Here is a 144,179-nt window from a genome sequence, read left to right as displayed (position 1 = left end):
GTTGAACAGTATATAAGAATATATCACTATATTGCCAAATAAGTTCAAGACTGTTGTTGTTTCCCTTCAATAAAATGCATTCAAAACTACTTTCTGTACATTTCTGCTACTTTCTTAGGCTATTCAAGTGCTATCTCTTGCTAAAAAATGTATGTTTACACTTACACAGTACCTTTAGCAACCTCTAATTTAGTAAAGGAAACAATTATGACAGGTGTTGTAATAAAAACAAGTGTTGTCCACTGATTAAATGCAGTCTTTCTGCATTGTGAAGAAGGAAAACCAAGATATTCACAAAGTTTGTGATGAATGACAGGTTGGTTCTTCATGCAAAATAGACTCAATTAACTCAATCAAAATTCAATTAAGCTGCTTTATTTTAAGGATTTAGAGAAAGCGGGTCATCTTTTACCCTCAGTATGTTGAGAGCCCGACTGGGTTAAAAATAAAATACATTATCATTCGTCCTACAAAAGGGGGGATTAGATTGAGATTTTGTGTCACTGATCTACACACACGCACACACACAATACCCCATAATGTCAAAGTGGAATTTTGTTTGAAGAATTTTTTTTCAAATTAAGATTTTTTTTTAAATCTGAAATGTCTTGCGTCAAGTATTCAACCCCTTTCTTATGGCAAACATTGCACAATCCAGGTGTGTAAAGCTCTTTGTCATATATACTCCCTCTCTGGACTCTAGGTCACCAGACTGCTGATTATTACGCACACCTTTCACCATCGTCATGCGCACCAGCACGTATTGACACTCACCTGGACTCCATCACCTCCTTGATTACCTCATCTATTTATGTCACTGCCTTTGGTTCCTTCCCCAGGCGTTATTGTTTTTGTTTCATGTTGGTGCTCTGTTCATTTATTAAATATATTCACTCCCTGAACTTGCTTCACGCCTGCCAAAGTGAAGCATAAGGAAATGTTTGTTTTGGAGGTGACGTCGAGTCTGGGTTCTGCTGCCGGAGCAACCGAGGATGCCTTCAGCCGACTCTTCAGGCTTTCATGTCTTAGCTAGCTTGTCAGTGAGTTGAATAGTGAGTTGCACCCCTTTTTTCCATCAGAACAGCCTCAATTTGTTGGAGCTTTGACCGTACAAGGTGTCGAAAGCAGTCCACAGGGATGCTGGCCCATGTTGACTCCAATGCTTCCCACAGTTGTGAAGTTGGCTGGATGACTTGTTGGGTGGTGGATCATTCTTGATACACACAGGAAACTGTTGAGTGTGAAAAACCCAGCAGCATTGCAATTATTGACACACTCAAACCAGTGAGCCTGGCACCTTCCATCATACCCTGTTCAAAGGCACTTAAATCTGATGTCTTGCCCATTCACATTCTGAATGGCACACATACACAAGACATGTCTCAATTGTCTCAAGACTTGTTAACTTCTTATGGCTGGGGACAGTATTGAGTAGCTTGGATGAATAAGGTGCCCAGAGGTGCCCAGAGTAAACTGCCTGCTCCTCAGTCCCAGTTGCTAATATATGCAAATTATTAGTAGTATTGTGTAGAAAACACTCTGACTTTCTAAAACTGCTTGAATGATGTCTGTGAGTATAACAGAACTCATATGGCAGGCAAAAACCTGAGAAAAAATCCAACCAGGAAGTGGGAAATCTGAGGTTGGTCGATTTTCAACTCAGCTCCTATTGAAGATACAGTGGGATATTGGTCATGTTTCACTTCCTATGGCTTCCACTAGATCTCTACCATCTTTAGAAACTTGTTTGAGGCTTCTACTGTAAAGGAGGGCTGAATGAGAGGAAAATGAGTCAGAGGTCTGCCAGCAGTCATGAGCTGGTCACGCGCATTCACATGAGAGGTATCTCCTGTTCCATTTGCTTTTCTGAAGACAAAGGAATTCTCCGGTTGGAACATTATTGAAGATTTCTGTTAAAAACATCCTAAAGATTGATTCTATACATCGTTTGACATGTTTCTACGGACTGTAACTGCTGAACTTTTTGACATGTCGTCTGCAACTAGTGAACGTGCTTCGTGAGTTTTGATTTGTTCACCAAACGCGCTAACAAAAGTAGCTATTTGGACATACATTATGGACATTATCGAACAAATCAAACATTTATTGTGGAACTGGGATTCCTGGGAGTGCATTCTGATGAAGATCATCAAAGGTAAGTTAATATTTGTAATGTTATTTCTGACTTCTGTTCACTGCACAATATGGCGGATATTTTTTTGGCTTGTTGGGTCTGAGCACCTCAGTTTATTGCATGGTTTGCTTTTTCCATAAAGCTTTTTGAAATCTGACACAGCGGTTGCATTAAGGAGAAGATTATCTATACTTCCATGTAACACTTGTATTTTCATCAACATTTATGATGAATATTTCTGTAAATTGACATGGCTCTCTGCAATATCACTGGATGTTTTTGGAACTACTGAACATAACGAACCAATGTTTACTGAGATTTTTTAAATATAAATATGAACTTTATCGAACAAAACATACATGTATTGTGAAACATGAAGTCCTATGAGTGTCATCTGATGACGATCATCAAAGGTTAGTGATTCATTCTCTCTCTATTTCAGATTTTTGTGACTCCACTCTTTGGCTGGAAAAATGGCTGTTTTTCTGTGACTTGTCTCTGACCTAACATAATCGTTTGAGGTGCTTTCGCTGTAAAGCCTATTTGAAATCGGACACTGTGGTGGGATTAACAACAACATTACCTTTAAAATGTTACAAGATATTTGTATGTTTGAGGAATTTTAATTACGAGATTTCTGTTGTTTTGAATTTTGCGCCCTGAACTTTCACTGGCTGTTGTCATATCGATCCCGTTAATGGGATTTCAGCCCTAAGAAGTTTTTAACCTGTCTCTTCCCATTTATTTACACTGATTTGAAGTGGATTTAACAAGTGACATCAATAAAAGACAATAGCTTTCACTTGGTGCATTCAGTATAGTTTTGAGAATCAGCAAAGTGAAGATGTTGTTTCTTACCTTTACCACCTGGGGGCGGCCAGTCAGGAAGTCCAGTACCCAGTTTTACAGGGGGGGTTGAGACCCAGGGCCTCAAGCTTAAAGATGAGCTTGGAGGGTACTGTGGTGTTGAATGCTGAGTTATGGTCAATGAACAGCATTCTTACATGGGTATTCCTCTTGTCCAGATGGGATAGGGCAGTGCACAGTGTGATGGCGATTGCATTGTCTGTGGACCTATTGGGGCGGTAAGCAAATTGAAGTGGGTCTAGGGTGACGTGGAGGTCATATGATCCTTGACTAGTCTCTCAAAGCACTTCATGATGACCGAAGTGAATGCTACGGGGCTATAGTCATTTAGTTCAGATTCTTTTGCATTCTTGGGTACAGGAACAATGGTGGCCATCTTGAAGCATGTGGGAACAGCAGACTGGGATAGGGAGAGACTGAATATGTCCGTAAACACACCAGCCAACTGGTCTGTGCATGCTCTGAGGATGCGACTATGGATGCCGTCTGGGCCAGCAGCCTTGTGAGGGTTAACATATCAAATGTCTTTCTCAAGTCGGCCACGGAGAAGGAGAGCTCACAGACCTTGGTAGGGGGCCGCGTCGGTGGCACTGTGTTATCCTCAAAGCGGGCAAAGAAGAAAATTAGCTCTCTTATGAGTCGACGTATGAATTTTGATTTTGCCTATTTACACCAGATGCGATCAGGACATTTTGAGGCAGGCCAAAACACATAAACATTCATGGACATTTAGTTAACTGGCTGTTGTTAGATCGTTTGACCTGGGGGATGAACATTAGGGTTGTTATTTTACTTGAAATGCATATGGTCATTTTCTAAATATTATTAAATGTATTGTTTCTCTAATGATTTACCCACAGATGAAAAGGGAATCCTAGTTAGAAGCTTGGTGATGCGCACAAGCAGGATGAAATTATTGACTACCATGGGTTTGTGTTATTGTACAGGTAAATTCAGATTTAAAACATTGTTTGTTTCGTGGCTCCTGAACACCACCCAGGATGAACTCATTGAAATGGTCATGTTATAACTCCATAATGCAACTTATTGACACTTTATGCAAAGTGAAATCCTCTTCATGCTAGCCTGGCTTACAGTACCTGTGTTAAATGCTGAAGGTTAGCCCACTGCTTTCTCTCATTGATCGTTATTGTTGACTATCTTGGACCTGTCAGGACACAGCAGGGCAGGAGAGGTTCAGGACCCTGACTCTCAGCTACTACCACGGTGCACAAGGAGTCGTACTGGTGAACCCCAGTCTGAGGCCCTGAGCACTCTTGACTAGTCAAGATCGAGAGAAAGATCAACTGAGCAAATTACAGAGAGATCCTAGATGAAAACCTGATCCAGACCGCTCAGGACCTCAGACTGTGTTTCACCGTCCAACAGGACAAAGCCCCTAAGCACACAGCCAGGAAAACGCAGGAGTGGCTTCGGGACAAGTCTCTGAAAGTCCTTAACTGGCCAAGTTGGATGGTGCACAGTTATTTTTACGTTTATCCAGACATGCTTGATCAGGTTCAAGTCCGGGCTCTGGCTGCGCCGCTTAACCTCTCTAGGGTATGTGGGAAGCTAGCGTCCCATCTGGCTAACATCCAGTGAGGTTCCAGAGCGCCAAATTCAATTACTGTTACAGGAATTAAATTCCTCTGTTTTAATAACCAATTAAAATGAATCACTGTCAATTCATAAGAGGTTGTAAGACCCTTATTGGTATAAAATGGACAGAGACCAGCCTTTGAAATCAACCAGCTGTGTTTATTCTTGTGAGTACTGCTCATTACACATTTTACCACAGGATATAAACTGAAAATGACGTCATTAGTTTCAGTACTAGCCCGTGTCATCTCCACTCTAGTACAATGGCTGTATGGTTCTCACATGTCTCTCCCTATTAAGATAATATATGACTGAGCCAAGGTCTTGTGAAGATAAGCCTTCTAGCCAGACTGGCTATAAGTTCATTCATTTCTACCATGGTACAGACAGTCATTGTACTAATTCTTGATTATATTTACACATTATACATTACACATTATATTCAGTACTAGGATTAAAAAGAAAATTCATACATATACAGTAACATAATATTATTCTGATTAGTACATATACAGTAACATAATAGTATTCTGATTAGTCAGTCCTGATTGAAATGTATACATAATTAGACATCATTGATAAAAATTCCCTTAACAATTACAGAAATGCTCATTATAAAAATTCAGAAAACAAAACATATTTTACATAGGTTTAAAGATTAACTTCTTGTTAACTTGTTTGATATAGGGGGCACTCTTTTAATTTTTGGATAAAAAAACGAGCCCGTTTTAAGCAAGATATTTTGTCAAGTTAACTTCTTGCGTCGAGCAATCCCGGATCCGGGATCCTATTTATAGACTCAAGCTCATTAGCATAACGCAACGTTAACTATTCATGAAAATCGCAAATGAAATGAAATAAATATATTTGCTCTCAAGCTTAGACTTTTGTTAACAACACTGTCATCTCAGATTTTCAAAATATGCTTTTCAACCATAGCTAAACAAGCATTTGTGTAAGAGTATTGATAGCTAGCATAGCTATAAGCCTAGAATTCAGCCAGCAACATTTTCACAAAAACAAGAAAAGCATTCAAATAAAATCATTTACCTTTGAAGAACTTTGGATGTTTTCAATGAGGAGACTCTCAGTTACATAGCAAATGTTCAGTTTTTCCAGAAAGATTCTTTCTGTAGGAGAAATCGCTCCGTTTGGGTACCAAAAAACCCCGAAAATTCAGTCATCAAAAAGGCAAACTTTTTTCCAAATTAACTCCATAATATCGACTGAAACACGGCAAACGCTGTTTAGAATCCATCCTCAAGGTGTTTTTCACATATCTCTTCATTGATATATCGTTCGTGGAAGTCTACTTTCTCCTCTGAATCCCATGGAAAAATACTTGCAGCTGAAGATGACGCACCAATTTCGACAGAGGACACCGGGCGGACACCTGGCAAATGTAGTCTCTTATGGTCAATCTTCCAATGATATGCCTACAAATACGTCACAATGCTGCAGACACCTTGGGGAAACGACAGAAATTGTGGGCTCATTCCTGTCGCATTCACAGCCATATAAGGAGACATTGGAAAACAGAGCTTCAAAAATGTTGCTCATTTCCTGTTTGAAGTTTCATCTTGGTTTTGCCTGTAGCATCAGTTCTGGGGCACTCACAGATAATATCTTTGCAGTTTTGGAAACGTCAGAGTGTTTTCTTTCCAAAGCTGTCAATTATATGCATAGTCGAGCATCTTTTTGTGACAAAATATTGCGCTTAAAATGGGCTCTTTTTTTATCCAATAATGAAATCGCGCCCCTATAGATTCAAGAGGTTAAACCAACCACAGTGTCATATTTATAAAATGCTTTTCGGTGAAAGCATACCTAGCCCAGAACATACCTACCCCAGAACATAGCCCAGTTGACAAATTATTACAAACAGTAACCAGCCAAGCAGAAGCGTTACAAAACTCAGAAATAGAGATAAAATTAATCCCTTGCATTTGATGATATTCATATGGTGGCAATCAGAAGACATTCATTTACTCAATAAATGTTCCTTTTGTTCGATGATGTCTCTTTATATCCAAAAACCATAGTGGAGTTTGGAGCGTGACTGTTTTAGGTTGTGGACAGTTCAAGTTCAAACAGGTGCCATTAATACAGGTAACGAGTGGAGGACAGAGGAGCCTCTTAAAGAAGAAGTTACAGGTCTGTGAGAGCCAGAAATCTTGTTGTTTGTAGGTGACCAAATACTTATTTTCCACCATATTTTGCAAGTAACTTCATAAAAAAATCCTACAATGTGATTTTCTGGATTTTTTTTCTCTTTTGGCTGTCATAGTTGAAGTGTACCTATGATGAAAATTACAGGCCTCTCTCATCTTTTTAAGTGGGGAACTTGCACAATTGGTGGCTGACAAAATACTTTTTTGCCCCACTGTATATGCATATCATATCTTCTGGGCCGAGTAGCAGGCCGTTTAATTTGGGCATGCTTTTCAACCAAAATTCTGAATGCTGCCCCCTACCCTAGAGAGGTTAAGGACATTCAGAGACCTGAAGCCACTCCTGCGTTTTCTTGGCTGTGTGCTTAGGGGCTTTGTCCTGTTCGATGGTGAACCCCAGTCTGAGGTCCTGAGCGCTCTGCATCAGGTTTTCATCAAGGATCTCTCAGTAATTTGCTCCGTTGATCTTTCCCTCGAACTCTCAGGACCTCATACTGGTATTGGGATTCTCTCGGCTCCAGCGGCACAATCCTCTTATTGACTGGTCTGCTAGTGCCATCATGGGCTTTAGTTCTGCTGGGACGTTTTCCTGGGAGCTCGGAAGTTGCCCCGAACATCGATGCAATTCCCTCGGAGTACCAAGACTTCCAGGGGGTGTTCAGTAAGGCCCAGACCACTTCGCTTCTGCTGCACAGACCCTATGACTGCGGGATCAACATTCTCCCAGGCACCACTCCGCCCCAGGGATGACAGTCGGGTCTGGAGTCCAAGGCTATGGAGACCTACATTGAGGACTCCCTAGCTGAAGGGTTTATCCATCCTTCTGCCTCTCCCGCCGGCGAAGGGTTCTTCTGTGTGGAGAAGAAGGACAAAACCCTGCGCCCGAGCATCGACTACCAGGGCCTCAATGACATCACGGTGAAGAACCGCTACCCGCTACTACTCATCTCCTCGGCCTTCAAGCCGCTCCAGGGGGCCACCGCGATCTCCAAGCTGGACCTACAGAACGTGTACCACCTGGTGTGGATACGGGAAGGGGACGAGTGGAAGACTGGTCAACATGGTCAGCGGTCACTACGAGTATCTGGTCATGGCATTTGGCCTTACCAACACCCCTGTTGTGTTCCAGGCTCTGGTGAATGATGTTCTCCGCGACATGTTGAACTGTTTCGTCTTCGTCTACCTCGAAGACTTCCTTGTTTTCTCCTGCTCAGGCCAAGAACATGTGCTCCATGTCCAATAGGTTCTCCAACGCCTCCTGGAGAACCAGCTTTTTGTGAAAGCAGAGTAGTGCAACTTCCATCACTCCACCATCACCTTCTTGGGTTACATCAGCACTGCAGGGAGTGTACAGATGGATCCCAGAGAGGTGAGATTGGTGGATTGGCCCCAGCCTATGTCCAGAGTGCAACTGTAACATTTCCTGGGATTCGCCAACCGTCTGTCTGCATTCACCTCTCCCAAGGTGCCGTTCACGCGGTCCCCAGCTGCTGACTGGGTGTTCCGGGATCTCAAACTGTTTCACCACAGCTCCCATCTTGGTTCATCGTGATCCGTCTCGCCAGTTCGTGGTGGAGACCGACGCTTCGGATGTCGGAGTTGGGGCTGTCCTGTCCCAGCGTTCTGCCCTGGATTCATCCCTGCACCTTCTTCTCCTATCGCCTCAATGCCACTAGGAGGAAAAAAAATGTGGGGAATCATGAGCTTCTCGCGGTGAAGATGGATGGGTGGAGGCACTTGCTGGAGGGGGCGGAACATCCATTAATTGTGTGGACAGACCACAAGAACCTGGAATATCTCCGCACCACTAAGAATCTTAATTTCAGGCATGCTAGGGTTCCCTGCATTTCACCTGGTTCAACTTCTCCCTCTCATACCGACCGGGATCCAAAAATGTCAAGCCGGAGGCGCTGTCACACCGCTATAGCCCCACGGCTACACCCCTGGAACCCGAGACAATCCTTTCCACCTCGTACCTCGTGACGCTCTCAGCTGGGGAATAGGGCAGCAGTGTTACCAGCCCAACCCGGTCTACAAGCTTGCCTGCCACCCGGGCTCTATCGGACCCTGACTTTTGTGCGACAAAGCTTTTGGTGGTCTGCCATGTTTCCTAACGTCTCCATGTTCATCGCCGCATGCACGATCTGTACCCAAAACAAAACTCCCTGGCAAGCTCCGGCTAATCTCCTTCAACCTCTGCCTGTTCCTCACCATCCCTGGACTTTGTCATGGATCTCCCCCCGTCTAATGGCAACACTGCCATCCCCACTTCATTCCTCTCCCCGAGCTACCCTCCGCCAAATAGAAGGCCCAGCTCATGGTGCAGCACATCTTCCAGATCCATGGACTCCCAGTGGACATGGACTCCGACCGGGGTCCTCAGTTCTCATCACAGTTCCGGAAGGCATTCTGCACACTCATTGGGTCGTCGGCCAGCCTGTCCTCCAGGTTCCACCCCCAGTCCAGTGGCCAGTCGGAGAAAGCCAACCAAGACCTGGAGACAATGCTTGCTGCCTGGTTTCCATCAACCCCACCACCTGGAGCCAGCAACTAGTGTGGGCCAAATATGCCCGCAACATCCAGCTCCCTCGTATCGTCTCGGGCAGAGGTTATGGTTGTCCACTTGAGATCTGCCCGTCTGGGTGGAGTCCCCAAACTTTCCCCCCTGTTTATCGGCCCTTTCCCCATCTCCAAGATCATTAGCCCATCTGCTGTTCTTCTTCTGTTGCCCCGAACCCTCTGTATACATCCCACTTTTCATGTGTCTAGGATCCATCCTGTCTCACAGCCCTTTGTCTCCTGTTTCCCCCTCTACCCCATCTCATCAATGGCCAACCAGTGTATACTGTGAGGCGTCATCTGATGGGTTGGCCTTGTGGCAGGGGATTCCAGTACCTGGTTGACAGGGAGGGTTATGGCCCAGAGGAGAGGTGCTCAGTTCCCGCCAGGGACATCCTGGACCAAGGCCTCATCACTGATTTCCAACGCCGGTACCACGATCAACCAGGTATGCGCCCAGGTAGGACACCAGGTGGGAGGGAGGTGGGGGGGTACTGTCACACCCTGATCTGTTTTACCTGTCTTTGGGCTTGACTCCACCCCACTCCAGGTTTCTCCCATCTTCCCCAGTATCCCCAGCGTATTTATACGCTTTGTGTTGTCTGTTGTCAGCTAGCCAGCTGGAGTTTGATGGCTGACTTGCTAATTAACATTGAACCTAACGCTATTTGGTTAACTTTAGCTTGCTATGACAATCGGTTTGTATTGCTAGTAATACTACTCTATCGATTGGGATTTTAGTTAATTTTTTAGTTAACTAACGTTAACGTGACATGTCTAAACAAAAGACCCCAAGTTAAAGCTTGCTGTTAGCTAGCTAACATTAGCTGATGTTAGGTGGCTGGCGTGCTATCTAACATTAACTTATGTGTATGAAGTGTGTGTAATGTTAGTGATGTTTTCTCAAAATTCCATTTCGTATTGCTAGTTATAGCCTAATGTTAGCTAGCTAACTAGCTAACATTGAACCTATTGGTTAACTAGCTAGCTGTGACAATCAGTTTGTATTGCTAGTTAAAGCTTGCTGTTAGCTAGCCAGCTGAAGTTAGATGGCTGGCTAGCTACAGTAGTTAACATTACCTGTATGAACTGTTTGTAGTGATGTTATCTCAGAATGCCTTTCACATCTAATGTATAATAATGCTAAAATATTTATATCTGGAATTTGTCTTTCAGCATCAATCAGTAGAACACATCTGACTCTAATCCACCAGTAATACAGTCATCAAAAAGAGAGCTGGCCCTGGCAAGCAAAGGCAGCAGCGCAGTCATGCACCATTTCTTTACCAAATATGGAGTTGGGAAAACACGTGTGGACCTGAATTGTGATAACAGCAGTGGCCAAAACAAGAACAAGTTACTCTTATCTAAACTTTGGAGGTGAATTGATGTTGTAATGTTTTCAGATTTGTGGATGTTGTTATTCCCTGTTTTACTGTTTCGATGCTCTGGAGCCTGGTGTTGTCGCCAAGGAGTGTTCAGACTGTCAGGACCAGGTTTCAGCTGCTGCGCAATGCTGACATCCTTCCTCCTATAGATGGGCTACAGTTCCTGGTGGTTTATCCTGCTTCTCAGCCACTTTACCCGTTTGTATGCATATAACTTCCTCGTCAGTTACCGATAAAGTTATTGATAATGTTCTTGTAAATACTGTATATTTTATTTATATTGACGCTATCTATTTCTGCTATTGCTACTATGCAAGTAACCATTTGGCTGTACCGTTTACACCTTCTGTAGAGACCATCCACTTAGCAAGACTTAGCAAAATATTGATATATAAAATGAATATTGATACGTGCGGTCGTAAGATGATTTTGTGACATACCACAACAATATCATGTGATCGTATCCAGTGTCCACCACATAAAAATATGGCGCATGCATCTGTTTATGTACTTTACATGTGCACCTCACTCAGGTTTCAACTCAGGCTATATGTGAGACGGTAGCGTCCCACCTGGCCAACATCCAGTGAAAATGCAGGGCGCCAAATTCAAATAAATTACTATAAAAATTAAACTTTGATGAAATCACACATTCAATATACCAAATTAAAGCTACACTTGTTGTGAATCCAGCCAACGTGTCAGATTTAAAAAATGCGTTACGGCGAAAGCAAACGATGCTATTATCTGAGGATAGCACCCCAGTAAACAAAGAGAGAAAAACATATTTCAACCCTGCAGGCGCGACACAAAACGCAGAAATAAAAATAGAATTCATGCCTTACATTTGTCCCATAAACATCACAAATGGTCCTTTTGTTCGATTAATTCCGTCGATATACATCCAAAATGTCCATTTATTTGGCGCGTTTGATCCAGAATAACACCGGTTCCAACTTGCACAACGTGACTACAAAATATCTCAAATGTTACCTGTAAGCATTGTGCAAACATTTCAAACTACTTTTGTAATACAACTTAGGTATTTTTTACGTAAATAATCCATAAAATTGAAGACGGGATAAACAGCGTTCAATACAGGATGATAACAAAGTGTGGCTAGCATTTCTGGTGACGCGCCTCTAACAGTACATTTCAAGTTACCCTCGTTCTGGATGGCCGTACTTCTTCATTACACAAAGGAGAAAAACCTCAAACAATTTCTAAAGACTGTGAACATCCAGTGGAAGCGATTGGAACTGCAAGCCCCTGCCTTAGAATTCTAGATTCCCTATGAACACCCATTGAAAAGAGAGTGACCCCTATAACAAAAAAATCCTGGATGGTTTGTCCTTGGGGTTACGCCTGCCAAATAAGTTCTGTTATACTCACAGACATCATTAAAACAGTTTTTGAAACGTCAGAGTGTTTTCTATCCAAATCTACTAATAATTTGCTTATCCTGGCTTCTGGGCCAGAGTAACACGCCATTTACTTTGGACACGCTTTTCATCCGGACATGAAAATACTGCCCCCTGTCCCCAAGAAGTTCTTATGTATGGATACTATGTGAAAAGTGCATGTGTAACAGTATGTAAAGTGCTAATGTACTTATGTGAAGGCATTTGGGAAGTGGTGTAAAGTACTTAAGTAAAAATACTTTAAAGTACTACTTAACCTGTCTAGGACAGGTTAAGTAGCGGAATCACTAACCTTTGATGCTCTTCATCAGATGACACTCATAGGACTTCATGTTACACAATACATGTATGTTTTGTTTGATAAAGTTCATATTTATATAAAAAAATCTCAGTTTACATTGGCGCATTACGTTCAGTAGTTCTAAAACATGCGGTGATTGTGCAGAGAGTCACATCAAATTACAGAAATACTCATAATAAACATTGATAAAGATACGACTATTATACATGGAACTTTAGATAAACTTCACCTTAATGCAACCGCTGTGTCAGATTTAAAAACAACTTTACGGAGAGAGCAAACCATGCAGTAATCTGAGTACAGCCTTTAGACAACAAGCAGCCAAAAAGATACCCGCCATATTGGGTAGTCAACATTACTCAGAAATAAAATTTTAAATATTCACTTACCTTTGATGATCTTCATCAGAATGCACTCCCAGGAATCCCAGATCCAACATAAATGTTTGATTTGTTCGATAATGTCCATCAGTTATGTCCAAATATCTTCTTTTGTTAGGGCGTTTGGTAAACAAATCCAAAAGTGCGTTCAGGTCTCGCCGAACGTCAGACGAAAAGTTCAAAAAGTTCTGTTACAGCCCGTAGAAACATTCCAAACTAAGTATGGAATCAATCTTTAGGATGTTTTTAACATAAAACTTCATTAATGTTCCAACCGGACAATTCCTTTGTCTGTACAAATGAAGTGGAACGTAGCTAACTTTCACATTAGCGCGCCAGACCGAGTCTGTGGCACTCTGCCAGACCACTCACTCAAAGAGCCCTTATGAGCTCCTCCTTTAGAGTAGAATCCTCAAAACAGGTTCTAAATACTGTTGACATCTAGTGGAAGCCTTGGGAAGTGAAACATAACTAATATCATCATCCTGTATCTTCAATGGGGGCTGAGTTGAAAAACTACAAACCTCAGATTTCCCACTTCCTGGTTGGATTTTTTCTCAGGTTTATGCTTGCCATGTGAGTTCTGTTATACTCACAGACATCATTCAAACAGTTTTAGAAACTAGAATCCAAATGTACTAATTATATGCATATTCTAGCTTTTACAGCTGAGTAGCAGGCAGCTTAATTTGGGCACGTTTTTTATCCAAGCTATCCAATACTGCCCTCTACCCCAAAAGAGTTACGTTGTTTTCTGTGGTACCTGTACATTACTTTCCTATTTATATTGTTGGTAACTTTTACTTCACTACATTCATAAAGAATAATAATGTACCTTTTACTCCATACATTTTCTATGACACCCAAAAGTACTAGTTACATTTTTGACAGAAAATTGTACAATTCACACACTTATTAAGTGAACCACCCTACTGCCTCTGATCTGGCAGACTCATTTTATTTGTCTGAGTTGTTGGAGTGTGCCCCTGGCTATCCGTCAACAATTTTTTTTTGTGCCTTCTGGTTTGCTTAATTTAAGGAATTTGAAATGGTTTATATGTGTAGTTTTTATACTTAAGTACATTGTGCCCCTGGCTATCCATCAACAAAATGTTAAAATAAAAAAATACAATTGTGCCGTCTGAATTAATATAAGGAATTTGAAAGGATTTATACTTTTACTCAAGTATGACAATTTAGTACGTTTTCCACCACTGGATGTGGCTGGGGGTTATATAATTTCTTTCACATGACCCATCAATTTAGACAAGTGTGTCTGGATAAGTGTCATCTAATATATATAACATATTTTTATCTGGACACCTTCTGTTTACCTGGAATTGTTCCTTATTGTAGGCTACTATCACTTTTAGTCTTCATCTTTACTACACTACTCACAGTTTAGCACGTGACCTCACATGTGAATCCTTAGAGGGTGTGAGCAATGCTGAATGTTTTTCCTCCTAATCCTGGACTATCGGACCACCACTTTATTACATTTGCAATCACAACAAATAATCTGCTCAGACCCAAACCAAGGATCAGCATCAAATCAGTAGAACACATCTGACTCTAAACCAAGGATCATCTAAAGCTGTGCAATAAATTCTCAGACAACCCAAAGATTCCTAGATGCCCTTCCAGACTCCTTCCACCTACCCAAGGACATCAGAGTACAAAAATCAGTTAACCACCTAACTGAGGAACTCAATTTAACCTTACGTAATAACCTAGATGAAGTCGCACCCCTATAAACAAAAAACATTTGTCACAAGAATCTCCATGGTATACAGAAAATACCTGAACTTTGAAGAAAGCTTCCAGAAAATTGGAACGAAAATGGCGGAACATCAAACTGGAAGTCTTCCGACTAGCTTGGAACGACAGTACCGTGCCTTGTAGAAGAGCCCTCACCGCTGCTCGACTATCCTATTTTTCCAACTTAAATTGAGGAAAATAAGAACAATCTAACTTCTTTGATGAAAAGATCATGATCATTAGAAAGAAAATGGACTCCTCTTTAAATCTGCAAATTCCTCCAAAGCTCAGTTGTCCTGAGTCTGCTCAACTCTGTCCGGACCTAGGATCAACGGAGACACTCAAGTTTTTATATATTATATCTCTTGACACATTGATGAAAATAATCATGGCCTCCGAACCTTCAAGCTGCATACTGGACCCTATTCCAACTACACTACTGAAAGAGCTGCTTCCTGGGCTTGGACCTCCTATATTGAACATAATAAATGGCTCTCTATCCATCAGATGTGTAACAAACTCACTAAATGTGGCAGTAATAAAGCCTTGCTTGGAAAAGCCAAACCTTGACCCAGAAAATGTAAAAACCTATCGGTCTATATTGAATCTCCCATTCCTCTCACAAATGTTTGAAAAAAGCTGTTTTTGATACCATCGATCACCACATTCTTTTGGAAAGATTGGAAACCCAAATTGGTCTACACGGGCAAGTTCTTGCCTAGTTTAGATCTTATCTGTCAGAAAGATATCAGTGTGTCTCTGTAGATGGTTTGTCCTTTGACAAATCAACTGTAAATGTCGGTGTTCCTCAAGGCTCCGTTTTAGGACCACTATTGTTTTCACTATATATTTTACCTCTTGGTGATGTCATTAGGAAACATAATGTTAACTTTCACTGCTATGCAGACAACACACAGCTGTAAATTTCGATGAAACATGGTGAAGCCCCAAAATTGCCCTCCTTGGAAGCCTGTGTTTCAGACATAAGGAAGTGGATGGCAGCAAATGTTCTACTTTTAAATTCGGACAAAACAGATGCTAATTCTAGGTCCCAAGAAACAAAGAGATCTTCTGATGAATCTTACAATTAGTCTTGATGGTTGTCTCAAAGAAAACTGTGAAGGACCTCGGCGTTACCCTGGATCCTGATCTCTCTTTTGACGAACATATCAAGATTGTTTCAAGGACAGCTTTTTTCCATCTACGTAACATTGCGAAAATCTGAAATTTTCAATCCAAAATACTCTACTTTCTGGCTAACAGGATAAAGCACTAAATAAACTTCAGTTAGTGCTAAATACAGTTGCTAGAATCTTGACTAGAACAAAAAAACTGTATCATATTTCTCCAGTGCTAGCCTCTCTACACTAGCTTCCTGTTAAGACAAGGGCTGATTTCAAGGTTTTACTGCTAACCTACAAAGCATTACTTGGGCTTTCTCCTACTTATCGTTCCGATTTGGTCCTGCCGTACCTCCTTACTGTCCTTAGAATTTCTAAGCAAACAGCTGGAGGCAGGGGACTGGGATTCTCTGCCTCAAACCATATTACAGGGGCTGAGTCACTGGCTTACTGGTGCTCTTCCGACTCTTTACTGGTGCTCTTAAGAGCACTTTACTGATGCTCTTCCGACTCTTCTTTTGAGTCGCTGACGTGATCTTCCTGTCCGGGTTGACAACCCCCTTGGGTTTGTGCTGTGGGGGAGATCTTTGTGGGCTTTACTTGGCCATGTCTCAGGATGGTAAGCTGGTGGTTGAAGACATTACCCTCTAGTGGTGGGGGGGCTGTGCTTTGGCAAAGTGGGTGGGGTTATATCCTGCCTGTTTGGCCCTGTCCGTGGGTATCGTCGGACAGTGTCTCCCGACCCCTCCTGTCTCAGCCTTGAGTATTTATGCTGCAATGGATTATGTCTTGGGGGCTAGGGTCAGTCTGTTACATTTGGAGTATTTCTCCTGTCTTATGTCCTGTATGAATTTAAGTATGCTCTAATTATCTCTCTTTTTCTATCTTTCTTTCTTTCTTTTTTTCTTTCTTTCTTTCTTTCTTTGCTGGTCATCTATGAACATTTGAACATCTTGGCCATGTTCTGTTATAGTCTCCAACCGGCACAGCCAGAAGAGGACTGGCCACCCCTCATAGCCTGGTTCCTCTCTAGGTTTCTTCCTGGGTTTACGGCCTTTCTGGGGAGTCTTTCCTAGCCACCGTGCATCTACACCTGCATTGCTTGCTGTTTGGGGTTTTAGGCTGGGTTTCTGTACAACACTTTGTGACATCAGCTGATGTAAGAAGGGCTTTATAAATACATTTGATTGATTGATTGATTGATTAAATGGGTGTAGACAAAGGAGAGCTCTCCAGTGGGTACCAAAACTTTCAAAGGTCCTTTTCTCAAAAGTGAGATCAAAAGTTTATCAACTTTCAAAGCAGAATTACTTTCCCGTTGTTCCTAAAAAATGCAGTGTACGATATACCATTTTGTAGCTCTGAGTCTCTACTTTTATCCAATATAAAAAACCCAATTTCAAATTTTGCTACATAAGACCGATTTGAGCTGGTCAGTCACATATTGTCACAGGGAAGACCCTCCTAAAATAGACAAAAATGAATGCGAACATATTGGCACCGTACAAAACATATACATGATGTCCAAAACCACTCAAATTGACGGCATTTTATTCAAAGCTTATGGCAAATGCCAAGTGTCAAACAGCAAAAATCCAAAAGATGGCGAGTGCTCCACAGTAGATTTTCATATTGCAAATGCACATCAAGTCAAGACCCAAGGGTCAATTTTTATAAATTTGCAAAAAAATAAATAAAATGTATCATCCTGTAAAAAAGTGCTTTCTGGACCGTTTTTCGAAATTCTTTCAATTTTCTTTGTTTTTCATACATGTATAAGAACTGTATGAACATAACTTTGTCATATTTTTTTTCTTGTCCATAAGGCATATGTTTTGTCCATTTACAATATCAAAGTCAAAAGTCAGTGAATCATTGCCAAATGCCATAAGAAGTGTTCAAATGCAATATGAAAGTGTTGAAAGTGCCAAATCAGGATGTTGTGTCCATTTGCCATGTACGATCATAGGAATTCGGTTTCCAAACCCAAAAGTCAGTGAACCATGTTCAAATGGCATTTATACTGCCCAAATTATATATAGCACTATGTTAAGCCATGAATCAACCTAGATTGTCTATTTGTCATGTATGATGAGGGAGAAGTGGGACTCGGTTGTCTTTTAATGATTTTTTGAAAAACATCCAAAACGACCAGGGGCGCCCACTATTGGATGGGCACGGGTGGTGGGTGCTCCCTTCCCAACCGTTGCTCCCTTCCCAATGTGCTTCTGGTAACCCATTCCAATCACCAGGTGCACGGGTTTCCATTTGCAATATGTTTCATTGGGCATTTACCATCACAAATTTGACACACTCAAAAAATACTGCAGAAATGCAAAATTGACTGGCCCGATTTTTTATTTTATTTTTTTATTTCACCTTTATTTAACCAGGTAGGCTAGTTGAGAATAAGTTCTCATTTGCAACTGCAACCTGGCCAAGATACAACACAGAGTTACACATGGAGTAAACAATAAACAAGTCAATAACACAGTAGAAAAAAAATAGTCTATATACATTGTGTGCAAAAGGCATGAGGAGGTAGGCAAATAATTACAATTTTGCAGATTAACACTGGAGTGATAACTGATCAGATTGTCATGTACAGGTAGAGATATTGGTGTGCAAAAGAGCAGAAAAGTAAATAAATAAAAACAGTATGGGGATGAGGTAGGTAAAATTGGGTGGGTTATTTACCGATAAGACTATGTACAGCTGCAGCGATCGGTTAGCTGCTCAGATAGCAGATGTTTGAAGTTGGTGAGGGAGATAAAAGTCTCCAACTTCAGCAATTTTCGCAATTCGTTCCAGTCACAGGCAGCAGAGAACTGGAACGAAAGGCGGCCAAATGAGGTGTTGGCTTTAGGGATGATCAGTGAGATACATCTGCTGGAGCGCGTGCTACGGGTGGGTGTTGCCATCGTGACCAGTGAACTGAGATAAGGCGGAGCTTTACCTAGCATGGACTTGTAGATGACCTGGAACCAGTGGGTCTGGCAACGAATATGTAGCGAGGGCCAGCCGACTAGAGCATACAAGTCGCAGTGGTGGGTGGTATAAGGTGCTTTAGTGACAAAACAGATGGCACTGTGATAAACTGCATCCAGTTTGCTGAGTAGAGTGTTGGAAGCTATTTTGTAGATTACGTCTACGAAGTCGAGGATCGGTAGGATAGTCAGTTTTACTAGGGTAAGTTTGGGCGGCGTGAGTGAAGGAGGCTTTGTTGCGGAATAGAAAGCAAACTCTTGATTTGATTTTTGATTTTTGATTGGAGATGTTTGATATGAGTCTGGAAGGAGAGTTTACATTCTAGCCAGACACCTAGGTACTTATAGATGTCCACATATTCAAGGTCGGAACCATCCAGGGTGGTGATACTAGTCAGGCGTGCGGGTGCAGGCAGCGAACGGTTGAAAAGCATGCATTTGGTTTTACTAGCATTTAAGAGCAGTTGGAGGCCAGGGAAGGATTGCTGTATGGCATTGAAACTTGTTTGGAGGTTAGATAGCACAGTGTCCAAGGACGGGCCGGAAGTATATAGAATGGTGTCGTCTGCGTAGAGGTGGATCAGGGAATCGCCTGCAGCAAGAGCAACATCATTGATATATACAGAGAAAAGAGTCGGCCCGAGAATTGAACCCTGTGGCACCCCCATAGAGACTGCCAGAGGACCGGACAGCATGCCCTCCGATTTGACACACTGCACTCTGTCTGCAAAGTAGGTGGTGAACCAGGCAAGGCAGTCATCAGAAAAACCAAGGCTACTGAGTCTGCCGATAAGAATATGGTGATTGACAGAGTCGAAAGCCTTGGCAAGGTCGATGAAGATGGCTGCACAGTACTGTCTTTTATTGATGGCCGTTATGATATCGTTTAGTACCTTGAGCGTGGCTGAGGTGCACCCTTGACCGGCTCGGAAACCAGATTGCAGAGCGGAGAAGGTACGGTGTGGTTCGAGATGGTCAGTGACCTGTTTGTTGACTTGGCTTTCGAAGACCTTAGATAGGCAGGGCAGGATGGATATAGGTCTGTAACAGTTTGGATCCAGGGTGTCTCCCCCTTTAAAGAGGGGGATGACTGCGGCAGCTTTCCAATCCTTGGGGATCTCAGACGATATGACAGAGAGGTTGAACAGGCTGGTAATAGGGGTTGCGACAATGGCGGCGGATAGTTTCAGAAATAGAGGGTCCAGATTGTCAAGCCCAGCTGATTTGTACGGGTCCAGGTTTTGCACCTCTTTCAGAACATCTGCTATCTAGATTTGGGTAAAGGAGAACCTGGAGAGGCTAGGGGAGTAGCTGCGGGAGGGGGGCGGAGCTGTTGGCCGCCGTTGAGAAATGCTTGTTGAAGTTTTCGATAATCATGGATTTATCGGTGGTGACCGTGTTACCTAGCCTCAGTGCAGTGGGCAGCTGGGAGGAGGTGCTCTTGTTCTCCATGGACTTCACAGTGTCCCAGAACTTTTTGGAGTTGGAGCTACAGGATGCAAATTTCTGCCTGAAGAAGCTGGCCTTAGCTTTCCTGACTGACTGCGTGTATTGGTTCCTGACTTCCCTGAACAGTTGCATATCGCGGGGACTATTCGATGCTATTGCAGTCCGCCACAGGATGTTTTTGTGCTGGTCGAGGGCAGTCAGGTCTGGAGTGAACCAAGGGCTATATCTGTTCTTAGTTCTGCATTTTCTGAACGGAGCATGCTTATCTAAAATGGCGAGGAAGTTATTTTTAAAGAATGACCAGGCATCCTCAACTGACTGGACGAGGTCAATGTCCTTCCAGGATACCCGGGCCAGGTCGATTAGAAAGGCCTGCTCACAGAAGTGTTTTAAGGAGCGTTTGACAGTGATGAGGGGTGGTCGTTTGACTGCGGCTCCGTAGAGGATACAGGCAATGAGGCAGTGATCGCTGAGATCCTGGTTGAAGACGGCGGAGGTGTATTTGGAGGGCCAGTTGGTCTGGATAACGTCTATGAGTGTGCCCTTGTTTACAGATTTAGGGTTGTATCTGGTGGGTTCCTTGATGATTTGTGTGAGATTGAGGGCATCTAGCTTAGATTGTAGGACTGCCGGGGTGTTAAGCATATCCCAGTTTAGGTCACCTAACAGAACAAACTCTGAAGCTAGATGGGGGGCGATCAATTCACAAATGGTGTCCAGGGCACAGCTGGGAGCTGAGAAGGGTCGGTAGCAGGCAGCAACAGTGAGAGACTTATTTCTGGAGAGAGTAATTTTTAAGATTAGTAGTTCGAACTGTTTGGGTATGGACCTGGAAAGTATGACATTACTTTGCAGGCTATCTCTGCAGTAGACTGCAACTCCTCCCCCTTTGGCAGTTCTATCTTGACGGAAAATGTTATAGTTGGGTATGGAAATCTCAGAATTTTTGTTTTGGTGGCCTTCCTGAGCCAGGATTCAGACACGGCAAGGACATCAGGGTTAGCAGAGTGTGCTAAGGCAGTGAGTAAAACAAACTTAGGGAGGAGGCTTCTGATGTTGACATGCATGAAACCAAGGCTTTTTCGATCACAGAAGTCAACAAATGGGGGTGCCTGGGGACATGCAGGGCCTGGGTTTACCTCCACATAAACTGCGGAACAGAGGAGGAGTAGTATGAGGGTGCGGCTAAAGGCTATCAAAACTGGTCGCCTAGAGCGATGGGGACAAAGAATAAAAGGAGCAGATTTCTGGGCATGGTAGAATATATTCAGGGCATAATGCGCAGACAGGGGTATGGTGGGGTGCGGGTACAGCGGAGGTAAGCCCAGGCACTGGGTGATGATGAGAGAGGTTGTATCTCTGGACATGCTTGTTGTAATGAGTGAGGTCACCGCATGTGTGGGAGGTGGGACAAAGGGGGTATCAGGGGTATGAATAGTGGAACTAGGGGCTCCATTGTAAACTAAAACAATGATAACTAACCTGAACAACAGTATACAAGGCATATTGACATTTGAGAGAGACATACAGCGAGGCATACAGTAATCACAGGTGTTGAATTGGGAGAGCTAGCTAAAACAGTAGGTGAGACAACAACAGCTAATGAGCTTGGGATGGCCGGACACTGATAGTGGTTCCTCTGCATCGCTCGTTGGTGTTGATTTTAGAATGTCAATTTGGTAATGGTCTATCACTGCTTAAACATATTGCAATTGGACAAAGTCAGCCAGCAAGTCACCGTCCATCAGTTAATTAGATATCATTCTGACACCAAACTGACACCACAACCACTTTTTCCAACTCGTTTAGAAGCCAACTATAACATATTTCAGAGCAGGTCCATAATTCACAGCGCCTTCTGTTTAAACCATAATAAAAACGTAAAACACATAGTTACGTTCTAGCTGCGGGTCCAGTTCTGACATTATGTTGTAGGCCTTGCTGAGGCGACCCTGAATCCCAAGTTTTGGCTCAATAGGTCATTTGGAGCCCGAGAAGCTACCATAATTGGTGCTGAAAATCCACATTTTCCGTGCGTTGCTATGGGGTCCTTGAATAAGCTATCGGACAGAAACATTAGGGTCCGCCTCTATGGGAGAGGCGGTTTCAATGCACCCAGTCTTGCGACTCTGGGACTTTTCTAAATGTCATAATTTTCATGATGGTTAAATGATTTTAAATTATTGCAAATGTAAGAGGCTGTTTCTCGGTCTGAGAACCTTCTAGAGCCACATAACTCACCGTCATCGACTTGAGCTCTAGAACAGGTTTCTAAAGTTTCAGAGCTCTAGGTCGGATGGTTCTTTGATAGTTTGAACAAAGGTAACTATTGCAGGCTCTGTGTGTCTGTTAGCCCCACACTATGTCACTCCGTCCTTGCTGTGTGTGAGAGAGCTTTTCTTGGACATCTGATGGGAGGAATGACTGATTTACAGTTCATGAGGGTTACCTAGTCACACATATGAAGTTTTGGAAAGTTGTGACTTTTTTAACCCTTCGAAACAGCCCCTGTGACCCCAATTTATCAATGTTTATCAAAACATCTTTAGGGTGAATGTAACCACTACCGGTTGCTCCAGGAAGTTTAGAATCAACACAGGTAGACCTCATAGTGGCCCGATGGATTATCATCGAAGACAGGTTCATAAGGCATTCATAACCCACTTCAGGTTAAATTTAGGGGAAAAGGCAATGTATTTATATGGGGATAGAAGTCATTGCAAACTGTTTGATGTAAACACATTATTTTCAGTGTTAATGCCACACGGTCAAGGTTTGCACAGATTGGGAGGACCTCAGGAATGTTCCTGAGGTCAAATTGTGCTTCTAACCCTAACGGTTCTCCCGCTGTCACCCAAAAGCACCTGAAATTTAGGGCCAGGCTTCATTGGCCCTACTTATTTTCACGGTCACCGCGCTCAGACCGAACGAGCTACGGTCAAGGGGGGCATCTTGTTGAACTCGGCACAGCCTAGAGATTATGGTAATGCCATTGCAGGATCTGTGTGTCTTTAAGCCCCGCACTGTGTCAATCCATCCTTTATGTGTGTGTATGTGTGTGTATGTGTGAGTTTTTTTCTTTGACATCTGTTGGGAGAAATGACTGATTTACAGTTCATGAGGGTTGCCTAATCACACATATGAAGTTTTGGAACGATCTGACCTTTTTAACCCTTCCAAACAGCCCCTATGACCCCAATTTAAGGTATTTCCGGTTGACACAGGAAGCTGAAAGGGAACACATACACAATTTTGAGTTTTAAGTCTTTACGTTAAGAACTGACTTATTAACAGAGGGTTGAATGAGTGAGTGTTATTTCAGAAAATCACGGAAATCACGTAGACTTTCAACACCCACCTTAACAGATTCGTCTGAACATGCCGCAAAAATACATTTCTTTGACCATCACCGATTGTACACTGTACGATTTCTCAAAAATTAGGATAGATAAATGGCTGGTCCTTTTTTCCTGACACCGAAGGTTCATGTACTTTCACGTAAGGCGGTCAAATTAGCGCTCTATTTTCATTTTTGACCTTTAATCCCAGAAAAATGGCCTTAACTCAAAAAGCGTTGAGGCCTCGACGCATTTTGTTTCTGGGCTAACAGCCCATTAGGCCAAACCTATGCTCACCAAGTTTCGTCTTTGAAGACTTTTCCGTTTAGGAGAAATGGCCATGTCGTGATTGGTGATGTTTTGTACATTTGCAATAAGAATGCATTCGCCATCTGGTGGAATTTACTGGGACAGTGGAAAAATGACCAAAATTTGAACATTTTATAAAATGGAAACCGAAAGTCCGAGAGACTTTTTTTCCGGGAAGTTTGATGACTTCCCGGAAGATCTGGCCCCGGTGCACGGCCCGACACCGTCAGCGAATGTTAAACATATTTGCGGACGTCTAGTAAGGGACAGCACATTTGCAATATGGAGATTCTCATCGATCATACAGCAAATGCAGAAAAGTGCCCTTCAGGTATGTTAGGCCTGAGACAAAGTAAATAGTCGACCGTGCCACTATACCTTCAAGACATTGGCTTCAAGGGCATTATCACTTGGTTTTCATGGATTTCATGGATTTCACCACGAGACCAATGGTGACTTTCAAACAGTTAGAGTTTAACTTCTTGCATCGAGCAATCCCGTATCCGGGAGCGTAATCATAGCCTCAAGCTCATTACCATAACGCAACGTTAACTATTCATGAAAATCGCAAATGAAATGAAATAAATATATTGGCTCAGAAACTTAGCCTTTTGTTAACAATACTGTCGTCTCAGATTTTCAAAATATGCTTTTCAACCATAGCTACACAAGCATTTGTGTAAGAGTATTGATAGCTAGCATAGCATTAAGCCTAGCATTCAGCAGGCAACATTTTTACAAAAACAAGAAAAGCATTCAAATAAAATCATTTACCTTTGAAGAACTTTGGATGTTTTATAGCAAATGTTCAGTTTTTCCGAAAATATTATTTGTGTAGGAGAAATCGCTCCATTTTGTTCATCACGTTTGGCTAAGAAAAAACCCTGAAAATTCAGTCATTACAACGGCAAACTTTTTTCCAAATTAACTCCATAATATCGACAGAAACATGGCAAACGTTGTTTAGAATAAATCCTCAAGGTGTTTTTCACAGATCTATTCGATGATAAATAATTCGTGGCAGTTGCCTTTCTCCTCTGAACCAAATGGAAAAGTGCACGCAGCTGGAGATTGCGCAATAATTTCGACAGAGGACACCAAGCGGACACCTGGTGAATGTAGTCTCTTATGGTCAATCTTGCAATGATATGCCTACAAATACGTCACAATGCTGCAGACACCTTGGGGAAACGACAGAAATTGTAGGCTCATTCTATTCATTCACAGCCATATAAGGAGACATTGGAACACAGCGCATTCAAAATCTGGGGCACTTCCTGTTTGAAATGTAATCTTGGTTTCGCCTGTAGCATTAGTTCTGTGGCACTCACAGACAATATCTTTGCAGTTCTGGAACGTCAGAGTGTTTTCTGTCCAAAGTTGTCGATTATATGCATAGTCGAGCATCTTTTCGTGACAAAATATCTGTCACGCCCTGGTCTATATTTATGTTTATCTTCATTTATTGGGTCAGGCCAGGGTGTGACATGGGTTTATTTGTGGTGTGTTTCGTCTTGGGGTTGTGTGGGGTGTATAGCATAGTCATTGGCTGCCTGAGGCGGTTCTCAATCAGAGTCAGGTGATTATCGTTGTCTCTGATTGGGAACCATATTTAGGTAGCCATATTCTTTGTGTGTTTCGTGGGTGATTGTCCTTAGTGTCCTTGTTCCTGTCTCTATGTTAGTTTACACTAGTATATGCTGTTTCGGTTTTCGTTACGTTCTTTTTGTTTTGTAGTATTTGTATTGATTCGTGTTTTATGTTTTCATTAAACATGGATCGCAATCTACACGCTGCATTTTGGTCCGACTCTCCTTCGCCTACAGAAAACCGTTACAGAATCACCCACCGCAAATGGACCAAGCAGCGTGTTAACAGGCAGGTGCAGCGAAAGGAGGAATGGACATGTGAAGATGTTTTGGATGTCAAAGGTTGTTACACTTGGGAGGAGATACTGGCTGGAAGAGATCGCCTCCCATGGGAACAGGTGGAGGCACTTAGGAGAGCAGAGGCAGCCGGAGAGAGGAGCCGGCGATATGAGGGAACACGGTTGGCAAGGAAGCCCGAGAGTCAGCCCCAAAACTTTCTTGGGGGGGGCTCACAGGGAGTAGGGCTACGCCAGGTAGTGGACCTGTGCAAACTCCCTGTGCTTACCGGGGGGCTAGAGAGACCGGGCAGGCACCGTGTTATGCAGTGGTGCGCACGGTGTCCCCAGTGCGGGTGCATAGCCCGGTGCGGTATATTCCAGCTCCTCGTATCGGCCGGGCTAGAGTGGGCATCGAGCCAGGTAAAGTTGGGCAGGCTCGGTGCTCAAGAGCTCCAGTGCGCCTGCACGGTCCGGTCTACCCAATGCCACCTCCACACCCCAGCCCTCCGGTGGCAGCTCCCCGCACCAAGCTTCCTGTGAGTGTCCTCGGCCCAGTACCAGCCTCTCCTGCGCTGCCGGAGCCTCCCGCCTGTTCAGCGCTGTCGGAGCCTTCCTCCTCTACAGCGCTGCTGGAGTCTCCCGCCTGTTTAGCGCAGCCAGAGCCTTCCTCATCTACAGCGCTGCTGGAGTCTCCCGCCTGTTTAGCGCAGCCAGAGCCTTCCTCATCTACAGCGCTGCTGGAGTCTCCCGCCTGTTTAGCGCAGCCCGAGCTGTCAGTCTACATGGAGCAGCCAGAGCTGTCAGTCTACATGGAGAAGCCAGAGCTGTCAGTCTACATGGAGCAGCCAGAGCTGTCAGTCTACATGGAGCAGCCAGAGCTGTCAGTCTTCATGGAACAGCCGGAGCTGCCAGTCTGCATGGAGCTGTCAGTCTGCATGGAGCAGCCGGAGATGCCAGTCTGCATGGAGCTGTCAGTCTGCAAGGAGCTGTCAGTCTGCAAGGAGCTGCCAGTCTGCATGGAGCAGCCAGAGCTGTCAGTCTGCAAAAGCTGCCAGAGCTGTCAGTCTACATGGAGCAGCCAGAGCCGCCAGGATCTGCCGGATCCAAATACCTGGCTGAGCTTCCTCTCAGTGCTGTGCTTCCTCTCAGTGCTGGGCTTCCTCTCAGTGCTGGGCTTCCTCTCAGTGCCGGGCTTCCTCTCAGTCCCGAGCTTCCTCTCAGTGCTGAGCTTCCCCTCAGTCCCGAGCTGCCCCTCTGTCCCGAGCTGCCCCTCTGTCCCGAGCTGCCCCTCAGTTCCGAGCTGCACCTCAGACCAGTGGGATTCTGGGTGAGGACTACTAGGCCATGGTCGGCGGCGAAGGTGGACTATCCTAGGACGCGAGGAGGGGGGACAAAGACATTTATAGAGCGGGTTCCACGTCCCGCGCCGGAGCCGGAGCCGCCACCATGGACAGACGCCCACCCGGACCCTCCCTATTGTTTTGATGTGCGTCCGGGAGTCCGCACCTTAGGGGGGGGGGGGGGTTCTGTCACGCCCTGGTCTATATTTATTATGTTGATATTCATTTATTGGGTCAGGCCAGGGTGTGACATGGGTTTATTTGTGGTGTGTTTCGTCTTGGGGTTGTGTGGGGTGTATAGCATAGTCATTTGCTGCCTGAGGCGGTTCTCAATCAGAGTCAGGTGATTATCGTTGTCTCTGATTGGGAACCATATTTAGGTAGCCATATTCTTTGTGTGTTTCGTGGGTGATTGTCCTTAGTGTCCTTGTTCCTGTCTCTATGTTAGTTTACACTAGTATAGGCTGTTTCGGTTTTCATTACATTCTTTTTGTTTTGTAGTATTGGTATTGATTCGTGTTTTATGTTTTCATTAAACATGGATCGCAATCTACACGCTGCATTTTGGTCCGACTCTCCTTCACCTACAGAAAACCGTTACAATATCTTGTTTAAAACGGGAACGTTTTTTTATCCAAAAATTAAAAGAGCGCCCCCTATATCGAAGAAGTTAATGGGTGTTTTAGGAAAAATCTGAGGATGGATCAACAACATTGTTGTTACTCCACATTACTAACCTAAATGAAAGAGTGAAAAGAAGGAAGCCTTTAGAATGAAAATATTCCAAAACATGCATCCTGTTTGCAACAAGGCACTAAAGTAAAACTTTATGTCCTCAATACAAAGTTTTATGTTTGGGGCAATTCCAACAAAAAAACATCACTGAGTACCACTCCTCATGTTTTCAATCATGGTGGTGGTTGCATCATGTTATGGGTATGCTTGTCATCGGCAAGGACTAGGAAGTTTTATAGGATTAAAAGAATAGGAATATAGCTAAGTACAGGCAAAATCCTAGAGGAAAACCTGGCTGTCTACTTTCCAACAGACACTGGGAGACAAATTCACCATTCAGCAGGACAATAACCTAAAACACAAGGCCAAATATTTACTGGAATTGCTTACCAAGACAACATTGAATGTTCCTGAGTGGTCTAGTTATAGTTTTGACTTAAATTGGCTTGAAAATCTATGGCAAGACTTGAAAATGGCTGTCTAGCAATGATCAACAACCAACTTGACAGAACTTGAAGAAGAAATGAAATTGTTGATCGATAGTGCTGTAGCAGTATTGTTTAATAATGTGCTATTGAAATCATCAAGAGTGATAGAGTGCTGCATCAGATGACTTGGCCTCCACAATCCCCCGACCTCAATCAAATTCAGATGGTTTGGGATGAGTCAGACTGCAGAGGAAAAGCAGCCAACAAGTGCTCAGCATATGTGGGAACTCATACAAGACTGTTGGAAAAAGATTCCCCGTGAAGCTGGTTGAGAGAATGCCAAGAGTGTGCGCAGCTGTCATCAATATAAAAGGTTTTATAATTGAAGAATCTCAAATATAACATCTTTTGATTTGTTTAACACTTTTTTGGTTACTACTTCGATTCCGTATGTGTTAATTCATAGTTTTGATGTCTTCACTATTATTCTACAATGTAGAAAATAGTAAAAATGAAGAAATACCCTTGAATTAGTAGGTGTTCTAAAAGCCTACCTCAACATTCAAGACTGAGAACACACTTCTCAAGATGTCACCAAAGCAGGTTCCAGCCTTTCTAGGGAGTTTTTCATAGCCACCGTCATTCTATATCTGCATTGCTTGCTGTTTGGGGTTTTAGGCTGGGTTTCTGTATAGCACTTTGTAACATTGGCTGATGGTAAAAAGGGCTTTATAAATGCATTTGATTGATTGATTGATTGAGAAAGGGACCAGTGGAAAATACTACTAATCTATGTTTTAGGGAATCGTCTCAGAGCCCAGTGTATGATTATGTGCTTATGTTCAGTGTCAAGAGAATTTTCCCAAATAGAACACGATAAGTCCGTTCATAAGACCAACTCATTCTATAAGACCAAGACACAAGTGGTTTTTGAGCAAAGAACAAAATGCATGTTTCATAATTTTTTTTGTGACATATAGTAGGATAGGATTAACAAGAGTTAAGTCAAGTATTTATTCAAATAGCTGCAGTTCATTCAAAGTATTTCCACCTCTACGTTGTGATAATAGTTTTGCCTAGGATACAAATCCAGTTTCCTACAGTTAATATAAATTAAGTCATTGAGAACAATAGAAAATGGTTATACAGTATATACAGTATATAGTGAAAAATATAGTTCTCATGTAATCAAACAAATATCATGGTTACAATAGAAAAATACACACATTGACCCAAAACATGTCACCATCTACCAGCCGATAGAAATACTGACTCAGAAGAATACTGTAAGGCATAGCGTGGTTAATGGAAAGAACTATGATCTTTTCGGCAAGTTCAATATATGTTTTCTTGTAGGCTTCTGGCTTAATGTAGGTTATCTTGTAGGTTTCTGGTTTCTGGATGAAAAACCCCTAGCCAGCAGCATTCTAAAGAAACAAGAATCAACACTGTGTCAACACTGCACTTTTAAGCAAATGTAAAGCTAATGTGGTTACTTGGGCATTGTTAACTGCGAGAAACTAAGCAAAACAGTGTTACCCAGACCATGAGGTGAGACTACCAAAGGAAAGGTTTCCAAAACGGGTATTTAGTGTTATAAAATCCTCAGTTCTGTTTTTACTCTGAAATTTGCTTCTATATTCTTTCATGATTTCAATAGCACATTGTTATGCATTACTGCTACAGAACTATTGAACTAATATTTACATTTACATCATGGTAATCATTTGTCCTTTCAGTTTTCTCTTTCACAACAATATCGAAAGTGTTAAATCAACTCTTAAATTATTAAAATGAACACTGTCTATTGCCCCACAATACATGTTTATACCTTCGAAAGTGTAAGCTTTAAAAAAAAATGGCAATATGTAACTTTTTGGGCTACTCAACCGAATTCACATAAAAATGGGAGTTACTGTATCTGTAATTTCAATGAAAGCAAGTCTAAGAAGCAGTATATCTGTTGTATGTGCACTATTTCTACGCTTCCGGTTAAGTTTAGCTTTTGCATCTTTTACTTTCAGTGTTGTACAAACTTCAAACATCTGAAAATACAATACTTTTGGATATGGAAAATATATTTCACAGCGGGTTAGATGGTACAAAGATTATCTCCACTATACTTGCTTGTTTTGTCACAAATTGAAATTAGGTGAAGTATTAGTAAACCAGAAAATGGCATAGTGCATTTTTAACATTTTCACAGAGTTTATGTAACTCTGGCCAACACTGGTTATTATTGCCTTCACTCTACATTGATGTTAAGTGTTAAATCGATTCCATCTTAGTATTTTATATATTTTTTCCTTACTACCATTTAACATGAGGGTGTAAACACTTCTTATATATTATATGTAATTCAAGGGACCAGAATGGCCCTGGACCAGACGATGAAGGGTAAAGTTGTCCCTAGATGCTGATCTTGGGTCAGTTTTGAGTTTTCCCCACTAATGGTTAAGGTTATGATTGGCGGAAGGGAAGGCTAGATCAAGAGAAACTTCACCCCGGAGTGGTCTAGACATTGTTTGGCAGGGACACTTTGACAGTCTTTATTTCTGAGATGTGGGAGGACTTTTGGATGATGCAGCTGGTGGTGGTAGTCCCTGTGGCGCAGCACTGCCCCTGGGCCAAGTTAGTCAGAGCCATGGCAGCGTGGATCTCTCTCCACTCTGCCTCCTCCCTCCTCTGGCCTCTCTCACTCTTCCCCTCACTGCGAATGACATAAATGAGAGATTTAGAGATTTAGAGCCTAGACCGTATCATTAATGCACACTTCCCAAGATGAAATCATCATTCACAACAGGGAGACTTCCTACTAACAGACAACAGCCATAGAAATGCATCTGCCTAGACTGCCATTATTTGCTCATCCCAATGTGGGTGTGCCACAACGAAAGGTTGCATTATTACATGTTTATTAATAACACTAAATCTTTATGCTGGACTGTAAAGTGAATATGTCTTCTTTCTTATGCATCTAGAGCACTTATACTCGCTATAAAGAATGGTACACTGGATAGAAGGGGTCCATAAACAAACAAACAAACAATCTCTTACCTGTCACATCTAGTTGATGCATAGTTCACTGTGTCTGAAAACATGGATAGAAAAAAGCCAGACTTACATTTATTGTACAGGAACGGCCAATTAATGATAAAGTATGGAGTTTTCTGGAACCTATACTTCGCAAATATTTATTTACATACATTACCAGTCAAACGTTTGCACACATTGTAGCATAATAGTGAAGACATCATAACTATGAAATAACACATATGGAATGATGTAGTAACCAATGAGTAGGTGTGTCCAAACTTTTGACGACTGGTACTATGTATGAGTGTTTGTTGGCATTGTGTTCTCTATTCATATTTTTCAGTTTCTGTGTGCATTACAGTATTTGCATGTGTGTGTGTGTGTGTGTGTGTGTGTGTGTGTGTGTGTGTGTGTGTGTGTGTGTGTGTGTGTGTGTGTGTGTGTGTGTGTGTGTGTGTGTGTGTGTGTGTGTGTGTGTGTGTGTGTGTGTGTGTGTGTGTGTGTGTGCACATGTGCACTTTAACTGCGCCAGAGGGCCTTAACTCACTGAAGTACTCCAGTCTGGCTGCTCATAAGCACTCCGGCCAAAACAAATGCAATTATGTTTCTCCTGTGCCTTTTCAGATGGAAAAATACAATATCTGTGCAGTGTCATGAATGCAGACACTCTGTTTCCAGGTCTCCAGAGCTCGTTTGCATCCATAAAGTTATTTCACTGTTTTTCAATCCACCCTCTGCCCTCTCCCTTTATGTTTGGCTGAGGATTGCAGATCATCATACATCAAAGAAATGTGTATGGGAGTATTGTGTGAATGAGCGACATGTACTGTAATACTCCCTATATGGATCTTTAGTGGCAGTGTCTCACCTTCTGGGTGTCTTTGGTTCCACTAAACATATTGATTTGAGCTCAAATGTTGGTTTATCAATCTACAAAATGCACTTTGTTTATAGTTTGGGTGTTATCATCATTTTGTATGATTCGGTTTATAAATGAGTAAGAAATAGTGTGTTGATTTGCATGTCTGCTCACATGTTTTTCATGTGAACACAGCAGTAGGGCTATCTGTTTTGTTGAGACAAGTCAGACAGCCCAAAATATATTTCTCTTCAGGGAGCTATGAGCAGGAAAATTAGAGGCCAATTGTGAGCATACAAAATGCCGCTTTCAATATTCGCTGCCTGAAACATCTCAGACTCCTATTTCTATAACAAGGCCCAGGCCAAGAGCAACTATAGGCAGACAATAAATCATTTGACCCCTCTCACATTTTGCTACTGAATGTCTCTACTCTTTTTTGGTGGTTCTGACATTTATGTTTAAAAAACAACAGTACTTTCTGGAAACCTATTACTAAACAAAAATGCACATGTAAATCATTATGGGGAAATTGTACTCTGCTGTGTTTGTCTCTGCGTCATTTATGTTTTACAAGAATTATCCATTCATTTGACTGAAATAGTGTATTGTACAAGACATTAAAAATCATGTTAGCATCTCTCAGACCAAGTCTGACCTGGGACATCAACTACAACAAATATTAAATTCCTTGGCTTACTCTGAAAATAACATTACCATTCTGATCATAGAAGTCATGAACTCACTGGACTTCAAGGGGATGCAGGGCAGAGAGTGTTCACTTGCCCTCCAAGGTTAGTCAGAGCTGGATTGGCACTATAGATCGAAATCAGTTGCTACTTGAGAGAGATTGAAACCAAGCTACCAAGAAGTATAACTGTTCATCTAGGGTATCAGAAAACGAGGAACTTCTGTCTCACCATGAATGTTTTCATTTTGCAACAAACTAGGTAAAAAAAGTGTGCAGTGTCCTCACTCCATATAAAACATGAATCCAGTAAGATTTATTAGTCTCTGGCTCCTTGAAGGGAAAGACCACTTGTTATAGTTTAACAGCATATTTCAACGTCAAGATCCCCAGTGTAATAGACGCTTTCTGAAGACTTTCACTTGGCAGGCAGATTTAGTGTTTGATGACCTGTCGTTATATTGGACATCCAAGAAACAACACTAATTAGTATGTCCCAGATAGGCGTAGTGACTCTTTTACCCCTCCCCAGGGCAGTGTAAAAAAGCGTTAACGTACTGAGTTCTTTCGAGACTGCATCAAGGTTCAGCACTGCTCTCTACTCCCATCCCAGAGAAGCTCTAAGCACCCTCTAAATACTCCAGAAACACACCAAAAAAATTGCTGTGTGCCTGTATAGAAATCTGAAATGTTTCTTGATATCTGAATGTAATGTTCCGTTCTACCAATGTTCTGTTGGTAGCCTACCCTAAAACTAGGTATTTTGTGACATAGGCTAATGAGGTAAGAAATGTATGTGATATATACTGTAATGTCTTTATAAAACAATTTGAGAAACTGTACTTGCAACTTTGAGTGTGGATATAATTATTTGAACATCCAGAAGCAAGTCTGTGTTGCTTTAGTAACAGGGTCTAAGCAAAAATCCACATTGAAACGCCATTTGTACCAGAAACTTTGGCAAAGGTCCTCATGTCTCACCTTGGGGACAATAAAATCTCAGACATTCTGTAATTGACCCTGAGATCTGCTATTTTCCACCATGGCAAGGAAACAAGACACTAGAATATGGATCATGGAAATCATAGGACCAATGAAGTAGTCTACCACTTTGTCTTTGGCTAAACAAGATCAATGATTTTATAAGCAATGGATTTAGATGTCAGCACAAGTTCCTATTAGCTGTTGCTTTGGTTCCAGGACCTTTCTGGAGTTTAGAGTTGTCAACCTGATTTAGGGCAGTGCTCCTAACTTCAGGTCCTGAAGTGCACCCAAGTGTCAAACATATCTCCCTCTAACCTAGTTGTGTCTTGTCAAAGCTTTCAACATTGACCGATAAGACCAACTGAATGAACAGAAGTTCTGCAAACCTAAAGCGGCAAATCTTAAAAGCTGCAATATAACTTTTTGGGCGACAAAACCATATTTATGTAGAAATGTGAGTTATAGATCTGTCATTCTCATTGAAAGCAAGTCTATGAAGCGGTAGATCTGTTCTATGTATGCTATATCTGTGTTTTTTGTTTCTCAAAATCATTTTCACTTAGTTAATAATACAAATCGGAATAAAAATGATAAACATCTAAAAGTTAAAATGCCACCAATGCGAGAGCACCAACCTCTGCAATATGGACACATTGGTTCACCATGAGCCATTGGCAGCCAAATAAATGAGACAGCCTAGGCCAATGTAGCAGTAGGCCTATAATTTATATTGTTAACTAAGTAAAAATACATAAATCTGACAAATAAAAATGTAAAATATCCTGATGAAAATGCAGGTACTTTTATCTCTCTATACTCCGCCTGTCTGTCACCTTTCTATCTGTCTTACTGGGTCCAGCCCAATGACTGTATATGAAGGACCAGCCCTAAGCTTGCAAACTTTATATCAACTAGCCTATTCTGGACCCTAAGAGTTTCCACACCAGTGAGCTCCGGACAGACACAGCTGTTTTTGCGCAAAATGAAACGTGTTCAGGTAGGCTAATTTATGAGGTTTCCACTGGATATATGGGATACTCGGAGCATGACGTTTTGGTCTTCCACACCGAAGCCTGGTGATTATCGAGGGGGAGAGTGTTGGAAAGATTTTTCAAATACTGCGAGGAAATATTGGTCACAATGGATGCATTTAAAAAAAACTAACTTTATTGAAAAAATTACTGAGAAGCTCAGGTTTTTAGTGGTGGTGAGTTAAAACAATCAGAAATCAGACATCCAGTTAGCCTATGTGTGCTAATGCTCACACGCTCCATCAACATTAAGAGGACAGAAAAACCAGACACGTGCTCATTGCTCACATGGAACGCTTCAAACAAAATACAATGAAAACATTGACAAAACACGTAAATGATGGTATGAAATAAAATAAAACTTGTTTCTCACAAGTGTAGCAGGTTGTGACATTTTCACTCCAACTTCAGAGTAAATGACTGTAGGCCTAATTAAAACCTCTTTGGGATAGGGGGCAGCATTTTTACTTTTGGATAAATAGCGTGCCCAATTTCAACTTCCTGCTACTCATGCCAAGAGTAGTAGATTTGGATAGTAGATTAGTAGATTTGGATAGAAAACACTAAAGTTTTTAAAACTGTTTGAATCATGTCTGTGAGTATAACAGAACTTATGTAGCAGGCAAAACCCTGAGGACTAACCATTCAGAATTATTTATTTTTGAGGTCACTGTCTGTTCATTGGGTTCGCATGGGGAAACGATATTTCTTAGGCACATGTTTGCAGTTCCTACCACTTCCACTGGATGTCACCAGTCTTTGGAATTTGGTTGGGGTTATTCCTTTGTGCAATGAAGAAGTATGGCCATCTTGGAAAAGGGTAACGCTGTTGAGAGTTGGACTTGAAAAGTACTTGAAAAGTAGCGTTAGTTTCCTCTCGTCCTCTATTGAAAACAGATAGACCCGTCTTCAATTTGATCGATTATTAACTTTTAAAAATACCTAAAGTTGTATTACAAAAGTATTTTGAAATGTTTTGGCAAAGTTTACAGGTAACTTTTGAGATATTTTGTCGTGACTTTGTGCAAATTGGAAGCAGTTTTTTTCTGGATTAAAAGCGCCAAATAAATGGACATTTTGGATATATATGGATGGAATTAATCGAACAAAATGACCATTTGTGATGTTTCTGGGACATATTGGAGTGCCAACAAAAGAAGCTCGTCAAAGGTAAGGCATGATTTCTATTTTATTTCTGTAGCACATATTTCTGTTGAAATATGCTACTCTCTTTGTTTACTGTTGTGCTATCATCAGATAGTAGCATCTTATGCTTTCGCTGAAAAGCCTTTTAAAAATCTGACATGTTGGCTGGATTCACAAGTGTAGCTTTAATTTAGTATCTTACATGTGTGATTTAATGAAAGTTTGATTTTTATATAATTTTATTTGAATCTGGAGCTCTGCATTTTCCCTGGCTTTTGGCCAAGTGAGATGCGACTGTCCCCCTATCCTAGAGAGGTATAATTCATGCATTAACAGAAATTAATGTAACCAAATGATGGGGATTAATGATAAATTTACTACTGGTGACGTGTAATGGGGAATTTATGAAAATAAACATTCAAAGGGAAAACAATTAACACAAAAGAATATTGTGCAAGAACTGTCAGGAGACAGCTGAGCCATTCTGGAGAGAGACTTGCCCACAATATCTTCCCATGGCTATGCCTCCGCCTCAAAATGTGCAAAATTGCATGAAATTTGTTATAAAATTGCAAAATCTTCTCTCTGCCCCATAGCAAAATGTTTAGAAATACAGCAAACTTGCTGTAAAACAGCTAAATGTTCACTAAACGCCATGGCAAATTGTGCAGAATTGTACAAAATTAACTATAAAATGTAACTCTGTGGCCCCCACCCCCATCAGTTGCCCATCCCTGGTTTAGACAATACCATGATTCTCTACATAATGACTGCTTGTTTTGTCACGTAAACTAAAATTAGGCAAACTATTCGAATTTTAGCAACCAGAAAATGGTGGAGCTATTTCTGCATATTCTACCGTTAACCCTTGAAGTAAGCTAGTGCCATGTCACTGATCCACAACCGAGTCCAGTCGTTGTGAAGCTACAGTACGTTAGCTAGTATGTCTGCATATGACATCTCTTATATCCTGCATATGGAAGCGTTCTGTAGACTTTGTTCAGCATTTCAAGTAAAGTGTCTCCAAAGAATAAGAAATCCCTTACCCATATGGTAGAGAGAGTTTGCCTCTGCCTCAGAGGAAGAAGGCGAGATGAGGTCGTCGTCACACTCGTTGGAGCTGAACGACCCTGAGTGGTTCCTCAGGTGGGACTTTGTGACGTCATCAGGGGTTGCCATCACGTGTCGTAGGGTGTCGTTAATGTACCGGTTCAGCAAGCTGCTCTTGTACTTGGGGGGTGGAGAGACATAGTCGTCACTGAAGGCAGGATCAGTCCTGTTCTCCTGTTTGATGACACTCTTAAGTGAGGGCCTGGAGAGCTCTGCTTGGCTAGCTGGAGTTTGTAAGTGACACTCATCATCTGCAAAAATAAGTAAATAATAATAATAATAACGATGGTCCTCCGTCAAATGCCTTTGGTCTCCAAAAGAGGCTGAATATCTCAAACATACATTTTTAAGTTTCAACTGCAGTGTTAAAAGGTCAGAACTCTATTAGTAAAAAAATACACAGAGTTCATTTCGCATAACATAAATTCAGTGGTGTAAAGTACTTAAGTAAAAATATTTTAAAGTACTATTTACGTATTTTTGGGGGTATCTGTACTTTACTTTACTATTTATATTTCTGGCAACTTTTACTTTTACTTCACTACATTCCGAAATAAAATAATGTACTTTTTACTCCAAACATTTTCCCTGACACTCAAAAGTACTCGTTACATTTTGAAAGGAAAATTGTTAAATTCACACACTTATCAAGAGAATGTCCCTGGTCATCCCTACTGCATCTGATCTAGCAGACTCACTAAATACAAATGCTTCGTTTGTAAAATATGTCTGAGTGAGTGTGCCCCTGGCTATCCATCAATAAAATAAAGTACATTGTGCTGTCTGGTTTGCTTAATATAAGGAATTTGAAATAATTTATACTTTTACTTTTACTTTTGATACTTAGGTACATTTTAGCAATTCCATTTACTTTTGATACTTAAGTATTTTTAAAACCAAATACTTTTAGACTTTTACTCAATTAGTATTTTACTGGGTGAGTTTTACTTTTACTTGAGTAATTTTCTATTAATATATCTTTACTTTTACTCAAGTATGACAATTTAGTACTTTTTCCACCACTGCATAAATTCACACCCTTCAGTGTTATTGTAGAGTGAATTTTTTGTTGAATGGCTGGTGTTCATTTTCTACTTTTTACAGAGTTACAGAAATGAAAAAAAAGTGTAACATTAACTCTGTGTGGTATGGGACACTATAGACACTTGGGGAGTGTTAAAACGAACACTTAGAATGTTTGAGGTTACATCCCCAGCTATAACCCTGCTTAGCCTACCCCCAGTCTCTCTTACCCTCAGAGTTGGTGTCTTCACTGCTGACACTCATTCTCTCAGCGTTGCCCTGGATGTATTTATTGTAGAGTTTGATCCGTAGAGCCCAACTTAAATCTGGCTGACTCACTGTGTTCTTCAATCTCCGCCGGGCATTGGCAAACCAGTTTGAGACCTGCAACATAAGCATAAAAAAATGAAAAAAGGAACATTAATTTGATGAATTTCAGAACTTCAACTTGTCAGCTAACAAATTGTCTGACTAGCTTCTGCTTTTTTCTTCCATGGTAGTATCCATGTGACCAAACCCATACCTTGCTTTGAGGGGTGTGTGGTTTGCCTCCGCTCACCTGTACTAAAGTCATGTGGGACCCCAGGGCGAGCAGGACCTTCTCTGTCTTGGTGGGGTAGGGGTTTTCCTTGTGTTTGTACAGCCACTGCTTAAGAGGCCTCGCCATGTCCTGAAGCGCCTGGCGCTTGTGGCAAACTTTGACCCCGCCCAGACAAGACCTGTGTGTAAGGTGAAATATGATAGAACTATGCTTAATCTTATGATGGGAGAGAAGTTGTCATCATTTCCTGGTTTATATTTCAGGAATAGACTAGGACCAAAAATCAGCCCGCGCATAGCACTAACTTTGCTGATAACTTCGTTGAAAAATGTACTTTCTACGAATGTGATATGTAGTTGTCTCTTATTAAGATTCATGCACTAACTGTAAGTCGCTCTGGATAAAAGTGTCTGCTAAATTACTAAAATGTAAAGGTTATGTAAATGTATTTTTGGTGGGAATCCATAGATGTCACTGTTGGGCTGTGTAAGCAATCTAAAGTTTTCACATACCCAATTATTTTGAACATGCTTTTTGATCATGATCATGTCCGTCATCTCCTTGCAATTTGAATAAGTAATGTCTAACATACACAACACTTACAATTTATTTTCAATATGACAACATTATTGCAGCATTACAGACAATGTTCAATATATTTCATAAAATATAAAGTGTTTTTTGTGTGTGAAAAAAACATATAAATGCAAATATGGGGCTGCACTGAAGATATTTAAGCTGTGCAAAAATATATCTGAACAATTATCACGTTTCAAATCCACAGTTTTTATGAGAGTAAAGTCATATGGTATATAACAAATCACGACAGCTGTGATGGAAACAGGAGATGTCGGTACAGTTTTAGAAATGCTGACAGAGAATTTGTTTGTTCGACATGATGGGATCTTTTTGTGTCTGTAAAATTAGTTAATGTGAGAAATGGTGGTGGAATTTGTGCGCAAATATTGATATAATAACAAGAAGTAAACTTGGAGTCACTCGATGATATGGTGTGTGTTCCACTACGACTCAGGAAACCGTGCAGTTTATTAGGCTATAGATTAAATCAATTATGGTGATGGAGCTTGATGCTCCTTTACAATAAATATTTAGGGTCTTATTCTGGTGACAGGACGATCGATACTTGACTACCATTTGACAAATAGAAATATTCTCGCTCTTATCCATAATATTCTCATCAGTATCTGTATCCACGTACTGTTGGCTAGTGTGTACGTGCTAAAACCAGTCTTGGCCATTTGCCATCTAACTCAAACAGTTTTTGTGACAGAACTTTCGTTAGAGTTGAACATGCACAGGAAATGTGGTGAACTTTATATGTTTATTCGGTACATGAAAACTTAAGCGAAAAAGTACATTTTGTGTGCACTACATTTAGTGGAAACCCACCACTGATAGGAAAATGTCCATAATTGGTACAGTTTTTATTTTATTTTGCCCTTTGTAAATTGCGATGTATATGACCAAATAAATTGAAATTGTGCTTACCCATACCTCCTATACTTAACAACAGGGTTGTCTTCTATTGCCTGTTGGCATGGTTGTGAGTCTGTATGCTGTCTATCTGTTACCAAACAGTCCACACTGTTTCTCCTGAGCTCCTCCAAAATATTTTGTTGATTTGACCTCTTCACAACAATGTTGTTCATTTTTTGATTGCTCGTTTTATCCAAACAACATCAGACGCAACTGCAGAAGTTCAAATCCGAATACATGTAGTAGCTTTCCATCCTCACTGTGACATATACAAGCAGAGAAGTAACCCAGAGGTCTCGGTGCGCTCAGGACTCAGGCCACCTGTCCAAAAGGCAGCTCATCTGGTGGAGCCCCTTGGAACCAGACCTTTACAAACCAGACACTGATGCCAGTCTTGCCTTTACCAATGAGAGAGTGCTGTCTGGGTAGTTCAAGTAACCTGCTCTCCTGTGTCTAACTGGCTGGCTATGGCTCTTTCAACATCCAATTAAAGTCAACCGATTTCTCTGCTCTGTGGAGGTAGCTGTTCACTGTATGTCGTACCAAGACTTGGGATGAAAACCATGCCACAAGAACGCCAATAGATGAACTAGCGTGTATGGATTGTGACGGGGATCAGCACATCTTGGGCACTTTACTGAGCTTTTTTGAAGTTTGTAAGCATTAAGAATGTAGGCTATCGTACATTCTTAAGTCATCTGACACATGCTCCCGATATTTACCTCACAAGGATCATGAAACCTTGTGTTTTTCCTCAACTGCCATGTCTACAGATAATATACTTTTTACGAAGGGATTCTGGAAATGTATAGGTGTAATGACACGGTTTCTAATGTCCACTGAAACCCCTCAACTGTGTTTTGTATGAGCTCAACTGGGTCTATAACTGGAGATCAACATAAATCATCACAAGAGTGAGAGGTAGTTATGTTAGGCGCTCACAATGAAGACAGTAGAAAATGAACCATTTTATGGAACACTTTACATTAAGTTGCCCTTACACCTGTGCAGTAACACTGTAATTGCACTGGAAACAATTTGTAACATGTTGTTAGATGGTACCAAAGTAATTACATAGTAATAGAGTGGAGCGGTTGTTCTAAGAGTAATAGGGGATGGTTCCTAATTTCACATGTAACTAAAGTACCATGTAAGATCAGTATTACTGTAATATCAGCATTACTACACAGGGGTAAGAGTAACTTAATGTAGTGTTACCAGACATTTGAAATATATATATACTTTATTTTACAACATCGGTGCACCGACCCCACACCAAGCAACAGTGTGTGCATTAGTGAGAGTAAGTGAGATAGAGAAGAGTGAGTGTGAATATAGTGGTGAGCACACTTGTGTAAAAAATAAATAATGAAGCAGCACTATGATTGATAGTCAGCTGTGTGGTGATGAAAACTCGCTCTAACAGAGACATTTCACTGTTCATAAGTTACTTTATGACAACCTTCAGGCTCTGTGCCCAGCAACATGTTGGGCACTTAACTTTTACAGTAATCCCTCAAATGAAAAAGAGTCAAATAAAGGCTTCCAAATACTCCCAAAAGAAGCAAAAAATGTGTTTTTCATAATCTCAAATCTGTATTGCAGACAGCGAATACCTTCCACTGCAGTTTGACGCTAAAAATAAAGTTTTATACCCTATTGAAGACCAGATATCCAAAACACTATACGGTCCCTGTCTCTGCACTCGGCTACTTGTCTCACACACTTGGAATGATAGGGCAGCTTGTACCAAAGTACAGGTAGACTTCTCATGACACCCATAATTCAGCAACAACAGGTTCGGTTTAAACATCTCAAAGCTGAAAAACACATGCTGCATCTCCAATCATGGTACCATACATTTCACACATGCATTCCTTAGCGGTCGTCCGAGAATATTACATGGCATAACAGCTCATAAAGTCCTGTCCCTTAGCGATACATTAGACTGCTCTTTCTTCATTCAGTAGCTTGGAGACCTGTGGAATAAACACATTGGGAATTGACTTTGTCTCTTTTAGGTAGCTTGGAGCTGTTATGTTCCACAATAAAACAAAGCAGATTGGTTACCTTACTTTTTAAAACTGTCTGTATGCTTTGAGAGCGTTAAGGACCTTTCCTGCCCGGACACGGTTACATTATTGAGTCTACAAGAGTCAATTCCATTTCAACTCATTCAATTCTGAAAATGTAACTAAATGTAACATGTCCAAGTGCCCTCTATTCTTAGTTAGGATCCTCAAAGAAGCATCGTATACTTTTAGCTTGTAAAATATTGCACGTTTACAAAATAGGAATCGATCATATCACTGTGTATATTTAACTGTACTGAAACCAGTCTACTTTATAGAGGAATTATAAAGGCTCATACACCCTTACAACAAGTTATAAAGCATTATACCTGGATGCTTAAAGTAAAGTATTGCCCTGGACATTCCTTTGTCCTCTAAAATAGATAGGTGAACTGCAAGCCACTGTAAACAAAGAACAGAAGGATTTTCATTGGATCATTACGCTCTTTTTAATAGGATTGTTATGATGTCAGAGGGTGCCTGTGGATGCTCAATGTGGTCATAAAATTATATTGCCACGCTCAGATGGATCCATGGCTAGTGTCTAGCAGCAAGGCTGCCACGGACAGTGTCCAAAAGTCTGGTATTAGACATTCAGCAAGATTAGGAACCATAAACCATTTCCTCATCAAATAATTTCGCCATTGAAAACATCCAACAGTAAGCCTGTATCTTTAACTTAGCAATATTTGCATGAAATCACATGATTTCCATTGTAATAGTTGACTTGATGGCAAGACAACACATTTTCTCTTAATATTTTTTATTTCAATGCTTCTGGTCGATTCAGACATATTTTCTTCAAACAATCAACAATCTTATACAATTACTAAATTCCTAACTCCTAAGTGAGCAGGACCAATTACAGTAAGGTCCGTGATTTGGTATTCTCAGTCTAATTCTACTTGTCGAGACTCCACATCCAATAAAGTATGGCTTTTTATGTTCCTAAAACCTCTTACATGCTGACCACACCGCTAGCTTTGCAAAATACATGCTATTAAATCATTGCACCAACACTGCTCGCGCAAGTCAATAAGTGTCTGCGTAGTCAGGCGCTAAAATAGAACTTGGTTATATTTGTGACTCTTGACGCGATACGAGTCCCACCTCTCCAATCTCCTCATTGGTTTTTAGGAGCATATATCCACCTGGGTAATTGAAAGATGAACTGAAGTCCACACTCCAGTCCAGTTGTAATGCACCTTAAAGTTGATGCCAACCATCATATAAAGTCTAAAGAAGAAGAAGCCTGAAGGAGGAGATATTACTAAACTCAGCAAAAAAAGAAACAACCCTTTTTCAGGATACTGTCTTTCAAAGATAATTCATAAAAAAATCCAAATAACTTCACAAATCTTCATTGTAAAGGGTTTAAACACTGTTTCCCATGCTTCTTCAATGAACCATAAACAATTAATGAACATGCACCTGTGGAACGGTCATGAAGACACTAACAGCTTACAGACAGAAGGCAATTAAGTTCACAGTTATGAAAACTTAGGACAAAAAAGAGGCCTTTCTACTGACTCTGAAAAATGCCAAAAGAAATATGCCCAGGGTCCCTGCTCAATGTGCTCTGTGTGATTTTGCCTTTGGCATGCTGCCAGGAGGCATGAGGACTGCAGATGTGGCCAGTGAGACGCCTAAGACAGCACTACAGGGAGACAGGATGGACAGCTGATCATCCTCGCAGTGGCAGACAATGTGTAACAACACAGGATCGGTACATCCGAACATCACACTTGCGGGACAGGTACAGGATGGCAACAACAACTGCCCGAGTTACACCAGGAACCCGCAATCCCTCCATCAGTGCCCAAACTGTAGGCTGAGAGAGGCTGGACTGAAGGCTTTTAGGCCTGTTGTAAGGCAGGTTCTCACCAGACATCACCGGCAACAATGGGCACAAACCCACCGTCACTGGACCAGACAGGCAAAAAGTGCTCTTCACTGACGAGTTTTGTCTCACCAGGGGTGATGGTTGTATTCGCATTTATCATTGAAGGAATGAGCGTTACACTGAGGCCTGCACTCTGGAGCGTGGAGGGTCCGTCATGGTGGAGGGTCAATCATGGTCTGGGGCGGTGTGTCACAGCATCATCGGACTGAGCTGGTTGTCATTGCAGACAATCTCAACGCTGTGAGTTACAGGGCAGACATCCTCCTCCCTCATGTGGTACCCTTCCTGCAGGCTCATCCTGACATGACCTTCCAGCATGACAATGCCACCAACCATACTGCTCGTTCTGTGCGTGATTTCCTGCAAGAGTGGAATGTCAGTGTTCTGCCATGGCCAGCGAAGAGCCCGGATCTCAATCCCATTGAGTACGTCTGGGACCTGTTTGATCGGAGGGTGAGGGCTAGGGCCATTCCCCCTAGAAATGTCCTGGAACTTACAGCTGCCATGGTGGAAGAGTGGGGTAACATCTCAGAGAAAGTACTGGCAAATCTGGTGCAGTCCATGAGGAGGAGATGCACTGCAGCACTTAATGCAGCTGGTGGCCACACCAGATACTGACTGTTACTTTTGATTTTGATCCCCCCCCCCCCTTTGTTCAAGACATGTTAGTCACGTCTGTGGAACTTGTTCAGCTTATGTCTCAGTTGTTGAATCTTGTTATGTTCATACAAATATTTACACATGTTAAGTTTGCTGAAAATAAATGCAGTTAATAGTGAGAGGACGTTTCTTTTTTTGCTGCGTTTAGAAACAAACTCGGTTTACCCTTTTATCTGTGGATTAATTGTCGGAGTACAGGACCATTTCTGGTAAAATAACAACCCAATGTTTATATGCCAAGACAAATTAGCTAGCAACAGCAAGCTAGCTAGCTAAATTGCCATAAATGTAATGCTTTTAATGCTTTTCGACCTGCCCCCAAACTAATATTACTTTGATATTTCAACCAGCGTGTCCTGATCGCGTCTGGTGTGGGTGGACAAAATCAAAATGCTCGCGATGGCGCATGCAGACACAAGTGCGCTCGAGTGGTGTGGTCAGCATGTTAGGTGGCTCGAGAGCCTAAACCACAAAACTGACTACACATGACGGTGGTTTCGTCTTTAAGACATGATGGACACATTTACACTCTTTCACACCCAATTGACAGCATGATCCAAAAGAGGAAGGAAATCCCCCTGTACTCACAGGAATGCATCCATTAAACAGAATTACTTAAAGAAATATGGAATTGTTGAATGGAAATGTTTGTCAATGATGTCACTTATGACAATTTTCTGACATTGTCTGTAATTATGAACTGTTGACAAGTGCACACTTTACAACTTTGAAATCATACTTATTAACTTTACACATGAATAGAAACAAATTCGAATGAGTTATCTTACAACGTAATCCTTTCACATTCAACCACTCCTCCCACAATGTCTGTACAAAAGAAAATCTGCTTCATCTTGTCCATGTTCCCTTGTTAACCTTTCCCTGTCAAAATATCTTCAATTCGTTTAGTTTCACCAACACTTTTGTCATATATTTTGTTAAGTGTGGACTATGCTTGTGAGCACTGTTTCCTTGTTCTATATGCAACATGTTGTTAGTGTTGGTGAGTGTTTGGGCTGGGTAATATTTGCTCTGGGATACATTACCGTTAATTGAGGTATTGCAGCTGTCAAAGTAATTACATGCTCGTGTTTGTAACTTGGCAGGGGGAAGGTCTGTGTGACCACACGCTTTTGGAGGTTTTTTGTGTTTCGACCCTAATTGCCAATGTAGAAATGCAAACTCAAAGAAAAGAAAAGCTGGCACGTAGGCGGCAGGGACCAATAACACTGTTTTGGACATGTAAGTACTATGGTCAGACAGGAGGCGTAGGGACTTGGATTCCTATAGTTCTTTAAGAGCCGTGCTCTGTGACTAACTTGAAGTTGGGACTAGTTATTTCTCATGAAGGCTGTCTAGACTGTCTACATATTACACATATAAATAATGATTATAGTATTTTAGATTTAGTCAAAGTTTGTACATTATTTTCTCTGCCTTGAGTGGTTCCCCTTACACTTCTGTATTCCTTTAGGGGTGTGACCATGTTCCTTGACATTTCCTCTGTTTTGGCAGAAGAGTCCTTTTCCAGTTTAAAAGAGGAAATCTAGGATTCAAACAACAACGAAGTGGTCATCCCACAGGTAAGGGATGGGACTTGAGAAATGTAACCACTCTCAATTTTGACTAAAAACAGTTGACGGCCATGTGTAATCTATCAGTTTTTTTATGTACGTCAAAAGATGAAGTACGTGGAACTTATGGAGGAAAAAATGGATGTGCAATTCTCTCTCCCTACATTTCTTCAGTCGCTGTTGCCTGAATTACACTATAGGGCCAAGCCTAGCTATACTAGGTTGGCCTGGTTATGCATCCATCAAAGAGGCTGGAACTGTGCTGTAAAGGAAAATGTGAGAACAAAATATCTGACCCCACACAGTACGGTTTGACACTATAGTGTGAACACAGGAATAAATGGAATGGTATTGAACACATCAAACACATGTTTTCCATGTATTTGATATCATTCCATTAATTCCATTCCAGCCATTATTATGAGCCATCCTCCCCTCAGCAGCCTCCTGTGAGTGTGAATGAGACATGCATAACCAGCCTCCTAGCGTGTTCAGCACACGCTCTCTGTGTTCTGTTTGGTGTGACTGGTCCACTCCACAGGAATCCACTGAGGCGCCTCCGTCTCAAGCTTTTCCAGCTCAGCCCTCAGTTTGTTGAATGCCATGGCGAAATCGCCATTGACGATGACCATCTCAAACAGGTGGCCGTACTGGCTATCCATGGCTTCTGCTGAGGTAATCATATCTTCAAAGTCCTCTTCCTGTGAGAAACAGGACATACATGTGTGAATTCTGAGTTCATACATTCAACAGCTGAATTCTCACCTGTAGGCCAATTGTAGGTCATGCTTTGGAAGGATGGTAGTACGGGTATTTCCATCCAAAAACATGAACTTTATCACTCATTGTCAGGGGATCCTGCCTTTAGCTGCCAATTATGTTGAAAACGTCACATCACGTGGCCAATAAAGACCAGCATCACATAAGGCAGGGATGGGCAACTTTGATGGCGGTGCGGGCCACATAAAACATAACCCATCATGTGTACCCACATTTCATGAAATTCTACTCATTTTGCCTTGGGGCGGAGAGAAAAATGAGCAGTGTTACAGTTCATTTCCTGCAATTCAACACATTTTGCCATAGGATTGAGACAAATGTTTGCAGTTTTTAATATGATAACTTATGATCAAATGGGCCCTACCTCAGTCGATAATTCAACCATGCTTACTACAAGTTTAGATAGCTGGCTGCTAGACTGACTTACAAATCAAAAGAAAATTAGCTGACATGGGAAAATTGACTGACTGCTGATGAACAACCACATTTTGAAATGACATCTAAGTTGTATATTAATTATGCACCCTTGTTTTCAGTACTCCAGCACCCTCCCCTTGCGAGGATGACAAAATAGCCTTTTTCTAAACTGCTTTATGAGATTGGAGAACACATTGGGAGGGACCTTAGACCATTCCTCCATACAGAATCATTCCAGATCCTTGATATCCTTTGTCTGTGCTTACGGACTGTCTTTTTCAATTCAAACCACAGGTATTTAATGGGGTTCAAGTCAGGAGACTGAGATGGCCAATGCAAAATGTTGATTTTGTCGTCAATTAACCATTTCTTTGTGGATTATGATGTGTCCTTGGGGTTATTGTCTTGCGGCCAAGTGTCAGCGTCCTGGCAGAAAAATGTCAAATGTACTACAATATACAGTCTTTTTTGCTCATCTTTATCAAGGATTCCAATCATTTTGGACTCCACTGTATATGCAGCCCACCCCGCAGCCATTTTATTTGTGACCTTTTGGCCACTGGCTACACTTGTAAGTCAGAGGGTCAACCATGTTTAAACTGAGTTATGTGTAACCTTACACCACCTGATGCTGCCATGTTACAAGACCTGTTACAAGACCTGTGTGTGTATTACGACAAGTGAGAACAGATACATTTTTCCAGTATTCCCCTCCACCTCAATGATGACGTGCAGGAAAACTACAATGCAGCAAAAACATAAAGAACTGTTTCCATTCAAACATACGTAATCAAAAAATAAAATAAAAAAAACTGGGTAAAACATTTATTATGCATTTAAACAATTTGAGCACCATTTATTAATCATTGTTAATGTTAGTAAGCGAGTTATTTACAACGGCTAACGATTAGGAAAATGATTTAGAAGGATCTATATTAAACATCTTATGATTGATCTTAGTAATTATTAAAGCATGTGTGAATAACTAGCTTTCAAAGTAAAGAGAAACCCGTACATTTACAAATGTAGGAGTAATGATTAATAAATGATGTAAACTATTCATAAATGTCTTATAAATGGTTTGTTACTGAAAGTTATTATAAACTGTTACCAAAAACAGTTTCACCCAGCCTTGACATTACCGAAAATGTCTTTGTCAGTTTCGTCATATCTTGGGTGGAAATTAATGTAGCTTTCCTCCGGCTAAAACGTAGCTCCTGAATCGATGGTGGCTTCACAAAAACAACACATGGTTTGAACTCGGTTGTGTGTAAGCGCTGTACAGTCTGTGCTATTGAAAAGAGGGAGAAAGAGCCAGGCAGAGGGAGAGAGAGAGACAAAGAGAGATGTAAATTCAATTAGAGTTAAGCAGAGAAATTAGGCCCCATATCACCATTTTCATGATGTAATCATAAGAAGACCAATAAATCAAATCATTGGCTCCTTGACCTGTCATTTACTGATCTGGGATTGTGATTGGCCTGCTGGCCCGTCACTCACATTAGGCTGCACATCCAGTAGGCACACCTTGTCCTCCCCTATGACCTTGTGCACTGACTCCAGACTGGTCCCGTAGTAGTTCCCTCTGTGCTCCCCATACTCTAAAAACCTGAGACAAAAACCGTACAGAAACACTAGTTAAAATTGAGCCAAACAAATATGAACTTAATGGAATACTTTCATACAGTTGAAGTCGGAAGATTACATACACCTTAGCCAAATATATTTAATACAATTCCTGACATTTTATCCTAGTAAAAATGCCCCGTCTTAGGTCAGTTAGGATCACCACTTTATTTTAAGAATGTGAAATGTCAGAATAATAATAATAAGGAAGAAGGAAGAAGGAAGAAGGAAGAAGGAGAAGAAGAAGAGAATTATTAATTTCAGCTTTTATTTCTTTCATCACATTTCCAGTGGGTCAGAAGTTTACATACACTCAATTAGTATTTGGTAGCATTGCCTTTAAATTGTTTAACTTGGGTCAAACGTTTTGGGTAGCCTTCCACAAGCATCCCACAATAACTTGGGTGAATTTTGGCTGATTCCTTCTGACAGAGCTGGTGTAACTGAGTCAAGTTTGTAGGCCTCCTTGCTTGCACACACTTTTTCAGTTCTGCCTACAAACTTTCTATATGATTGAGGTCAGGGCTTTGTGATGGCTACTCCAATACCTGGACTTTGTTGTCCTTAAGCCATTTTGCCACAATTTTGGAAGTATGCTTGGGGTAATTGTCCATTTGGAAGACCCATTTGTGACGAAGCTTTAACTTCCTGACTGATGTCTTGAGATGTTGCTTCAATATATCCACATAATTTCCCGTCCTCAAGATGCCATCTATTTGGTGAAGGGCACCAGTCCCTCCTGCAAAAAAGCACTTCCACAACATGATGCTGCCACCCCCGTGTTTCACAGTTGGGATGGTGTTCTTCAGATTGCAAGCCTACCCCTTTTTCCTCCAAACATAACAATGGTCACTATGGCCAAACAGTTCTATTTTTGTTTCTCCAAAAAGTAAGATATTTGTCTCCATGTGCAGTTGCAAACCGTAATCTGGCTGTTACATGGCAGTTTTGGAGCAGTGGCTTCTTCCTTGCTGAGCGGTCTTTCAGGTTATGTCGATATAGGACTTGTTTTACTGTGGATATAGATACTTTTGTACCTGTTTCCTCCAGCATCTTCACAAGGTCCTTTGCTGTTGTTCTGGGATTGATTTGCACTTTACGCATCAAAGTACGTTCATCCCTAGGAGACAGAACGGGTCTCCTTCCTGAGTGGTTGGAAGCTGCGTCGTCCCTGGTGTTCATACTTGCGTACTATTGTTTGTACAGATGAACGTGGTACCTTCAGGCATTTGGAAATTGCTCCCAAAGATGAACCAGACTTGAAGGTCTTGGCTGATTTCTTTGATTTTCCCATGATGTCAAGCAAAGTTTGAAGGTAGGCCTTGAAATACATCCCCAGATACACCTCCAATTGACTCAAATTATGTCAATTAGCCTATCAGAAGCTTCTAAAGCATTGACATACTTTTCTGGAATATTCCAAGCTGTTTAAAGGAACAGTCAACTTCGTGTATGTAAACTTCTGACCCACTGGAATTGTGATACAGTGAATTATAAAGTGAAATAATTTGTCTGTTAACAATTGTTGGAAAAATGACTTGTGTCATGCACAAAGTAGATGTCCTAAAATACTTGCCAAAACTATAGTTTGTTAACAAGAAATGTGTGGAGTGGTTGAAAAATGATTTTTAATGACTCCAACCTAACTGTATGTAAACTTCTGACTTCAAATGTACATGCTAAACAGAGGACACTTACATGGGGAATTGATCCAAAATGCTAATGTCCTTCTTTGTTCATAGACAGCTTTCAAAATAAACCAAATATGTAAAATCGCTGAACTATCCCTTTAACTATTGGAATTTTCTTTAATAACATGTCATTCCCCAATTACGAAAAAATCCCAAATTCTCGTTCCCTGTCGCTTGCTGCCAGTTTTGGTTGTAATGAACTATCAACCCTTATACATACCTTATACTTGCCTACATTGATGTCATTGCATTAAAATACACATAAAAGAAGGATGAGAAAACGGGAATCCATCCCAGGGCATTACTGGAATGCCACGTCTTACCTCCTTTCTTCATCTCCTGTCCTGGTCCAGCATTAGAGATAGTAAATGCCATGAAAACATCGGAATATCAGGCTCACTAGTTCTCTTTAAGCAATGGCCTAAACTCAACAAAGGTGAGCATGCAAGGCATGTATGCGATTTATTTTAGAATGCGTTGCTTTGAATTATAATGACCTAACCGAAATAAGGTGGGCAGGATGTCCGCTTTGAAGCATCCCTCAATTAGAACGTCTCTATTTTTGCATTTTTATCGCTATACAAATGATGAAGGTAGGTAAGGGTTGAGTGTCACGGCTGTTGAAGGTTGAGGACCAAGTTCCAGTGGTGAGCATACAATTTCTTTATTTTAAGCAAAATGAAGCCAAAGAAAACAATAAACACTACAAAAACAAACCGTGAAGCTCACAAGCAAAGTGAGCAAAAAGAGACAACCTCCCACACACACAGGTGGGAAAAGGGTACCTAAGCATGGTTCCCAATCAGAGACAACGATAGACAGCTGTCCCTGATTGAGAACCATACCCGGCCAAACACAAAGAAATAGAAAACATAGAACACAAAACATAGAATGCCCACCCCAACTCACTCCCTGACCAAACCAAAACAGAGACATAAAAAGGATCTAAGGTCAGGCGTGACATTGAGGCTTTACCATAAATACTAAATTAGAACAAGTCATCCACTTGAGGAAACACAACATTGCAGCCTGCAAAGATGATTGGAGATGTTGACTATCCTGCTAGCATACTGTCACTGCTCTGCCTGTCCCATCCTTTCCATCCACCTCACTCTGCTTGCTCCGCCAACCTGCTTCTGGGGAGTTTTTCGTTTAAGAGTCCTGACTGTTCCAAATATCTTAGAATGTTTGCGTTTCAGCTGATCTCCCTTGTTGCATATTAAATGGGAACCACCTGCTTGTTTATTTGTTCAATGACTAGATGCCTGGATGTGTCTTATCCAAGGCTCTAGTGAAATGGAATGCCAACAAATTAAATGCTTGTGTGGTAGCACTGCACTCAACATGCAAATATGCATGTTGTTAACACCTTACTCAAAAGGGTATAACTGGGGCCTCCCGAGTGGCGCGTCGTTCTCGGGCACTGCATCACAGTGCTAGGCCCAATCCTGGGCCCAGCGTTGTCCGGGTTAGGGAAGGGTTTGGCCAGCTGGGACGCTCTAGCGACTCCTTGTGGCAGCCGGGCACATTCACAGCTGTACAGCGTTTCCTCCGACACATTGGTGCGGCTGGCTTCCGGGTTAAGAGAGCAGTGTGTCAAGAAGCAGCGCGGTTTACGGAGTTGTGTTTTCGGAGGACGTATCGCTCACGACCTTTGCCTCTCCCCTGTCCGTATGGGAGTTTCAGTGATGAGACAAGACTAACTACCAATTGGATATCACAAGATTGGGGAGAAAAAAAGGGGTAAAAAGTACCACAATTTTTTATTGAAAAAGGGTATGACTTATTAACAAAGTACTAATGTAGTAACTGCCTTTAACCATATGGTGATCACTGCCTAATGAACAGCATAATCAGTAAAGGTCACTGGCTACTTTCAATCCCATCAAGAAATACGTACTTGTGGTTGACGATGTCCATTTCAAACGTCTGCCTTGAGACAAAGTGGTACTCTACCCCATCTTTCTCCTGCTTCCTCTTCTCTCTGGTGGTGTCTAAAAAGGGAGTACTTTGTCATTTACATTGTGGAGTAATGTTGTGAAAAAAGCATCACCGTAGTGAAGAAAGAGTGGAATTTAAAATACCCTAATTACAGTTCTAGAATCAGCTCGCCATACCCCAATTCACCGTGACCATTAGGAGAGCAAAAACAACCCTGACCCTAGATCCTGGCCTTAGAAGCAGTAGAGTGAAACATGGTTTAGGATCCAGAGTTTTTACAGATCAAAAAGGTCAGGAAAACTTCTGGGCCCTAACGTGGTACAATAAATCCCCCCTAGAGTTGATGTCCGCACCTGCAGTGGAAAGTGGCAGACCAGGAGACATCTCAAAAATCTGTCTTTTCACAAAAACGTCTGTAGAGTCCGAACCGTTTGGGCTACAAACTCATATGATCCCTCTATGGGATTCTCACGAACACGATGGTGTTCTCTGTTTTGCTCTACGAGCCCCACAAGCATCATGGGACTCATCTGAAGTCGGCACTGCCGGTCTACCAACTTCTGTCTGTATCGTACGAAAAGTTTGGGCTACACAGTAATATGACACCACCAGCGAAACGTGAGACTCTCACGAACACGCACAGTACCAGTCTAAAGTTTGCACTAACCTATTAATTCAAGGGTTTTTCTTTATTTTTTACTATTTTCTACATTTTAGAATAATAGTGAATACATTAAAACTATTAAATTACACATATGGAATAATGTACTAAGCAGAAAAGTGCATTTTAGATTTCAGATTCAACATGATTCCATCTGTTATTTCATAGTTGTGATGTCTTAACTGGTATTCTACAATGTAGAAAATAGTAAAAAATAAAGAAAAACCCTGGAATGAGTAGGTGTGTGCAATCTTTTGACTGGTACTGTACATGTCAGCTGTTTTGCTCTTGGACGCCAACATGACTCACAAGACTTGTCTGAAGGTAGGTAGCCCAGTACCAGTTAATGGAAATTAATGGAAGTACAGTATATGGAAATAGTTTAGTTCCAGAAAAATATGTTAAATATGGGTAAAAAAAAACAACAATAATTTCCTGCTCTTTCTTATATCGCTCAGATATAGAGTTGGACAGACACTTCAAACAAACTTACTTTTGACTATCTGTTTTGCCATGTATGAATGTTATTCAATGTGTTTCTATGGGCTAATAGCAATAAAGTCAAGTTCAATAAAATAAAAATGTGATATTTCTGTATGCCTACAAGAGGTCCAAAAATTCTAAATCAAATAGCAAAATGATGCACGATATGATCATCTTAAAATAATTCCATATATGTTAGCTTAGTATAACCCCTCCCCCCAAATCCAAAAGGCTCAGATTTTTAGGTGTTTTAACTCACGTGGAACAGTGACACCATAGTGGTCAGGGTCAGAAAGCAGGAGTCTCCTCTTCATCTCACTCAGCCCAACTCCACTGGGACCTAAAGGGTTAACCACAACACATTAAAGGTGAGCAGCTTCATTGGGCCATAATAAAGTGTTAATTACCACAACACATTATATCAACAGCACTTAACAACAACAGTCAGCATAATCTGTACAAAAACACTCAAGTCTCTACCTTTCATATTGTCAACCTGCACTTTTCCTCCACAATACCACCCTCTTAAATTTCAAAGTGATCCTTCATTCACATAAAAACATCAGAATGAACAACCCTCGAGATGAAATAAGTCCCTTACCCTAGTGATACAGCTGTGATTCAAATCATTGAGAGGATACGTGTGTGTGTGTGTGTGTGTGTGTGTGTGTGTGTGTGTGTGTGTGTGTGTGTGTGTGTGTGTGTGTGTGTGTGTGTGTGTGTGTGTGCGTGCGTGAAAGAGAGAGGTTGATGCTATTTTGATTTTAGAGTGTGACTATACTGCTCCAAAGACCCTTCTTCTCTATCCAGGTGGTTCAGTATCTGTCCACAGATGCTCTGGAAAAGCAATATCGCCCCATCTAGATGAACTAATGCGAGTCCTTCAATGACTCCACATAATATCAATGTCATGGCACATCTTTGGACAGGATTACATACACGCACATGCAGCATCTGGGAACATCTTTAGGGATCTGGGTTGCGCTCAGGAAAGTAGTAGAGTGCAACGTACTGAGCATTTCTGTCACAGATCCCCCGGGTACTGCTGCTCATTCTGTTCACCAGTTCCAGAGGTCGACATCACCGGCCTTCTAGGTTGCACTGAACTGTGTCATTACGCACACCTGGTTCCAATTCCTCACGGATTGTGTTTGTATGAATGTGCCCTTTGTTCCCCCATAGGGCTGTCGATTATTGTTCCCATGTCTGTTTGTCGTGTGAGTACCTATGCGTTGTATCAGCTTGTGCTGCGTGTTTTTTGCATTTTGAATTACGGGTCTAGTCCTGTGTTACTCTATGAGGTTTACCTTCGCTCTTTAGTTTGGGTACATCCCAATATTTTGTATATGTGTTTGTTTTGGGTGTATTAAAAACACAGATAATGTATTCCTGCGCCTGTCTCCAAATCCTTTATACCAGTGTGACAAATTCAGATAGAAATGCATTGAATGTACAGTAGCTGCCATGATAACCTACCTCAACAATGTCAGAGAGGCATGACTGTTTTATGTAACGTATTTCTATCTGATAGTTCCACAACGCTGTGCTCTACTGAACATTGCAGATAGAAAAACTATGAATAAAGCTGACATGATTTCTTACTGTACATGTTTGAGAGGCATGTCTGTTCTATGTAAATATTTATATCTCAGCTCTCCACAACACTGTGCCCTACTGAATGCTACCCAAGTCGAAGTCACCGAGTGGTGTCTCAAAGGAAGATTCCAGAAATACATGCCATCTCGATCACCCGTTGAATGACTTCAGCACACGCAGTCTTAAGTTTGCAGATCAGTTTCAGGTTTTTATTATGCTTTTCACAACCGCTTAAAAAGGTGGTGGAACCACGAGCATGGAAAATATACTTTACTCCTCCCTCACATATCTGATTCATAGTAACATGATCTTGTCTGTTATGAAAATCTATAGCACCAAGCAATGAGGGAACTAGATTATTTGGCCCAGGTTTCCCGGGTGGGAGGAGTTTGCACCAGGTGCATTCATTGGCAAAGGGCGCTCCTCCCTCAACACTTTTGCCCGTTCACATCATGGGCCATAGACCGGAGCATCGCGGTTCAGCTTAAATCGAACGCTGCCATTTACTTTGGAAGCTAGAAAGATTGAGAAAGTGAGAGCATGCTTGTGTATGCACGTGTGCATGTATTTGCTCATAAATATCTAAATGAAACAAATGGCAAAACGTCCACCTAATTAGCAATGGAATAGTCCCAAAAGTGGCGCTCCAGACAGGCTCAAAGTAAATTATTCTGTAGGTGACGCAAAATAATATTCCCTCTTCAGTTACAACCAGAGGTTTCCAATAGAGATTACATTACAAAGAGCTCTCAGCAAAGCCTATGTCTGAACCCCATAGAAAGAGACATAGTAAAAGATACATACACCAGACTAGATTCCTTGGCCGTAGGAAAGCCCTGAAGGTGAGTTCCAAATATAATCTGTCTGAGAATATTTACATTAGTATGAAAGGAGAGAATTGGAGTGCTTTCTGACAAAGACCATGCATTTGGTTGCCTAGATTTTATTGATTGAGTCATTAATTAAATAGACATTAAATAAACATCTGATCAGAGCCAGAACTATATATATATATATATATATATATATGAGTGTAATTTAAGAATGATGACAGCCATAGATCAGACAGGAAACAGTTATCCACACCAAGATTATGGCAAGGCCAATGCGAGACTAATAACCAAGGATGTGTAACGGTTCTCGTCTGGTGAAGGAGAGTCGGACCAAAATGCAGCGTGGTATTCTTGATACATGTTTAATGACGAATGAAAAACTAATAATACAAAAACAACAAACGGAACGTGAAAACCTATACAGTCTATCTGGTGACAATAAAAACAGAGACACAAACAATCACCCACGAAACACTCAAAGAATATGGCTGCCTAAATATGGTTCCCAATCAGAGACAACGACAATCACCTGCCTCTGATTGAGAACCGCCTCAGGCAGCCATAGACTATGCTAGACACCCCCAAGACAAAACACACCACAAAAACCCCATGTCACACCCTGGCCTGACCAAATAAATGCAGACAAACACAATATATTTCGACCAGGGCGTGACAGGATGAACGTAAAGGCATTCTAAATAAGTGAAAACATTAAGTAACGTTCCTCAACATTTCCTTATGGTTTACATTTTACATTATGTAAAAAAATATATATTTTAAAATGTTTTAACTTCTTGGTACTTGGTCTGGATTGCTTAGCTACACCAACACATTTAGCAAACCTAGCACTCACTCAATTTGGAGATTTGCCCTATTGTTACACAGAACCAGCAACCCATTCTTTAGACCAGGCTTTTCAAACATACAACCCGGCCCGCGAGTTTTAACAAAATAATATCTATATATGTGACTAAACATTTTTGGCAGAAATGCCTTCTGGAACACGTGAGCTTTCATGTGTCGTATTAACAAACGTGTATGCCATCTGTAAATACAAATACAATTCTTAAATTACGAGCCTAGTTGGTTTAGCCATGGAAAAAGGAAGAAACATTACCCCTAGCCGTGAGCTACAACATGAGCTGATCAGTATGTGCAGGTAATCCTTTCTAGCGCTGATTTTCTTAAAGATATCACGTAGTAGAACTGCATAAGTGTTGCTCTCCACTTTCTGGAGGAACAAGTTTTTAAATCAATGGAATTAGAGTATGATAGCTAGGAGATGGAGAGAATTCTGCTATTTGATTGCAAATATGCAGAGGGAGTCGAAATGAGAACACACAGAAGTTTGTTGTATAAAACGCCTGTTTACGGATTGCATATTCAAACTATGGGCAACCATGGCATCTGTGACAGAGTTGGAGAAGCGTCCATCCATGTATACAGGTAAGATAGTCTAGCTAGCTACATTTTCAGATATTATACATTTCTAATTTGGTCAGAAAATGGTCAGAGTGAGCTGTTCTCTCATTTGTGCCAGGAAATATTGGTATAAAAGGTTGGATATGACATTACTACCCTGGATAAATATGTGGGTAGCTAACCAACCAGCTGCAATGTTAGTTAGCTAACATTAGGCTATAGCTAGCTAAGCAAATGGCTCTGAGATATGTTTAATAAGGTCATACATGTAACATTAACTAGCAAGCCATAATCACAGCTCATGACATTACTACCCTGCATGCATTTTCAGGTAGCTAACCAACCAGGTTCAATGTTAGCTAGCTAACATTAGGCTATAGCTAGCCAAGCAAATGTCTCTTTCTGTCAAAATTAGAAACGTGTAATACCTGAAAATGTAGGTAGCTAGACTATTTTACCTGTATAAATCATTCATGGTGGACACATCTCCTGTCGGATGCCATGGTTGCCCTCAGTTTGAAGATGTAATCCGGAAACCGGTGCTTTCTCAATCTCCTTAGCTATCATACTTTAAGTCCACTGATTTCAAAATGTGATCCTCCAGAAATTGGAGAGCAACACTTAAGTTTTAATACACAATACAAAAAAGCAGCATTAGACAGGATTACCTAGACATACTGACCAGCTCAAATAGACAGAAGCATGCTACAGTGGCAAGAAAAAGTGTGAACACTTTGGAGTTAGCTGGAATTCTGCACAAATTGGTCATAAAATATTATCTGATATTTATCTAAGTCATAACAATAGACAAACCGTGTGCTTAAACTAATAACACACAAATTATTGTATTTTACTTGTCTATATTGAATAGATAATTTAAACATTCACAGTGTAGTTTGGAAAAAGTATGTGAACCCCTACACTAATGACTTCTCCAAAAGCTAATTGGAGTCAAGAGTCAGCTAACCTGGATCCCAATCAATGAGACTAGATTGTGAGTTTTTTTTATAGGGCAGGGCAGCTCTAGCCAACATCATCAATTGGAGTTTGCTATTCACACGAAGCATTGACTGGTGTGAATGGCTCGAACAAAAGAACCCTCAGAAGACTTTAAGAATGGTTGACTTGCATAAAGCTGGAAAGGGTTCCAAAAGTATCTCTAAAAGCCTTGATGTTCATCAGTCCACGTAAGACAAATTGTCTATAAATGTAGAAAGTTTAGCACTGTTGCTACACTCCATAGGAGCGGCTGTCCTGCAAAGATGACTGCAAGAGCACAGAGCGCATGCTCAATGAGGTTAAGAAGAATCCTAGAGTGTCAGCTAAAGACTTACATAAATCTTTGGAACATGCTAACATCTCTGTTGACGAGTCTACGACACGTAAAACACTAAACAAGAATGCTGTTCATGGGAGGACACCACGAAAGAAGCCAATTGTCCAAAAAAACAAACATTGCTGCATGTCTGAAGATTGCAAAAGTGCACCTGGATGTTCCACAGCGCTACTGGCAAACTATTCTGTGGACAGATGAATGAAACTTCCTCCTGAAACATCCTCCTAACCGCTGTGCAGGTCTGATCCGCAACTACAGAAAATGTTTGGTCGAGGTTATTGCTGCCAAAGGAGGGTCAACCAGTTATTAAAACCAGGGGTTCACATACTTTTCCCACCCTGCACTGTGAATGTTTACACGGTGTGTTCAATAAAGACATGAAAACGTATAATTGTTTGTGTGTTATTAGTTTAAGCAGACTGTTTGTCTATTGTTGTGACCTAGATGAAGATCAGTTTACATTTTCTGACCAATTTTCTGCAGAATCCAGGTATTTCCTAACCTCTTGAAACTCTAGGGGCGCTATATCATTTTTGGATAAAAAGACGTGCCCGTTTAAAGCGCAATATTTTGTCACAAAAAGATGCTCGACTATGCATATAATTGATAGATTTGGGAAGAAAATACTCTGAAGTTTCCAGAACTGCAAAGATATTCTCTGTGCGTGCCCTAGAACGTGAGCTACAGGCAAAACCAAGATGAAACGGCATCCAGGAAATCAGCAGGATTTTTGAGGCTCCGTTTTCCATTGTCTCCTTATATGGCTGTGAATGCGAGAGGAATGAGCCTGCCCTTTCTGTCGTTTCCCCAAGGTGTCTGCAGCATTGTGACGTATTTGTAGGCATATCATTGGAAGATTGACCATAAGAGACCACATTTACCAGGTGTCCGCCCGGTGTCCTGCGCCGAAATTGGTGCGCAAACCTCAGCTGCAAGTATTTTTCCATGGAATTCAGAGAAGAAAGCAGGCTTCCACGAACGATATATCAATGAAGAGATATGTGAAAAAACACCTTGAGGATTGATTCCAAACAACGTTTGCCATGTTTCGGTCGATATTATGGAGTTAAGTCGGAAAAAGTTTGACGTTGTTGGTGACTGAATTTTCGGTTCGTTTCGGTAGCCAAATGTGATGTACAAAACGGAGCGATTTCTCCTACACAAAGATTCTTTCAGGAAAAACTGAACATTTGCTATGTAACTGAGAGTCTCCTCATTGAAAACATCCGAAGCTCTTCAAAGGTAAATGATTTTATTTATTTGGTTATCTAGTTTTTGTGAAAATGTTGCGTGCTAAATGCTACTCAAAATGCTAGCTAGCTTAGCATACTCTTACACAAATTAGTGATTTGCTATGGTTCAAAAGCATATTTTGAAAATCTGAGATGACAGTGTTGTTAAGAAAAGGCTAAGCTTGAGAGCAGGCGCATTATTTTCATTTTATTTGCGATTTTCAGAAATCGTTAACGTTACGTTATGCTAATGAGCTTGAGGCTATAACTGGATACAGGTTTTTTTCATAGCCAAACGTGAACAAAACGGAGCGATTTGTCCTACACAAATAATATTTTTTTGAAAAACTGAACATTTGCTATCTAACTGAGAGTCTCCTCATTGAAAACATCTGAAGTTCTTCAAAGGTAAATGATTTTATTTGAATGATTTTTTTGTTTTTGTGAAAATGTTGCTGGCTGAATTCTAGGCTTATAGCTATGTTAGCAATCAATACTCTTACACAAATGCTTGTTTAGCTATGGTTGAAAAGCATATTTTGAAAATCTGAGATGACAGTGTTGTTAACAAAAATCTAAGCTTGAGAGCAAATATATTTATTTCATTTCATTTGCGATTTTCATGAATAGTTAACGTTGCGTTATGCTAATGAGCTTGAGGCTATAAATAGAATCCCGGATCCGGGATTGCGCGACGCAACAGGCTAAGGGTTCACATACTTTTTCTTGCCACTGTATATGACAGACCAATCCAAACTCAACTCTCAGCATGTCCAGCCCACACTCATTATCTCAGCCAATCATGGCTATTGGGAAGGTTGCTCCCTTTTTCTTTGGCTAAACCAACAATTGTATTAGTTTTTACAGATGTGCCTTAAATACAAGTTTGTATGCCATGAAAGTTCACATGTTCAAGAAGGCATTTCTGGCAAAAATGCATTTTGATTTAAAAAAAAAAGTTTTACGTTCAAACGGCTCTCCTGTGAATCAGTGACCCACGATATACGCCTAGTTTCCTGAAACGGGTCAAACAAATATATATGTATATATACAAATAAATATATATAAATATATATATACACAAATAAATAAATAAATAAATAAATATATACACATATATATACATACATACACATAAATATATATACATAAATACATTTATTTGTATGTATATGTTTTGAAATAAAAGATCCCAGAAATTGTCCATATGCTCAAAAAGCGTATTTCTCTCCAACACAATGTCACAGATGTCTCAAGTTGAGGGGCCGTGCAATTGGCATGCTGACTGCAGGAATGTCCACCAGAGCTGTTTTCAGATAATTTAATGTTAATTTCTCTACCATAAGTGGCCTCCAACATTGTTTTAGAGAATTTGTCAGTACGTCCAACCAGCCTCACAACCACAGACCACATGTAACCATTGGCTGGGCCTGGCTCCCCAGTGGGTGGGACTATGACCTCCAAGGCTGACTCATGGATGTGCCCCTGCCAAGTCATGTGAAATCCATAGATTATGGCCTAATGAATTATTTCAATTAACTAATTTCCTTATATGATCTGTAAGTAAGTAAATTTGTTGAAATTGTTGCATGTTTCTTTTATATTATTGTTCAGTATATATTATTATAAACTATCAAAATAAAGTCTCACTCTCCCATGTATAATCTCCCAGCAATTTCTCCCAGCATCACTGTGCCTTCCTCAGAGTAATGTCATGAATACTTGAACAATGTTATGTAGACAAACAGTGCAATTAGTGTAACCAGGGGTGTGTCATAATGATTAAGTTAATTCAAATGAATTTGTGAAACTGTTTAAAAAATGTGTATATGGCATATTAAATATATTACACTATTGTTATTATATAGAAACATAATGGAATATTGTACATCATATTAGCATCAACATAAAGTATTGTTTCATTCAATTTCACATAATAATTTCATATTTCATTTCTATTACATGTCATCTTTTGGTTCAACCTTAATATATAACGAGCATCATCAACAGGGAGAACATATTAGGTGTACGCTAATAAGCTGTAAAAATATCTTTAAATTTATAAGACTTGTTCATAAAGGAACATTTGTTCATAAAGACCTGAGATCAAAGTCAATATTCAGACCACTAGGGGTCAATGTTTTTAGATAGATATCCAGTAGCCTCCCTTCATAGTAGTAGGATCTCAATGTTATCTCCTCTCCTTGGTAGAGCAACATGCTCAATGCCTGTGTATTTGAGGGAGGAGATGGGATGGTTAGCTTCAACAAAGTGAGCTTCTACTGGATAGTCAATATTCTTACACCTGATTGAGCTGCGTTTTCAGCTATGCAATATTGTAATTGTCTTTTCGTTTGTCCTACGTAGGCTTTTCCACATGAACAGGTGATGAGATAGATTACTCCCTTTGTCTTGCATGAGATGATGCCCCTAACAGGGATCTTTCAACCTGTATGTGGGTGTCTGAAGAAAGACGTTTTTTTTTTAATAGTGCTATTGCACTGTGCGCATGAGCCACATTTGTTGTTCCCTTTTGGGATAGGTGTCAAGAGTGTCTGAGTAGGCTCAGGGGGCGTGTCAGATCTCACCAAACTATCTCCAATATTGCGACAATGCTTATAGACCACCAGTGGGGGTTCCTTGATGGGGTGTGCCATTTTGTTGTTGTTGTCTGATTGCATAATTTGCCAGTGCTTTTTCAGGATTGCTTTCATTTTCTCCGAACTCTTGGTGTACTTAATGCAAAAGACAGTTGCGTAGCTTTTCTTCTTTGGTTGAGTTTAGTAATTCTTCTTGGTTTTTGAGATATTTTCATCATGGCAGCATCAATACTTTTGTCCTTGTAGCCTCTCATTTTGAATTTCTGTCATTTTTTTGCATTGTTGTCAAAATCTGACTGGTGGTCACAGATTCTTAAGGGGATGCATACTATCCGCACATAGCAAGGTATTGCGATCTGTGGGCTTTGTGTATAAGTCTGTGTGTATGCGTCATTCCTCTTTGTTAATCCATAAATCCAGGTAGTTTATTTCTCTCATCAGTTTGCATTCAGAGCTCTCGTTTGGTCGAGTTTGGAATTAATTTAATTACCGCTGACTTCCTTCCCAGAGCAAAGACATCATCTATGTATCTCTACCATATACAGGGGGGCAAAAAAGTATTTAGTCAGCCACCAATTGTGCAAGTTCTCCCACTTAAAAAAAATGAGAGGCCTGTGATTTTCATCATAGGTACACTTCAACTATGACAGACAAAATGAGAAGAAAAAAAATCCAGAAAATCACATTGTAGGATTTTTAATGAATTTATTTGCAAATTATGATGAAAAAATAAGTATTAAATGAGTGTGTGTGTCAACTTTTGACTGGTATTGTAGCTGCCAACTGTGTAACATCTAATACTGTGTTTTGCTCTGTTGCATGTGCTGCCTCTGGTGAGACATTTGATTTGACTGTTAGAACACACAGAGATTGAAATTGACATTCACACACACCCACCCACCCCCACACACATACACACAGTGACAGGTGTGTGACAGGTATCTCTTTCCCTGCAGCTGGTCTGAAAAGGAGTTTATGGCTATAACAAAGTTGAGATAAACTTTTGGTATTGACCAAATACTTATTTTCCACCATAATTTGCAAATAAATTCAATTAAAAAATCCTACAATGTGATTTTCTGGATTTTTTTTCTCATTTTGTCTCTCATAGTTGAAGTGTACCTATGATGAAAATTACAGGCCTCTCATCTTTTTAAGTGGGAGAACTTGCACAATTGGTGGCTGACTAATTACTTTTTTGCCCCACTGTATGTTCCCCCTGTTGATAATATATAATGAGCTGAACACACACTAAACAAATATATATATATATATATATAAAGGTTGAACCAAAAGATTACTTGTAATAAAAATTAAATTATTATGTGAAATTGAATGAAACAATTATGTATGTTGATGCTAATATGATGTACAATATTCCATTATGTTTTTATATGATAACAATAAATAACAGTTTCACTAATTGATTTTAATTAACTTAATCATTATGACACACCCCTCACTACTTTCATTAGTTACACTAATTGCACTGTGTGTCTACATAACCTGGTTCAAGTATTTATGACAATACCCTGAGGAAGGCACAGTAATGCCGAAACGTTGGTAAATACTTATTAAATTGCTGGGAGATTATACGTGGAGTGTGCAACTTCTTTATTTCGATAGTTCATTCGCCGTTAGTCAGCACCTCCACACAAACTATTATTCTGGGTGTGTGCCAGCTCATGTTTTTTTATCCAGTATTTATCATTAGAAATATATAATTTCTTTGGGGGGGGGACAAACTCAGTATACTTCAAAACTACTACAACCAAATCGAAGCGTGTAGGAATTATAATGGACCTACATTCATAGTTTCTTGACTATGTTCCGCTCGCTTATAATCACCGAAATGAAAGCTACAGACGACAAGGAAGCATAAAAAAATGGCAAAACTGATGGATAGAGGACTATTTTTTTCGTAACAAATTTTCAGTGCAGCCCTCCGGACCTCGTTGAAGAGCGAATGTGGTTCTCAGGGAAAAATGAGTTTGACACCCATGCTTTAGGCATATAACTATTTTGGAGTGAACATGTCACAATTTCATTCCAATTCCACTGTAACCGCTCACGCCATTTGATGCCTGCTATACATACCATAGCTGCTCTTAGCAACGTTGGTGTATTTACTCTGGCGTTGCTCCCTATTGGGTTAAATACAAACTGTCCATGGGAAGCCAAAAGTTCAAAAAAATTACATTTGAACTTACTGTGCCGGTGGGCAGGAAGGTTGGTGCTTAAAACGGCAGAAATTTGAGTCAAAATATCTAAAAGGAACGTATTATTAAAAACAGGCTTTCGAAAACGTGGTCCTCTCTGCTTACCTCATGTTAAATTAAAAAATCCTGCAGGTGTGCCATATGTGCACAAAAAAATGAATAACTTGGAGGGGACTTTTATTTTGACATGAGGTAAGCAAAGAGTAAGTTGGTCTTCAACAAACCCACCTTTGGAAATAAGACTGACCTTTAGATCTTTTGTCTCAAATTCGCACTGTTTTAAGAACAACAGTCCTGCCCACTGGCACAGTAAGCTGAAATTTAATTTAACTTCTGTCTTACCCGGACTGTTCAGTTTTTTTTTCAACCCAATAGGGAGCAACACTACTGTAATTTTATTTTAACCTTTTATTTAACTAGGCAAGTCAGTTAAGAACAAATTCTTATTTACAATGACTGCCTACACCAGCCAAACCCGGACGACGCTGGGGCAATTTTGCACCACCCTATGGGACTCCCAATCATGGCCGGTTGTGATACAGCCTGGATTCGAACCGCTTAGACCGCTGTGCCACTCGGCGTTGCTAAAAGCAGTCAGGAAAGTTTGCATTTGGAAAATGTTCAAACCCCTTGACTTTCTCCACATTTTGGTACATTAAGCCTTGTTCTAAAATTGATTAAATTATTTGTTTCCCGTATCAATGGAAGGTTTCTAAAAACCTGTTTTGTTTTTTCATTATGGGCTATTGTGTGTAGATTGATGAAGAACACAGTTCATTTAATCAATTTTAGAAGAAGGCTGTAATGTAACAAAATGTGGAAAAACAGAAGGGGTCTGAATATTTTCTGAATGCACTGTATACCCAAGCATGAACAAGCTTTATATAGCTGTGGTGGTCTTCATGTGGCTGTACTGGTCTTTAGATGGCTGTACTGGTCTTTAGATGGCTGTACTGGTCTTTAGATGGCTGTATTTTTTGGTATATGCTTGTCTCCTACTCACCAACTAGCAGGACCAGCCGACGTCCCTCTTTGGGGTCCCTGCAGTACGGTGCCACCTCCAGGTAGGTGGGTGTCTGTGTGGCTCCTCCCATCTCCTGGCTCTTCCTTTTAGACTCAACACTCCCACTCCTACCGCCCCTCCTGCCCAGCCGGAAACTCCTTCTCAGACCAGCTGCAGGGAAAGAGATACCTGTCACACACCGGTCACTGTGTGTATGTGTGTGGGGGTGGGTGCGTGTGAATGTTAATTTCAATCTCTGTGTGTTCTAACAGTCAAATCAAATGTCTCACTAGAGGCAGCACATGCAACAGAGCAAAACAACACAGTATTAGATGTTACGCAGTTGGTAGCTACAATACCAGTCAAAAGTTGACACACATACTCATTTAAGGGTTTTTCTTTATTTTTACTATTTTCTACATTGCAGAATAATAGTGAAGACATCAAAACTATGAAATAACATATGGAATCATGTAGTAACCCAAAAAGTGTGTTAAACAAATCAAAACATATTCTACATTTTAGATTCTTCATAGTAGCCACCCTTTGCCTTGATGACAGCTTTGCACACGCTTGGCATTCTCTCAGCCAGCTTCATGAGGTAGTCACCTGGAATGTATTTCAATTAACAGGTATGCCTTGTTAAAAGTTTGTGAATTTTCTTTACTTCTTAATGTGTTTGAGCCAATCATTTGTGTTTTGACAAGGTAAGGGTGGTATACAGAAGACAGACCTATTTAGTATTTTACCAAGTTCATATGGCAAGAACAGCTCAAATAAGCAAAGAGAAACGACAGCCCATCATTACCTTAAGACATGAAGGTCAGTCGATCCAGAACGTTTCAAGAACTTTGAACATTTCTTCAAGTGCAGTCGCAAAACCCATCAAGCTCTAGGATGAAACTGGCTCTCATGAGGACTGACACAGGAAAGGAAGACCCGGAGTAACCTCTGCTGCAGAGGATACGTTCATTAGAGTTACTAGCTTCAGAAATTGCAGCCCAAATAAATTCTTCACAGAGTTCAAGTAACACATCAACATCAACTTTTCAGAGGAGACTACATGTGTCAGGTCTTCGTGGTCAAATTGCTGCAAACAAACCACTAAAGGACATCAATAATAAGAAGAGACTTGCTTGGGACAAGAAACAGCAATGGACATTAGACCGGTGGAAATCTTTCCTTTAGTAAGATGAGTCCAAATGTGAATTTTTGGGTTCCAACCACTGTGTTCTTGTGAGACGTAGAGTAGGTGAAGGGATGATCTCTACATGTGTGGTTCCCACTGTGATGCATGGAGGTGTGATGGTGCTTTGCTTGTGACACTTGGTGATTTATTTAGAATTCAAGGCACACTTAACCAGCATGGCATCCACAGCATTCTGCAGCGATACGACATCCCATCTGGTTTGTGCTTAGTGGGACTATCACTTGTTTTTCAACAGGACAATGACCCAAAAACACACCTCTAGGCTGTGTAAGGGCTATTTGACCAAGACGGAGAGTGATTGAGTGCTGCATCAGATGACCTGGCCTCCACAATCACCCAACCTCAACCCATTTGAGATGGTTTGGGTGAGTTGGACCGCAGAGTGAAGGAAAAACAGCCAACAAGTGCTAAGCATATGTGGGAACTCATTCAAGATTGTTGGAAAAGCATTCCTCATGAAGCTGGTTGAGAGAATGCCAAGAGTGTGCAAAGCTGTCATCAAGGCAAAGGGTCGCTACTTTGAAGAATCTCAAATATATTTTGGTTTGTTAAGCAATTTTTTGGTTACTACATGATTCCATGTGTTATTTCATAGTTTTGATGTCTTTACTATTATTCTACAATGTATAAAATAGTAAATAAAAATAAAAATCCTTGAATGAGTAGGTTTGTCCAAACTTTTGACTGGTACTGTACATGTCTTACATGAATCCTACTGCATATCGACACCATATTTAACGTAAGATGAGCAGACTAATGGATGTCTGCAATTACACAAACAGGGAGCAAAATAAAAGCGTCTCGAGTGCTGGGTATGATGACATACAGCAATGACGATGAGGAGAAGGAAGAACTGCAGACAGGCAAATGTGTATGAGATTTAAAAGAGCATCACACAGAACTGTCACCAGTCTCACCACCAAAGCTGTTGACAAGCACTGTCGACCATCTCAACAGCTCAACTCCACCACTCTGAGGAGACTAAGGAGGACAACATACGATTGAATGTTCTCTCATGCATTCGCTTGAATGAAAACAGAGCCTATGCCATGTGTATGTGGTCTGGCCTGGATTGGCATGTCCTCCATGGTGTAACTGCCTGCTATAGATGTGGGTCTTACATTGCTATGACATCAGTTGCAGTTTAAATCAGTAAGCATAACAGGAATTTGGGCCTGTTTTCCTTGTTGCATGCTACAATTACTGTCATTTTGTCTGTGTTGACTTCGCTTTTAATTAATGAGTTTTACCGACTTTATCAATCAGCACAGTTGGAAGAGGGTGGCAGATATTGAATTAAACCAATATCAGATTTGATTAATTTGATTACATTGACAACAGCATATTCATGTAGTTTAAGGAAATAGGATATTGAGCATGCTGAAAACAATCTCCAAGACGCTTTCACCAAGAGTCAGTCTGAAATTATCGACAAAATCTAAAATAGGAAAAAATAATTGTGTTTCTCTCCTAGCTGCACTGCCAAACACCCTCCATATAGTACTGTACTGTTCTGAACATACTAAAACCTGCAGTCAGTACGTGTATTATTTTGCTTCACTTTCAAATTCAAACTTCCTCCTACAGCACTAAACTACTATGAAGTTCACACTACATCTCCTTCACTCTGAAGTTTACCTATGTTCCTTTTCCCTCTAAATAATTTAGAGTACTTCAGTGCACTTCACATGTAGCGCACATGCATGTCATACCACACCAGTTGCTCCTCTCCAGTATCTCCTCTTCCAAATTCTGCTGTTTTTGGCTCTCTTTCTCCCTCGCTCTCTCTCTAACCGTACCTGCTGTCTCAACCTCTGAATGCTCAGCTATGAAAAGCCAACTTACATTTACTCCTGGGGTACTGACCTGTTGCACCCTCTACAACCACTGTGATTATTATTTGACCCTGCTGGTCATCTATGAACATTTGAACATCTTGAAGAATAATCTTAAATGGCCACACTCTTGTAATCTCCACCCGGCACAGCCAGAAGAGGACAGGCCACCCCTCAGAGCCTGGTTCCTCTCTAGGTTTTTTCCTAGGTTCCTGCCTTTCTAGGGAGTTTTCCCTTGCCACCGTGATTCTACATCTGTATTGCTTGCTGTTTGGGGTTTTAGGCTGGGTTTCTTTATAGCACTTTGTGACATCTGCTGATATAAAAAGGGCTTTATAAATCAATTTGTTTGATAGCTAGTGTGCTGTCAGTCGTGTGGCATCCATTAAACAATCAATATCACTTTGGAGCTGAGACTCAACAAAAAGTACAGAGCGCTACCACATTCTGTTCTGGAATTTGGACAGACACTACACATGCGCAGCACAAATATATGACATGCTGTAACTTCAGTAGCCAATAATAAACAACACCTGACACTTACAGTGCCTTGCGAAAGTATTCGGCCCCCTTGAACTTTGCGACCTTATGCCACATTTCAGGCTTCAAACATAAAGATATAAAACTGTATTTTTTTGTGAAGAATCAACAACAAGTGGGACACAATCATGAAGTGGAACGACATTTATTGGATATTTCTAACTTTTTTAACAAATCAAAAACTGAAAAATTGGGCGTGCAAAATTATTCAGCCCCCTTAAGTTAATACTTTGTAGTGCCACCTTTTGCTGCGATTACAGCTGTAAGTCGCTTGGGGTATGTCTCTATCAGTTTTGCACATCGAGAGACTGAAATTTTTTCCCATTCCTCCTTGCAAAACAGCTCGAGCTCAGTGAGGTTGGATGGAGAGCATTTGTGAACAGCAGTTTTCAGTTCTTTCCACAGATTCTCAATTGGATTCAGGTCTGGACTTTGACTTGGCCATTCTAACACCTGGATATGTTTATTTTTAAACCATTCCATTGTAGTTTTTGCTTTATGTTTTGGATCGTTGTCTTGTTGGAAGACAAATCTCCGTCCCAGTCTCAGGTCTTTTGCAGACTCCATCAGGTTTTCTGCCAGAATGGTCCTGTATTTGGCTCCATCCATCTTCCCATCAATTTTAACCATATTCCCTGTCCCTGCTGAAGAAAAGCAGGCCCAAACCATGATGCTGCCACCACCATGTTTGACAGTGGAGATGGTGTGTTCAGGGTGATGAGCTGTGTTGCTTTTACGCCAAACATAACGTTTTGCATTGTTGCCAAAAAGTTCAATTTTGGTTTCATCTGACCAGAGCACCTTCTTCTACATGTTTGGTGTGTCTCCCAGGTGGCTTGTGGCAAACTTTAAACAACACTTTTTATGGATATCTTTAAGAAATGGCTTTCTTGTTGCCACTCTTCCATAAAGGCCAGATTTGTGCAATATACGACTGATTGTTGTCCTATGGACAGAGTCTCCCACCTCAGCTGTAGATCTCTGCAGTTCATCCAGAGTGATCATGGGCCTCTTGGCTGCATCTCTGATCAGTCTTCTCCTTGTATGAGCTGAAAGTTTAGAGGGACGGCCAGGTCTTGGTAGATTTGCAGTGGTCTGATACTCCTTCCATTTCAATATTATCGCTTGCACAGTGCTCCTTGGGATGTTTAAAGCTTGGGAAATCTTTTTGTATCCAAATCCGGCTTTAAACTTCTTCACAACAGTATCTCGGACCTGCCTGGTGTGTTCCTTGTTCTTCATGATGCTCTCTGCGCTTTTAACGGACCTCTGAGACTATGACAGTGCAGGTGCATTTATACGGAGACTTGATTACACACAGGTGGATTGTATTTATCATCATTAGTCATTTAGGTCAACATTGGATCATTCAGAGATCCTCACTGAACTTCTGGAGAGAGTTTGCTGCACTGAAAGTAAAGGGGCTGAATAATTTTGCACGCCCAATTTTTGAGTTTTTGATTTGTCAAAAAAGTTTGAAATATCCAATAAATGTCGTTCCACTTCATGATTGTGTCCCACTTGTTGTTGATTCTTCACAAAAAAATACAGTTTTATATCGTTATGTTTGAAGCCTGAAATGTGGCAAAAGGTTGCAAAGTTCAAGGGGGCCGAATACTTTTGCAAGGCACTGTAACTCAGTCAAACCTGAAGCAGGAGTGCAAAATGATATACGAGGATTCCATTGACATCAAATATGCGGGTAGCTATTCAAATATGCAGGTATCTATTCTTCTCATGATCTTGCTGCTTGAAACCTAATAATGCACCGGTGACCATGAACAAGGATCAGACAGCTACCCATTGTTGCTATTATTCTGTCTGGGAAATGTATTTTAAGCTTCGATAAAGAAAAACACACACACATTCTCTCTCTCACACACACAAACGCACTGACACACACACTATTGCTAAACCGGCATCAAACACATCCAAGGGATCTGAAGAAATGGGGAAAATGATCTGGCTGTTTAAAACTCATGGTCTTTCCTTGGCTTCTCCTATAGCTCTGGGGAGCACATACTGATTGAATAATCTGGTTTGTAAATAGAGCTTTTTTTCAAACCAGAAACGGACTGACCATATGGCAGTTCGGGAAAATGCCAGATGGGCTGGTCCATCTTTAACCTGATGGGTCTGTCTAAAAATGGGCAGGTATGTTAGAAATGCCCGGGTCGATTTGTGGTTCTAGTCCGTCTCAAGTTCAACCCCTGCTTGGTTTTTCATTCTATGTCTGGATCTTATTGGTAGTAAGGTGATGATACATTTTCCTCATCCCTATCCCTGGAAAAGGTAACATCTCACCGATGTGGATTCCAGTAATAGCTCCATAGTCTGCATCCTCCACCACTGTAGAGAGAGTGAGCAGAACATGGGAGAGGGAAAGAAAAGGATGGATCAAGGAACAGAACATAGTTTTAATTCCTAATCAAATCAGTACAGTACATGATTTTTTATATATTATTATTTTGAACAGAGGGTTTAAATATTTAATTTTTACATTGTTTGATAGAACAATAAAGTGAAAGAAGAACAACTATGACAAGCAAGCAGTACCTTCCTCCTTTTCTGAGAAGCATGGATACAAAACAAGACAAGTGAATCATGGAGACAGGAGTTAGTTATGTCTCTACACAGATGAAGGAAGGAATACTTATAAAACAGTGGTTCATAACTAGGCCCATAAAGCAAGGTTTGGCATCAGGCAGTCCGCAGGCCAAAATCAGCCCACGAGTGATTTTTTGGGGGGCCCCAAAGTTTAGTAAAAAACATAATACAAATGTGTTGGGTAAAAAAAGACTGTAAAATCACCAGGAATTCAGCTTAAAATGTGTTTAATTTAGGAAAACTATTCCCAAGTATTCCCACAAAATAAAAAAAGATGTGATCGTGTCTCAATCAAGCTATAAAATTGTTATTTTCAAATATAATCTCATTTGGGCTTAGTTATGTTCAATAGGCTTGCGTTATTATTATTAACGGCTGTGTTTTTAATATCAAGTGTTATTTTACTTTCTCTGGTCAAATAAGTAACATATATTTGTGCAAGCGCCCGCATGCTTCCCATCCGAAACAGTTCGGAACAGTTCATGCAAACTATATTGTGATGACATGTTTGTTCGTTTTAGTCTTTGGCAAGGGATTTTTTTTTTGGTTGTTCGTGCACACGAAAAATATTTCCTTGAGGAAAGCCGAAGTTCAGGAGCTGAAGTCTACGCCCCTTCGTCGGTCATTGGTCAACAGTAAGGATTCTTCAATTAAGTATTTGTTGTCATTCAACGATAGATGACTTGTTTCCATACACATTTTCTCACTTGAGAAATACTGCACCAAACATCTTAGTTAGATGCATCAAAATTAATGACAGATTTCTTGAGTTATCTTAGAAAAATTCTGACTACATTGAGGAAGTGTATACTGGCTATGGCATCTCAAGATGGACAAACAGTACTATTGCCACTTTTTCAAGTGTAGCTCTTAAGGGAGGATGCAAGCTCATTTGTTCGGTTCGCCTAGCCGCTTTCACTATTAATGGAGAGGAGAGACCTGAGGAAGGTCCGACGGTGAGAGGCGAACCCTCGGATGCTCTCCATCCGCTGAGACTGGCAATCAGATGCAGACAAAATCAGTCCAGTAAAATAAAAAGCACATCATTTAAATGTATGCTCACTCAGCTTTGCCTCACAAGTAACACAACAAATGATGGTCTACCTATTACCGGTGTGATCATATACCTCAAGTTTTGAAATATAATTTTTAAATGGTATAAGAAGAACAACATTGTCAGGGCAATTCAAGCATATCCAATATGCAGTGATAATGTACTGGGCATATAGCCTACTACAAACATCACTGCTACAGAATTGTTTTTAAGTCATGTTAAAAAAAATCTGAGTGTCAGATCTCAGCCTTCTTTTTGACTCAGAAAGTGATGTCGGCTCAGAAACGTTTGGGGACCACTGCTCTAGATTAACTATTCAAGACCCATCAGTTGCTACCATTTGGGAAACACTGACGTAGTACATAGTGCTTGAGTATGTTAACTGATTAACTGAGCTACTCCTTGTGAAAATTTGTAATATTGTCACACCCTGACCATAGTTTGCTTTGTATGTTTCTATGTTTTGGTTGGTCAGGGTGTGATCTGAGTGGGCATTCTATGTTGGATGTCTTGTTTGTCTATTTCTATGTCTGGCCTGATATGGTTCTCAATCAGAGGCAGGTGTTAGTCAATGAACCATATTTAGGTAGCCTGGGTTTCACTGTGTGTTGGTGGGTGATTGTTCCTGTCTCTGTGTCTACACAAGATAGGGCTGTTTAGGTTTTTGTTCATTTATTGTATTGTTAGTTATTTAATGTCGAGTTCCTTTTAATTAAAGAACATGAATAACCACCACGCTGCATTTTGGTCCGCTTCTCCTTCACCAGACGAAAGCCGTTACAAATATGTATTGCAGTATAGTATTTGAAAGTATAGTGTATTTAACCCAGATCTGGACCTGTATCCAAACAGAGTAGAACATTGGTTGTAAGTGCTGAGTAAGTACCTCTTATGGGTAAAAATAAAAGCTATGTCTTAAAACAGGTTTTAACAGGATTCCTAGGACCTTTTCTGAGATGCTTTATGGATTGACCTAGGTGCGATCCTAAGGGATTCCCTTCCACATGTGGCATGTCCCTGACGTGTGACTTTCACCTTGACCTTCATGTATGACCTTAGACCTTCGGCCTTTGTCCTGGGAGAGTGTTAAATTACTGTTTATTCCCTGCAGGTGGGGGTTTATTGGAGAGATCATCACCTGTCTCTTTGTTTGGGACTCTCTGAGGTTTAAATAAGGCTTTGGGCCGCTGGAGAGCGACTCTCCTAAAGGAAGGAAAGAGAGAACAGTTATGCCATTGTATAGAGTACAATTTATCTGTGTGAACAATTTTGGTGCCATAATGGATCAGACTAGGACTAATGTTCCTCAAACCTCAATTTGTCTAGTTTCAATTTATCAAAGGGTTCAGAACTCCAGGTTGACCCCCCTTCACTGATTTTTATTTTATTTTTTACTGTTGTTAAAACCTTTCTGGAGCATCATGCTTGACTGAAAACATTCAAATTTAAAAGACCATAGAAACTGGGTATTTTACTGTGTTCTCATCTTCTAATTGAACATTCATGTACTGTTCTCGTGTTTGAGATGTCATCTCAAAGTGATATAGACGTACAATAGCGGTTTGTTTTGCTGTCAAATAACTTTTCTCGAGTTAGGAAAATGGTTAAGATTGGAGTTAAGAAAACTACATAATAAGACAAACTAACACACAACTGATGTGAGGGTAGTTATGAATGTCTGTGCATAGATTGCCCATGGACATGGAGGCCCACCTCTCCTGAAGTTGCCTGGAGGGGATGAGTCCTGCTCGGGAGTTGCTGTCACCATGACGACAGGCTTGCCACCAGGTGACGTCCTCCTGGTTAACGATCTGAAGGATGTCCCCCCTCTTGAAGCCCAGCCCTGCCTGTCTGCAGGGGATGGCAGGGTCCTCCTCGGGATTGTAGTCAAAGAGCGACCGTACAAATAACTGAGAACCACAACAAAAAACACAAGAGCTTTACTTCATTAAAAAATTGACCAGATATGTGCAATGAAATATGTTAATTTACATGGTCAGCAATAATAGTACAGCGCCCCTGGATCAAATTAGGGTTTAGGTAGCTCTTTCATCTTGTCTCGGGCTCAGGTATTGGATCCAGCAATGTTCGGTTACTGGCCCAATGCTCTAACTGCTAGGCTACCTTCCACCAATGATTCAACAATAGCGTCTTGAACATCCTAGGAGAAAGTGCTGTGAAGGTGGTGTATGGGTTTCATTTTGCTATGTCATACTCAGATGCTGTTATTTGTCTGAAATGCCAAAGAACCAATATAAGCAGAGCACAATAGCTTTACCATAGTCTCATTGGCTGACAGCTCTTCCTTGATGCCAGGTACCGGTATCACTTTAAAAGTCACCTCTCCCTGCGATTGAGCCTGGCACAAAGATAATCACAGAATGTAGACTTGACTGACACACAGACAGGTACACATTAGACCACACAAACACATCAGGGATGTGTGATGCAAGCAAATACATACAATGATCCAAGCTTACAAGCAGTTAGACTCTTAAATGTAAAGTTCCCATATTTGGGGACCCTATTTGATTTATTTTATTCAATTCAGTCTGCTGTGAGAACGGTAGCTCCCATCTGCAAAAGCAAGGTGTCTGCGGAAAGCTGAGTATCTTGGCTATTGATCTGTGCCTTAAAATATTTGGTGTCTTACTACCATATATGGGCATATGAATGTATAAGGGCAAGCCAAGCCGATGACCTCATTTCAAGATGGCTGCTACCTACATTCCGGTTAGCGTTGTAAAGCATAAACAAAATAAATACAGAATAGTTTGATTCACACCGAAAGCCTGGACTCCACAGACCACGAGGGTCTCATTTGTCTGCCTGTGACCTACCGTTATTGATCACCAGCCCTGAGAGTCAAAATGTTTATTTTACACAATGTTTTCACCAAACAGCAAATATCTTACAAGGTAAGCTTCAATTTGGTCTGTGTTGGAGCTACATGGGGGGTATGGTTGGTCAGAACAATTCTAGCCTATTGCCAATGTTATCTGATGATGTATGACTTCATGTCAAAATCGAATGTCCACTGATTGACTATATTTTTGCGCATGAAATTTTTTGATGAAAACAATGTCCCCCGACATCACCACAATGTTTGAGAGAGGTTGGTGTTGTAGACATTTAGTTTTTATAGTGAACAATAACTTTTAGGCACATCCATTGTGCAAAAACAGTGCAATTATTACATGCAGACACTTTGGAGCGGTTGAAAGGACAGTTGAATGTACCCCATTACACCACCACAATGTTTGAGTGAGGTTGATATGGTAGAAATTGTGTTTTTATACTGAACAAATATCATTTAGTGACTGTAAATGTGTAATAGCACTGGAATTAATAACACTGACACCACTTAAACATCTGCCCATTTCTATCAATCCCAGTTTTTTTCTGATATTGTTCACATGTTGTGGAAGCCATCTGATGTGTTTCCAGCTCTGGGCATCAATAATTCACTTATAGCTTGTCAATGAGAGATTACCTTTGTGTGTGCATGATCTTGTGTATTCTGAACTATGTAACTCTAATCTATCTTCTGATCATTTCCTCAAAATCTCAGAGATGTCTTCTTTCCAAATATACCAAGTTTGGGCATGTCAGAATCATGTATTACACATGAATAGCAGTTACTTTTGGGTATGTCTATTTAGGCGGAAATCTACAATTTGACATTACATCTAAGCTAGACACTAGCCTCACTTGGCCAGACTTACAGACTTGAAACAGACCACACACACACACTCACACCATAATAGGAATGATTTCCTCCGGTGTCTTATCCTCCATTTGGACTCCATTGACTTCCCTTAGCTCATCGCCCACATGAATCAGACCTGCAAAATATCTTTGATTAAAGAGAACTAAATTCTCTGAAACGTTTTATAAATGTATGATTACACTGCTATTACATGGTATATATGTAAAGGACATCACTCTGCTCGCTTAGTACCATTTCCTCCTGATTCGGCCCATACCTGGCAAGCACACGTGACCTCTGACTTGCAAGCAAGCACACGTGACCACCCTCCTGAAGTGTCTTACCAATTTGCGCCACTCAAAAAGCTAGCTATTTGCTGCCGCAAGTGGGGACACTTCGAGGGTGTAGAGTAAGTTTCACACATCCCAATGTAATATATTAATCGATACAATTTAATTGTTCATCAATTCACTTTTGAATTATTTTTACCACTTCTGTCTGCAGCACCCCCTCTCATGATCCTTGCGACAACTATAGCTCCAGTGGATTCATCTCTCTTTATGGTGGCCCCCTGAAAGAGAGAGAGAAAGAGAGAGAGAAAGAGAAGACAGCTGGATAAACAAAAGGGAGCATGTGAAGTGAAGGCCAAAAAGATAGACGGATGGTACAACAAGGTCTTCAATGATGTTAATAACAGAGAAAACAATCTGCTCACCATTTGCTGCTCCCAATTATCAATCTTCTAATAAAGCCATGAACATTGATGCTGTTACCCCAGACCTTAAATGTCACTTAATTTGCCACTGTAATTTGTTTAGAGACAGAACCATTTTGGGAGTGTGTGATGGACATAATCACATTGCTGGAGAGGTTATCACACTTTTTTTTACCAGATGTTATCAATGGGATGAAAAACACATTGGAAACACAGCATCTCATGCCATTACCAACAACCAGGTCACGTCAAGGTGGAGAACTTTGCATTACGGCTCAGACAAATGGCGGCATATTGCATCAATAAAACAGATCCCGAAACATCCATACGTGTAAGTTTGGTAATACTTATCAGTCTGCATAACGGTATGTTTTCTATTATTGGCCGGAAATACCAACCAACGACGATTGTTCACACACACAGAGAGAGAGAGAGAGAGACCCACACACAACAATGCTCAAACTCTGCAATGTGTCACTATAGATATATGGCAGCAAAGATATGGAAGAATTGACTCTCCAAAGCTTTAGTATGGAAAGACTTTGCAGCCCCCAGGTTTATCTGTAACCGTGTTCCTTATGTTGTCTTTCCAACTTGAAGCTTTTGTCCTGGTTACACCTTTACATGTGTGGCTTCCATGGACTAGGTTGTGTGACTACAATTTACCTTAGCACCAAGAAACTTTCAGCTACTTAGGCTATAAATAGACTACAATAAATTGACAATTGGAATGTTCTTAAAAGCTATTTTCTATGGCTTTAACCCACAGCAAATGTCCCATATTGTTGCAGCATGAGCCAACCTGGCCTCAGGGCAATTCGTATGATTTGGTTTGCTTATTTTACCCCTTTTATATGTAGACAAAACCTGCAATCTTTACCATACAAACTTCTTTATACCACCTTTTCTTTATATCTGAAAGGTGTAGGGGGTAAGAATCGCGGTACAGTAAAACACGCCAAGGGACGTAGACATGATTGCAGTATATTCTTGAAAGCGATAATCGAGAAGTAGCATTGGCACACACTAGGCTCTTGTGCGCTGCGACTCCGACGTCCTGACGCACAATGATCACTTGGGTGTACCATTCCTGCCCATGTTTCCAACCCCTCCCACCCTCCTCAGTGCCGGTTACACACGGGGATGTATATAAGGGGGTATACTGGCAAGAAAGTGGTAAAAATGGGACTGTTTGAAACGGGGTCATATAAACATTGGTAGATTTTTTTTACAGGTAACATACTGTGAATTCTGTCTGAAATACTGTAGGTATTTGTGTCCTTCCATTAAGTATGATATGATAGGTTACTTTAGATAACATTACGAATGGACTAGCGGTCGTGCAATAGCATACAAATTGGAGACGGGTGCAACAAAACCGATGCATGCTCAACTTTGAGGCAAAACAACTGTCAACTCCAAAGAATTATTGACAACGTGAACTATATTTCGTCACCAAAGATTTATTAAAAACATATATACATTTACACAATAAGCACTTGAATTGGAGGCCAGGCTGCTTGTTGCTTCAAATCAAATCAAAGTGTATTTGTAACGTGCGACAAATACAACAATTACAGTGAAATGCTTACTTACAGGCTCTAACCAATAGTGCAAAAAAAGGTATTAGGTGAACAATAGGTAAGTAAAGACATAAAACATCAGTAAAAAGACAGGCTATATACAGTATTGAGGCTATATACAGTAGCGAGGCTACATACAGACACCGGTTAGTCAGGCTGATTGAGCTAGTATGTATATGGTAGATATGGTTAAAGTGACGATGCATATATGATGAACAGAGAGTAGCAGTAGCATAAAAGAGGGGTGGCAGGTGGTGGGTGGCGGGACAAAATGCAGATATTCCAGTTAGCCAATGTGCGGGAGCACTGGTTGGTCGGCCCAATTGAGGTAGTATGTATAGTTAAAGTGACTATGCATATATGATAAACAAAGATTAGCAGCAGCATGAAAAAGAGGGGTTGGGGGGAGTCTTATGGCCTGGGGGTAAAAACTGTTGAGAAGCCTTTTTGTCCTAGACTTGGTACTCCGGTACCGCTTGCCATGCGGTAGTAGAGAGAACAGTCTATGACTGGGGTGGCTGGGGTCTACACCGCCTGGTGTAGAGGTCCTGGATGGCAGGCAGCATAGCCCCAGTGATGTACTGGGCCACACGCACTACCCTCTGTAAGTGCCTTGCGGTCAGAGGCAGAGTAATTGCCGTACCAGGCAGTGATGCAACCAGTGCTCTTGATTTTGCAGCTGTAGAACCTTTTGAGGATCTCAGGACCCATGCCAAATCTTTTTAGTTTCCTGAGGGGGAATCGCTTTGTCGTGCCCTCTTCACGACTGTCTTGGTGTGTTTGGAACATTCTAGTTTGTTGTTGATGTGGACACCAAGGTATTTGAAGCTCTCAACCTGCTCCACTGCAGCCCCGTTGAGGAGAATGGGGGCGTGCTCAGTCCTTTTCCTGTAGTCCACAATCATCTCCTTAGTCTTGGTTATGTTGAGGGATAGGTTGTTATCCTGGCACCACCCGGCCAGGTCTCTGACCTCCTCCCTATAGGCTGTTTCATCGTTGTCGGTGATCAGGCCTACCGCTGTTGTGTCGTCTGCAAACTTAATGATGGTGTTGGAGTCGTGCCTGGCCATGCAGTTGTGGGTGAACAGGGAGTACAGGAGGGGACTGAGCACGCACCCTTGGGGAGCTCCAGTGTTGAGGATCAGCGTGGCAGATGTGTTGTTACCTACCCTTACCACCTGGGGGCGGCCCGTCAGGAAGTCCAGGATCCAGTTGCAGAGGGAGGTGTTTAGTCCTAGGATCCTTACCTAAGTGATGAGCTTGAACGTTGAGCTGTAGTCAATGAATAGCATTCTCACATAAGTGTTCCTTTTGTTCAGGTGGGAAAGGGCAGTGTGGAGTGCAATAGAGATGGCATCATCTGTGGATCTGTTTGGGCCGTATGCAAATTGGAGTGGGTCTAGGGTTTCTGGGTTAATGGTGTTGATGTGAGCCATTACCAACAATTTCAAAGCACTTCATGGCTACGGACATGAGCGCTACGGGTCTGCAGTCATTTAGGCAGGTTGCCTTTGTGTTCTTGGGCACAACGACTATGGTGGTCTGCTTGAACATGTTGGTTGCTTGCTGTTTGGGGCTTTAGGCTGGGTTTCTGTACAGCACTTTGAGATATCAGCTGATGTTCGAAGGGCTATATAAATCAGGGACATGTTGAAAATGTCAGTGACACCTGCCAGTTGGTCAGCACATGCCGGGAGCACACGTCCTGGTAATCCGTCTAGCCCCGCAGCATTGTGTATGTTGACCTGTTTAAAAGTCTTACTCGGGTCGGCTACGGAGAGGTTGATCACAGTCGTCCAGAACAGCTGATGCTCTCATGCATGCCTCAGTGTTGCTTACCTCGAAGCGTGCATAGAAGTGGTTTAGCTCGTCTGGTAGGCTTGTGTCACTGGGCAGCTCGCGGCTGTGCTTCCCTTTGAAGTCTGTAATAGTTTGCAAGCCCTGCCACATAAGACGAGCTTCGGCTGTGTAGTATGATTCGATCTTAGCCCTGTATTGACGCTTTGCCTGTTTGATGGTTCGTCGCAGAGCATAGTAGGATTTCTTGTAAGCTTCCGGGTTAGAGTCCCGCACCTTGAAAGTGGCATCTTTACCCTTTAGCTCAGTGTGAATGTTGCCTGCAATCCATGGCTTCTGGTTGGGGTATGTACGTACAGTCACTGTTGGGACAACGTCTTCGATGCACTTATTGATGAAGCCAGTGACTGATGTGGTGTACTCCTCAATGCCATCGGAAGAATCCCGGAACATGTTCCAGTCTATGTTAGCAAAACAGTCCTGTAGTTTGGCATCTGCTTCATCTGACCACTTTTTTTATACACAGAGTCACTGGTGTTTCCTGCTTTAACTTTTGCTTGTAAGCAGGAATCATGAGGATAGAGTTGTGTTCAGATTTACCAAATGGAGGGCGAGGGAGAGCTTTGTTCGCATCTCTGTGTGGAGTACAGGTGATCTATTAGAATTCACGTATCGGTTGCACATTTAACATGTTGATAAAAATTTGGTAAGTTTCCCTGCATTAAAGTCTCCGGCCACTAGGAGCGCCGCCTCTAGGTGAGCGGTTTCCCGTTTGCTTATTTCCTTATACAGCTGACTGAGTGCGGTCTTAGTGCAAGCATCTTAGTGCCAACATCTGTCTGTGGTGGTAAATAAACAGCCACAAAGAGTATAGCTGGAAACTCTCTAGGCAAGTAGTGTGGCCTGCAATTTATCACAATATACTCTACTTCAGTCGAGCAAAATCTAGAGACTTCCTTAGATTTTGTGCACCGGCTGTTGCTTACAAATATACACAAACGACCGCTGCGCCCCCCCGTGCCATTCTATCTTGCTGGTGCAGCGTATATCCCGCTAGCTGTTAGCATTTGTGGCTAATGTTAGCAGATAATGTAGTGAGAATTCACGTATCGGTTAGGAGAATAAGGAAGGTTAGAAAACGGTTAGGTCAAATAATTCTGTTGTCCCCGACAAGATTCAAACACGCAAACTTTGTGTTGCCAGACAGTCACATTATACTCCCACCCATCATCCTCGACCATCATCATTTTATTTAATTTGTAACGTAATAAAATGTTTATACATCATACTAAATGGAGGTGCACAAATATCCAACGTATGGCACTGATTTCAGGCTGCATGAGCACAATCCTAACTAGAGATCTCAAGGATTCTTCCCTACGTCCATGATCCACTCACCAGTGGCTCCTGGCTTTTGAACAGGCTTATAATCTTCACAGAGTCCTCATCCTCTTCTTCGATGTTATCAGGTAGGGGTGGCAGCTCGGGGTCATAACCTTTCTGTGCTACTATGTCGTGAACAGAGAGAAGGCCCTGGACAGAGGACGTTAGAAAACAGCAAGAGTAGCTTATCATATACAGCGAGGTCTGAATTTATTGACACCCTTGATAAAGATGAGCAAAAAGAACTGTATAAAATAAAAAAGTCAAATTATGAGCTATAATGCATGTTAAAAAAAAATGTGAATTCATGTTATTTTATACTAATACAGTTGCTCAGAGAAATAGATTTTGTTTAACAAGTAATATTTGTATTTCGCAAACATGTAGGGGTCAAAATGATTGACACCCTTGTTTTCAATACCTCACCATGCGAGGTTAACGGCACTGAGCCTTTTTCTATAATGCATTCTTATATCGAAGTCAAACCCACCACTGGTGTGCATGGCCGAAGAGCTCTATTTTCATGTCATCTGACCAAAGCACTGGTTGGGCGCCGAAGACGTGGATGTCGATTAAAGCAGCCCTCTGCACCTCTCTGATTCAGAAGGGGTTGGGTTAAATGCGGAACAAACATTTCAGTTGAATGTATTCAGTTGTACAACTGACGAGGTATCCCTCTTTACCTTTCCCTTTATAATCCAAGTGCCAATGCCGTTTAGTAAACTTCAGGCTTTTACATTTGTTGGATGACATGAAAATAGAGCTCTTTAGTCACGCACACCAGCGGTGGATTTTGTGTGGAAATGAGAATGCATGAGCAGAAAAGAGCCCCATACCTACTGTGATGGATCTTTGATGTTATTGGGCTATTTCACTTCCACTGTTCCTGGGGCCCTTGTTAAGGTCAACGGCATCAATGGCTAGAACTTTACATCGTACCAAGACATTTTAGCCAAAAATATGGTTGCTTCTGCCAGATGGCTGAAACTTGTCCGCAAGTGAATCTTCCAGTAAGACAATAACCCTAAGCACACATCAATTATTTTAATTATTTATTTCATACTTTTCATTTTTGCACATCTTTGTCAAGGGTGTCAATCATTTTGCACCCTGTGTCTATTAGTGGCGGTCGGTCCAGGTAGGAAGAAAAGAATACACATATCTATCTATCCCTCTGTCTGTCTCTTTGCGATACGTCTGTCCATAGTGATTAAAATAAAAAGGCCAATACAATACTGGTCAGCTCATAACAGGTTTTATAAAAACAACATCCAGTAATGTTAACAGTAACAAGCATATGTGTGAGCCACCAAGTGAGAGCCAGGAACAAACAGGTCGTTAAAGCTATCCAAATAAATCTGCAGTGAAATCCTGGGTTGTCCCAAATGACACCTTTTGCGCTATATAGTGCACTACTTTTGATCAGGGCCCATAGGGAGTAGGGTGCTATTTGGGACGCATCCTAGGCTGCCAACAATCCCTCGTTAATAAAGGAGCTCCACTGCAGCCCTGGAAAACCAGGCACTCTGCTTTTTAATTAGACTGAACAGTTCTAGAATATTAGTGCGTCTGAGATACTGTCAATAGGATTGAATAGAAGCACATGCATTAAAAGGGCAATATGGGATTCAAACAGGTTGTTATTTTTCAAGAATCAATTGGTATATATAATTAAGTCCAAAAATCGCTGCATCAATCCTAGATTGCCCCTTTATTCACTCAGTTTCTTTCTCTGCCTGATGCAGACTGGCTGCAGTTGTAATGACAAAAATGAACATGATTGGTTATGTTACCTTTGCTGCTAATGATGCTAATTTGAAGATGTTAATAGCTGTGTGTAAAGGGAAGATGAAGGGAGGGGGAAACAAAACTACATTTCACACCTGGATACATTTTTCACGAACTTAATGGGCTGTGTTAGTAGTAATTATAGGCTATACTGCAACAGCACCTGTTGATTAGTCAGCAGAGGTTGTGTGTGTGTGTGTGGGTGGGTGGGTGTGTCCATGCGTGTGTTTACATGCATGCAATAACATTGGCAGGAGGAACAGATTACTTAAGACCAGGCACCATAGACTAAAATTACATATTTTGCATCTACTTATTCTTTCTATTTTGCTCCATTAAAATGTGTATTTTCAAAAAGTAAAAAAATAAAAATAAAATTGTTTTAATACTTTTGTTAGTTTATCATATTAAATCAAAATGTCATGAATTGTAACCACTTAAATGGACATACATCCATAATTTCAAAGCTTGCTATATTGAATCACACATAATTTAAAAGCTCATTTTCATGTCAACTAATTTTTCTCAGCCTCAGAAGAATCTGCATTCCCCACAATTTGTGTGGTTATTATAAGACTTTAAAAAAAATTACAGATAGAAAGTTGAAAAAAGTAGGCCTATTTATCCACAATCGGCTATGTGTAAGTTCAGTCCTGGAGTGTCTTGACAACATGAAACACAAATTTAGGCTGACTTCATCTAGTGTCCAGAAAAAGATATTTGTGTAATGTGCAAATACTGTACCGTATATACAGATATCACCAAATACAACATTTCAGAAGAATTGCAATCCCCAAAATTATTATATTTGTGTCCACATTCTGGTAAAAGTTGATTTTGAAATGATTAAGGTGGGAAAAAAATACCTTATTAGGGTGTGGTGCCTGGCCTTAATGTGTGTCTCTAAAAGAAACGGAATGAGGCGTGTGTTTGACTGAATGAGACGGTCTGACATTATTTACTTTCATATCCTTTATGGGAGACTCACCTTGATGTGCGGGTCGGAGAGCAGGCTGATCAACTCTGAACATTCAGCACTAGCCACTTGAGTCCACAGCTCCTCAGCCAACTATGACACACAGACACACGCACACAGTATGCAGCCTCTGATATAACAATGAGGATGGCGTGTTGTGGTTAGATGTCTAGGAGGATACTGATGTAACTTATTGCTTCAAGACAGTTGCAATGTTTCCCCATAGATGTATCCAAGGCAGATAAGAACAGCCTCCAGGGGGGGGGTGTATCTAGAACCTAAAAGGGTTCTTCGGCTGTCCCCATAGGATAACCCTTTGAAGAACTCTTTTTGGTTCCAGGTAGAAACTGTTTTGGTTCCAAGTAGAACCCTTTACAGAGGGTTCTACCTGGAACCAAAAAGGGTACTACCTGGGACCAAAAAGGGTTCTCCTATAGCAGTGGTTCCTAAACTTTTTATAGTCCCGTACCCCTTCCAAACATTCAACCTCCAGCTGCGTACCCCCTCTAGCACCAGGGTCAGCGCACTCTCAAATGTTGTTTTTTTGCCATCATTGTCCTCATTGTAAGCCTGCTATATGATACATTTATTAAACATAAGAATGAGTGTGAGTTTGTCACTTCCCACGAGCCGGGTTGTGACAAAGGGCTCTTATAGGACCAGGGCACAAATAATAATAATATCAATAATTTTGCTCATTATTCAGCCATCGTACATATAAAAGCTTATTTGTTCATCAAAAATTGTGAATAACTCACCACAGGTTAATGATAAGGGTGTGCTTGAAAGGATGCACATAACTCTACAATGTCAGGTTGTATTGGAAAGAGCCTCAGTCTTAAATCATTTTCCACAAACAGTCTGTGCCTTACTTAGATGTCATGCTAGTGAGGGCCGAGAACCCACTCTCACACAGGTACATGGTTGCAAAGGGCATCAGTGTCTAAACAGCGTGATTTTCCAAGTCAAGAAACTCTGAGCGCAGCCCTATCCAGAAATCTGGCAGGGCTTCTGATTAAATAACATTTTTACAGAACCGCTTGTTGCAATTTCGATGAGGCTCTCTTGATCAGTGGATCAAGTGGACTGGAGGCAGGGCATGAAAGGGATAACGAATCAAAATGTTTGTGTCATCCATTTCGGCAAAGTACCTGAGTATATGCGCACCCAGCTCACTCAGGTGCTTCGCTATATCACTTGACATGTCCGTTAGCGTGTGTTCATTTGCACACAAAATAAAATCATACAATGATGGAAAGACCTGTTTGTTGTCCTTGTTAATGCAGACAGAAAAGAGCACCAACATCTTAATCATAGCCTCAATTTTGTCCCGCACATTGAATATAGTTGCGGAGAGTCCCTGTAATCCTAGATTCAGAACATTCAGGTGAGAAAAAACATCGAGATAGGCCAGTCTTGTGAGAAACTCTTCATCATGCAAGCGGTCAGACAAGTGAAAATGGTCAGTAAAGAAAACTAAGCTAGATTTTTTTTTAAACATGTCAATACTTTGCCCCTTGATAACCAGCACTTCTGTACGTTGTAAAAGCGTAACATGATTGCTGCCCATAATGATTGCTGCCGTATAGTGCAGAAAATACGAGAGTGCAGGGGCCTTGCTTTAACAAAGTTAACCATTTAGTTAACCATTTTCACTGTTGTGTCCAAAACATCTTTCAAGCTGTCAGGCATCCATCCCCTTGGCAGCAAGAGCCCCTCTGTGGATGCTGCAGTGTACCCAAGTGGCATCGGGAGCAACTCCTTGCATGCGCGTTACCACTCCACTATGTCTCCCTGTCATGGCTTTTGCGCCATCTGTACAGAAACCAACACATCTTGACCAGGAAAGTCCATTTGATGTCACAAAGCTGTCCAGTACTATAAAAATATCCTCTCATGTCCTGGTTTCTAGTGGTTTTCAACAGAGGATGTCTTCCTTAGTTGACCCCCCATAAACGTAACGGACATATACCAGGAGCTGTGCCAGGCCCGCCACGTCTGTTGACTCATCCAGCTGTAACGCATAGAATTCACTTGCTTGTATGCGAAGCAGTAGTTGTTTCAAAACAACTCCTGCCATGTCATTGATGCATCGTGAAACAGTGTTGTTTGATGAAGACATTGTCTGTATAGTTTTTGGGGCCTTTTCCCCCAGCATTGTCTCAGCCATATCCTCAGCCACAGGAACAATTAAGTCCTCCACAATAGTATGGGGCTTGCCTGTCCTAGCCACTCGGTAGCTCACGATAGACGCTTCTAGCCCCTTCTTATTAAATGGTAACGGTTGCTTTCATACATGTCTTACTACTCGAAAGTCATCTTAATTCTCACTCAAAAAACTCCTTCGGCTTATTTTTGAAATGGTCATGTTTCGTTTCTAAATGTCTGTGCATGAGTGAAAATTTCCCGCGAGAGAGTAACGGTTAATGTGATTGGATGTTAATTATTTGACATTGTGTTATTTCGCTGAACACTAGGTGGTTTAATGTTATTTTTGGCAGTGAAACGAGGCAGTCCAGGCGAGGAGAAAAAAAATCTCACCCAAATGTATAGCCAGTTAGAAAATATAAATGTACTGTTTGAAAATGTGAAGAATTATTTATTTTTTCCAAATGTGAATCACATTTTTAAGTTGGCATAGCCCTGAAGGCATTGCGCGTATCCCAGTTAGGGAATGCCTGTCCTATAGGGACAACCGAAGAACCTTTCCGTTTTGGAACCCTTTTCTAAGAATGTGCTTCAAGATGTAACGCACACACCAAAGAATCCATAAATCTGCCTGAAGGTCATTACTTTCCGCTGTGAGCAAACAGAAGCCATTTTGAAGAAAACCAGCTCTTTGGTTTGGCCCCTTCAGTAGACATTGACGATTTAAACCAGGCCTGGAGTGGCTTTCAGACAGGACCTTGAGTAAGGGGACTGGGAGGTGGAACTAGGACAGGGCATAAGGAAAGAGGAAAAGGGGTATTGGAATTATAGTGAAATTAAATGAGTCACTGACCACAATTGTATCTTTTCCACCAGTTTACTCTGCATGTTAGACACAAGAATGCCCACATTGGACATACTACAGAACAGTGGGGTAGGGGAGTGAGATAAGGAGAGGTACTTAAAGGGGAGGGGTGAAGTAGAGGATTATGGGAGAGTGGGAAATCTCAGTGTCACTTTATAGAGTTGACATTAATGGTAGTTCTCAAGGCTGAATCATTACACTTGGGGAGAAATTATTTTAACACCTTAATGCTGAAAACTGTCCCATGATGTCGCTCTGTATAAAGGAGATAAAATAATATTACTGTAAAACAAGGCTTTGCCTCAGTTGCATAGTCCATGGATGTCATGAATAATATTCACTTTACTATTACAAAGTGTGATTGTTGACCAAAAAAAAAGACTGTTTTGTATAGATTCAAATTAAACTAACGTCAAAGTGCCAGAACAATACACAGAAAAAAACACAAAATTCATAACTGCAATGTCGTGTCAGCCCCTTTGTTCTGAACTGAGCTACAGGACAGGAAATAAACTGCTCAGGGATGTTACCATGAGGCCATTGGTGATTTTAAGACAGCTACAGAGTTCAATGGCTGTATTGGGAGAAAACTGAGGATGGATCAACAACATTGTCATAACTCCACAATGACAGAGTGAAAATACAAATATACAAATATACAGAATAAAAACATATTCCAAAACATGCATCTTTAATGATACAACAAGGCATTAAAGTAATACTGCAAGAAAATGCTAAAGTAATGAATAAATAAATGAATGCTAAACCTTATGTTTGGGGAAAATGTAGCACAACACATCACTGAGTAACTGCCTCCTTTTTTTCAAGCATGTGGCGGCTGCATCATGGTATGGGTATGCTTTACATTGGCAAATACCGGCGAGGTTTTCAGGATAAAAACAAACTGGACAGAGCGAAGCACAGGCAAATTCCTAGAGGAAAACCTGCTTTACACCAGAGATTGGGAAAGGGATTTACCATTCAGCAGGACAATAACCTACAACTCAAGGCCAAACCTACACTGGAGTGGCTTACCAAGAAGACAGTGAATTTTCCTGAGTAGCCAAATTACAGTTTTGAACTAAATCTGCTTGAAAATCTATGGCAAGAAATGAACATTTCTGTCTAGCCATGATCCCCAATATCTTGGCAGATATTGTACAATCCAGGTGACCTACCCAAGAAGACTTACTGTATTTGATGCCAAAAGGTGTCAAACATCTATTGACTCAAGGAGCTGAATACGTATGCAACAACTATGTTTTAGTAATTCCTTTGTTATTAACCTTAAATACAATTTGACATTACAGAGTTTGTGTAGTTGACAATTAAATAAATTTTAAATCGCACTTTGTAACAACAAAATGTGAAGAAATCCAAGAGGTCTGAATACTTTAGCAAGGCACTGTATGTAGGGACACTTGTGCAAAATATATCTTCCTTTATCTATATTTATATCCAGCCATCCATTCATCCATCCATCCTAAGGATGAGTGCAAAGAGAAAGACTTACATTACAGGCCAGACTCTTTGCATTATCCCGGACCGGGACAGGATTCCTTGATCCAAACCGCCTCAACCTCGCATGGATCTGAGAAAGAGAACGAGTCAGGCTATGACACTGGGGGTTACTATTACAGTGCATCACCGGTGATGTACATCTGTTGTATTCATTAGTGCACACCACAGCCAAACGTTCTGCAAGGGAAAATGAGGAAACAAGGAGACTATCATTTTGCCACTCAGGAACATTCACTAGGCGGCTTCCACCCGATTACGTAACCCTGCACCTTAGAGGCTGCTGCCCCATATACATAGACTTGAAATCACTGGCCACTTCAATAATGGAACACTATACACTTTAATCATGTTTACATACTGCGTTACTCATCTCATATGTATATACTGTATTCTAGTCTATGCCACTCTGACATTGCTCATGCTAATTTTTATAATCCTTAAATCCAATTATTTTACTTTTAGGTTGTGTGCATTGTTAGATATTACTGCACTGTTGGAATTAGAGACAAAACACATTTCACTACACCCGCAATAACATCTGCATGTGTATGTGACAAATACAATTTGATTTTGAAAAGTTCAGGTAGTCCCTCCCTGTTTCGGACCGTTTGCTTCCGGTTAGTTCCTAGTGAATACTACCCAGTACATTTTCATAGCTACACACTATGACATACTGTAATTGTACATGATAAACTCTCATATCATTACTATAACAGAACTGTAGCATTGCCATTACATCACAGTAGTTAAAGCCAGTTTCACCTTGACCAGTAGATGGAATCTCCTTTCCATGATCATGCTTTTAAGAAATGTAAAGTCCTCATTTCTGTCCATTATAGATTTCATCCCAGAGATCACCAAGGACATCAGTTCAAACACACCTGAAGTAGAGGAGAAAGGAGTTAACAAACATGTGAACGCACACACAGACTGTACCAGTCAAAAGTTGACACCTACTCATTCAAGGGTTTTTATTTTTTACATTGTAGAATAATAGTGAAGACATCAAAACTATGAAATAACACATATGGAAAATATGGAAAAATGAAGTGTCAGAGTAATAAGTGAGACACACAAAAAGGAATATGCGAGAAAAAAAACAGGACTGATCAACAGGATCAACATTTAAATCCAATTGTCACAGCTTGCAAGCTTGATTATCAGATCTACTGTGCTACAAAAAATAAATAAATCCATCAGCCCTACAAAATGAAAAATAAATCAGAATTTGTACATTTCCATTGAAGCTCTCCTATTTGGGGCATTTGCATTCATTTTCAATAGCAGAAAGGCTGTGTTTCTAATAGCACCTATTGAAACGTATAGGAAACAGCAAGCTCACATAGAAAACATCAGACAAGCAGACTGAGTAATGAATACATGTGCTGTAAACAACATGTCTCCCATATACAGTAATCAAAAAAGTGAAACAAATCAAAATATGTAATATTTTAGATTCTTCAAAGTAGACACCCTTTGTCTTGATGCCAGCTTTGCACACTCTTGGCATTCTCTCAACCAGCTTCATGAGGAATGCTTTTTCAACAGCCTTGAAGGAGTTCCCACATATGCTGAGCACTTGTTGGCTGCTTTTCCTTCACTCTGTGATCCAACTCATCCCAAACCATCTGAAATGGGTTGAGGTCGGGTGATTGTGGAGGCCAGGTCATCTGACGCAGCACTCCATCACGCTCTTTCTTTGTCAAACTCATTCCAACGCCCGCCCAGTCAGCAGAGAAATAACTGTGGCAACCTTGGACCTCTCGGTAGTGGGAGCTCCCATCTTGTGCGTAAAGGAGCACTGAAGTAGAAAGCCCCAGCATTTCGATGGGGTGCCATCATATTTATCCCGGACGAACAAGCAGGCGTCGCTGACCTGAGCGGGTTGCTGAATGGCTGTTGTGCTGACACTACAACCAGTCGACCCAGTGTGTTCTTTGCGATGTTGCACACTGCGAAGAACCTCTTCCATAGCCGTACCCAGTTGTACTAGCTGGTCATGGTGTTGACAGGTTTCCCTGCTTGTCGACAGTCTGGGAGATATTCTGTTTTCCTGCTGCTTATGTTGTGAGTCAGTATTCTGTAACGGAGATGCTGAGAGTCGAGAAGCAGGTGCAGGGGAAACGCTTAATAAAACAACAAACCGAGACAACATAACAGTAGCGTCTAAGCATAAACACAGAAAAAATACTGACTGCGGAAAAAAACAAAAGGGACTGAGATATAGGGGAGGTAATCAGGAATGTGTTGCAGTCCAGGTGAGTATCATGATGACGTGCAGGTGTGTGTAATGATTGATGTCAGGTGTGCGTAATGATGAATCCCAGGACCGGTGGTTAGTATACCGGCGACGTCGCTTACCGGAGGGGAGTAGACGTGATACACACACAGACGCAGTCCACCTACTCCTCTCCCTCCATTTACAAGAGGGTCAGTGGGAGGGTCATAAATTGCCAGTCAGAGGACAAGGTCAGGGGTCATGTGGGGATGAGTCAGAGGTGTCAAAGGTCAAACCAAGGGTGTGGTGAACACATCAAATAGGGGAGCCCATATAAGGTATTCCCAAACAGACTCTCCCACATCTACATTTCAGTATGCCCAAATAGTCTTCAATGTCTTCCTTTCCTTTATTCCATTCCCTTCACAAACACTGATCTGGACTGACTTTTTGGGAGAATACTCATAATGTGCAGGTCGCTCCATCAGACAAACACACACCTTCAAACTTACCTCCTGGTCCAAAAGAAAGACTCAGCATACTCCTTGTCTGTGGAAACCCATATCGAAAAGAATCATGAATTTTTCTTTTTAATCTAATAAGGATCTGGTATGTTTTTCCCTATGTCTCAGTTGTGTGTGTGTGTGTGTGTGTGTGTGTGTGTGTGTGTGTGTGTGTGTATATATATATAATCCCTATACACTGAATTGCCCTACAGAGCATTCAGAAAGTATTCAGACCCCTTGACTTTTTCCACATATTGTTACGTTACAGCCTTCTTATAAAATGGATGTAATCGGTTTTTTTTATCCTAATCAAGCTACACCCAATACCCCATAATGAGAAAGCAAACACAAAATTTGTGCAAATGTATAAAAAAAATGTTAAACTGAAATATCACATTTTCAGAAGTATTCAGGCACTTTACTCAGTACTTTGTTGAAGCACCTTTGGCAGTGATCACAGCCTCAAGTCTTCCTGGGTATGACACTACAAGCTTGGCACACCTGTATTTGGAGGGTTTCTCCCATTCTTCTCTGCAGATCCTCTCAAGCTCTGTCAGGTTGATGGGGAACGTCACTGCACAGCTATTTTCAGCTTTCTCCAGAGATGCTCGATCGGGTTCAAGTCCGGGCTCTGGCTGGGCAACTTAAGGACATTCAGAGACTTGTATTGTCTAGGCTGTGTGCTTAGGGTCGTTGTCCTGTTGGAAGATGAACCTTATCCCCAGTCTGAGGTACTGTATGCTCTGGAGCAGGTTTTTCCATCAGGGATCTCTCTGTACTTTGCTCAGTTCATCTTTCCTTCGATCCTGACTAGTGTCCCAGTCCCTGCTGCTGAAAAGTATCCTCACCGCATTTTGCTGCCACCACAATGCTTCATTGTAGGGATGGTGCCAGGTCTCCTCCAGAAGTGTCTCTTGGTATTCAGGCTGGCCACTCTACCATAAAGGCCTGATTGGTGGAATGTTGCAGAGATGGTTGCCCTTCTGGAAGGTTCTCCCATCTCCACAGAGGAACTAGAGAGCCCTGTCAGAGTGACCACAGGGTTCTTGGTCACCTCCCTGACCAAGGTCCTTCTCCCCCGAATGCTCAGTTTGGCCAGGAGGCCAGCTCTAGGAAGGGTCTTGGTGGTTTCAAACATCTTCCATTTAGGAATTATGTAGGCCACTGTGTTCTTAGAGACCTTCAATGCTGCAGAAATTCTTTGGTACCCTTCCCCAGATCTGTGCCTCGTCACAATCCTGTCTCGGACCTCTACGGACAATTCCTTCGACCTCATGTCTTGGTTTTTACTCTGACATGCACTGTCAATTGTGGGAACCTATATAGACAGGCCTTCCAAATTATATCCAATCAATTGAATTTACCACAGGTGGACTCCAATCAAGTTGTAGAAACATCTTAATGATGATCAATGGAAACAGGATGCACCTGAGCTCAATTTTGAGTCTCATAGCAAAGGCTCTGAAAACTTATGTAAATAAGGTATTTTTTATTTTTCTACGTTTGCAAAAATGTATAGAAACCTGTTTTCGCTTTGTCATTTTAGAGTATTGTGTGTAAAACAGTTTTTTTGAATAAGTCTGGAATGTAACAAAATGTGGCAAAAGTCTAGGGGTCTGAATTCTTTCCGAATGCACTGTATATGGATAGGGCTAAATTAAATATATTCTTACTGAAGAAATATGAAAACCATATGCGCAACCATGGTAGCAATTGAAAGGGAACGGTTTGGAGACAATGGGAAAAAATATTAGACCAAAGGTGAGTACACAACAGTTCACCTGACAAGACTGAATCCAAACTGAATCCACTGTTGATTTATGCACATTTTATATTTACTGTACTTTGACGCATTTGTTGATAACGAAATCTGAAAAATATACTCTGCATACATTCAGTAACATGATGACTATTCCTGGAAAATGAGGGGTAGTGAAAACATATATATATATATTTACAAGGGTTTGAGTAAGAGGACTAACTGGTGTCTCCAAGTGGCCACAGATCTCTGCAAAATACGACATTACAGTGTTAGGCTTTCACAAGGCAATTCAGAGAAACAGATGGTAATTGGGGTTCGCATAGAAAGGAGTCATGAGTGCATTCAAGTGTGTGTGCTGCAGCAAATTTTCGACACAATAAACAAACATATACTCATTCTGTTCAGAACAACCTGTATGACGACATGTAATCTTGTAACTGTACATCAAACATAGTGTCAGAAATATTGACACTGTATATGACACAAGTTTTATGATTTGGAAATGTGAAGAGCACATTTGGACTCATGGGTGTTTGGCTTTCTTTTTGACATCCAAGCGGTATTTATTATAATCCTCCGCATATTATCTTTCAAAATACATTGAGCCATCTTAATTTACAGCATTTCCCTCACTCAGACAACAAAACATTTGCAAAAGTTGCCTTATTACCGGGAGGGATCGGAGGAACTTCTTGTCGCTCAGTGCTCAAGTTCCGATCAGCTGTCAGTCAAAACCCACACAGTGCTGTGAAGTGCAGAGCCAGGGCTCTGACGTCATGTATAGTATACTGTACAGCCACTACATAGGAGCTTATTAGTGCCCAAATCTGCCATTTTCAGTACGTACACGTGTTTAAATGTAAAGGCATACCTTATATGACATACACAATTGAATGATTGTGGTGCAATTCCTACAAAGATATGATATGACATATTTGAGACAAAATATATTAATTAAATTAGTAATTTATGAATATTATAAGAAGGTGGGGGGGACTCACAACTTACTATTGAGAGTAGGAATAGTAGAATACACCAGCAAAATTTGGTTGTTCATCAGCTGTTTCTCTCTGTTGTCACAGTCACTCAATTAGCCATGTCAGGTAACAATGTTTTGTGTTGTTATCTGACATATATTTACAAAAAAATATACTGTATATGGGGGATTACAAATGATGCAGACAATTACTTTGATGGAAGCTACAATCTATCTGCAATATTAAAGCTGATCTACCCCCAAAAATCAAAACAGGTTTTGCTTTAAAAGTGCAAAACATTATCTCTGACCCATGGAAAATTAGTATAATTGCATGAAATTTGTTATAATATTGCTAAATGTTCTCCCCACCCCAAGGCAAAATGTGTGGAATTGCAGGATATTAACTTTAAAATGTTTCTCTTCACCATCAAGAGAGCAGCCACAAAAATGTTTTGTCACAAGGTGGGTGGCCCCCCAATCAAATCTCGCATAGGGCACCAAAAGGCTATATTATAAGAAAAGTTGATGTACTGAGTTCTGGGAATGCATTCCTTATATGTTTCACATTGTTTTTTTTATAAATCAACACATAAAAAGCAACATGACAATATCTCGAAGAAAAATGTATTATTTGCATATACATTTAGATTTTTAGGTATGAGTTTCCATGGTTAAGGCTGGGCAGCACCTCCTACTGGACAGTTGATTTATCTACAGCTATGCCTTTGATCTCCCATCCAGGGTTTTAACCAAGCCCAGTATTTTGACATGCACACTGTGTATTCTACTATTCTAACTCTCAACAGTGAGTTGAGGCCCAGACTGAATTCCTAAAATAAATGACTTATGTCGCATGTGCCTGGAGCCGCCTCTGCCTTAGATGGCTTAGCTTACATGGCTAAGCTTACATGGCTTGTATGTTTTTCATACAATACATGCAACAGCTTGCTATTACTATGATCCAAGTGCTTGAAATGTGTATGTCTCATGTATGTGAGACCTTAGAAGGCATATAAAATACATTCAACATTTCTGTTATGTCTAAATGGTAACCACCAATGTAAGTCAGGTATTACACGAATCTTCTATGAATCTTGTAAGTGTATTTTCTGCCATATTTATTATTTGCAAGTTCCAGGTAGAATTTTGTTAAATTATTCTATAACATTTCCATAATTGGAAAATAGCACTGCAATGTGAGAATGTATATATCTGCATACTGTAGTGAGATTGGCCTGTATTCACTCATCCATTCATTCTCTATCAAGGCAGGCCCTTTTTTTATTATCAATTGGCTGCCTCACAAACGTATTAAATATGTGCTGGTTTGCCAACTTGGACTGTTGCAGTGGCTGGCACGACATCCTAAACAAAGGACAACAGAATTATGATCTCACCTAGTATAAGAGACTAAAATTACTGGAGCATACACTGAAACAGTTCTGTATGTCTTGTTCTCAGTATTTCATTCTAGTGTCCAACAATCTTAAAGACCCAGTGCAGTCAAAAACGTTATTTCATGTATTTTATATATATTTCCACTCTATGAGGTTGAAATAATACTGTGAAATTGACGATAATGCCCTTTTGGTGTAAGTGCTGTTTGAAAAGTCCGCCTGAAATTTCAGTCTGTTTTGGTGGGAAGGAGTTGTGGCCTGACTTATAACATTACCAGGCAGTAAATTAGCTAATGGACCAATAAAAAAGACAGCTCCAAACCAGCTAGTTTTCAGTTTCCCCTCCCCACTCAGACCACTCCCAGACAGTCCTAACAAAATTCTTGATTGAGAAATTGCTCGTGCTAAGAAGCTATTTTGTTTCTTTTTTTAATTCAGACTTTTTTGATTGAAACCAATCACAGTAAGGTGCCCAGAAATAATTTGATATTGAGATTTTTTTTAAATGGCTGCATTGGGCCTTTAAATGGAGTAGAAAAAGAAAAGAAAACCGCTATCCTCCGAAAACATGTTCTGTTATATGGTATTACTGCCACCAAGTGGATAAGATAGATCAAATGTTTGCAATTTAGCAGATTTGACATGTCCTTTTTTGAAGATCTATTATGTAGTTCAGTGTAAGACCTGACTGATTTCAGATAGAAATGTGAGTTAGAGATCTGTGACTCTCATTGAAACCATATCTTTCAATAGTCCACATTATTTCTACACTCCACCTAGTGCCATGTTATTGAAGTGTAAGTTCTCCCAACCAATTATACAAGTATATGCTCTCTCACCACAGAATCATAGCTTTTCTGTCCTTCATGTGACATCATTGATTGATGTACACAGATTGAAAGTACACTGAAACCGATCAAGCAAATGCATCTGTGGGATACGTGAAAGCAAGTATATGGCTGCGATCTATATTCCTAAGCAGTTGACTAGCAAGCAACTGAGTAAATAGTGATGGTGTCAATATGCAATTCAGCAAGCTCAGCACAGTACAAATTAGGTAACACTCACCAGAGAGAAAATGACTCCATGGACGTTTCTCCTTCTAAAACGTGAGATGTTGGGTCCATTTGAACATCCACATGTGAACAAAATAAGAGACAAACATAGAGTAGACGCAGTAAGAGCCAGTCTGATCCAGACAGTATTGGTCCATGTGACCTGTCACCAGCTCTGACCCAAATTTACCAGGCAAGCGTAAAGGTTCAATAAACTTTGGTGCAAATTTCCCCATCAGTTCTATATCACGAGGTCGGTTCATTTGGATCTGAGTGGACCAGAACAGGTATTGGAAAGCAGAGGCCAAACAAAGGCATGGTCTGATGTCTCCTTGCCGTTATATAAATGAACAGACAGACATACTAGACAAGACAGCATACATAAAAACAGCATTGGTCCTGATTGGTAGGCTATCCAGATCAGGGTCAATCCCTGCAAAATATGGGAAGTGTTCTTACTGGCCCAGAAGGGCCACTGTCTATTTAGGCTTTTGTCTCAGCCTAGTGCTGTGAAATTCAACAAACTATCACTTTGATTAGATTGGGCAATGCTTTGCAAAGCCCATGGATGAACTAAGAACACTAGGGGAAGGGGATAGTGATTGATTTATAATTGAATGTTGAATTGGGCATTGTGAGATTTTTTTTAGACTATCGAAATAGGCTACTGGGGTAGGGGAAAGTGCATATGCCTACCACTTTTATAATTACTTTTGTGAACCTTGCTTTCATCATCTCCTTTTCTTAGCCATGTGCTTTAGCAGTTAGGTAGGCTGTGTTGTTATTTCAACCACTGTATTTCCTCTGTGTCCACCTTTCTTGGTGAGAAAGTTATTTGTAAGACTGCGTTGCAAACCCTTTATTATAAATGATAAATTATGATTTGCGACTCTTTTCCGACATGGGAGTATCCCGGAAATAGCTAAGACATTGGAGGCGGGGCAGTTCGCATTGCTTCGTCTGTTTCCTTGCACTGCACCGGAGAGATTGTGCAGTTTAGGCGAGCAAAAAAATGTACCAAAGGCCGTTTTCAACATAGCGTAGCTAGCCACTGTACAAATTTAGTTGCTAGCGTCCCTAGCTGGCGAACTAAATACAGAGACATCGCCAAGATCAAGTTACCAAAGACGAGAATACTATTTTGTTGTCCATAGTTCACCCCCTCGCGCGCACACACACATCAACACGGCATTGATGGTAATGCATGCAAGGAAACAACCGAGACTCAGCGATGGGTAAACGACAATACATTTTACTGCCACTTCTCATTGACGGCTCCACCACTCCTTTAAAACAATGCTGCCAACTAGCATGTTTAGCTATTTACAGCTAACTCGATTTTCGCTAGCTAGCTACTTGTAGCATATTTTGCAGCGCGAGCAGAGACGGCATCAACATTTTAGATGCGTGCCCTATAACTTGGCTAACTTTATTTTCCTATATTTCAGGTGCAACGACCGAAGGGATTCCCAACCCTATCAGGTAAATGGTGAATACAGGCTAATTAGCTAGCTGCCTGGTTAGCAAGTATGTTATCTAGCTAACTTAGTTAGCAACTATAACTGGTTAAAATATACAACCTATAACTAACGTTAGCTAACTTAACTCGTAAGCTAGGCAGGCCTCAGCCTGGCTTTGCAACTCCCAAGCCATGGCTCAGTTTTGTGCAAAATTACGTTACTGAAGATACGTTGGCCTACATCTAACGTTAACTATTTACACTAGCGAACTACGTTAATGTGTTTAGAAACAACTGATGGTTAACTAGCCAGCTAACTTAACTGCTGTTTTCCCGTGACGTAGCTAGCCAACGCTAACCATGTTTACCTTTACGAGAGAGCTTGAAATTGCAGGCCTTGATACCCAGCAGGATAACGAATGTAGCATTACCATATCGTATTTAACTAACTAAATAGCTAATTTGCTAGCTAGTGTAGCTGGATAATTATCTTCTGATCGGTAACGTTATCTGGCTAACGTTAGTAAGAGCTAACTATAGCTAGGTCTTTATCAATAAAACATCACAAGGTGGAGAGCGCTGAAACCATTGACAACTACATGACGTTTTCAAGGGATTGTTAAATAAATATGAACTATTTGGTTGTAATAACCCTTTGAAGAGCGTAGTCAGAAATACACATTTCCGATTATTCCATGCACATCAATTTCGCCCATTTAGCGCGAATCCAAGTTATACAGCAAGTAACCGCATGTTTTAAACGATCGGCAAATATCAATTGATCATGTACTTTTAGATACGTGAGGGTAGCCTCACGATATCTCATTGGCCACCATTCATTTGATATATGTGAACGATAGCTACCTGACAAGCCTTTGCGCTTTGCCTGTCAAGCAGCAGAAGGGCGCATTTGCCGATGTAGGCCCTACTGTTGGCTGATAATGTTTATTGTGCAAGCTACGGGTAGAAACGTACAGTTGGCTAAACAGTGTGGTAAGTAGACCTAGTAACGTGAGTGTACTTTTTTCTCTCTCCAACCAACGTAGCTGTTACCTATAGCGAAGTTAGATAACGCTATCCCATTTTCAACATTGCTTTAAAGAGTGTTTAATCACAATTGCTGACAGACATGATGGACCACATCAAATTGGCTAGCTAATTACATATCACGTCAATATGGCTAGTTTAACAAGCTAACTTTGAGTGGATAAACAAGATGGCGATATCCAAATACTGTTTGATCTATGGTGGTGATGACAGTAGTCCGACTGACAACTTTTTACAAGGATGAGGAGTTGCAGATGTCAAACTCTTTCCAAAATTCAAATCGCTGATGAAGCAAGCGAAATGACACGTCGTTTGTTTAGCTAGCGACGTGACAAATGGATAGGCTACACTCACGTGTTTGAAAATACATTATGCTTTGATGTTTAGCTACTTACCATAAAAAAAGCATTGTTACTTGCAATATAACTCTTACAGAGCTAAATGTGGAAATGTGTTGTCCTGAATATGCTCTTCAAGAGGTGATGATATTAAAACCGTAGCTGTCAACGGTTTTTGCAGAGCTCGGGGTCTCCTTTCCCCCCCAGCAGCCAAATCGAACGCTCTTCATCATGTGGCGTTTTATTGATAACGACCTATACCGAAAGTTAGCTAGCCAACTACATAGCTTGCTAGTCTGAATACTGCACAAGGATTAACCCACCTTAAGATGCTTTATAAAAGTGCAACAATTACAGAACCGTAATGACAAATGCAGGCAAAAATAATTGGGTTAGGGAATAAAAAAAACATTACAAACGGTTGTGCATACATAGGCAGGAATGAGAATTACAGCACAATGTCAAGAGTGGGAAATGGGTCTACAGTATATAATGTCAGGTGTTTATCGAACAGAAGAGGTGGCTTTCTATTGATATGTTGACTAACAAGTGTATTTGTATTGCAGACTCACAAATCCCAACCAAAGAGTCAATCTACCACCCTTCACGGTCACGATAAAATGCGAGATGGGTTATCAGATCCTACACCGCCCTACAAAATGCTCCGGCGCTCTGATGAAAGTCCGGTCAATAAGTACAGCGACGGGCACAGCAAAACAAAAACATTTCACACACTCCGAGGCAAAGATGGTGGTAAGCCCAAAGAGAACCGAGCTACACACATGCAGATGTTCCCTTCCTCTGTATGCTTGTCAACAGTACTGTGTGCACAGAGAAGCTTGCACATTTGTTCAGCCAGATGAGCGCTTAACCTGGTCCTAGGTATGTTTGTGCTGTTTAGCCTATTCCTGTGGTCTTCGTTATGCCAAGCAACCTTTTGGAGTTGGCTTTAACTGGGACTAGGCTAGCGAGATCCTACATCAAATTAAAATAATCTGTTATCTTGTTCTGCTGCTTAAAATATATATACACTGTTGATTGGGCTATTCAAATCACTTGGACTTCTTCTGCACACGTCACCTGCTCAAAACATGCGTAGATAGTCGCGTACAACAAGACATTGACCACTGGAAATATTTAAATCACTGAAGTCTAGTCTAAGGCCCAATTTCTGACTGAAGATATACACACACAACTTTTGGTGAAGTCTATATAAACAGACACCAATGCAACATTAATATAAGAAGTTATGTAGCTGGTGTTCCACAAGTGCTAGTGTATGGTAGCCTGGGCACCAGTTTATAGCTAGTTAACTTGTTACTGTCTTGCCAAATGAGCAAGCGCTGTAGAATGCTAAAACTGACATGCACCTAGGCGATATTAGTATTCTCTTGTGCACTAAAGTATACATTTTCGACTTACTGTACCCAGGTACTTCATAAAATGGATAGCCGCTGTAAATTCCATGTTACTGCACAAATCTTTTGTTCAATGGATGGGTAGCCTCACTTGTCATGTCTATCATTGCTAATTCTGTTTTATTTCTCATGTTGTTTATTTTATAGGTACCAGCTGCTCTCCGCAAGAGAATGTGCACAACCACAGCTCCCACTCAAATCAAAGCAAGGCGTCAGACACAGTAAGACTTCTTTCTTCTTGAACAAATTATTTCTGAAAGTAGGCATTCACCAGGCTATGACTATAATAATACGTCATGGGCCCCTGAGCCACAGGACAAACTCATATACAAGTCATAGGCAAGTTCTATAGCTGCGCTAATGAGAGCATCTTCACTGGCTGCATCAGCGTTTTGTATGGCAACTGCTTGGCATCTGACAGCAAGGCGCTACAGAGGATAGTGCGGACGGCCCAGTACATCACTGGGGCCAAGCACCCTGCCACCCAGGACCTCTATACCAGGCGGTGTCAGAGGAAGGCCCTAAAAATTGTCAGACTCCAGCCACCCAAATCATAGTGTTCTCTGCTACTGCACGGCAAGCGATACCAGTGCACCAAGTCTGAAACCAACAGGACCCTGAACAGCTACCCCCCAAGCCATAACACTGCTAAATATTTAACCAAAAAGCTACCTGGCCTATCTGCATTGACACCTTCCCCTTTTTGTACTACAACTCTTTTGACTCGACATCAAATCGAATTTTATTGGTCACATACACATGGTTAGCAGATGTTAATGCGAGTGTAGCAAAATGCTTGTGCTTCTAGTTCCGACAGTGCAGTAATGTCTAACAGGTAATCTAACAATTTCACAACAGCTACCTTATACACACAAGCGTAAAGAGATGAATATGTACATATAACTATATGGATGAGCGATGGCCATGAGGCATAGGCAAGATGCAGTAGATGGTATATAGTACAGTATATACATATGAGATGAGTAATGTAAGGAATGTAAAAATAAAGTGGCATTGTTTGATGTGGATAGTGATACATTTATTACATCAATTATTAAAGTGGTTAGAGATTTGAGTCTGTATGTTGGCAGCAGCCACTCAATGTTAGTGATGGCAGTTTAATAGTCGGCTGGCCTTGAGATAGAAGCTGTTTTTCAGTCTCTAGGTCCAAGTTTTGATGCACCTGAACTGAACTCGCTGTCTGGATGATAGCGGGGTGAACAGGCAGTGGCCCGGGTGGTTGTTGTCCTTGATGATCTTTTTGGCCTTCCTGTGACATCGGGTGATGTAGGTGTCCTGGAGGGCAGGTAGTTTGCCCCCGGTGATGTGTTGTGCAAACCGCACTACCCTCTGGAGAGCCTTACAGTTGTGGGCGGAGCAGTTGCTGTACCAGGCGGTGATACACAATCGAGAGCATCCTGTCGGGCTGTATCTGTAAAAGTTTGAGTGTTTTTGGTGACAAGCCAAATTTCTTCAGTCTCCTGAGGTTGAAGAGGTGCTGTTGCGCCGCCTTCACCATACTGTCTGTGTGGGTGGACCAATTCAGTTTGTCCATGATGTGTACTCCGAGGAACTTTCCACATTTTTCACTGCTGTCCCGTCGATGTGGATAGGGGGGTGCTCCCTCAGCTGTTTCCTGAAATCCACTATCATCTCCTTTTGTTGAAGTTGAGTGTGAGGTTATTTTACTTACACCACACTCCGAGGGCTCTCACCTCCTCCCTGTAGGCATTCTCGTCGTTGTTGGTAATCAAGCCTACCACTGTAGTGTCATCTGCAAACTTGATGATTGAGTTGGAAGTGTGCATGGCCACACAGTTGTGAACTGGGAGTACAGGAGAGTGCTGAGAACGCACCCTTGTGGGACCCCAGCGGGGTGGCTATTCTGTTTCTTACCCTCGCTGCCTGGGGGCGTTCCATCAGGACCTAGTTGCACAGGGCGGGGTCGAGACACAATGTCTCGAGCTTAGTGGCGAGTTTGGAGGGTAATATGGTGTTAAATGCTGAGCTACTGCTTATTATCTATCCTGTTGCTTATTCATTTTTAACCCTTCCAGTATGCACATCGACTCGGTACTGGTACCCCATGGATATAGACAAGTTATCGAAATTCATTGTGTATTTATTCCTTGTTATCTTTCTATTTTTTTGTCTCTGTTGTCTCTGTCCGGATGACAGAGACAATTGAGGTCATTTGTCACATGAAACTGGACTACACATTCAAATGTCTATGTAAAATCAAATCAAATGATGAGATTTTGGTTGGTTGTTCTCTGGTGTTCATCTCCATCAAGATGTTGATGGTGATGATAATCAGTCTTTCAAGAGGAGATTCTTTCCACAGCTCACTACATACATACATACATACATACATACATACATACATACATACACTTCTGCAGAGAAACAATGGGGTAGATTTACTTTTGCATCGTGATATCAGAACCTCGAACCGAAGGGTTAGCTCTGCATGCATTTCAAGTCTTTCAACACTGTCAAGAAAACACCTGTAAATGACCTAAATGAATGCCTCGGAGCCTGGCCCACTAGCCGAGTATTACTGCTAGCCTTGTTGAGTATGTTCTCTGTGTAGACAGGAAAGGCAGTGTAACGGGGATAAGCAGAGTTTCAGCATATAGGCATACACCCCGACAAACACATTTGACAGATGCAGACTAGCCTAAATAGTGTGCAGGTTTAGGTAACTTGCTCTTAACAACAGTGCAAAGTCTAGGCCTATATGCTCATATCCTGTATTTATTTATTGTATTGTATTTACTTGATGCCTTCTAACATTGCTTTTTGTATGTTGTAAAAGAAAAATGTATTGACCATTCTCCAAATTAGACTAAAATGTGTTTTCCAGATGAACCACATTGTTTCTTACATTTGAATCGGTTAGGCCCAATACTTTAAGCAATGATCCCCACACAGGATTTTCCATGTGAATCTGATCACTAGCCACCAGCCTTTCCCCTGATTTTCCATGTAGTGTTGATCACATCCCCAAATGTATGCCTACTTGATCTTAAAGCTAGAATCCTTAGTTGGTGATACTGCCATGTCTGTTTGGGATATTACAACAACAATGAAGTTACTGCAAACAATGAACACTGATTTTATTCCATTGCATGCACGTTAGATCTTTACTGCAACAAAAAAAAACATTCCCACTGCCTGACACCACTCTCCTCAGTTTCATCAACAAAATAAAAATGTTTGGAAAAGTGCTAGGGAGTACAGTAGTGCTGTTTCCCCACATGCGGATTCGAACTTTGTTTGCACTCTGCAAAACCTACCCTAGAGTGTTAGTTAGCCTATTTGTCGTGCCTTCTTCCCTCAGCCTCATGAGCCTGCAGACGACTGGTCCGAGCACATCAGCTCCTCCGGCAAGAAGTACTACTACAACTGCAGGACTGAGGTCTCTCAATGGGAGAAGCCCAAAGACTGGCTGGAGAGGTAAGGCCTTGAATCATGGAAAAAGTGTCACTCCTAAGCGCCCTACTCTTCTCCTCTTTTCCCTCAACTCTTCCGTTTCTACCCTAAAACTCAATACAGAATCCATAACCGCGTGGCTGCCGTAGTCCGACTGCCCATTCTATCATATTTATGAGCCTAATTTCATTGATTGAATTATTGTAGGGCCCTATAACATCCCTGATGCGGAAAACGCAGATGGAATTTCTGAATCCAGACATTAAAACGGAATTCAACAATATTAAATGTATTCAATTTGCCCAACATTTTCACAAGACAAGAATCAAAATGCATCCGTTATTAGTATTTTCTTTCAACCTTCTGTAGAGCAACGTGGGAATTCCACTGTATTTGTGCGTGCATCTGTCTACTTTGTGTATGCCTAGCCGTTAGCGATGATGCTAATGAGAACAGTCAACGATGGAAAGGCTTTCTCAAAACCCTTTTCAATTACATTTTCACTACAAAGTATCCTATGCCTACCTGGCGGAATGATATCATGATTATTGTAATCAATCCAGTGGCAATTTGTTTTGCAAACTATGCAATCACACGTGTGCTACAGAAACACCGCTAACCTAAGTCTCTGCGAACTTTATTTAAAGTGTTTTTCCAGATCTCAAAAGTGGTCTCCTGATGTGGTTTAAGCATTGTTGTGGACTTGGATTTTGTTTTTCTATTAAAGTGATTTTGGGAGTGAGAACCTGAAAACAGCCAACGAATAAAACTGAGTTTTTGGGCCCTACTATATATAGCATGCTAAAATGTCCCAAAACGGAGATTGGTGGATTACACATTCTGACAGAAGTCTGAACATGAAATTACATTCCCAATCTGTATTCAACCAGCAATTACACTCTGCTTAATTTAACTTAAACCTGACAGTGACCTTGCGTTTGTGTTTCATTGTGTCCAGAGAGCAGAGGCAGAAAGACCCATCTAAGAGGGAGTCCAACACTTTCCCCAAAGACAGGGACTACAGACGAGAGTCTGTCGACACAGCCACCACAAGTGAGTATAAAAACTACAGAGGTAGAGCGTATGGGAGGTGTAGTCTAGGTTTCAGATGCAGCAGTAACATCTGGATTTTGACTTGCCTGCCTATTTTAAAGAGTACCTTTTTTTGTTGTGATATTATGACTATACTTGTATATGAAATCATTTAGAGTCTTACAATATGGCCAATGTGTCAATAGTGAGAAGTGACTTATTTTCCTCTCCTTCCTCTGCACTGATCTGAAAAGACTTGACAACTCTATGCATTAACTTTTTTCACACATTGAAAATCGCCATGAGGTGGAAAGGAAGTCACTATGAACTATAGAGGTGCATCCTATGTGTCAAGCCAGTGTCCGCAGCCCTAACTTGTTGTTCTTTTTGCCCCACAGAGAGCACTTCAGGGGACAAGTCCTCCAACTCTGCACCTTCTCAGTCCTCTTCCTCCACCAATCTGGGCCTGAACCAAGCCTCTGGCTCTAACCCCACCCCTTCATCTTTCTCCTCCACGGTCCCGGTGTCCCCCTCTGTCCAAACCCAAGCCTCGGGCCTGCTCCAAGACCCCGCCCTCCTGCGGCAGCTCCTCCCAGCGCTGCAAGCCACTCTGCAGATGAACAACGGCAGCATGGACATGGCCAAGATCAATGAGGGTGAGTTGGCCAATTCCACATTTCTCCTGCTTGATCTTTAGCGTACCTGAGTTCAAATGGCTCACCGGTTGAAAAAGGCTTAATTGGCACGAGCCCCAAGTCGCAAAATAGGACTTTGGGCTCAAAGGGCAAATCTGAGTCATGTTTTCTATGTAAATGTTCATTGAGCATAAGTATTGTATAAAAAAAATGGGAGTTACACCCCCCCACACACCGCTGTACTGAAATGTGAAACACACATTTGGATTTTCTGATATCTGGAGTTATTATATGACCACAAAACCAACGTGGATTTGATCTTCAGTCTGATCCCATTTGGTTTCTAGTTTCTCTTACTCCGGCCAGATATTGAATCGGCTTAATTCACGATATAGGGAGTAGCTTAATCGAGGCAAAGGGTTGGTGGGTTTCTATTGTTGTGGATGAGTGATCCTGAGAAAAGGGATTCTTGCCAACCAACTGGATTGTAAATGTAAAATCATCTAATTAAACCACCCATTCAATGACAGTTTTGTATAGCCTATATCATGTCTGCTCACCTCCTTTTCACTGTGTCACTCAACAAGCCCTCTCCTCTTTGTTAATGTATGTGTATGGGACCCATCTGTGTATGTGTTACATACATGCATACATACACAAGTTTGTTGCCTGTTTGCGTGTGTGTACGTAACTGTATTTTTCTCATTGTCCTGTGTTTTTTCCCCCCTCCAGTCCTCGCGGCTGCTGTCACCCAAGCTTCCTTGCAGTCTATGCTTCATAAACTCCTCACTGCTGGACCGTCTGCTTTCAACATCACTTCTCTGCTTTCCCAAGCTGCTCAACAATCCTCCAACCAAGGTATGGCCGCTCTTATGTCACCTTTCTGGTGATCTTTTTGATGCCTTTTTTGTTAGCTATACTGGTTTTACAGATTTTTCAGTGTCTTGTGGTTGGTAAATAGAGCTGTGCTTACATTGCACTCTGACATGTTATTCAGAAAGAAATACATTGTAAGCATTTTCCTATTAAATGTTTTCATGGAAGCTGTTATTGTTAAAATCTGTAACTGGAAATGTTACTTGTCTCTCAAGAAGGTGTATCGGTGTCCTTCAGTTCAGGGCAACATCTGATTTGGTTTTCTGTTGAATAATCTAGAAAGTGTTGCTATTGACGTATTTAACCAGGGTAGTCCTCAAAGCAACAATAGCCACTGAGTTTCAAAAAGTTTTGGATGCATAAGAGAAATAAAAGCTTTAAAATGATGGTCCTTATAGGCATATTTATAATTTATATACTGAACAAAAATATAAACGCAACATGTAAAGTGTTGGTCTCATGTTTCATGATCAGAAATAAAATATCCTACAAATTGAGTGGGCACCCCTGCCCACTCATGTGAAGTCCATAGCTTTTATTGAAATTAAATTATTTCCTTATATGAACTGTAAAATCTTTGAAATTGTTGCATGTTGCATTTATATTTTTGTTCCGTATAGTAATAACCTTTGTATGTGAGATTAAGGTTGCTATCATTAAAAATATTTCCTCCTTTGTCCTATTCCCCTCCTGGACATGAACCAATAGCAGCCCAGCAGGCGAGTCAATCACCCATATCGCTAATGTCGGACACCTCACCCCGCTCATATGTGTCACCCAGGAATGGCACGCCCCAGACCAACCTCCATAACCAGAAACCCCCACTCAGCATGCCTCCTGCCTCCTCCCAACCAAAGGTCAGCACCTCCGTGGAAACTAAACTTGTCAAATAATATTATAATTGGGGGTGTATTGTTTTTTCTGTTTTTTTTTCTTCCATTTCAACCCTGTGATCTGTTTCTTTCTCCCCACATCACCATTCTTTTATATCCATTCACCTCTGCTCTCTTCTCTCCTTCCCTGTTTCTTGCTTTAATTTTTAAAATTGTTTCCTTATCTTACACACTCCCTTTTTAATGGCTTACTCTCTCCATCCCTCCCTCTCCCCTCTGTGTCTCTGTAGGTTACCCCAGTGAAACCAGGACCAGTTTCTCAACAGGCTTCAGCAGAGAAACATCCAGAGGACCCCCGAATTCTCCGACAGCGGAGGTAGTTTGAAATGGAGAGGCACTTGTGTATATCTGGAAGGATTGAATGTATGAAAGTGCTTTTGTAGTAGCCACCTATCCAAACCTTTCCAATCAACACAAGTGTTTAGGTGGTAGACTGGAGGTTGTTTCTGGATGGAGCCTTACTCTCCTTATAACGACTCTGCTTTCTCTCTTGTCCAGCAGTCAGGGGAGTCCGCCATCAGGACCTAACGGCAACGCCACCGGCGGCCATTCGGTTCTCAACGTCGCCTCAGCCCAGTCCAGCACTCCCGGCTCCTTCACTCCCTCGCTGGCCTCTCACTTTGATGAGAACCTCATCAGGCACGTCCAGAACTGGCCCGCCGAGCACATCGAGAAGCAGGTAGGAGCTCCACTGTTAAGTGCGATAACGGGATGATCAACATATGAGAACACCGAGTTAGTAGTTTGTGTGTTAATATCTGTCGACTATGACTACGATTTTAATGGGTTCAATATTCATCATGAAAATAATACCATACTGTGTGGATATAACGGGAATACACAGAAGGTCATGTTAGTTGTTAAATTAAGATTTGTGATAGCAATTTAGTAGTCATGCATTGATGTTAGTAGGATATATGCATGTCATTGAGTTGTGTATATATTGTTACGTGACGGCATTTTTAAATAGCACTACCATACAATCACATTTCGTACCTACAGTTGAAGTCGGAAGTTTACATACACTTAATAAGGTGGAGTCATTTAAAACTAGTTTTTCAACCACTCCACAAATGTCTTGTTAACAAACTATAGTTTTGGCATGTTGGTTAGGACGTCTACTTTGCATGACATGAGTCATTTTCCCAACAATAGTTTACAGACAGATTATTTCATAATTCACAATCACAATTCCAGTGGGTCAGAAGTTTACTTACTCTAAGTTGACTGCCATTAAACAGCTTGGAAAATTCCAGAAAATGATGTCATGGCTTTAGAAGCTTCTGATTGACATCATTTGAGTCAATTGGCGGTGTACCTGTGGATGTATTTCAAGGTCTACCTTTGAACTCAGTTCCTCTTTGCTTGACATCATGTGAAAATCAAAGAAATCAGCCAAGACCTCAGAAAAATTGTAGACTTCCACAAGTCTGGTTCATCCTTGGGAGCAATTTCCAAATGCCTGAAGGTACCGCATTCATCTGTACAAACAATAGTACACAAGTATAAACACCATGGGACCACACAGCCGTCATTCTGCTCAGGAAGGAGACTCGTTCTGTCTCCTAGAGATGAATGTACTTTGGTGCGTAAAGTGCATATCAATCCCAGAACAACAGCAAAAGACCTTGTGAAGATGCTGGAGGAAACGGGTACAAAAGTATCTATATCCACAGTAATAACCTGAAAGGCCACTCAGCAAGGAAGAAGCCACTGCTCCAAAACCGCCATTAAAAAAAAAGACTACGGTTTGCCAAAATATATAACTGCATATGGGACAAATCTTACTTTTTGGAGAAATGACCTCTGGTCTGATGAAACAAAAATAGAACTGTTTGGCCATATGTTTGGAGGCTATCAAGCCAAAGAACACCATCCCAACTGTGAAGCATGGGTGTGGCAGCATCATGTTGTGAGGGTGCTTTTCTGCAGGAGGAACTGGTGCACTTCACAAAATAGATGGCTTCATGAGGTAGGAAAATTGTGGATATATTGAAGCAACATCTCAAGACATCAGTCAGGAAGTTGGTCACAAATGGGTCTTCCAAATGAACAATGACCCCAAGCATACTTCCAAAGTTGTGGCAAAATGGCTTAAGGACAACAAAGTCAAGGTATTGGAGTGGCCATCACAAAGCCCTGACCTCAATCCCATAGAAAATTTGTGGGCAGAACTGAAAAAGCGTGTGCGAGGAGGGAGGCATACACAAACCTGCATCAGTTTCACCAGCTCTGCCAGGAAGAATGGGCCAAAATTCACCCACCTTATTCTGGAAAGCTTGTGGAAGGCTACCCAAAACATTTGACCCAAATTCAACAATTTAAAGGCAATGCTACCAAATACTAATTGATTGTATGTAAACTTCTAAACCACTGGGAATGTGATGAAAGCAATAAAAACTCAAGTAAATCATTCTCTCTACTATTATTCTGACATTTCACATTCTTAAAATAAAGTGGTGATCGTAACTGACCTAAAACAGAGCATTTTTAATGGGATTAAATGTCAGGAATTGTGAAACTGAGTTTAAATGTATTTAGCTAAGGTGTATGTAAACGTCCAACTTCAACTGTAGATGGCAGTAGCTATACTCAGGTAATTTCCTATTTGGAGTTGATTGAATACAAAAAAAGCCAAACTCTCGCTTTTCAATGATGAACCATTTCAGTTACACCTGCTCATGGAGACCTGATGGATAGAAAAGGGACATTATAGTATATACACTGCTCAAAAAAATAATGGGAAGACTTAAACAACACAATGTAACTCCAAGTCAATCACACTTCTGTGAAATCAAACTGTCCACTTAGGAAGCAACACTAATTGACAAATGTCACATGCTGTTGTGCAAATGGAATATACAACTGGTGGAAATTATAGGCAATTAGCAAGACACACCCAATAAAGGAGTGGCTCTGCAGGTGGGTACCACAGACCACTTCTCAGTTCCTATGCTTCCTGGCTGATGTTTTGGTCACTTTTGAATGCTGGCGGTGCTTTCACTCTAGTGGTAGCATGAGACGGAGTCTACAACCCACACAAGTGGCTCAGGTAGTGCAGCTCATCCAGGATGGCACATCAATGTGAGCTGTGGCAAGAAGGTTTGCTGTGTCTGTCAGCGTAGTGTCCAAAGCATGGAGGCACTACCAGGAGACAGGCCAGTACATCAGGAGACGTGGAGGGGGCTGTAGGAGGGCAACAACCCAGCTGCAGGACCGCTACCTCCACCTTTGTGCAAGGAGGAGGAGTAGGAGCACTGCCAGAGCCCTGCAAAATGACCTCCAGCAGGCCACAAATGTGCGTGTCTGTTTCTGACCGTTTGAGCAGACTCCATGAGGGTGGTATGAGGGCCCAACATCCACAGGTGGGGGTTGTGCTTACAGCCCAACACTGTGCAGGACGTTTGGCATTTGCGAGAGAACACCAAGATTGGCAAATTCGCTGCTAGCGCCCTGTGCTCTTCACAGATGAAAGCAGGTTCACACTGAGCACGTGACAGACGTTCTGCTGCCTGCAACATTCTCCAGCATGACCGGTTTGGCGGTGGGTCAGTCATGGTGTGGAGTGGCATTTCTTTGGGGGGCCGCACAGTGCTCCATGTGCTCGCCAGAGGTAGCCTGACTGCCATTAGGTCCCGAGATGAGATCCTCAGACCCCTTGTGAGACCATATGCTGGTGCGGTTGGCCCTGGGTTCCTCCTAATGCAAGACAATGCTAGACCTCATGTGGCTGGAGTGTGTCAGCAGTTCCTGCAAGAGGAAGGCATTGATGCTATGGACTGGCCCGCCCGTTCCCCTGACCTGAATCCAATTGAGCACATCTGGGACATCATATCTCGCTCCATCCACCAACGCCACGTTGCACCACACACTGTCCAGGAGTTGGCGGATGTTTTAGTCCAGGTCTGGGAGGAGATCCCTCAGGAGACCATCCGCCACCTCATCAGGAGCATGCCCTGGCGTTGTAGGGAGGTCATACAGGCACGTAGAGGCCACACACACTACTGAGCCTCATTTTGACTTGTTTTAAGGACATTACATCAAAGTTGGATCAGCCTGTAGTGTGGTTTTCCACTTTAAATTTGAGTGTGACTCCAAATCCAGACCTCCATGGGTTGATAAATTTGATTTCCATTGACAATTTTTGTGCAATTTTGTCAGCACATTCAACTATGTAAAGAAAAAAGTATTTAATAAGAATATTTCATTCAGATCTAGGATGTGTTATTTTAGTGTTCCCTTTTATTTTTTTGAGCAGTGTATTTAGCCATCACTTCAACTACAAAGAGCTGAACTACCAAAAAATGCTGGGGCTGGCTAGTCAGAAGCAGCAGATAAGCTGCCTGCCTCAGACAACAAGGATTCACTTGCTTTCACTTCTTTTGCACACATTGATAGCAGGTTATGGAACCAATAGGCAGGCCTACGACCCTATACATAGTGAGTGTAGGCTTTTCGGTAGTCTGACTAACCGGTACTGAAACACATTTCTGATTGGGAATTTCCTTCTGAAGAAGCTTATTTTTTACTTTCTGATATTTGCTCTCCATGCTAAAGGGTCATTTGTGTTTTGGTGCACTCTCTCAACCAGCTCCACCTTTCTCTTTCAGGCAGCACGGTTACGGGAAGATGCCCACAACATGGGCAGTCTCTACATGTCTGAGATCTGCACTGAACTCAAAAACCTCAGATCATTAGTCAGAGTGTGTGAGATCCAGGCCACGCTGAGGGAACAGAGGTGAGAACAGGACAAGCGAGCACACACATCATAATTGTCTTGTGTAGTGATTGTGTCTATATGTCACATGATAAATTGCTTATTTTCTTAACTGTCCTTTTCTTTCTCCCAGAATACTCTTCCTTAGACAGCAGAGCAAAGAACTGGACAAGCTGAAGAACCAGAACTCTTACATGGTCTGAGAACCTGTGTGGGAGACGAAGGACGGTGAACTGCTTAAGACTGCAGTCGAAGCACTCAACGAGGTCCTCTGTGCCCTGGTCTGAACACTTCTGAAACGTCATGAACCAAAGGGCAAATGAGGAATACGGAAAAGAGTCTGGGCCTGTTGAAGACATCATGGGCCAAGCAATGAAGCGTACCATTGCCGAAGTCCCTGAAAGTGTAGATTTTATTAGGCATTCAAGATTTAAATTTTCTATGAAATTGCAGGCTGAAAGAATACGAAGCATAGTTGAGCATTTCATGGACACCCAAACCGGTCGATTCTGAGGAACCTACAGGTCATAACTTTTTCTTACCTGAGAAACAGCTGCCGCCTTTTGGAATCGTGGACTGTTTGTTGCACTGGAGAAACTGAGAATATCTGTCTTTTCCTCTGGAATAGCCAGTTTTGGTTGGGAATGCATACATTATGCATAATGCATTAACTGAAGTTTCTAGCGTGAACTCAGATTGGATTGAGATGTATGAATCAACTGATTCACGAACACGTCTAGAGCATAGACTTGAAGGAATGCAAAGAAGATTCTTGATTGAGCCAACTTTGATTCCTTCCCGACTCATAGTTAGGAATCATGAATTTAGCAGTCCCAGGATCATGGGTTCATTATTAGCAGAGTACTTTTTTTTAATGTGATCTGACAAAGATGCATAGCTGCTTGATGGAAGTTGTCTGTCTGTCCATGCCCTCTCCCCACTTTCCTGCTGGATGGAAATAGTCAGGAAGTCTACAAACTTCCCACCCCAACATGACTATGACCCCCTCTAACGTTGGGCCATGTGACTTCTCAGAACATGCTGCCCCATAGAGTAACCTTCCGGTAACCTCCCAATCCATATCACTAAACCCTCAACAGAATCCTACAATAAAGGGCAACGTTCTCATCCTCCACACCCTCTGCATCTATACCCCCATTTGATCTGTACTTGATTATTTTCCCAGTTTCTCCTGAACTTTGATGTTTTGTAAGCTTGTCTGTTTTGTCTAGCTTTGAGTCTGCAGAATAATTCATTCCTTATCATGTGCAGTTTCTTAAGAAATTGTGAAAGGGTCTTTAGTTTTATGTGGTTATGAAAACCTAAATTATTGCACATTATTCATTTTGTCCTTGAACAAGATGGGATCATTTTTTCATGGGACTCACCTTTGTCTTGACTATACTAGCTAAGCCAGTACAGCAGTAGTTAAATGGATTCCGTAGTTAACGTTTGCAACATTTCGTTTTACCGAAGTTAAACTTTTTTAGGCCTCACTAATAAAGTAACTATTTTACAATGAAATGTTCACATGACAATGCTGTCTCACTCTTCCACATCCACAAACTTAGCTTCGCCTTCCTTCTCCTAAGACCCCTCTGATCGATCAGTGGCATGCTGAAATTGGGAAGGCACCGGCCAAAGCGTTGGTCTGTAGAACAGGAGTGACGTACACACTTATCAGATAGTGGGGGACCAGAGGTTTTTGTGAGGATGGGGCGAAAATAGCTTTGTATATTATTTCTTTAAAAGTATATTGGAATAAAATAAATTATTCTACCACAAATCTCTTGATATTCTCATTTTATTTATCACTGTTATACTGATGTTTGCAAGAAGGCATTATTCCAGAGTGGTTCAAAACACCGGGTTCAAAACAAAATGGTATCTTGCCTCCAACTGCAAAACTTGCCAAAGATAACACACAAAAAACCAATCCTTTAAAACCTCCATGACAAAGCAGAATCTTCTTTCTGTATGTTGTAAACATGGTCGTCATTTAATGATTGCTGCATGAATTCAGAAATGTTGGTCGTACTTAACCTGCAAACAAAAGTACAGTTGTGCTAATTCAAACATAATGCTCAGTTGCTCCCGTCATGCAACACTAGATGGCAATATACAGCTGGAAATGGCAATGATCATTCTGTTCTGTGGCTCGTCTTTTACATTTGTCTCCTCGATTCCCTTGTAGGCATTTAATTAATATTTAGCATATTTCTCAACAATGGTTACTGAATACTTTCCTGTCATTACCTCTCTTTCACTGCTGATTGCTATCTTCATGCTGTCTGATCTCAAGTTTTGCATTGTGATATTCCTCCAAATTGTGATGGGTGGTTTTAATCTAGGTTGAAGATATCTTCAACCTATGTTTCAATCAGGAAATATGAATCCAATCAGTGGACCATAGCCACTGGATACATGTATGAATAGTGGCCCTTATTATTGATTTGATGGTGCCTAAAGCAATGAATCAGAGATTATCTTTCATAAGCATTTAAGCATTTTTCTTCTTCTCAACCAATAAGTGTCTTAACTAGCAAACCAACACGTATGCTACGCTCATGCCGATCATGTAAACACTTATTGTATCAAGTCCCTGAACAAGGCACTTGTCTACTCTAGCAATTCCTCAGCACACATCTATTGGTACTATTGACAGTACTCATGTGGCCCTGACTAGTCTCTTATGGTTCCCTGACCATTTCAGTGGCCAAGAGCAGCACGATACAATTTCATTACTATTTAGTCTTAGCAATATAGACCCTCCAGAATGAAGAGCTTAGTTATAATTGGTTCATGAGCAAGAGACGCAATGTACATGGAGGTCACCCATTGGCTCTGGAGGTGGGTTCCCTGAGTCACATCTAGAAGCCACTGCTCACATAACAATTTGCACTGATCTCCAGTTTTTATTTAAGCCTCAATGTTGGCATAGAGACAAGCACAGTGAAACTTCTTTCAGCAAGTTTTTACTAGAATACAGATTTATTCAGTTTGAGGATTGCATCCCCACCACAAGTAACTTTATCCAATGATAAAGATAAAAGCCCTAGTCATCAAACCATAAGTAGGCTATACTACTGACAAACCCTAACTGACTGTTTGGCTAAATGGGAGCCAGCAAATGTCCAAAGGGGGCCTGCCTGCCACACTCCTGAATTGTTTTGGACCCATTTGCGCAAACCTACCCACGCCCCTATCGTAGCAGCAAAGCAAAACTCACTTGCTGATCTTGTTTACAAACCACTGCTATGTGAAATGGCTATCTGACAAAGAAAGCATATCTGATGACATTTTACATTTGCTATAACACATTTTATTATTTCACAGACACTGCCCAAATATGTGACACTGACATAAAGCCATCCAGGCAATAAGCTTTTTGTTAGTGCACAATTTATTACATTGAATTCTAAATGTCTCTAATGCTAGAATCCACCTAACAATTGAAATGGAACATGTTATAGATCATAGAACTAACACATTTAAAACATTTGGTGCACTCTTTTAAAACATACTAATTTAAGAAGTGACTTATTACCCCTCCCCCCACAGTCCTCAGAGGGCAATGTATGCATATAGAGCAGTCAGGAAAAATTCACTACAGCCCACCCAGCTCGAAATATCACCCTTCAGGTCCTGCACAACCTCAGTGTCTAACTCCAACAGAGTGACGTCTCCTTTCCTCCAACTCTCCCATGTCGGGATACAAAAGAAACCCGGAGAAGGTGGAGTCGTTGGTGTTGTCAGCATACACTCCCCCAAAATCCTCATCTCCGTAGATCTGCAGCCAAACCTCGTCCCCAGACTGCAGCCTCAGTAGGAGGGCCCCCGAGGCCTGGTCCACGTTGCCCTCGTGGTACTGGTCGTAGGTGAACATGACGGGCTTGTCGTTCTTGAACAGGCTCACCCGAGCATCTTTGGTGTAGACTGTGAGGTGATATGTGAAGAAGTAGACCCCGGGGAGGAGGCAATGGAACTTTCCACTCACGTCATCGTAGTGGTGCTGCTCGTTGTGGAAGAATTTATTGAAACGGATGGGCACGTTGGTGGCGGGGACGGGATCTGTCAGGCCCACGCTGAAGGAGGAATGATACAACAGGGCGCTTTCACCCTGTGCCCCCTTCAGACCGGGGTTGCCCGGGAAACCGCGAGGTCCCGGAGCGCCGTTGTCGCCCTTTTCGCCAGGCTCTCCCTTCTCACCTTGTTCACCTGTACACACAAAGACATCACCAGAGTCGGGGAGAACTTAGAGGCCTGTACTGGTGTTTGTTTTACTGTGCCTCATGCGGGTTACTGTGATTAGATTTACTGTGAACTTTGGATGATGTAGCAACAGCAAAGAACAGTTGGTCTTCTTACCTGTATCGCCTTTCTCACCTCGAGGGCCGTCGTGCCCGTCTCTACCGTCTCTCCCTAGGTGCCCACTGAGCCCTGGAGTGCCTGGCACTCCTCCCATCCACATGGCACAAGGCTGCCGGTCGTCAGTCATGCCGGCTTCTGTCCCAGGACCCTCAGGCTCTTCCACCTCCACCGCCGCCTCTTCATTGTCTGCAGCTGCCTCTTCATCTTCTACAGCTGCATCCTCGGCTGGTTCCTCTGCCTCTTCTCCTTCTTCCTCCTGAGCCACGCTAAAGCTCCCAGCCAGCAGCAGGCCCAGCAGAAGCAGGCTCCACATTAGCTTCATGGCACTTTCTATATAACCCCTCAACCTGTATAACCTTTGACACTGATGGAACAATAAACACACATCAGTATCACACAGGTTAGTGCTATCAAGGCTGTATCACAACCGCCCATGATTGGGAGTCCCATAGGGAGGCACACAATTGGTCCAGCGTTGTCCGGGTTTGGCCGGTGTAGACCGTCATTGTAAATAAGAATTTGTTCTTAACTGACTTGCCTAGTTAAATAAAGCAAGCATTCTCTCACTTTGGGTCAAGGCTAGGCCCCATGCCCAAGGCATGCAATGTCTCTGAGAGTGAGGGTTTGTAAATGGATATTGGATAAGGAGAAACCTCTGACAAGTTCTACCTTTTAGTATTTAGTTAAAACTACATGACATATTGAGGTCACTTGGTGGTGAGTCCATCTGCAAAGTGCTTGCTTTGAGCAAAGGACATGCATAGCGTTGAAGAAGCTTTACTGGATCTTTTTTTTGGCAATATTACTGTAATCTGACCCATATTTGACCTCTGAAATTTTTTTGACTGGCATTATAATGACAACATGGAATACTTCTAAGGCATGGTTAAGACCCCAAAACTTTTTTATGCCTGCTACATGTACGCTGGAAAAGCGTATTTTGGGGGTCTGGACATGTGCGAAATGCTGTGAAACATAATTCCAGAGCGCCCGGCAGCTATTGATTGTAAGGCACACGCTGTACAGCCATGACTGGTTTTGTGCTAGGTACTTTACGTCTAAATGAAAGACGCTATTGCAGTTAAGAGGCGAATGAACAAATAGCTATACATATAATGCTCTTGGCGGCCAAAATCATTGCCATCTACCAGCAAAGATACAATACAACTTCAAAGAAAATACCTCAAAAGTTGTATGAAATAGGATTCAATTACAAAATAGGTTCATATCAATTTGGATCCAAAATGTTTACAGGGAATAGGTAAACAGTGTTCCCCTGGACAGTTGACCCCCTCTCCCTAGCGATAACATTACCTGATCACATGCTTTGCTAATACCTGTAAACCTGCCAGAAAGGTCAGAGGTTACAGTCCCTTACCTTGTCTATGTTTTTCCCCCTCGGAGAGGCGAGTGTTCAGTGGCGTCCCCTAAGAAAACCACCCTCACTCAGAGGCGGTTGTCCTGTGGCCAGTGTCCTTGGGGGACATGTGTAACTTATTACTGATTGCCTGTCACACTATATTTATCTCTGTCCTACTTTATTTATGGGCCTGCTGATCCAAAAGGGCAGTGGGGATTAGAGTGCCCCCTCCTTCCCTCCCCCTAACCCTGGCTGTCCACTCTGACTCTCTGCCAGCCTGGTCACAGTGTCACTTAGAGGGGGGGGGGGCTTAAGGTGACCGATTTCTCTCCAGAAACAGCATAATCTATTTTTTTTTACCTGGTGAAACCTTTGAGCAATGAGGGCTAATGTTGTTTTGCCGTTCCAAATACGTGTGGCACAAAACTCCCTGACGTGAATCATCTCGTTCCCAAGACAACCGATCCACAAAGCTATCTTTACTTGTTTGCCTTGTCATGTAGACATTGTCAGACACACTTAACACATTTGTGGTGAAAATTTCCATCTGAAAACATTTGTATCATTGTCCGCTATCATCTGGACATGTTAACGCCAGTTATTTGAAAAACCTGAAATGTCAGTTTATTTAGTCTCTGTGACATCAGTGTATTAGTAACTGTGAACAGAGTGTTTAGGGCTTTATAATAATGTGGATACAAATCTCAAATTTACGACAGTCATGAGGACCTTAGAACTGATTACTCAGTCATCTGATTCACTCCTGGAAGAAGAAGCCTCAACAAATACAAGTTAGAGAAATGTTATTTTGCCCCTTACAGCCACCGTATCCGATACACTCCCTTACTAATGTATTTGAACAGTGAAGCTAAAACTTTTAATTTGGCTCTATAATTTGTGCAGAATGTCTCCTTTTATTTGAGGTTATTCCCATATCTGTTTTAACATTTTGAAATTAATGCACTGAGTCTAGTCCCCCCATAGAGTGCCACGGTATGAATCACAATGCCCATAAAACCTCGCGGTCAAACAAGGAAAAAATTGCAATCGTTTTTCCACCATTCATTTTTCCTGGTGGGACGTTTTGATAACCGTGTAAATCTCTTTAGGACAGGATCACTTTTATCAATATATTCGCTTGTATTCACCCCTCCAAAATGAAATGCTAATTAGTTGCTAATTTTAAGTGTTTCTAAAATTCACAATGGGGAAAAATGAATGATGGAAAATCGATTGGAACCATTTCCTTGTTTGACCACTAGGTTTTATGGGAATTATGACACCACCACTTGTGGTGCTCTATTTGAAGGTGCCTTAAGTATTTGGACAAATTCACTTGGTGTATTACATTTAGTCAACTATTTTCTGCCATGTTCCTACAGTAGCAAGCAATATCTACATCAAGCTTGTGACTCTACAAACTTGTTGGATGCATTTGCAGTTTGTTTTGGTTGTGTTTCGGATGTGCCCAATATAAATTAATGCTAAATAAGGTATGGTGTCATTTTGGAGTCCCCTTTATTGTAAATAAGAATGTAATATGTTTCCAAACACTCATACATTGAATGGATTGTTAATAATGAGTGAGAAAGTTACAGATGCACAAAGAACATGCTAACCTCTCACCATTACAAATAACACTAGAGGATGGCATTTCTTGGGGGGTATGATATTTATGCGTCTAACTTTCTCACTCATCATTATTCCCGATTAATTCAGGACTATCTGAAACATTTAAATTCTTATTTACAATAAAAGTCACTCCAAAATGACACAATATATTATGACACACTACATTATTTACCATTCACCTTCTGTACTGTCACCCTATAAAACATTTGGGGCTCTATTTTTGGCTGGCGCTGAGGAGGCGCAGGTGTGAAACGCAAGTTAATTTTCAATTTCGTAATGTAAAAACTGACACACTGGTATTTTCCAGCCCTTAACGCCAGGTTCGGCAATTTACCTGTATCATCAGCTCACTTGCGCTAAGGTAATGGCATGGATTTTGAGAGCGGAAGCACAGCCTATCCTGCCATGACGCACAGTGCCCATGGAAGAGAGATGTGCCTTCTATGCCATTGAATCTCATATTTAGAAATGTATTGGTCCCCCCCATTCCGTTTAATTTGATTAAAAACCAAGCATAGCCTACCCTCCCCTTAATCAAGGCTGGTTTAGTAGTATCGCATAAGGTGCTTATTTTTACCCTGGCCATTAGCCAAGTAGCCTATGAATAAAGGCATTTTAAATGGTCTACTTAGAGTGCCTTGAAATATTTGAGGTTTTTGCATTCATGCGTTTTCAATATTCACAATTCACATAACTGCTATCCGTCCCCGTTTTCAAAGAGCGCCCCTTGTCCGATTACCAAAGGCTCCTCCAAACTATTCAGTCCTCCCTCTAATGGCATATCAACTGCAGCTTTTTTTAATAATCTGCCTCGCACATAGGCAACAATACAATTGACAGAAGCCTAGTATCCGGGTTCCTTGGGACGTCCTTACCCCATTTGAAGTTGATATTTAAAATGGTTAGGGTTTAGGGTAGGGACATCCCAAATATCCGGGTGTTGCACTAACCCAGCCGAATAAGAGTTGATGACAACACAAAGACCGTTAATAACCTACAGAACTTGAGACAAACACATTCAGTATTAAGCCATGGAGCTCATTAATTGACCAGTGAATCGCCAAGCCTTCATCAGACCTACAACTTGTTTATTCATCAAAACCCAGTCCTTTCGCGGCACTGCCAGCTACTGCACTTATAATTCCGGCTGTGAAAATAGCAAAAATATTTCCGGACCTATAGCCCTTTATCTCAAATCCAAAATGCTTGACTATAGAGCTAAATAAAATGTTTAGCTTCACTGTCCAAATAAATACATAGGGAAGTGTAGATGGCCCTCCAGGACAAAGACTATGAAGCACCGTCATAAACCTTATCTGCCAATTATAATCAGAGAACTCTCATATTTGCTATTCATCCAACACAAATATTCTCTGATACAACATTCAAATCACAACCTCTCCTCTGTGGGTAAGGAGCTGCTCCAATTGCAAATAAATGCACCCTCACTGTCTGAATCGTTCATTTATTTATATTAATTTCTCAAACCAACCTTAGCCTCAGTAGAAAAGTAATCTATGAACATGTTGATTGCTCCTTTTCGAACTGACTGTTGATAAATAAGCAAAACTTTTACTTTCCTCTAAATTCGCTAAAAATAATAGTTCAGCACAATTCACTGAGGAGCGCTAAAGAATTGGTTAAAAACAAGTTTCACTCAAAGTTTTATCTTAATCATTAATCTAAAACATCACCATCATGGTTTATATACCAGAAAGTTTGAAAACCAATTGACAATTCTCTGAGTACAGAGATGGGTGGGATTGATTCCTATTTCATTTCCCCCAAGTAGGCAATGTAAGTGAATTTAAATAATACAATAAGCAATTTACTGATGTAGAGGAGGAGGGGGGTGCTGAGGAGTATTTCTGTCTGTAATAAAGCATTTTTATGGAGAAAAACTCATTCTGATTGGCTGAGCCTGGCTCCCCAGTAGGTGGACCTGACTCCCAAGTGGGTGGGCCTATGCCCTCCAAGGGCTGTGCTCCTGCCCAGTCATGTGAAATTCCATATATTAGTGCCTAATTTATTTATTTAAATTGACTGATTCCTTCTATGAACTGTAACTCAGTAAAATCTTTGAAATTGTTGCATGTTACATTTATATTTTTGTTCAGTATATATATATGCTAACCATAGTAAAATTACACTAACACAAAATTACCACAGGGGTATGCTCTCCGCTAACGTGAGAGTCATGATTTCATAACCTGGAAAACTCCCAAATAAATAGTTTTATTCAGGTCTACAGTTCAAAGGAATAAAATAACTAGTTCCTGAAGATAAAGCACAGGATCAAAGTAATTTTTTCCAAAGCAAATGAAATGTTTTATTGTAGAGAATGCTCGAATGCTTGCAGATCATAAGACTTTTTGGTACATTTTTGGAGACCTTTTTATTCTAATCCCAATATTGACAAGTTAGACATACCCAAGTCTCCCATCATGTTACAATTCACAATGAAACAATTACTCAAAGAAGAATTAATAAGGTGGATAAAGACGGTATACACACATCACTTGTAAATGTGATGCCACTTCAAAGATAGCAAAGAATCTGCAGAAATAAATACCCCTTGCACACTTGTTGCGCTCTTTTAAATTCTCAGTCTCTTACTCACTCCTTTCACTGGTCCTGACCAACAGGTGGATGGAGGCCAAGGCATTTCCACATAGGGGGCAAAGCAGTTCTGAGAAATGCGATTTGCATACGTTATCAACAAAAGGCCGAGATGAAAGAGTAGCGAGGCTTTCATAAAGATGTAAAACCTGTTTGTCTGTAATTACATTTATTAAGATGAGGTTGTGAACAGGAAGTGAATATGGGCAAGTAAATAACACAGGCACCCAGAAACATTTACTGACCCGGGGAGTCTGCAAGATTGTTCTGCCCTCTTCTAATAAAGGTCACCTGTGAAAACTTCCAGACAATATTACGAATGTGATTAATCGAAGGTGAAATATGTGGCATTTTTATAACCTTTTCAAGGGGGTCATTAAAGGCCACATAGTTTATGTAAAACATAAGGCGATTTATTGGCTTGTGGCCAAGGTTCCCCAAGTGCCAATGAACTGGGGTGACCCTCTCTATATGACAAGCTCAACACATGAGACTTCGGCTTTCCTTGTGTCATTGATTCAGCGATTTGTATTAACATCTTAGTTACATATTATAGTAATTGCATAGCATAGGAGTTGAGCGATTTGTGTAATTACACAAGAGAAATAGGTAATGTTATTCCAAAACCCTTGTCCCATTACTATGCAATTACAAAAACAAATTGAACATTAACAGGGATGTAAACTAGTCACCATTCAACGAAATGTGCCGTTTTGAATCCAAATTAGGGGACCTACGTGATTCGTGTAGATCCGATGAAAAACTGTTTTTTTGGTGGGGGGGGGGGGTGGAACAAGTATTAGCATTGCTAAGTGTCTTGCTAGCTGGATTGAATTCACAGTTCGCTAGCCAGAGAAATGTTGAACAACATTAGCCAACTTATCTGATCGAATAATCAAGTTTATGGTGTGAAAATCAGCTTGCTAATAAAGTCAGACAGCTAACATCAACGTTACAACATCAGATAAGCTGACATTAGTAACCTAACCAATTCGCTATAACTGGTATTCGACTCCTTGCCGTTCCTCAAGTTATAACGCGTTAGGTGCTTCCTGGACCCTGGCAATCTGTGTGAAATGTTAACTAGTTCATTAGATAACGAACTTACCACTATCTGTTAAGCAACGTTTCCCTCTACAGTATGTGGTTAATTTTTAGAATGAGAGGATTAAGTGAAAATGAGGTGTTGCTTGTTAAGCAAGTGGATTCAGGTATCAAGTGTAGCTGGAGCTGGGCCTGGCTTTAGCTGGATGCCACTATAGAGGTGAATGGAACACCACACACTTTCCCTCTTTCTCACTTTTGCTTGGCACATTGTAGAACACATGTCCACAGGCAGAAAGTGTACAATGTAATAATGTGCAGTGTAGCCCAAATATATTGTTTTTGTTGTGTTGAACTTGACTTTTTCTCAAGCCTTGAGTGTCATTTGCAGTAAAGTCTAGGCAGCAAATAACATTGGATTGCTTTCTTTACATTTTTTAGCTGTGAGTTAGGTTCACATTAACCACTTGTTATTTTACACACATAGACTGATCATGTAGATCATGTTCTTTGTTGTTTAATTAGTTAAAACCTGCATTTCCCCCTAGCAGGGATTTTTGTTTGCATGTTTCAGTGCCATCAGCAGTTTGCATCCCTGATTGTAAGTCCTCATCTTATATGACCACAAATACACCTGAACTATTATGGGGATCTTCGTTAACCGGGAAGTCCCAAGAGATTAAATATCTTAACTGAGACTTGCAAATATATATTGGCATAACATTAGAAGGGGTGAAGCAATGTCTGTTTTCATTAACTTCTGGTGTAAAACTGTGGTGGAATTACACTTCTTGCCTTGGGCAGGAGTGTGTGTGAAAGTCATTTAGAAAACCCTGAGCTGACAACATTCAACAGAGGTGTTTTAATGAAATTGAAAATGCCATGACGTTGCGGCCTACAGTCAGAACTTACAGTGCCTTCAGAAAATGTTCACACCCCTTCACTTATTCTACATTTTGTTGTGTTACAGCCTGAATTGAAAATGTATTAAATATATATTTTTTCTCACCCATCTATGCACAATACCCAATAATGACAAAGTGAAAACATGTTTTTAGAAATGTACTATACATAAGAATTCACACCCTTTTGCTATGACACTCCAAATTGAGCTCAGGTGCATCCAACTTCCTTTGATCATCCTTGTCACGACAACTTGAATGGAGTCCACCTGTGGCCAATTCAATTGTTTGGACATGATTTAGAAAGAAACACACCTGTCTATCTAAGGTCCCACAGTTGACAGAGCAGAGCAGAATATATACCATGAAGTTCAAGAAACTGTCTGTAGATCTCTGAGATAGAATTGTTGTGAGGCGTGTATCTGGGGAAGGGTATAAAACAATTTCTAGAGTATTAAAAGTTTCCAAGAGCACAGGTCTTCATCATTAGGAAATTGAAAAAATACGGAACTACCAAGACTGCCTACAATTGGCCGTCCGACCAAGCTGAGCAACCGGTTAAAAAGGCCCTTGGTCAGGGAGGTAACCAATGACCACTGACAGAACTATAGAGTTCCTTGGCTGAGATAGGAGAACGTGCCAGAAGGACAACGGTCTCTACAGCACTTCACTTATCTGAGCTTTATAGGAGAATGGCCAGACAGATGCCATTCCTGAGAAAATGGCACATGACAGCACACCTGGAATTTGCAAAAAGACATATGACCGATTCTGTGGTCTGATGAGACAAAAATTTAACTATTTGGCCTGAATGCAAAGTGCTTTGTCTGGAGAACATCGGTCACAGCTCATCACCTGTCTTAACACCATCCCTACTGTGATGAATGCATCATACTATGGGGATGCATTTCAGTGGCAGGGGCTGGGAGACGGGTAATGGTAGATGGAGCAATGAATGGAGCCAAATAAAAGCAAGTCTTTGATGAGAACCTGCTTCAGAGTGCAAACATCCTTAGACTGGGGCGAAGACTTACATTCCAACAGGACAATGAGCCTATGCATACAGCCAAAGCAACGCTGGAATGGCTTTAGAACAAGAATATGAAAGTCCTTCAGTGGTCCAGCCAAAGCGCAGGCTTGAATCCCATTGAAAATCTGTGGAAAGACATGAAAATTGCTGTTCACTGCCGCTCCCCATCTAATTTAACAGAGCTTGAGAAAATCCCCCAAATCTAGACGTGCAAAGCTGATACAGACATACCTCTTTGAGGTGACTCAACGCTGTAATCGCAAAAGGTGAATAATTACAGAAATAATATTTTTGTATTTAATTTAATACATTTGCTAACAATTCTATAAACATGTTTTCACTGTCATTATTAGGGATTTCTCTTATGGATTGAATTTGCTTTAATTTTTTTCTTCCTTTATTTAACTAAGCAAGTCAGTTAAGAACAAATTCTTATTTTCAATGACAGCCTAGGAACAGTGGGTTAACTGCCTGTTCAGGGGCAGAATGACAGATTTGTACCTTGTCTGCTCGGGGGTTTGAACTTGCAACCTTCTGGTTACTAGTCCATCACTCTAACCACTAGGCTACCCTGCCACATTTGACTGTTTGATCTTTTGCAGAAGCATCCACTACTCTTCCTGGGGTCCACAAAAAAATCCACAAAACATGAGAAGTAACAAAATGCTGATACACTGATAGACAAGGACAGTCACACAAATAAAAAATAGAACGATGCACAAACAATACAACAAAGTGTCTGTGTCCCATCTCGGTCCCCGCTGTTCCATTAGATGTTAGATTTTTTTGTAATATGTAATTTTTTAAAATAAGTTTGCTTGAGTAATTTGAGATGGAAGGGAGATCCATGTGATCATGGCTCTGTATAATACTGTGCGTTGACGTGACTTTGTTTTGGACTGAAGAGACCCCTAGTGGCATGTCTTGTGGAGTATGTATGGGTGTCTTGAGCTGAATTGTATTTTATTATGCAGACAATATGGAATTTGTCACAGTAATATTGCAACAAAAATAGAAGAGAAGTAGTGCACTATAGAGCGTTTTGGTGGCATTCATTGAAACATTTGGCCTTTTTTGTAGCTTTCTTTTGCAAATTACAATGACCTAATGGACTTGTTTCCTAAAACTTGTCATCCTATTAAGGTGTGGGAGTCCTGATTGGTGGAGTGCTGCAGAGATGGTTGTCCTTCTGGAAGGTTCTCCCCATCTTCAAAGAGGAACTATGGAGCTCTGTCAGAATGACCATCGGGTTCTTGGTTACTTCCCTGACCAAGGCCCTTCTCCCCCGATTGCTAAGTTTGGTCATGCGGCCAGCTCTAGGTAGAGTCTTGGTGGTTCCAATCTTCTTCCATTTAAGAATGATGAAGGCCACTGTGTTCTTGGGGACCTTCAATGCTGCAGAAATGTTTCGGTACCCTTCCTCAGATCTGTGCCTCGACACAATCCTGTCTCTGAGCTCTACGGACAATTCCGTTGACCTCGTGGCTTGGTTTTTTCTCCGACATGCACTGTCAACTGTGGGACCTTTTATATAGACCAGTGTGTTCCTTCCCAAATCATGTCCAATCAAATTAATTTACCACAGGTGGACTCCAATCAAGTTGTAGAAACTGCTCAAGGATGATCAATGTTAACAGGATTAATCTAAGCCCAATTTTAAGTCTCATAGCAAAGGGTCTGAATACAAAAACATTTCAAAAACCTGTTTTTCACTTTGTCATTATGGGGTATTGGGTGTCGATTGAGGATTTTATTTATTTAATGAGCTTTAGAATAAGGCTCTAATGTAACAACATATGAAAAAAGGGATGCGGTCTGAATTCTTTCCGAATGCACTGTATGAGCCTATTTGATCATTGTCCTTGTTACTGCCAGAGAAACATTTCTGAATCTCCTAAAATAACCACACGATGATGATATAATGTGTCCTTACTACAAAATCCTACTTTCTGTGAACAGTTTGGAATTGAATTAATTCATAATGATTAACAAAAATGCAGTCGATGATCCTCTGATTTTATGGGAAGCCATTAAAGGTTTTATAATAAACAATGCAACGGCATTTTTATCTGGGCTGAATATATCACAATTAAAGAAGATATCAGAATTTGAAAAGTTGTTACTGATGTTAACAAAAAAAATTCAGACCAGGTAGTGATGGCCCCCTATCTTTAATAAACACAGATATTAATAACCTCTTGATGCACCCATCCCGTTAGCCGGATCAATTTCATCAACATCTGCTGAATTGCAGAGCTCATAAAATGAATCGCTTACCTTTGATGATCTTCGGATGTTTGCACTCATGACACGACAAAATTCAAAAATCGTCATATCAAACATTCATGAAAATACAAGTGTCTTACATCGTTTAAAAGCTTAACTTCTTGTTAATCCAACCGCACTGTCAGATTTCAAAAAGGCAAAAGCATACCATGCGATTATCTGAGGACAGTGCCCCGTATACACCAGCATTAAAAACATTTTTCAAACCAGCAGAGGCGTCACAAAAATCAGAAATAACAATAAAATAAATCACTTACCTTTGAAGATCTTCCTATGTTTGCAATCCCAAGGGTCCCAACTACACAAAAAATGGTAATTTTGTTCGATAAAGTCCTTTGTTTCAGTAATCCACCGTTCCACTCGTTCAGCATGCAGACAAAGGAATCCCAAAAGTTACAGGTAAACTTCGTCCAAACAAGTAAAACAACATTTCTAATCATTCCTCAGGTACCCTAATATGTAAATAAACAATACAATTTAAGACGGAATGTTGTCTGTTCAATACCGGAGATAAATAATGAAGTGCTTGCCTTCATTCACACACGCCACAAGACTAGAGTCCTAATGAGAGACACCTTGAAAAACTACAACTACTTGCTCATTTTTCAAAAAACAAGCCTGAAACCCTTTCTAAAGACTGTTGAGATCTACTGGAAGCCATAGGAACTGCAATCTGGGAGGAATTCCTTTGAATATCCCATAGACAAGCATTGAAATGGCCTGTGACGTCAACAAAAAAATTCAGGATGGATTCTCCTCGGGTTCTTGCCATATGAGTTCTGTTATACTCACAGGCATTATTTTAACAGTTTCAAAAACTTCAGAATGTTTTCTATCCAATGCTACCAATTATATATCCTTGCTTCTGGGCCTGAGTAACATGCAGTTTACTTTGGGCACTGCCCCCTAGCCCTAAGAGACTAACTCCTAAAGCTAACAGACAGGCTACAATTCAATCAGAAAAAAATCAGATAAAGGAGTACCACAGTGCATTTACTCAAATGTCAGAGGCCAAGTTAAAGCCAACACAGCCTGCAAGCTGTGCCTTTCGCAGACATTGTCATTGGATATTGACGTAAAACCAAACCCCCTTAAAATATTTTCTTTACTTGTGTCTGGGTTTCTATGAAGTTACACTGGTGCTTGTGACTCAGGGTGGCTGCTGTAGTGGAGGTCAAAGGAGGGTGATGTGCGATGCGTGTTTCTGAGCTATTTTCTAACCCTGAAAGATCATATGCAACATTTACTCAAATGAAAAGCTTTTTGCCATCAATAACATAATTATTAAGAGTAAGGCATCCACTAATTTGGTGCATTAAGAGAGCACGCAGCATTCTGCACTCAGTCTGCTGCAGCCTCACATACTAAGGTGACTTAAAGGTTCAATGCAGCCGTTTTTATCTCAATATGAAATCACTTCTGGGTAACAATTGGGTAACTTAACGAGATTGTTTTCCATTAAAATGGTCAAAAAGAAACAAAAATAGCTTTCTCAAACAAGAAGTTAGCTAGGACTGTCTGGAAGTTGTCTGAGTGGGGAGAGGGAAAACTGAAAACCAGCTGTTATTGGCAGACAGGTTTTGGAACTATCTTTCTTATTTGTCTATTAACTAATTTACCACCCGGTGATGTCACCAGGCAGGCCAAAACTCCAAAACGTTTGAAATGTCTCTTACAGTGAAAGGGAATTTTCACAATTTCACAGTAATATTCCAAACTTGTAGTGTGGCAATATACACTGCTCAAAAAAATAAAGGGAACACTAAAATAACATATCTGATCTGAATAAATGAAATATTCTTATTAAATACTTTTTTCTTTACATAGTTGAATGTGCTGACAACAAAATCACACAAAAATGATCAATGGAAATCAAATGTATCAACCCATGGAGGTCTGGATTTGGAGTCACACTCAAAATTAAAGTGGAAAACCACACTACAGGTTGATCCAACTTTGATGTAATGTCCTTAAAACAAGTCAAAATGAGTCTCAGTAGTGTGTGTGGCCTACACGTGCCTGTATGACCTCCCCACAATGCCTGGGCATGCTCCTGATGAGGTGGCGGATGGTCTCCTGAGGGATCTCCTCCCAGACCTGGACTAAAGCATCTGCCAACTCCTGGACAGTCTGTGGTGCACCGTGACGTTGGTGGATGGAGCGAGATGTGATGTCCCAGATGTGCTCAATTGGATTCAGGTCTGGGGAACGGGCGGGCCAGTCAATAGCATCAATGCCTTCCTCTTGCAGGAACTGCTGACACACTCCAGCCACATGAGGTCTAGCATTGTCTTGCATTAGGAGGAACCCAGGGCCAACCGCACCAGCATATGGTCTCACAAGGGGTCTGAGAATCTCATCTCGGGACCTAATGGCAGTCAGGCTACCTCTGGCGAGCACATGGATCACTGTGCGCCCCCCCCCCCAAAGAAATGCAACTCCACACCATGACTAACCCACCGCCAAACCGGTCATGCTGGAGAATGTTGCAGGCAGCAGAACGTTCTCCACGGCGTCTCCAGACTCTGTCACGTCTGTCACGTGCTCAGTGTGAACCTGCTTTCATCTGTGAAGAGCACAGGGCGCCAGTGGCGAATTTGCCAATCTGGGTGTTCTCTGGCAAATGCCAAACGTCCTGCACGGTGTTGGGCTGTAAGCACAACCCACACCTGTGGATGTCGGGCCCTCGTACCACCCTCATGGAGTCTGTTTCTGACCGTTTGAGCAGACACATGCACATTTGTGGTCTGCTGGAGGTCATTTTGCAGGGCTCTGGCAGTGCTCCTCCTTGCACAAAGGCGGAGGTAGCGGTCCTGCTGCTGGGTTGTTGCCCTCCTACGGCCTCCTCCACGTCTCCTGGTGTACTGGCCTGTCTCCTGGTAGCGCCTCCATGCTCTGGACACTACGCTGACAAACACAGCAAACCTTCTTGCCACAGCTCGCATTGATGTGCCATCCTGGATGAGCTGCACTACCTGAGCCACTTGTGTGGTTTGTAGACTCCGTCTCATGCTACCACTAGAGTGAAAGCACCGTCAGCATTCAAAAGTGACCAAAACATCAGCCAGGTAGCATAGGAACTGAGAAGTGGTCTGTGGTCCCCACCTGCAGAACCATTCCTTGCTGTGTCTTGCTAATTGCCTATAATTTCCACCTGTTGTCTATTCCATTTGCACAACAGCATGTGAAATTTATTGTCAATCAGTGTTGCTTCCTAAGTGGACAGTTTGATTTCACAGAAGTGTGATTGACTTGGAGTTACATTGTGTTGTTTAAGTGTTCCCTTTATTTTTTTGAGCAGTGTATATAAAACACAGGAAAATGTTTTTGACTGCACTGGACCTTTGATATAGAGACAAATCATATATATATTTTTATCTCATTAAAAGATTTATATGCAACACATCGTCGTAGTGCACTTCTGGCCCAAGTTTTTTTTTTAAATGGATCACCTAAATGTCTCTTTACTCCCTTTACTTTTGTGAATGAGGAGCCTAAGACACCAGTAACATATCGAAATGAAGAGGCAATCAAGCAACGTACAACTGCAGAAACAAAAGCAGCGATTGCAAATGAGGCCCACGTTCAAGGAATTGAAATGAAGTTTGTACTCTTAAAAGTTGTTTCAATGCTAGACTTAATTAAGTATTGATCTCCCTTAGACTCTGAGATATGAAGAAGAGAAAGTGCAAGGTAGGAGAGTGAGAGGATGAGGCTGTCCCTGGTGCTCTCACTTCTCCTGTTTTCCCTTGTTTCCCTCTGTATCCGAACCGCTCCCATCCACTTTAACACCCTCCTGATAGAAACTGAGCAGCAGGAATGATGCTCAAGCAGCTCAGAAAACAGCTGAATAGGAATTTCTTTCCGGTGTAATTTTCTCTATAATCTATTTTGATGACATGGCCAAACATCAATGTTCCCATCACTTGTAAAGGCAGTTAGCGTAAATTATGTCGTATTTATGGCCCCAGGCCACTTGAGGTGAGATTTAATTTCGTACTTATCTCACGAGGGGAAGGGGAAATAATTGATTAGGAAAGGAAGGTAAACCCTGGGCAGGTAAATCAACATGGCCCAGAGTATGTTTGAAAAAGGAACTTTTATAACATTATAACACTGTCACACCACCACATATCCACAACAGAAAATGCATGATACCACTATGCAACAATATTACAATGTATGTGTAAAGTGTGTAGATTGTGTGTGCTAGCGCTCGTATGCATGTGTCTGTACTTGTGTGTGTCTCTTCACAGTCCCCACTGTTCCATAAGGTGTATTTTATCTATTTTTTCTGATTCTACTGCTTGCATCAGTTACCTGATGTGGGATACAGTTCTACGTAGTCATGGTTCTAGGTAGTACTGTGTGCCTCCCATAGTCTGTTGGGGATTGTGAAGAGACCTCTGGTGGCATGTCTTCTGGTGGCATGTAAATTATGCATGGGTGCCCGAGCTGTGTGCTAGTAGTTTAAGCAGACAGCTCTGTGCATTCAGCTTGTCAACAGCTAAAAACAAGTAGTGAGGAAATCAATCTCTCCTCCACTTTGAGCCATGAGATATTGTCATGCATATCATTAACCTCTTGAAACTAGGGGGCACTATTTTCATTTTTGGAAGAATAACGTTCCCAAAGTAAATGGCTATTTTGTCAGGACAAGATAATAGAATATGCATATAATTGACAGCTTAGGATAGAAAACACTCTAAAGTTTCCAAAACTGTAAAAATATTGTCTGTGGGTATAACAGAACTGATATTGCAGGCGAAAGCCTGAGAATAATCCAATCAGGAAGGGACTCTTATTTAGAAAACTCTGCATTCCTATGCGTCCCTATTGAGCAGTGAATGAGATATCAACCAGATTCCTTTATCTATGGCTTTCCTAATGTGTCTAGTGTCACAATACATAGTTTCAGGCTTTTATTTTGAAAAATGAGCCTGAACATCAACATTGCGTCAGTGGTCAGCTGAAGTCTCTCAGTGTTTTGTGCGTTAAGGACAAATGCGGCCATTGTTTCTCACTCCTACTAAGAAGCCCCCAGTCCCGGTTGATATATTATCGAATAGATATTTGAAAAACACGTTGAGGATTGATTATAAACAACGTTTGCCATGTTTCTGTCGATATTATGGAGCTAATTTGGAATATTTTTTGGTGTTGTAGTGACCACAATTTCCGGTCGATTTCTCAGCCAAATGTGAAGAACAAACGGAGCTATTTTGCCTACAAAAATAACATTTTTGGAAAAAAGGAACATTTGCTATCTAACTGGGAGTCTCGTGAGTGAAAACATCTGAAGCTCATCAAAGGTAAACTATTTAATTTGATTGCTTTTCTGATTTTCGTGACCAAGTTACCTGCTGCTAGCTGGACATAATGCTATGCTAGGCTATCGATATAATTACATAAATGCTTGTCTTGCTTTGGCTGTAAAGCATATTTTCAAAATCTGAGATGACAGGGTGATTAACAAAAGGCTAAGCTGTGTTTCAAAACATTTCTCTTGTGATTTCATGAATAGGAATATTTTCTAGTAATATTTATGTCTGTTGCGTTATGCTAATTAGTGTCAGTTGATGATTACGCTCCTGGACCCGGGATGGGTAGTATCAAGAGGTTCAAGAGGCTCGCACACGCCTTTTCAGTTCTGCCCACGACTTTTCTATGGGATTGAGGTCAGGGCTTTGTGATGGCCACTCCAACACCTTGACTTTGTTGTCCATGGTAGTCATTTTGCCACAACTTTGGAAGTATGCTTTGGGTCATTGTTCATTTGGAAGACCCATTTGCGACCAAGCTTTAACTTCCTGACTGATGTCTTGAGATGTTGCTTCAATATATCCATGTCATTTTCCGTCCTCGTGATGCCATCTATTTTGTGAAGTGCACCAGTCACTCCTGCAGCAAAGCACCCCAACAACATGGTGCTGCCACCCCGGTGCTTCATGGTTGGGATGGTGTTCTTCGGCTTGCAAGGCTCCCCCTTTTTCCTCCAAGCATAGCAATGGTCATTATGGCTAAACAGTTATATTTTTGTTTCATTAGACCAGAGGACATTTCAAGTACGATCTTTGTCCCCACGTGCAGTTGCAAACCGTAGTCTGGCTTTTTTATGGTGGCTTTGGAGCAGTGGCTTCTTCCTTTCTGAGCGGCCTTTCAGGTTACGACGATATAGGACTCGTTTTACTGTGGATATAGATACTTTTGTACCCGTTTCCTCCGCATCTTCACAAGGTCCTTTGCTGTTGTTCTGGGATTGATTTGCACTTTTCGCCCCAAAGTATTTTCATCTCTAGGAGACAGAATGCGTCTCCTTCCTGAGCTTTATTTATACTTGTGTACTGTTGTTTGTACAGATGAATGTGGTACCTTCAGGCATTTGGAAATTGCTCCCCTCCCAAGGCTTGTGGAGGTTTACAATATTCTTTCTGAGTTCTTGGCTGATTTCTTTTAATTTTCCCATGATGTCAAGCAAAGAGGTACTGAGTTTGATGGTAGGCCTTAAAATACATCCACAGCTACACCTCCAATTGACTCAAATGATGTCAATTAGCCTATCAGAAGCTTCTAAAGCCATGACATTATTTTCTGGATTTTTTCAAGCTGTTTAAAGGCACAGTCAACTTAGTGTATGTAAACCTCTGGCCCACTGGAATTGTGATACAGTGAAATAATCTGTCTGTAAACAATTGTTGGAAAAATTACTTGTGTCATGCACAAAGGAGATGTCCTAACCAACTTGCCAAGACTATAGTTTGTTCACACGAAATTTGTGGGGTGTTTGAAAAATGAGTTTTAATGCCTCCAACCTAAGTGTGTAAACTTCTGACTTCAACTGTACATGTCGGTAGAGGGAAAGTGACTATGCATGGATAATAAACAGAGATTAGCAGCAGCGTAAAAATGTGTGGGGGGGGGGCAATGCAACATGCTTGCCTGTAAAAGGAAAATATATATGTTGGTAAAGGTTGACAGTTACTCCAAATGGATTGATGTTTTCCCGACCTCAGTGATTCAGTGGTTCTTCCTTTAAAAGTTGTGGCGTACTGCAGCACAGCTTGTGGGGTGACGCATAATTCTATGGCACGTTATTTAGGTGTCAGCCATTGTTGACATGAATGGTAGTTAGTGCTAGTTAGCCCACCAGAGGGCATCTTTGAGAAGCTTAAGTTATTACATTTTTCATTCATTTGTGCATGACATCACACAGCATACAAGTCATCCATGTCTTTAAATACAGTCAAGCATTTTAGTTATGAAACAATGATCCTTGAATAATTAAACAATGAATAAACCGCAACATGTCGGCTAAAGCAATTCAATTCACGAATGCATTTGACTGTTTTTAATATTGGCAGTACTAGCGACTAAAAAATTATTTTTTTTTTTTTTGGGGGGGGGAAATGTAGCTTAATTAAGTTGATTAATATGATGGTGTTTCCATTCCAAGAAAAATGAAGTAGCCTACAATGGTTCCTCCTTTAAAAGTTGCGAGCTTGCACTGCGGGACTTAGAGGTGCCGAGCGTCACGGCTTCATTGCTCCAGACCACCACAAGGGGAAGTTAGAGCACTCATTATGCATTTGGATCCCAAGGTTTTTATATGACCAATCATATCGAGTGGTTGCAATGATGAATTTTGATGCGAGCCACTCATCCCTGGGTGAAGATGGCTGACAAAATGTACAATTGAGAAGAATGTGTTAATGTAGACGTTTGTGCGTATATTTTTGTCATAAAGTTAATTTACGAAAATCGCTATTTAGCAAGTTATCTGACTAGCTAACATTAGCCAGCTAGCTAGTGTTGGGAGACTGAATTTGTAATTCGTGTTGTTTAATGTTTTAGGGACTCCTGAGAAAACCAGCAAACCAGGCTGTCATCTTGTGAAACAGTGGATGTAAAGAATCTAGCTAGCTAAAGCATTTACTGCTAATTGAACGTACAATTTGTAAGCTTGCCTTGCAATGCAGCTGAAGTAACATGGCTAACTATTTACTTGCTTGTTGTGTAGTGGAGGATAAAAATAACTGTATGCCTATGGATGTGTAGCTAGCTACACTATGTAGCTTATCTGTATATGGATGAAGGTTCTGAACTAATATATCTATGAACATCAGCTATCATAGTTGTTGTATCAACTTCTAGTCTAAATGGCATTAATGACGCATATGTGTAAACCAGTGTGGAATGGCTAGCTAGTTAACGGGGTGCCCGCTAATAGCGTTTCAATCGGTGATGTCACTCGCTCTGAGACCTTAAATTAGATGTTCCCCTTGTGGAGTGATGGGTAACGATGCTTCGAGGGTGGCTGTCGTCGATGTGTGTAGACGGTCCCTGGTTCGAACCCAGCTAGGGGTGAGGAGAGGGACAGAAGCTAAACTGTTTAATTGATGCTATTGACCTGGATCATTGGTTGCTGCGGGAAAGGAGGTCAAAAGGGGGTTGAGTGTAACCGGTGTGAAACGGCTAGCGGCTTGCGTGCTAATAGCATTTCAATTGGTGACGTCACTCGCTCTGAGACCTTGACGTAGTTGTTCCCCTTGCTCTGCAAGGACCGTGGCTTTTGTGGAGCGTTGGGTAACGATGCTTTGTGCTTCGTGGGTGGCTGTCCATTTGTGCAGAGAGTCCCTGGTTTGAGCCCAGGTAGGGGCGAGGAAAGGGACGGAAGCTATAATGTTGCATATTGATAAAGTAGAATATAATAACTTTATTGTGCCAAGGATGCAATAACTACATTTACTGTAGTTATTACCACACATGAGATTCCCACATTGTAGCCTGTACATTGAATACATTCACTGACTATGTACTCTTCCTTGGCAAATAAAGGTGCAGTTCAAGTATGAATCTCTGAGACATTATTTTTCAGCCCTTATTTGAATGATGCTGTGTCTGCATGTACAGTGGGGAGAACAAGTATTTGATACACTGACGATTTTGCAGGTTTTCCTACTTTCAAAGCATGTAGGGGTCTGTCATTTTTATCATAGGTACATTTCAACTGTGAGAGACGGAATCTAAAAAATCCAGAAAATCACATTGTATGATTTTTAAGTAATTAATTTGCATTTTATTGCATGACATAAGTATTTGATACATCAGAAAAGCAGAACGTAATATTTGGTACAGAAACCTTTGTTTGCAATTACAGAGATCATACGCTTCCTGTAGTTCTTGACCAGGTTTGCACACACGGCAGCAGGGATTTTGGCCCACTCCTCCATACAGACCTCCTCCAGATACTTCAGGTTTCAGGGCTGTCGCTGGGCAATATGGACTTTCAGCTCCCTCCAAAGATGTTCTATTGGGTTCAGGTCTGGATACTGGCTAGGCTACTCAAGGACCTTGAGATGCTTCTTACAGAGCCACTCCTTAGTTGCCCTGGCTGTGTGTTTCGAGTCGTTGTCATGCTAGAAGACCCAGCCACGACCCATCTTCAATGCTCTTACTGAGGGAAGGAGTTTGTTGGCCAAGATCTCGCGATACATGGCCCCATCCATCCTCCCCTCAATACGGTGCAGTCGTCCTGTCCCCTTTGCAGAAAAGCATCCCCAAAGAATGATGTTTCCACCTCCATGCTTCATGGTTGGGATGGTGTTCTTGGTGATTGTACTCATCCTTCTTCTTCCTCCAAACACGGCGAGTGGAGTTTAGACCAAAAAGCTCTATTTTTGTCTCATCAGACCACATGACCTTCTCCCATTCCTCCTCTGGATCATCCAGATGGTCATTGGTAAACTTCAGATGGGCCTGGACATGCGCTGGCTTGAGCAGGGGGACCTTGCATGCGCTGCAGGATTTTAATCCATGACGGCGTAGTGTGTTACTAATGGTTTTCTTTGAGACTGTGGTCCCAGCTCTCTTCAGGTCATTGACCAAGTCCTGCCGTGTAGTTCTGGGCTGATCCCTCACCTTCGTCATGATTATTGATGCCCCACGAGGTGAGATCTTGCATGGAGCCCCAGACCGAGGTTGATTGACAGTCATCTTGAACTTCTTCCATTTTCTATTAATTGCGCCAACAGTTGTTGCCTTCTCACAAAGCTGCTTGCCTATTGTCCTGTAGCCCATCCCAGCCTTGTGCAGGTCTACAATCTTATCCCTGATGTCCTTACACAGCTCTCCAGTCTTGGCCATTGTGGAGAGGTTGGAGTCTGTTTGATTGAGTGTGTGGACAGGGGTCTTTTATACAGGTAACAAGTTCAAACAGGTGCAGTTAATACAGGAAATGAGTGGAGAACAGGAGGGCTTCTTAAAGAAAAACTAACAGGTCTGTGAGAGTCGGAATTCTTACTGGTTGGTAGGTGATCAAATACTTATGTCATGCAATAAAATGCAAATGAATTACTTAAAAATCATACAATGTGATTTTCTGGATTTTTGTTTTAGATTCCGTCTCTCACAGTTGAAGTGTTCCTATGATAAAAATTTACAGACCTCTACATACTTTGTAAGTAGGAAAACCTGCAAAATCGGCAGTGTATCAAATACTTGTTCTCCCCACTGTATGTATTTCAATTATACACTTCAAGAGTGTTTACCACTCCTGCTCCTGGGACATCAATGATTACACATTGTAACTATGCAATAGACTAGAAACATGATTGATTTGTAATTCATAAACACAGAGAAAAAACTATGCATATCTAACTCCCTTCATCTACATTCATCTGAGGACACAGATTAGTATTTCAATAAGATACTTCATTTCAACCAGTGGAGAATGTTAAACGCTTTATTGAAAGAAGTTCATTATCCAGGTGTTATAAATACATAATAAATGCATTATAATTATGATAATTGTAATATTATATTATAAATACAAGTTCAATCTGTACTTCAATGCACATGGTGTACATTATAAAACAAGGAAGAAAGACGAGGTGGGGAGAGAGGTGTAGAAGACAGGGAAAGAGGTAAGAACAGCGGCAGACAGCAAATAATAAATGCAGTGCTACCCTAATATTCTCTCAGTTCATCACAATTGCGGTGTCTCCTAACCAGCCTTGGGACCCCAGTTGGCCAAAAGGTTATCTTAAGAGTAGGTGAGGTGGCGATGACGGGACTGGCTTCCTCTCTCACATCAAAACATAACAGCAGACGAGTGACAGATGGATAGAGAGAGAGCATGATTAAACCTTGTTTTTTTATTCTAACATGGTCAGTCACTCTACTACATCTCTGTATGTATTTTAATGTAAATCATATCTTTAATAATACTTCCTGTTGACCCGACCAAGTGACATCTCACCTATGATCATGCTGTGACCTCTGTGTCAGTGTCACACCCTGACAATAGTTTGCTTTGTATGTTTCTATGTTTTGTTTAGTCAGGGTGTGATATGGGTGGGCATTCTATGTTACATGTTACATGTCTAGTTTGTCTAGTTCTATGTTTGGCCTGATATGGTTCTCAATCAGAGGCAGGTGTTAGTCATTGTCTCTGATTGGGAACCATATTGAGGTAGCCTGTTTGGTGTTGGGTTTTGTGGGTGATTGTCCTTATGTCCTTGTTCTGTCTGTGTTACTTAGTACCAGTATTAGGCTGTTTCAGTTTTCGTGTTATGTTTATTGTTTTTGTATTTGATTCGTGTTTACTTTGTTCGATCATGGATCGCAATAGCTACGCCGCATTTTGGTCTGACCCTCCTTTGCCTACAGAAAACCGTGACAGTCAGCCAGTTCAGATGCGAGAGGGGTACACCAAAACAGGTGATATAACCTAGAGGATTTAGGGAGAAGGGGGAGAGGGATGAAGTGAAGAAGAGAGACTGTTGTTGTTGTGTGTGTGGTCTCACCTGGTGTCCACACTAAGTGGCTACAGAGTACTTTATGCTGAAAAACAGACACATGAGGACAAACAATAGAAGATAGCCTATATTTAAATGTTTTATGTGTCTCACCACTTGATTATTGCAAGGCTAACCCCCAGGGAAATCATGACTTGGCAGCAACAGATAATCCAGTGAAAATAGCTGTGTTTATGTGGTGTAAATCTGAAAATTAGCAGCTGACATCTTAAGGTTTTTTAAATTAATGCATGTGAGACAGGTTCCATGTACAACAAGACAGGCAGAGCTGGAGAAAAAGAACAACAGTTTAATTACCTCTGGTTATGGACACTTTTGCCAGCAATAAAGCTTCCATGGACTGTTCCTCGGACAGCGAACATCTGGCAATATCTACATTTTTGACCCCGTGATCAGCTCGCTCTCTGAAAGTAAATAAAACAGCTTATTTTTTATAGATATGAAATCAATAACTGAGATAGGACCTTTCAATCTAAACGCAGCAGATGGAATTTTTAGGAAAAGTCCATACAGCCCAGTGCTGCTTACCTGAGATGCCATCTTCTTAGGTGTCCGCTTTGACTTCCAATGTGTTGGAAAAAAGTAGCTTTCAGAACAATTTTTTTTAATTCCTAACTTGCTCTTCACAAAAAGACACAAATGTACCTCCATATCATGTAACAAGTTGCCTGTGAATAACCACACCCTCATACAAACGTGCTACTGTATGCAGAATTCTTGATGCACAACCGAAGATGCTGCCATATTCTGCCAGCACGCCCACAAGCGAGCCACTCAGGAGCAGAATTATGATGCGTGGAAGAGGGAAAAGAATGAGATGGGAACAACAATTTGTTGCAAGTTGGGGAGGGGGGTCTAATAGCTGAACAATAGACTATTCAACCTTTACTAAAGAATAGTCTAATAGCCGTGCTAGGTGTGAAAAAACCTCTCCTATGACAGACCAGATTTGCCCTAACGACCAAGGGGTAGCTTGATACTCAATGTAATTAAGTAATGACTTTTCAAATAAGTTACCTTACACGTTATGTTGGCTGACAATTTGTTAGCTACACTGTCCTTACGAACCACATAGCATATCATTACAGCAGTATGTACCAGTATGTTAGCTAGCTACCTAACGTTAGTAGTTATACCTCAAAATTGCCAGCCTATTAACTATAGGCTATCTAACTACCCAACATTTATTGACTTGATTATTCTCGTCATTCTTAGCTTAGCTAAATGGTATAGTCATTGTGCTTTCTCAATAGACATTCGGGTGCTTTCGTAAATTCGCTAGACTGGACAAACGAGTCGAAATTGACCTATGGCAGAAAAACGGCTGAAGAACGTTGGCTAAACTGGAACACTAGTGCGAGCCCATAGAATATTAATGGAATCAAATATTCGCAGCGCCTGTTTTGACTGGAGTGATGCTTAGAATTCCATTAAAAATGTATCCCTTTTTATTTTTACTACTACCACCATCTGTTCGTCGGACAAAACTGGAAACAAACAACATGTTTAGAAGGTAAACATCCGCACCTCGATGGTGTCAACTGTGCTTATGTCTGCGTAATGAAAAAGTAAGGAAGAAATAAAAACTTCAGACTATTTCTGGTCGATGACAGCGATCGATGACAAATGAGCTCGCTGCCCAGACTTTCATATTTACAAAGAGCAGATTATCCTGCCTGTGTAACAGTTTTGCTTCCTTCCCTCTCCTTGCCCCTACCTGGGCTCAAACCTGCCCCTACCTGGGCTCATGCCTCTCCATAGGAAAACAATGGGGGGAGTTGTTATGGGATTTATATGAATAACGACTAAATGATGTATACATTTAACGTGGAACTATAACTAAACCGAATACTACCCTGTCAGTGTATGAATGCATGAATCTTATTATAATCATAACCCTGAATATAATGTGTGTAGTTTTAGTTCTGAATTAGATCAAGGACTTTCTGTTCCTTGTTAGAAACTAATGGAGCTATCGTCAGACCGGCTGGAATACTGTGTTCCTTACAGGACATTCTGTCCCCACCCAGGGATGGGAGAGACCTTGGGCTTGAAGTAGATTGTTTAACAGGTGGCAGACAATGTGAGAAGGCTTGTGAACTATATTGCCATTGTATCTGAGAGGAGGAGGGACATTTATGATGAAATGTGAGGTATATAAACCAATGTACATGGTATTATGACCAGAGCTCTCGAGAATAAACGCTATTGGTTAATGTTAATGACTGGTCTCTGTCTATTTTATGTAAATAAGAACCTTACATATTATTTTAAATGGACAGAGTGTTTTAAATGAATTGGTTAATGAACACATAGGAACTAAATTCCACTAATAATTGGTCCTTCGAGCCGGATCTCAAAATCTGCCTCTGTTGTCCTGAGGAACTGCTGAAAATCGTGCACGGGCTGATCCATTGTTCAATGATAGGAGCTTGAGTATTCCAAACAGATTCACACGGGGGTTTTACCTTGTTGTTTAACCAAAATCGATAGGAAAACAGGTCCGAAATGACCTGGGATAAGGTGCGCTACCATAAATAAAACTAACCTTAATAACAGAGGCATGTATAGCACAGGATTAAGGATGGATATAGTAGGTGTTGTTAGATAGAATGGTCATTTTGTACAAATAGGACAGCCATCAATTCAAAAGACATACCTAAATAAAGTCCTTACCTAAGTAGTCTACCTGTATATGGGAAGTAGTCTGACCATGAAAAGTAGAGGTAGATATATTACAATAGCTGAGGATATAAACTAGGCTTGGTGAGAAAGGAAGGTAATTCTATGCGAACAGGATAACTTAACCTATTCAATACTGAAAGAAAATATCCAAAAAGGAGGAGAGGGAAACCTAATATAGAGGACTGAGATACGAGATATTAACGTATATGGGTGAGATCTAATGTCCAATCAAAAAAACTCTGTAGATAAAGTTTCCAGAAAGGAGAAACATATAGAAATCCATAAACATAGATTGTAAGCATTAAAGAGACATAAACATAGTCAGGCAGGAAAGCAACTATAGTAACTAGGTAACGGTAAATAGCACATACATAGATCATAGAAATATACACACATAGATAGTGATAAATACCATAGCGACAAGTGACGGCAAGGATTTATCAAACATGGGTAGTAAATCCTCAAAGGAGGTCCCGGAATTAACGGGAGACGAGCGCTATATGGAGCATAACAGCAACATTGATTTCGGTCCAAAATGGAGAAAGAAGTATGCATTTGATGGGCGTCTGGATGTAGAAAAGCTAGAATTGCTTATAAAACAGATACATAAGGAATGTGGAAAGGATGTGAAGAAGCTGAATAAACAAGGGTTGAACACAGCTAGAGTCTGGCTTTCGGAAGCCAGGAAAAGCGTAGAAGGGGATAGGAAAAAGTAAGACACAGAGAGCCAAGAAACGCTACCCTCCGCTCCCGCAGCCGAAAACGTTAGCCAATTGGGTGGGGGTGGGAGTAAAAAACTATATCCTAGTAGACCAAGCAT

General features: G+C 41.1%; 4 protein-coding genes across 6 annotated transcripts; 1 reads left to right on the top strand and 3 right to left on the bottom strand.

The window, feature by feature from the left end:
* Positions 1 to 30,666: 30,666 nt before the first annotated feature.
* LOC135507259 (homeobox protein Mohawk-like) lies at positions 30,667 to 40,240 on the bottom strand. The gene is made up of 6 exons (XM_064926862.1): positions 40,080 to 40,240; positions 38,589 to 38,748; positions 38,260 to 38,413; positions 36,943 to 37,257; positions 31,210 to 31,243; positions 30,667 to 30,862 (listed from the first exon to the last, which is right to left on the bottom strand). Exons 1-6 carry the CDS (start codon positions 40,238 to 40,240, stop codon positions 30,667 to 30,669), a joined length of 1,020 nt encoding a protein of 339 aa, XP_064782934.1.
* Positions 40,241 to 46,767: 6,527 nt separating this feature from the next.
* On the bottom strand, positions 46,768 to 90,714 carry LOC135508198 (MAGUK p55 subfamily member 7-like). Its single transcript, XM_064928235.1, has 17 exons — positions 90,610 to 90,714; positions 89,840 to 89,917; positions 85,326 to 85,406; positions 82,565 to 82,699; positions 77,561 to 77,642; positions 77,122 to 77,207; positions 75,641 to 75,721; positions 75,076 to 75,272; positions 74,501 to 74,565; positions 72,258 to 72,269; positions 72,006 to 72,050; positions 66,117 to 66,287; positions 54,135 to 54,215; positions 52,691 to 52,784; positions 48,974 to 49,082; positions 48,616 to 48,759; positions 46,768 to 46,977 (listed from the first exon to the last, which is right to left on the bottom strand). The coding sequence occupies exons 1-17, from the start codon at positions 90,712 to 90,714 to the stop codon at positions 46,768 to 46,770; spliced, it is 1,776 nt and encodes a 591-aa protein (XP_064784307.1).
* Positions 90,715 to 98,732: 8,018 nt separating this feature from the next.
* LOC135516474 (WW domain-containing adapter protein with coiled-coil-like) lies at positions 98,733 to 115,394 on the top strand. 3 transcript variants are annotated; one of them, XM_064940830.1, is made up of 13 exons: positions 98,733 to 98,999; positions 99,213 to 99,246; positions 101,175 to 101,361; positions 102,174 to 102,247; positions 105,370 to 105,485; positions 106,420 to 106,514; positions 106,892 to 107,149; positions 107,861 to 107,986; positions 108,716 to 108,861; positions 109,128 to 109,213; positions 109,396 to 109,576; positions 113,508 to 113,635; positions 113,748 to 115,394. In XM_064940830.1, exons 1-13 carry the CDS (start codon positions 98,959 to 98,961, stop codon positions 113,815 to 113,817), a joined length of 1,542 nt encoding a protein of 513 aa, XP_064796902.1. In that variant the 5' UTR covers positions 98,733 to 98,958; the 3' UTR covers positions 113,818 to 115,394. The 3 variants fall into 3 exon arrangements, with proteins under 3 accessions (XP_064796902.1, XP_064796894.1, XP_064796885.1); XM_064940822.1 differs by having other exon boundaries at positions 108,713 to 108,861; positions 109,399 to 109,576; XM_064940813.1 differs by having other exon boundaries at positions 108,713 to 108,861.
* A 1,542-nt stretch (positions 115,395 to 116,936) lies between these two features.
* adipoqb (adiponectin, C1Q and collagen domain containing, b) lies at positions 116,937 to 119,460 on the bottom strand. Its single transcript, XM_064928222.1, has 3 exons — positions 119,364 to 119,460; positions 117,983 to 118,349; positions 116,937 to 117,832 (listed from the first exon to the last, which is right to left on the bottom strand). Exons 2-3 carry the CDS (start codon positions 118,305 to 118,307, stop codon positions 117,270 to 117,272), a joined length of 888 nt encoding a protein of 295 aa, XP_064784294.1. The 5' UTR covers positions 118,308 to 118,349; positions 119,364 to 119,460; the 3' UTR covers positions 116,937 to 117,269.
* Positions 119,461 to 144,179: the final 24,719 nt, after the last annotated feature.

The sequence above is a fragment of the Oncorhynchus masou genome, chromosome 3 (assembly GCF_036934945.1).
Source record: "Oncorhynchus masou masou isolate Uvic2021 chromosome 3, UVic_Omas_1.1, whole genome shotgun sequence".
Classification (NCBI taxonomy): Eukaryota; Metazoa; Chordata; class Actinopteri; order Salmoniformes; family Salmonidae; genus Oncorhynchus; species Oncorhynchus masou.
The sequence above is the reverse complement of the archived record's forward strand: the minus strand, read 5'-3'. Positions and strand labels throughout refer to the sequence as shown.

What these genes read in the sequence shown, in the direction of transcription:
- LOC135507259 (XM_064926862.1), bottom strand. Translation starts at nt 40,240, where the DNA reads ATGAACAACATTGTTGTGAAGAGGTCAAATCAACAAAATATTTTGGAG. An exon ending in TGAAGACACCAACTCTGAGG is followed by an intron (nt 37,258 to 38,259) that starts GTAAGAGAGACT and finishes TTATTTTTGCAG; the next exon opens with ATGATGAGTGTCACTTACAA. An exon ending in AAACTCTCTCTACCATATGG is followed by an intron (nt 31,244 to 36,942) that starts GTAAGGGATTTC and finishes CCATGTTTTCAG; the next exon opens with ACACAGTGAACTATGCATCA.
- LOC135508198 (XM_064928235.1), bottom strand. Translation starts at nt 90,714, where the DNA reads ATGTCCTTGGTGATCTCTGGGATGAAATCTATAATGGACAGAAATGAG. An exon ending in GGGTGCTGCAGACAGAAGTG is followed by an intron (nt 77,208 to 77,560) that starts GTAAAAATAATT and finishes GATATTTTGCAG; the next exon opens with GTCTGATTCATGTGGGCGAT. An exon ending in AACTGACAAAGACATTTTCG is followed by an intron (nt 46,978 to 48,615) that starts GTAATGTCAAGG and finishes TGTTTCTCACAG; the next exon opens with GAAGAGGACTTTGAAGATAT.
- LOC135516474 (XM_064940813.1), top strand. Translation starts at nt 98,959, where the DNA reads ATGGTAATGCATGCAAGGAAACAACCGAGACTCAGCGATGG. An exon ending in AAAGCAAGGCGTCAGACACA is followed by an intron (nt 102,248 to 105,369) that starts GTAAGACTTCTT and finishes TTCTTCCCTCAG; the next exon opens with CCTCATGAGCCTGCAGACGA. An exon ending in CGAATTCTCCGACAGCGGAG is followed by an intron (nt 109,214 to 109,395) that starts GTAGTTTGAAAT and finishes TCTCTTGTCCAG; the next exon opens with CAGTCAGGGGAGTCCGCCAT.
- adipoqb (XM_064928222.1), bottom strand. Translation starts at nt 118,307, where the DNA reads ATGAAGCTAATGTGGAGCCTGCTTCTGCTGGGCCTGCTGCTGGCTGGG. An exon ending in AGGTGAGAAAGGCGATACAG is followed by an intron (nt 117,833 to 117,982) that starts GTAAGAAGACCA and finishes TTGTGTGTACAG; the next exon opens with GTGAACAAGGTGAGAAGGGA.